The following is a 144,179-nucleotide window of genomic DNA, read 5'->3' as shown; positions in this document are numbered from 1 at the left end:
GTTGTTTGTGTACATGGATTTTATAATGTCGTATGTTTTACCCCCAACACCACTTTCCATCAGTTTGTATAGCAGACCCTCATGCCAGATTGAGTCGAAGGCTTTTTTGAAATCAACAAAGCATGAGAAGACTTTGCCTTTGTTTTGGTTTGTTTGGTTGTCAATTAGGGTGTGCAGGGTGAATACATGGTCTGTTGTACGGTAATTTGGTAAAAAGCCAATTTGACATTTGCTCAGTACGTTGTTTTCATTGAGGAAATGTACGAGTCTGCTGTTAATAATAATGCAGAGGATTTTCCCAAGGTTACTGTTGACACATATTCCACGGTAGTTATTGGGGTCAAATTTGTCTCCACTTTTGTGGATTGGGGTGATCAGTCCTTGGTTCCAAATATTGGGGAAGATGCCAGAGCTAAGTATGATGTTAAAGAGTTTTAGTATAGCCAATTGGAATTTGTTGTCTGTATATTTGATCATTTCATTGAGGATACCATCAACACCACAGGCCTTTTTGGGTTGGAGGGTTTTTATTTTGTCCTGTAACTCATTCAATGTAATTGGAGAATCCAGTGGGTTCTGGTAGTCTTTAATAGTTGATTCTAAGATTTGTATTTGATCATGTATATGTTTTTGCTCTTTATTCTTTGTTATAGAGCCAAAAAGATTGGAGAAGTGGTTTACCCATACATCTCCATTTTGGATAGATAATTCTTCTTGTTGTTGTTTGTTTAGTGTTTTCCAATTTTCCCAGAAGTGGTTAGAGTCTATGGATTCTTCAATTGCATTGAGCTGATTTCTGACATGCTGTTCCTTCTTTTTCCGTAGTGTATTTCTGTATTGTTTTAGTGATTCACCATAGTGAAGGCGTAGACTCAGGTTTTCCGGGTCTCTATGTTTTTGGTTGGACAGGTTTCTCAATTTCTTTCTTAGATTTTTGCATTCTTCATCAAACCATTTGTCATTATTGTTAATTTTCTTCGGTTTTCTATTTGAGATTTTTAGATTTGATAGGGAAGCTGAGAGGTCAAATATACTGTTAAGATTTTCTACTGCCAAGTTTACACCTTCACTATTACAGCGGAACGTTTTACCCAGGAAATTGTCTAAAAGGGATTGAATTTGTTGTTGCCTAATTGTTTTTTGGTAGGTTTCCAAACTGCATTCCTTCCATCTATAGCATTTCTTAATGTTACTCAGTTCCTTTGGCTTTGATGCCTCATGATTGATTATTGCTCTGTTTAAGTAGACTGTGATTTTGCTGTGGTCTGATAGGGGTGTCAGTGGGCTGACTGTGAACGCTCTGAGAGACTCTGGGTTGAGGTCAGTGATAAAGTAGTCTACAGTACTACTGCCAAGAGATGAGCTATAGGTGTACCTACCATAGGAGTCCCCTCGAAGCCTACCGTTGACTATGTACATACCCAGCGTGCGACAGAGCTGCAGGAGTTGTGACCCGTTTTTGTTGGTTATGTTGTCATAGTTGTGCCTAGGGGGGCATATGTGGGAGGGAATGCTGTCACCTCCAGGCAGGTGTTTGTCCCCCTGTGTGCTTAGGGTGTCAGGTTCTTGTCCGGTTCTGGCATTTAGGTCGCCACAGACTAGTACATGTCCCTGGGCCTGGAAATGATTGATTTCCCCCTCCAGGATGGAGAAGCTGTCTTCATTAAAATATGGGGATTCTAGTGGGGGGATATAGGTAGCACACAGGAGGACATTTTTCTCTGTTAGGATAATTTCCTTTTGAATTTCTAGCCAAATGTAAAATGTTCCTGTTTTGATTAATTTAATGGAGTGAGTTAGGTCTGCTCTATACCAAATTAGCATACCCCCTGAGTCCCTTCCCTGTTTCACACCTGGTAGTTTGGTGGATGGGACTACCAGCTCTCTGTAACCTAGAGGGCAACCAGTGGGTCCGTCTCCTCTATACCAGGTTTCTTGCAGGATGACAATGTCTGTATTACCGATTTCTTTGGTGAAGTCCGGGTTTCTGCTCTTTAGGCCAAAGGCAGATGACCTCAGGCCTTGGATATTCCAGGATAATATAGTGAAGGCTTTTTGTTCCATAGAGTGTCCAATGTTGTTGGTCGTGGTTTGGCCTCAGGCCAGTAAGTGTGAGCAGAGCCTGCTGAGCATCTGGTACATGCCATTGGCTTCGGCGAGTGTGAGAGTGGGGGTTGGGACTGTTTGCCCGCTCACTACCTGGGCGTATGTGTGGCTTCCATGTTGAGGCCCTCTTTGCGGGGGTGGGGTGCATGGGGTGGGCAGGAGTGGCATAGGTCTGATCTGAGGGGGCCTAAATGGGGTGTGGGCATGGTTGACGTGGGGGGGTGTTGATTGGTTGGGGTGGGGGTGTGGATGTGTCTGGGTGTACTGTGGTCTGGATGTAATTCCTCTTGGCGTGGGTCCTCTATGTGTAGGTCCAGGGGGGGGTCCTGCAGATCTGGGGGGGTGTCTCGCTGGTCTGGATGGGGTGTCTATTGATCTGTTGCTCCTGTGTGAAGTGTTGGGGATACGTTTGAGAGCGATGTCCTTTAGAGTTCGGGCAAAGGTGGGCACTGCTGCCTTGTAGAGGTGGACCTGGTCATAGAGGCTGTTCAAGTCCAGGGTGGAGTGGTGGGCCAGGAAAACGTTTGGTTTTGAGGCACAGTCACAGGAAATACTTGCATTTACCCGCTGTATTGTGGCAGGGTGGAAGTCTTTTCGTGGTAGCAGGGTGGAGATAACCACTTGTGCGTTGGGGAAAGTAGAAGAAGCCTTTTCAATCACTCCCTTCAGTGCTGTGGCCACTCTTTCCTGCTGTGCTCTCAGGTCGTTTGTGCCTGTGTGTATTATTATGTGGCTGGGTGAGCCTAGTTTGGCCTCAGACAGAAGGTCTAGGGCGCGTTGGGTGTTTGGACACCAGAGTTTAGACACACTGTGTTTGGGAAAAAGTTTTTTTTCTTCTATATATTTCCCATTTGAGTCCATAAGTAGTACAATCTGTGTCTTGTGTTTGTCCTCAGTGGGTGTGGGGGGGTTGTCAAAAGGGCTATCAGGGTGGCTGACAGGGGGGGTGCTCAGAGGGGGTGAGAGCCTCTGGGCTTGGGGTTCTTCATTTGTCTGTTCTGCTGTGATGTCGACTCTATGGTCAGGGTCTGGTGTGGACTGTTCTGCTGTGGTGTCGACTCTATGGTCAGGGTCTGGTGTGGACTGTTCTGCTGTGGTGTCGAGACTTTTGTTGGGTGCTGAGGTGGGCTGTTCTGCTGGCTTCTCTGTGGGGGTGGCCACCTCTCTAGTGGGTTGTTCTCTGTCACACGCCGTCCCCCTCAACTTCTCCTCCATCCCCCTCAACCTCTCCTCCACCAGCAGTCTGATACTCTCCTCTAGTGCTCTGTTCTGCTCCTCTTTCTCCTGTTGTATTTGTCTCACCACTGTCCAAAGTGCAGATATGTCTCTGTCCACCTCCAGCTCTCCGGGTCTGGTTAAGGGGCTGTTGTTGTGCTGGACTGTTGTCTGGGTCTGTGCTGACTGAAGTGTAATCACCTGCTGTTCCAGCTCCACCTGCCTTACCTCCAGCTGGGTGAATTTGTCCTTCATTTCAATGAGGGAGTGGTAATCTGTGCTGGGAGGTTGACTCTCCACTGGGGGTTGCTCATCTGTGGGGTTACATAATGAAGAGGTCTGGTCTGACCCGCTCGGTGTGGGGGTATCATTATCAAGGCAGAGCTTCTCCTGCTGGGCTAATTCTTTGATTAGGTGAAAGTCCAGCTGAAACTGTTTGTGGTTATTCTGTACCATTACTGTTCCGGATTTATAGATATTTATATTACTTAACTCAGAGTCCTCGTTATCAAGTATTCTGAGTTTCCACCCCTCGTTAATCCCCCCTCTCGTAACAAAGGGGTAGTGTGCTAATATAGCACTGTGCCATGCCAGGGGATGGTTTGTGTGGAAGATAAGGTTGCTGATGTTCCCATTTTTGTAATAGTCAGCAAAGAGTGTCTCTTGACTTTCCATAAGGAGCTTCTTCTTGTGGTCTTTTCTTGCCTTATCATTCTTTACATGCAAAGGGTACTGTATTTTAATTACCTCTGAACAGCGGGAGGGAGCTTCTAAGGCCTCTCCATTTGGTTGGGGTAGACTGTGTGACTCTCCTGCCATTGTTGGGCTAATGGGCTTTGACACCTCTCACTTGACACGTCAGTGCTAGTTGAAGTTGTATCAAGCTTGGCAGAATTATGTTAGAATTCAGTCCTTATAAAGTAATGTTGTGTATTTTTCTTCTTGGCTTTTGGAAATAAAATATCGTTTCAGACTAAACATTACTCACTCAGTTCCAGGTTGGATGGTGTTTTCAGGTTTCTGTTGTTTTCCAGAGAATTTGCTGTATAGGGTAAAAAATCCTTGGTTGTTGTGAACTTTCCAGGTGATTCCGTAATTCCGTCCAAAATCAGGTTGTAGGTTTTAAGTTTTGATTTGAAGTAGGGGTTATGTTGAAGAGGGTAGAATCCAGTATGTGTTCCTGACAAAAAATCCAAGTTTATCTAACTCCTAATCTATATTTTTTAAAGAAAATGCTGAAAAATGCAGGAGCTCTGATCCTGACCTCTGCTCTGCTCTGCTCTGCGTCTCCGTCTCTCTCTCTCTCTGGGCTCTCTCTCTCTCTCTGGGCTCTCTCTCTCTCTGGCCTCTCTCTCTCTCTCTCTGGGCTCTCTCTCTCTGGGCTCTCTCTCTCTCTCTCTCTCTCTCTCTGGGCTCTCTCTCTCTCTCTGGGCTCTCTCTCTCTCTCTCTCTCTCTGGGCTCTCTCTCTCTCTCTCTCTCTCTCTGGGCTCTCTCTCTCTCTCTCTCTGGGCTCTCTCTCTCTCTCTCTCTGGGCTCTCTCTCTCTCTGGCCTCTCTCTCTCTCTCTCTCTGGGCTCTCTCTCTCTCTCTCTCTCTCTCTGGGCTCTCTCTCTCTCTCTCTCTCTGGGCTCTCTCTCTCTGGGCTCTCTCTCTCTCTCTCTCTCTCTCTGGGCTCTCTCTCTCTCTCTCTCTCTCTGGGCTCTCTCTCTCTCTCTGGGCTCTCTCTCTCTCTCTGGGCTCTCTCTCTCTCTCTCTCTCTCTGGGCTCTCTCTCTCTCTCTCTCTCTCTCTCTCTCTCTCTCTCTGGCCTCTCTCTCTCTCTCTCTCTGGGCTCTCTCTCTCTGGGCTCTCTCTCTCTCTCTCTCTCTCTCTCTGGGCTCTCTCTCTCTCTCTCTCTCTGGGCTCTCTCTCTCTGGGCTCTCTCTCTCTCTCTCTCTCTGGGCTCTCTCTCTCTCTCTGGGCTCTCTCTCTCTCTCTCTCTCTCTCTCTCTCTCTCTCTCTCTCTCTCTCTCTCTCTCTGGGCTCTCTCTCTCTCTCTCTCTCTCTCTGGGCTCTCTCTCTCTCTCTCTCTCTCTGGGCTCTCTCTCTCTCTCTCTCTCTCTGGGCTCTCTCTCTCTCTCTCTGGGCTCTCTCTCTCTCTCTCTGGGCTCTCTCTCTCTCTCTCTCTCTCTGGGCTCTCTCTCTCTCTCTCGCTCTCTGGGCTCTCTCTCTCTCTCGCTCTCTGGGCTCTCTCTCTCTCTCTCTCTGGGCTCTCTCTCTCTCTCTCTGGGCTCTCTCTCTCTGGGCTCTCTCTCTCTGGGCTCTCTCTCTCTCTCTCTGGGCTCTCGCTCTCTCTCTCTCTCTCTCTCTGGGCTCTCTCTCTCTCTGGGCTCTCTCTCTCTCTCTCTCTCTCTGGGCTCTCTCTCTCTCTGGGCTCTCTCTCTCTCTCTCTCTCTGGGCTCTCTCTCTCTCTCTGGGCTCTCTCTCTCTCTCTGGGCTCTCTCTCTCTCTCTCTCTCTGGGCTCTCTCTCTCTCTCTCTCTCTCTCTCTCTGGGCTCTCTCTCTCTGGGCTCTCTCTCTCTCTCTCTGGGCTCTCTCTCTCTCTCTCTGGGCTCTCTCTCTCTCTCTCTGGGCTCTCTCTCTCTCTCTCTGGGCTCTCTCTCTCTCTCTCTGGGCTCTCTCTCTCTCTGGGCTCTCTCTCTCTCTCTCTGGGCTCTCTCTCTCTCTGGGCTCTCTCTCTCTCTCTGGGCTCTCTCTCTCTCTCTCGGCTCTCTCTCTCTCTCTCTGGGCTCTCTCTCTCTCTCTCTGGGCTCTCTCTCTCTGGGCTCTCTCTCGCTGGGCTCTCTCTCTCTGGGCTCTCTCTCTCTCTCTGGGCTCTCTCTCTCTCTCTCTCTGGGCTCTCTCTCTCTCTGGCCTCTCTCTCTCTCTGGGCTCTCTCTCTCTCTCTGGGCTCTCTCTCTCTCTCTCTCTCTCTGGGCTCTCTCTCTCTCTCTCTCTCTCTCTCTCTCTCTCTCTCTCTCTCTCTCGCTCTCTCTCTCTCTCTCTCTCTCTCTCTCTCTCTCTCTCTCTACCTAGCTCTCTCTCTCTACCTAGCTCTCTCTCTCTACCTAGCTCTCTCTCTCTCTCTCTCTCTCTCTGGGCTCTCTCTCTCTCTCTCTCTGGGCTCTCTCGTCTCTCTCTGGGCTCTCTCTCTCTCTCTCTCTCTGGGCTCTCTCTCTCTCTCTCTGGGCTCTCTCTCTCTCTCTCTGGGCTCTCTCTCTCTCTCTCTCTGGGCTCTCTCTCTCTCTCTCTCTCTCTCTCTGGGCTCTCTCTCTCTCTCTCTCTCTGGGCTCTCTCTCTCTCTCTCTGGGCTCTCTCTCTCTCTCTCTGGGCTCTCTCTCTCTCTCTCTGGGCTCTCTCTCTCTCTCTCTCTCTCTCTGGGCTCTCTCTCTCTGGGCTCTCTCTCTCTCTCTGGGCTCTCTCTCTCTCTGGGCTCTCTCTCTCTCTCTGGGCTCTCTCTCTCTCTCTCTGGGCTCTCTCTCTCTCTCTCTGGGCTCTCTCTCACTCTCTGGGCTCTCTCTCTCTCTCTGGGCTCTCTCTCTGGGCTCTCTCTCTGGTCTCTCTCTGGGCTCTCTCTCTCTCTCTCTGGGCTCTCTCTCTGGGCTCTCTCTCTCTCTCTGGGCTCTCTCTCTCTCTCTCTGGGCTCTCTCTCTCTCTCTCTCTGGTCTCTCTCTCTCTCTCTCTCTTGGCTCTCTCTCTGGGCTCTCTCTCTGGGCTCTCTCTCTCTGGGCTCTCTCTCTGGGCTCTCTCTCTCTCTCTCTGGGCTCTCTCTCTCTCTCTCTCTCTGGGCTCTCTCTCTCTCTCTCTGGGCTCTCTCTCTCTGGGCTCTCTCTCTCTCTCTCTGGGCTCTCTCTCTCTCTCTCTGGGCTCTCTCTCTCTCTCTCTGGGCTCTCTCTCTCTCTGGGCTCTCTCTCTGGTCTCTCTCTGGGCTCTCTCTCTCTCTCTCTGGGCTCTCTCTCTGGGCTCTCTCTCTCTCTGGGCTCTCTCTCTCTCTCTCTCTGGGCTCTCTCTCTCTCTCTCTCTGGGCTCTCTCTCTCTCTCTCTCTGGGCTCTCTCTCTCTCTCTCTCTGGGCTCTCTCTCTCTCTCTCTCTGGGCTCTCTCTCTCTGGGCTCTCTCTCTGGGCTCTCTCTCTCTCTCTCTGGGCTCTCTCTCTCTCTCTCTCTCTGGGCTCTCTCTCTCTCTCTCTCTGGGCTCTCTCTCTCGTCTCTCTCTGGGCTCTCGCTCTCTCTCTCTCTCTGGGCTCTCTCTGGGCTCTCTCTCTCTGGGCTCTCTCTCTCTCTCTCTCTGGGCTCTCTCTCTCTCTGGGCTCTCTCTCTCTCTCTCTCTGGGCTCTCTCTCTCTCTCTCTCTCTGGGCTCTCTCTCTCTCTCTCTCTGGGCTCTCTCTCTCTCTCTCTCTCTGGGCTCTCTCTCTCTCTCTGGGCTCTCTCTCTCTCTCTCTCTGGGCTCTCTCTCGCTCTCTGGGCTCTCTCTCTCTCTCTCTGGCCTCTCTCTCTCTGGGCTCTCTCTCTGGGCTCTCTCTCTGGGCTCTCTCTCTCTCTCTCTGGGCTCTCTCTCTCTCTCTCTGGGCTCTCTCTCTCTCTCTCTCGCTCTCTCTCTCTCTCTGGGCTCTCTCTCTCTCTGGGCTCTCTCTCTCTGGGCTCGCTCTCTCTCTCTCTCTCTCTGGGCTCTCTCTCTCTCTGGGCTCTCTCTCTCTCTCTCTCTGGGCTCTCTCTCTCTCTCTCTCTGGGCTCTCTCTCTCTCTCTGGGCTCTCTCTCTCTCTCTCTCTGGGCTCTCTCTCTCTCTCTCTCTGGGCTCTCTCTCGCTCTCTGGGCTCTCTCTCTCTCTCTCTGGCCTCTCTCTCTCTGGGCTCTCTCTCTGGGCTCTCTCTCTGGGCTCTCTCTCTCTCTCTCTGGGCTCTCTCTCTCTCTCTCTCTGGGCTCTCTCTCTCTCTCTCTCGCTCTCTCTCTCTCTCTGGGCTCTCTCTCTCTCTGGGCTCTCTCTCTCTGGGCTCGCTCTCTCTCTCTCTCTCTCTGGGCTCTCTCTCTCTCTGGGCTCTCTCTCTCTCTCTCTCTGGGCTCTCTCTCTCTCTCTCTCTGGGCTCTCTCTCTCTCTCTGGGCTCTCTCTCTCTCTCTCTCTCTGGGCTCTCTCTCTCTCTCTCTCTGGGCTCTCTCTCTCTGGGCTCTCTCTCTGGGCTCTCTCTCTGGGCTCTCTCTGGGCTCTCTCTCTGGGCTCTCTCTCTCTTTCTCTGGGCTCTCTCTCTCTCTCTGGGCTCCTCTGGGCTCTCTCTCTGGGCTCTCTCTCTCTCTCTGGGCTCTCTCTCTCTCTCTCTGGGCTCTCTCTCTCTGGGCTCTCTCTCTCTCTCTCTGGGCTCTCTCTCTCTCTCGGCTCTCTCTCTCTGGGCTCTCTCTCTCTGGGCTCTCTCTCTCTGGGCTCTCTCTCTCTGGGCTCTCTCTCTCTGGGCTCTCTCTCTCTGGGCTCTCTCTCTCTCTGGGCTCTCTCTCTCTCTGGGCTCTCTCTCTCTCTCTCTCTGGGCTCTCTCTCTCTCTGGGCTCTCTCTCTCTCTCTGGGCTCTCTCTCTCTCTCTGGGCTCTCTCTCTCTCTCTGGTCTCTCTCTCTCTCTCTGGGCTCTCTCTCTCTCTCTGGGCTCTCTCTCTCTCTCTGGGCTCTCTCTCTGGGCTCTCTCTCTCTCTCTGGGCTCTCTCTCTCTCTGGGCTCTCTCTCTCTCTCTGGGCTCTCTCTCTCTCTCTGGGCTCTCTCTCTCTCTCTGGGCTCTCTCTCTCTCTCTGGGCTCTCTCTCTCTCTCTCTCTCTCTGGGCTCTCTCTCTCTCTCTCTCTGGGCTCTCTCTCTCGCTCTCTCTCTCTCTCTGGGCTCTCTCTCTCTCTCTCTCTCTGGGCTCTCTCTCTCTGGGCTCGCTCTCTCTCTCTCTGGGCTCTCTCTCTCTCTCTCTGGGCTCTCTCTCTCTCTCTGGGCTCTCTCTCTCTCTGGGCTCTCTCTCTCTGGGCTCTCTCTCTCTGGGCTCGCTCTCTCTCTCTCTCTCTCTCTGGGCTCTCTCTCTCTCTGGGCTCTCTCTCTCTCTCTCTCTCGTCTCTCTCTGGGCTCTCTCTCTCTCTCTCTCTGGGCTCTCTCTCTCTCTCTCTCTCGGCTCTCTCTGGGCTCTCTCTCTCTGGGCTCTCTCTCTCTGGGCTCTCTCTCTCTCTGGGCTCTCTCTCTCTGGGCTCTCTCTCTCTCTCTCTCTCTCTGGGCTCTCTCTCTCTCTCTCGCTCTCTGGGCTCTCTCTCTCTCTCGCTCTCTGGGCTCTCTCTCTCTCTCTCTCTGGGCTCTCTCTCTCTCTCTCTGGGCTCTCTCTCTCTGGGCTCGCTCTCTCTCTCTCTCTCTCTCTGGGCTCTCTCTCTCTCTCTCTCTCTGGGCTCTCTCTCTCTCTCTCTCTCGTCTCTCTCTGGGCTCTCTCTCTCTCTCTCTCTGGGCTCTCTCTCTCTCTCTCTCTCGGCTCTCTCTGGGCTCTCTCTCTCTGGGCTCTCTCTCTCTGGGCTCTCTCTCTCTCTGGGCTCTCTCTCTCTGGGCTCTCTCTCTCTCTCTCTCTCTCTGGGCTCTCTCTCTCTCTCTCTCTGGGCTCTCTCTCTCTCTCTCTCTCTCTGGGCTCTCTCTCTCTCTCTCTCTGGCCTCTCTCTCTCTCTCTCTCTGGGCTCTCTCTCTCTGGGCTCTCTCTCTCTCTCTCTCTCTCTCTCTGGGCTCTCTCTCTCTCTCTCTCTCTGGGCTCTCTCTCTCTGGGCTCTCTCTCTCTCTCTCTCTCTGGGCTCTCTCTCTCTGGGCTCTCTCTCTCTCTCTCTCTCTGGGCTCTCTCTCTCTGGGCTCTCTCTCTCTCTCTCTCTCTGGGCTCTCTCTCTCTCTCTGGGCTCTCTCTCTCTGGGCTCTCTCTCTCTCTGGGCTCTCTCTCTCTCTCTCTGGGCTCTCTCTCTCTCTCTCTCTCTCTCTGGGCTCTCTCTCTCTCTGGGCTCTCTCTCTCTCTGGGCTCTCTCTCTCTCTCTCTCTCTCTCTCTCTCTCTGGGCTCTCTCTCTCTGGGCTCTCTCTCTCTGGGCTCTCTCTCTCTCTCTGGGCTCTCTCTCTCTCTCTGGGCTCTCTCTCTCTCTCTCTCTCTCTCTCTCTCTCTGGGCTCTCTCTCTCTGGGCTCTCTCTCTCTCTCTGGGCTCTCTCTCTCTCTGGGCTCTCTCTCTCTCTCTGGGCTCTCTCTCTCTCTCTCTGGGCTCTCTCTCTCTCTCTCTGGGCTCTCTCTCTCTCTCTCTGGGCTCTCTCTCTCTCTGGGCTCTCTCTCTGGTCTCTCTCTGGGCTCTCTCTCTCTCTCTCTGGGCTCTCTCTCTGGGCTCTCTCTCTCTCTCTGGGCTCTCTCTCTCTCTCTCTGCTCTCTCTCTCTCTCTCTCTGGGCTCTCTCTCTCTCTCTCTCTGGGCTCTCTCTCTCTCTCTCTCTCTGGGCTCTCTCTCTCTCTCTCTCTGGGCTCTCTCTCTCTGGGCTCTCTCTCTGGGCTCTCTCTCTCTCTCTCTGGGCTCTCTCTCTCTCTGGGCTCTCTCTCTCTCTCTCTCTCTGTGCTCTCTCTCTCTCTCTCTCTCTGGGCTCTCTCTCTCTGGGCTCTCTCTCTCTCTCTCTCTGGGCTCTCTCTCTCTCTGGGCTCTCTCTCTCTCTCTCTCTCTGGGCTCTCTCTCTCTCTCTCTGGGCTCTCTCTCTCTCTCTGGGCTCTCTCTCTGGGCTCTCTCTCTCTCTCTGGGCTCTCTCTCTCTCTCTGGGCTCTCTCTCTCTCTCTGGGCTCTCTCTCTCTGGGCTCTCTCTCTCTCTCTCTCTCTGGGCTCTCTCTCTCTCTGGGCTCTCTCTCTCTCTCTCTCTGGGCTCTCTCTCTCTCTCTCTCTGGGCTCTCTCTCTCTCTCTCTCTGGGCTCTCTCTCTCTCTCTCTCTGGGCTCTCTCTCTCTCTCTGGGCTCTCTCTCTCTCTCTCTCTGGGCTCTCTCTCTCTCTCGCTCTCTGGGCTCTCTCTCTCTCTCTCTGGGCTCTCTCTCTCTGGGCTCTCTCTCTGGGCTCTCTCTCTGGGCTCTCTCTCTCTCTCTCTCTCTGCTCTCTCTCTCTCTCTCTCTCTCTCTCTCTGGGCTCTCTCTCTCTCTCTGGGCTCTCTCTCTCTGGGCTCGCTCTCTCTCTCTCTCTCTCTGGGCTCTCTCTCTCTCTGGGCTCTCTCTCTCTCTCTCTCTGGGCTCTCTCTCTCTCTCTCTCTGGGCTCTCTCTCTCTCTCTGGGCTCTCTCTCTCTCTCTCTCTCTGGGCTCTCTCTCTCTCTCTGGGCTCTCTCTCTCTCTCTCTCTCTGGGCTCTCTCTCTCTGGGCTCTCTCTCTCTCTCTCTCTCTGGGCTCTCTCTCTCTCTCTCTCTGGGCTCTCTCTCTCTCTCTCTCTGGGCTCTCGCTCTCTCTCTGGGCTCTCTCTCTCTCTCTCTCTCTGGGCTCTCTCTCTCTCTCTCTCTGGGCTCTCTCTCTCTCTCTCTCTGGGCTCTCTCTCTGGGCTCTCTCTCTGGGCTCTCTCTCTGGGCTCTCTCTCTGGGCTCTCTCTCTGGGCTCTCTCTCTCTCTCTCTCTGGGCTCTCTCTCTCTCTCTGGGCTCTCTCTCTGGGCTCTCTCTCTCTCTCTGGGCTCTCTCTCTCTCTGGGCTCTCTCTCTCTCTGGGCTCTCTCTCTCTGGGCTCTCTCTCTCTGGGCTCTCTCTCTCTGGGCTCTCTCTCTCTGGGCTCTCTCTCTCTGGGCTCTCTCTCTCTGGGCTCTCTCTCTCTCTCTCTCTCTCTGGGCTCTCTCTCTCTCTCTCTGGGCTCTCTCTCTCTCTGGGCTCTCTCTCTCTCTCTCTCTCTCTCTCTCTCTCTGGGCTCTCTCTCTCTGGGCTCTCTCTCTCTCTCTGGGCTCTCTCTCTCTCTGGGCTCTCTCTCTCTCTCTGGGCTCTCTCTCTCTCTCTCTGGGCTCTCTCTCTCTCTCTCTCTGGGCTCTCTCTCTCTCTCTCTCTCTGGGCTCTCTCTCTCTCTCTCTCTGGGCTCTCTCTCTCTGGGCTCTCTCTCTGGGCTCTCTCTCTCTCTCTCTGGGCTCTCTCTCTCTCTCTCTCTCTGGGCTCTCTCTCTCTCTCTCTGTGCTCTCTCTCTCTCTCTCTCTCTGGGCTCTCTCTCTCTGGGCTCTCTCTCTCTCTCTCTCTCTGGGCTCTCTCTCTCTCTGGGCTCTCTCTCTCTCTCTCTCTCTCTCTGGGCTCTCTCTCTCTCTCTGGGCTCTCTCTCTGGGCTCTCTCTCTCTCTCTGGGCTCTCTCTCTCTCTCTGGGCTCTCTCTCTCTGGGCTCTCTCTCTCTCTCTCTCTCTGGGCTCTCTCTCTCTCTGGGCTCTCTCTCTCTCTCTCTCTGGGCTCTCTCTCTCTCTCTCTCTGGGCTCTCTCTCTCTCTCTCTCTGGGCTCTCTCTCTCTCTCTCTCTGGGCTCTCTCTCTCTCTCTGGGCTCTCTCTCTCTCTCTCTCTGGGCTCTCTCTCTCTCTCGCTCTCTGGGCTCTCTCTCTGTCTCTCTGGGCTCTCTCTCTCTGGGCTCTCTCTCTGGGCTCTCTCTCTCTCTCTCTCTGGGCTCTCTCTCTCTCTCTCTCTCTCTCTCTCTGGGCTCTCTCTCTCTCTCTGGGCTCTCTCTCTCTGGGCTCGCTCTCTCTCTCTCTCTCTCTGGGCTCTCTCTCTCTCTGGGCTCTCTCTCTCTCTCTCTCTGGGCTCTCTCTCTCTCTCTCTCTGGGCTCTCTCTCTCTCTCTGGGCTCTCTCTCTCTCTCTCTCTCTGGGCTCTCTCTCTCTCTCTGGGCTCTCTCTCTCTCTCTCTCTCTGGGCTCTCTCTCTCTGGGCTCTCTCTCTCTCTCTCTCTCTGGGCTCTCTCTCTCTCTCTCTCTGGGCTCTCTCTCTCTCTCTCTCTGGGCTCTCGCTCTCTCTCTGGGCTCTCGCTCTCTCTCTGGGCTCTCTCTCTCTCTCTCTCTGGGCTCTCTCTCTCTCTCTCTCTGGGCTCTCTCTCTCTCTCTCTCTGGGCTCTCTCTCTGGGCTCTCTCTCTGGGCTCTCTCTCTGGGCTCTCTCTCTGGGCTCTCTCTCTCTCTCTCTCTGGGCTCTCTCTCTCTCTCTGGGCTCTCTCTCTGGGCTCTCTCTCTCTCTCTGGGCTCTCTCTCTCTCTGGGCTCTCTCTCTCTCTGGGCTCTCTCTCTCTGGGCTCTCTCTCTCTGGGCTCTCTCTCTCTGGGCTCTCTCTCTCTGGGCTCTCTCTCTCTGGGCTCTCTCTCTCTGGGCTCTCTCTCTCTGGGCTCTCTCTCTCTCTCTCTCTCTCTGGGCTCTCTCTCTCTCTCTCTGGGCTCTCTCTCTCTCTGGGCTCTCTCTCTCTCTCTCTCTCTCTCTCTCTCTGGGCTCTCTCTCTCTCTCTGGGCTCTCTCTCTCTCTCTGGGCTCTCTCTCTGGGCTCTCTCTCTCTCTCTGGGCTCTCTCTCTCTCTCTGGGCTCTCTCTCTCTCTCTGGGCTCTCTCTCTCTCTCTGGGCTCTCTCTCTCTCTCTGGGCTCTCTCTCTCTCTCTGGGCTCTCTCTCTCTCTCTCTCTCTGGGCTCTCTCTCTCTGGGCTCGCTCTCTCTCTCTCTCTCTGGGCTCTCTCTCTCTGGGCTCGCTCTCTCTCTCTCTCTCTGGGCTCTCTCTCTCTGGGCTCTCTCTCTCTGGGCTCGCTCTCTCTCTCTCTCTCTCTCTGGGCTCTCTCTCTCTCTCTCTCTCTGGGCTCTCTCTCTCTCTCTCTCTCTGGGCTCTCTCTCTCTCTCTCTCGTCTCTCTCTGGGCTCTCTCTCTCTCTCTCTCGGCTCTCTCTGGGCTCTCTCTCTCTCTGGGCTCTCTCTCTCTGGGCTCTCTCTCTCTGGGCTCTCTCTCTCTCTGGGCTCTCTCTCTCTCTCTCTCTCTCTGGGCTCTCTCTCTCTCTCTCTCTCTCTGGGCTCTCTCTCTCTCTCTGGGCTCTCTCTCTCTCTGGGCTCTCTCTCTCTCTCTGGGCTCTCTCTCTCTCTCTCTCTGGGCTCTCTCTCTCTCTCTCTCTGTGTGGGCTCTCTCTGTCTCTCTGGGCTCTCTCTCTCTCTCTCTCTCTCTGGGCTCTCTCTCTCTCTGGGCTCTCTCTCTCTGGGCTCTCTCTCTCTCTCTCGGCTCTCTCTGGGCTCTCTCTCTCTCTCTCTGTTCTCTCTCTCTCTCTGGGCTCTCTCTCTCTCTCTCTCTCTCTGGGCTCTCTCTCTCTCTCTCTCTCTCTGGGCTCTCTCTCTCTCTCTCTCTCTGGGCTCTCTCTCTCTCTCTCTGGGCTCTCTCTCTCTCTCTCTGGGCTCTCTCTCTCTCTCTCTGGGCTCTCTCTCTCTCTCTCTGGGCTCTCTCTCTCTCTGGGCTCTCTCTCTCTCTCTCTCTGGGCTCTCTCTCTCTCTCTCTCTGGGCTCTCTCTCTCTCTCTGGGCTCTCTCTCTCTCTCTCTCTCTCTCTCTCTCTGGGCTCTCTCTCTCTCTCTCTCTGGGCTCTCTCGCTCTCTCTCTCTGGGCTCTCTCTCTCTCTCTCTGGGCTCTCTCTCTCTCTCTCTGGGCTCTCTCTCTCTCTCTCTGGGCTCTCTCTCTCTCTCTCTGGGCTCTCTCTCTCTCTCTCTCTCTCTGGCTCTCTCTCTCTCTCTCTCTGGGCTCTCTCTCTCTCTCTCTCTGGGCTCTCTCTCTCTCTCTCTGGGCTCTCTCTCTGGGCTCTCTCTCTCTCTCTCTGGGCTCTCTCTCTCTCTCTCTCTGGGCTCTCTCTCTAGGCTCTCTCTCTCTCTCTGGGCTCTCTCTCTCTCTCTCTGGGCTCTCGCGCTCTCTCTCTCTTTCTCTGGGCTCTCGCTCTCTCTCTCTCTCTGGGCTCTCGCTCTCTCTCTGGGCTCTCTCGCTCTGGGCTCTCTCGCTCTCTGGGCTCTCGCTCTCTCTCTGGGCTCTCTCGCTCTCTCTCTGGGCTCTCTCGCTCTCTCTCTGGGCTCTCTCGCTCTCTCGTTCCCCAGATTATGTGTTGTAGTTTGTATTTGCATGTGTTTATTTCAGCAAATGGCTTCCTGAAATCCCTCAAGCAGCTGATTGGTCGACTCCATGGCTAATTGGAAAGCTGACCCCGCCCCCTCGTCAAGACACAGCTGTCTCCAATTACCCATTCCTTCTGAAGCTATATAAAAGCCAGTGTTCTGTTCAGGTGAGAGAAATTTGCTGGGAGGTCATTGCAGAGAGATTTTGCTAGAGGTTGATTTTGCTGGGAGTTCATACATTAAGGGAACATTTTGGCATTTCGTGTATGATCAGTGAAAAAGTCCATATTGCAAATGTACGGTCCCTTACTAGACGTCCGAAATCGTTTGTAAAATTTGCGGTCGGCGTCGGGCCGTGCGGTAGGGCCAGACCTACCGGGAAGTCATCAAATGAACTTTGTCGGACATTCGGTTTCCGTTTTATAAAATAAACAAGTTTTTGACCGTTTTTCCGCTATCCCGGAATTTCCCACAAGAGGGCATACGGAATCATATGGCAATTTGGCAAAACATCACGAATCACGACGGGGCCTTATCTCGAAAACGGAAAATATTTCGAAGCCGAAACTCGGTGAGCGTAGGTTTGGCATAATGGGCAGTTGGCCCCGAACAAGATGGCGTCTAGGCCTCGACTGTTTTTGAGTTATGGCCGTTTTTCTGGGATTAAAGGTCCTAAATGGAAATAGAGAAATTATTTTTCCACTTCAGGTCAAAGTCAAGGAGCCTCCGGTGTCAATAAAAAAAGAACCAGCCATTTATCTATCGTCATTTAAGAGAAAAGGAACAATGACATCTTGGTGATGGTCACAAATAGGCGGGGGTTTTTTTCAACGGTTACAGATCCAGTTGCAGGGTGTTCATACGAATCTTTTTAAAGTGTGCTGCGGAGCTCTGCGAGATTTCTGTGATTTTCTACGATTTTCTGAAATAACACACACATACTAAACCCTCCGTAAATAACTCAGTTCTTAACGTAAAGACTTAAAACTCAGGATTCTGTAAAAGCATACCCCAATGAGGATATGTGGTTAATTATAGCTTCCTGTGCCAACCGGAAGTGCCTTAAATGGTGTCTCAGGGGCTGTTTCGAAGGGTTAAAAAAGTCTGATCTTTCCAAAACTTCATATGTGTGATTAGGCAACCCCCATGAACTGTAAATCAGTCATTTTTCCCAAAAAAAATCAAAGGAAAAAATAATCACACTAAAACACAAGTTGGATGGAGGGACGTATTGGGGTGCGTAGAGACAGACAGTGGCTGCAATAGTTAGCTTTGTTGGAGCTAAAAAAGAACCGTCAGACCTAGAGTTCCGAAACTTTAGAAACCTGTTCTAGACCTCCGGTCGATGGTGCGTGGTGAGTTACGTGGCTCTAGACGGTTCTCGGACCGAGAAACAGCTTCGTACATTTGCAATACCTTCAATTCATTTTGACCACCACAAAAATGACGACGTTTAGAAAAGTCTCAGAGACGCAAGGCTAGGTGCATTGAAACCGGCTCGGCCCATAGAGACGGACCCCAACGTTTCTGTCCGATAGCTCGTTCAAGGACCCCGTTGCAAGGCATGGAAAAAAGTGGATTTTCAGCACCAATTAGGGTTTTTCTCGGACGCCAAATGACCTATCGAGCCAAAACTCGGGATTCGGGGTCGCCTCACATAGGACTTCACATAATGTCCGAACTGGACCCGCAGCTAGAACGTAACTATGTGTTTTACCTTTTTATTATGTTTTAAACTGAAGGCGCTGTGAATTATGGGCCTGCTCTGACATATGTGATAGTTGGCTTCTAAATGAGTAGGAAAAAGTGGGTTTGGTGTCAATTGATATCCGTTTGGTGTCATAATGACATCTAATTGACTGATGGACACTGACTTGCTAGTTGACTTTTGTGCATTTGCAATATGTTTAAACGGAGAGGGACCATCACCAAAATGTCATTCTGAAATCAACACAAAAAATGGCATCACCATAGTCTCCAGACTGTGACGAGTTCAACGAGACGCCCCGCTTGACCGTAGCTCGTTCTGAGTGCAGCAAACTTGAAAAAAAGAAGGCCCAAAATGAAGCCTGCCCCACAATGTCATTTGATTTTGGGTGGCAGTGAGAGAACCGTTAGGGTGAGAAGCACAATTCGACCTCAGGTACGTTCCTGAGGTCCTCCCGATCCGTGCAAGCCTAAGCTTGACCGTGTGGCATTAACCCTTCACAGTAAAACAGTGTTTTTTGATCTCACAGAATGCAGTGTCATCTCTCCCCATAGGAATACATTGCCTGCACCCCTAATTTCAACCTGAAGTCTATATGGGTTATGAATGCAGTATGAACCTGTCTTCGGTACCAGTCCATCAGGCCACTATGAGGTCTACCTGTGTTGATTCTGAGCTTCCTGGACCAACCGGAAGTGGTTAAAATGCCCCTAAAAGTGTTTACCCATACCCTGCCTGCAGTTTGATAGACATAGTGCATTCAACCCTGTGTAAATCAGTCAATTCTTAACGTAAGGACTTAAAACTCAGGATTCTGTAAAAGCATACCCCAATGAGGATATGTGGTTAATTATAGCTTCCTGTGCCAACCGGAAGTGCCTTAAATGGTGTCTCAGGGGCTGTTTCGAAGGGTTAAAAAAGTCTGATCTTTCCAAAACTTCATATGTGTGATTAGGCAACCCCCATGAACTGTAAATCAGTCATTTTTCCCAAAAAAAATCAAAGGAAAAAATAATCACACTAAAACACAAGTTGGATGGAGGGACGTATTGGGGTGCGTAGAGACAGACAGTGGCTGCAATAGTTAGCTTTGTTGGAGCTAAAAAAGAACCGTCAGACCTAGAGTTCCGAAACTTTAGAAACCTGTTCTAGACCTCCGGTCGATGGTGCGTGGTGAGTTACGTGGCTCTAGACGGTTCTCGGACCGAGAAACAGCTTCGTACATTTGCAATACCTTCAATTCATTTTGACCACCACAAAAATGACGACGTTTAGAAAAGTCTCAGAGACGCAAGGCTAGGTGCATTGAAACCGGCTCGGCCCATAGAGACGGACCCCAACGTTTCTGTCCGATAGCTCGTTCAAGGACCCCGTTGCAAGGCATGGAAAAAAGTGGATTTTCAGCACCAATTAGGGTTTTTCTCGGACGCCAAATGACCTATCGAGCCAAAACTCGGGATTCGGGGTCGCCTCACATAGGACTTCACATAATGTCCGAACTGGACCCGCAGCTAGAACGTAACTATGTGTTTTACCTTTTTATTATGTTTTAAACTGAAGGCGCTGTGAATTATGGGCCTGCTCTGACATATGTGATAGTTGGCTTCTAAATGAGTAGGAAAAAGTGGGTTTGGTGTCAATTGATATCCGTTTGGTGTCATAATGACATCTAATTGACTGATGGACACTGACTTGCTAGTTGACTTTTGTGCATTTGCAATATGTTTAAACGGAGAGGGACCATCACCAAAATGTCATTCTGAAATCAACACAAAAAATGGCATCACCATAGTCTCCAGACTGTGACGAGTTCAACGAGACGCCCCGCTTGACCGTAGCTCGTTCTGAGTGCAGCAAACTTGAAAAAAAGAAGGCCCAAAATGAAGCCTGCCCCACAATGTCATTTGATTTTGGGTGGCAGTGAGAGAACCGTTAGGGTGAGAAGCACAATTCGACCTCAGGTACGTTCCTGAGGTCCTCCCGATCCGTGCAAGCCTAAGCTTGACCGTGTGGCATTAACCCTTCACAGTAAAACAGTGTTTTTTGATCTCACAGAATGCAGTGTCATCTCTCCCCATAGGAATACATTGCCTGCACCCCTAATTTCAACCTGAAGTCTATATGGGTTATGAATGCAGTATGAACCTGTCTTCGGTACCAGTCCATCAGGCCACTATGAGGTCTACCTGTGTTGATTCTGAGCTTCCTGGACCAACCGGAAGTGGTTAAAATGCCCCTAAAAGTGTTTACCCATACCCTGCCTGCAGTTTGATAGACATAGTGCATTCAACCCTGTGTAAATCAGTCAATTCTTAACGTAAGGACTTAAAACTCAGGATTCTGTAACAGCATACCCCAATGAGGATATGTGTTGATTTATAACTTCCTGTGCCAACCGGAAGTGCCATAATTGGTGTCTTAGGGGCTGTTTCGAAGGGTTAAAAAAGTCTGATCTTTCCAAAACTTCATATGTGTGATTAGGCAACCCCCATGAACTGTAAATCAGTCATTTTTCCCAAAAAAATTCAAAGGAAAAAAAAATCACACTAAAACACAACTTGGAAGGAGGGACGTATTGGGGTGCGTAGAGACAGACAGTGGCTCCAATAGTTAGCTTTGTTGGAGCTAAAAAAGAACCGTCGGACCTAGAGTTCCGAAACTTTAGAAACCTGTTCTAGACCTCCCGTAGATGGTGCGTGGTGAGTTACGTGGCTCTAGAAGGTTCTCGGACCGAGAAACAGCCTCGTACATTTGAAATAACTTCATTTCATTTTTGCATCACGAAAATGACGACATTTAGAAATGTCCCAGAGTCGCAAGACTAGGTGCATTGCAAACGTCTCGGCCCATATAGACAGACCCCAACGTTTCTGTCCAATAGCTCATTCAAGGACCCCGTAGCAAGTCATGGAAAATAGTGGATTTTCAGCACCAATTAGGGTTTTTCTCGGACACCAAATGACCTATCGAGCCGAAACTTGGGATTCGGGGTCGCCTCAGCTAGGCCAACACATAACATAAGAAATGGACCCGCAGCTAGAACGTAACTACGTGTTTTATGGTTTTTTTATGGTTTGAACCGAAGGGGTTGTGAATTTTGGGCCAGCTCTGAAGTATGTAATAGTTGGCTACTAAACGAGTTGGAAAAAGTGGGTTTGGTGTCAGTTTGTATCAGTTTGGTGGTCAGAATGATATCTAATTGACTGATGGACTCTTGTACATTTGCAATATGTTTAAACAGTGAGGTACCATCACCAAAAGCGACATTCTGAAATCTACCCTAACGAGCGATTGAGATGAACCAGAATCACTGCAAAGCCATCCCGAGTTCATCGGGCCAGTCAATTTCACATTCCTGCAGGATTTTTATAGCATGACCAATTCGTGATGGTACCTGCCCATTAAAACATATTGCAAATGCACAGTGACTTTGAAAAAGTAAGGAAACATAAACAATTTTTTTTTATTTTTAGGTGACCAGTTGCACGTGCATTTGCAATATGATTCTATAGTGAAAAAACATATTGCAAATGCACAGTGACTTTGAAAAAGTAAGGAAACATAAACAAAAAAAATCGAAATTTTTTATGGGGGGTGACCAGTTGCACGTGCATTTGCAATATGATTCTATAGTGAAAAAACATATTGCAAATGCACAGTGACTTTGAAAAAGTAAGGAAACATAAACACATTTTTTTTATTTTTAGGTGACCAGTTGCACGTGCATTTGCAATATGATTCTATAGTAAAAAAACATCACCAAAAGCGACATTCTGAAATCAACCCAAACGAGCCATTGAGATGACCCAGAATCACTGCAAAGCCATCCCGAGTTCATCGGGCCAGTCAATTTCACATTCCTGCAGGATTTTTACAGCATGACAAATTCGTGATGGTACCTGCCCATTGAAACATATTGCAAATGCACAGTGACTTTGAAAAAGTAAGGAAACATAAACAAATGGACATAATGAAATCATCTTTTTTTTTTTCCCGGTTACCAGTTGCACGCGCATTTGCAATATGATTCTATAGTGAAAAAACATCACCAAATGGACATGATGAAATCAACACAACGAGTGATGGAAATGAACAACTATCACTGCCCGGCCGTCCCGAGTTCATCAGTTCAGTCAATTTTGGCCCCCAAAAAAATTGACTTTGGACTTTGACTTTTGACTTCCTATGAAATCATATTGCAAATGGACAAAACATATTCCTTATGCACAAGTAAAAAAAAAAAATTATGATAATAACATTTTACAAAAGTATATTCATACACTTCTTACACATGATTCATTGTCTTAAAATCGAAACAATTTCGAAAAACTGTCCATAAAGCACTTTTTTTAGTTTTTAAAGTTTAAAAAAAAAATTTTTTTTTCGACTTTTGACATCCTATTAAATCATATTGCAAATGGACAAAACATATGCCTTATGCACAAGTAAAAAAAAAAAAAAAAATTATAATAAAGTATGACTAAAGTATGTTGATAAAGTTCTTATACATGTGTAATTGACATAAAAATTGAAAGAATTTTGAAAAACGGTCCAGAAAGCACTTTTTTAAGGATGTGTGAAGTTTTTTACCAAATTTTGACATTTTTGACTTTTGACTTCCTATGAAATCATATTGCAAATGTACAAAACATATGCCTTATGCGCATGTAATTAAAAAAAAAAAAAAATGATAAACAAATTGGACAAAAGTATATTCATACAGCTCTTACACATGTGTAATTGACAAAAAAATCGAAAGAATTTCGAAAAAAGGCCCAGAAAGCACTTTTTTAAGGGGTGAAAAGTTTTTGAAAAAAATATCCTTTTTTCAAAAAATTTCTTTTGGATGTTGACTTGGGTTACATTTCCAATATGAATAACCCCGGTGGAGCGCACTCGCCCCCTGTTGGATTTTTGAGGTGTTACAATTGGCAATTGCCATATGGCATTTGCCATATACTTTACACGAATCAACGCCGCTTTGGGTGGTATTGGACATCGTGTATATGGTTTGTCCAATGCCAATATCTTGCCATTAATTTTTGTACAATTCAGGGGGGTATTCCCTTACATTGATGAGAGTTGATTGCCTCTCTTTCTCTCTCTCTCTTTCGCTCTGCCGCTATCTCTCTGCCGCTATCTCTGGCCGCTATCTCTGGCCGCTATCTCTGGCCGCTATCTCTGGCGCTATCTCTCTGGCCGCTATCTCTCTGGCCGCTATCTCTGGCCGCTATCTCTGGCCCGTGTCTCTGGCCCCTGTCTCTGGCCCCTGTCTCTGGCCCCTGTCTCTGGCCCCTGTCTCTGGCACCTGTCTCTGGCCCCTGTCTCTGGCCCGTGTCTCTCTGGCCCGTGTCTCTCTGGCCCGTGTCTCTCTGGCCCGTGTCTCTCTGGCCCGTGTCTCTCTGGCCCGTGTCTCTCTGGCCCGTGTCTCTCTGGCCTCTCTGGCCCCTCTCTCTCTGGCCTCTCTGGCCCGTGTCTCTCTGGCCTCTCTGGCCCCTCTCTCTCTGGCCTCTCTGGCCCCTGCCTCTCTGGCCCCTCTCTCTCTGGCCTCTCTGGCCCCTCTCTCTCTGGCCTCTCTGGCCTCTCTCTCTCTGGCCTCTCTCTCTCTGGCCTCGGCCTCTCTGGCCTCTCTGGCTTCTCTGGCCTCTCTCTCTCTGGCCTCTCTGGCCTCTCTCTCTCTGGCCTCTCTGGCCTCTCTCTCTCTGGCCTCTCTGGCCTCTCTCTCTCTGGCCTCTCTGGCCTCTCTCTCTGGCCTCTCTCTCTCTCTGGCCTCTCTGGCCTCTCTGGCCTCTCTGCCCTCTGCTCTCTCTGGCCTCTCTGCCCTCTCTCTCTCTGGCCTCTCTGGCCTCTCTCTCTCTGCCCTCTCTCTCTCTGGCCTCTCTGGCCTCTCTCTCTCTGCCCTCTCTCTCTCTGGCCTCTCTGCCCTCTCTGCCGTCTCTGCCCTCTCTCTTTCTCTGCCTCTTTGTTACGTTCCCCAGATTATGTGTTGTAGTTTGTGTATTTGCATGTGTTTATTTCAGCAAATGGCTTCCTGAAATCCCTCAAGCAGCTGATTGGTCGACTCCATGGCTAATTGAAAAGCTGACCCCGCCCCCTCGTCAAGACACAGCTGTCTCCAATTACCCATTCCTTCTGAAGCTATATAAAAGCCAGTGTTCTGTTCAGGTGAGAGAAATTTGCTGGGAGGTCATTGCAGAGAGATTTTGCTAGAGGTTGATTTTGCTGGGAGTTCATTGATGACAGTTGATTGCCTCTTTTTCTCTCTCTTCTCTCTGCCTCTATCTCTCTGCCTGTGTCTCTCTGCCGCTGTCTCTCTGGCGCTATCTCTCTGGCTAGAGGTTGATTTTGCTGGGAGTTCATTGATGAGCGTTGATTGCCTCTTTTTCTCTCTCTCTTTCTCGCTGCCTCTTTCTCTCTGCCTGTGTCTCTCTGCCGCTATCTCTCTGGCGCTATCTCTCTGGCTGCTATCTCTCTGGCTGCTATCTCTCTGGCTGCTATCTCTCTGGCTCCTATCTCTCTGGCTCCTATCTCTCTGGCTCCTATCTCTCTGGCTCCTATCTCTCTGGCTCCTATCTCTCTGGCTCCTATCTCTCGGGCTCCTATCTCTCGGGCCTCTATCTCTCGGGCCTCTATCTCTCGGGCCTCTATCTCTCGGGCCTCTATCTCTCTGCCTCTATCTCTCTGCCTCTATCTCTCTGGCTCCTATTTCTCTGCCTCTCTCTGCTTCTATCTCTCTGGCGCCATCTCTCTGGCGCCATCTCTCTGGCGCCATCTCTCTGGCGCCATCTCTCTGCCTCCTATCTCTCTGCCTCCTATCTCTCTGCCTCCTATCTCTCTGCCTCCTATCTCTCTGGCGCCATCTCTCTGGCTCCTATCTCTCTGGCTCCTATCTCTCTGGCTCCTATCTCTCAGGCTCCTATCTCTCTGGCTCCTATCTCTCGGGCCTTTATCTCTTGGGCCTCTATCTCTCTGCCTCTATCTCTCTGGCTCCTATCTCTCTGGCTCCTATCTCTCTGGCTCCTATCTCTCTGGCTCCTATCTCTCTGGCTCCTATCTCTCTGGCTCCTATCTCTCGGGCTCCTATCTCTCGGGCCTCTATCTCTCGGGCCTCTATCTCTCGGGCCTCTATCTCTCTGGCTATATCTCTCTGGCTCTATCTCTTTTGCTAGAGGTTGATTTTGCTGGGAGTTCATTGATGAGAGTTGATTGCCTCTTTTTCTATCTCTCTTTCTCTATGCCTCTTTCTCTCTGCCTCTGTCTCTCTGCCGCTATCTCTCTGGCTCCTATCTCTCTGGCTCTATCTCTCTGGCTCCTAACTCTCTGGCTCCTATCTCTCTGTCTCCTATCTCTCTGGCTCCTATCTCTCGGGCCTCTATCTCTCTGTCTCTATCTCTCTGTCTCCTATCTCTCGGGCTCCTATCTCTCGGGCCTCTAACTCTCGGGCCTCTATCTCTCTGCCTCTATCTCTCTGCCGCTATCTCTCTGGCTTTATCTCTCTGGCTTTATCTCTCTGGCCTCTATCTCTCGGGCCTCTATCTCTCTGGCGCTATCGCTCTGGCTGCTATCTCTCTGGCTGCTATCTCTCTGGCTCCTATCTCTCTGGCTCCTATCTCTCTGGCTCCTATCTCTCTGGCTCCTATCTCTCTGGCTCCAATCTCTCGGGCCTCTATCGCTCTGCCTCTATCGCTCTGCCTCTATCTCTGGTGCTATCTCTCTGGCTGCTATCTCTCTGGCGGCTATCTCTCTGGCGGCTATCTCTCTGGCTCTATCTCTCTGGCTCCTATCTCTCTGGCTCCTATCTCTCTGCCTCCTATCTCTCGGGCCTCTATCTCTCGGGCCTCTATCTCTCGGGCCTCTATCTCTCTGGCTCCTATCTCTCTGCCTCCTATCTCTCTGCCTCTATCTCTCTGGCTCCTATCTCTCGGGCTCCTATCTCTAAGGGCCATTAACTCTCTGGCTCCTATCTCTCGGGCCTCTATCTCTCTGGCGCTATCTCTCAGGCTCCTATCTCTCTGGCTCCTATCTCTCAGGCTCCTATCTCTCTGGCTCCTATCTCTCTGGCTCCTATCTCTCTGGCTCCTATCTCTCTGGCTCCTATCTCTCTGGCTCCTATCTCTCGGGCCTCTATCTCTCGGGCCTCTATCTCTCTGGCCTCTATCTCTCTGCCTCTATCTCTCTGCCTCTATCTCTCTGGCTCCTATCTCTCGGGCCTCTATCTCTCTGGCTATATCTCTCTGGCTCTATCTCTTTTGCTAGAGGTTGATTTTGCTGGGAGTTCATTGATGAGAGTTGATTGCCTCTTTTTCTATCTCTCTTTCTCTATGCCTCTTTCTCTCTGCCTCTGTCTCTCTGCCGCTATCTCTCTGGCTCTATCTCTCTGGCTCCTAACTCTCTGGCTCCTATCTCTCGGGCCTCTATCTCTCTGGCTCCTATCTCTCGGGCCTCTATCTCTCTGGCTCCTATCTCCCTGGCTCCTATCTCTCTGGCTCCTATCTCTCTGGCTCCTATCTCTCTGGCTCCTATCTCTCTGGCTCCTATCTCTCTGGCTCCTATCTCTCGGGCTCCTATCTCTCGGGCCCCTATCTCTCTGTCTCTATCTCTCTGCCTCTATCTCTCAGGCTCCTATCTCTCAGGCTCCTATCTCTCAGGCTCCTATCTCTCTGGCTCCTATCTCCCTGGCTCCTATCTCTCTGGCTCCTATCTCTCAGGCTCCTATCTCTCTGGCTCCTATCTCCCTGGCTCCTATCTCTCTGGCTCCTATCTCTCTGGCTCCTATCTCTCTGGCTCCTATCTCTCTGGCTCCTATCTCTCTGCCTCTATCTCTCTGGCTTTATCTCTCTGGCCTCTATCTCTCTGGCCTCTATCTCTCTGGCCTCTATCTCTCTGGCTATCTCTCTGGCTATCTCTCTGGCACTCTCTCTCTGCCTCTAGCTCTCTGCCTCTAGCTCTCTGCCTCTAGCTCTCTGCCTCTAGCTCTCTGCCTCTATCCCTGGTGCTATCTCTCTGGCTCCATCTCTCTGGCTCCTATCTCTCTGGCTCCTATCTCTCTGGCTCCTATCTCTCTGGCTCCTATCTCTCTGGCTCCTATCTCTCTGGCTCCTATCTCTCTGGCTCCTATCTCTCTGGCTCCTATCTCTCTGGCTCCTATCTCTCAGGCCTCTAACTCTCAGGCTCCTATCTCTCAGGCTCCTATCTCTCAGGCTCCTATCTCTCTGGCTCCTATCTCTCTGGCTCCTATCTCTCTGGCTCTATCTCTCTGGCTCCTATCTCTCTGGCTGCTATCTCTCTGGCAGCTATCTCTCTGGCAGCTATCTCTCTGGGCGCTATCTCTCTGGCGCCATCTCTCTGGCGCCTATCTCTCTGGCTCCTATCTCTCTGCCTCCTATCTCTCTGGCTCCTATCTCTCTGGCCTCTATCTCTCTGGCTCCTATCTCTCGGCCCTCTATCTCTCTGCCTCTATCTCTCTGCCTCTATCTCTCTGGCTCCTATCTCTCTGGCTCCTATCTCTCTGGCTCCTATCTCTCTGGCTCCTATCTCTCTGGCTCCTATCTCTCGGGCTCCTATCTCTCGGGCTCCTATCTCTCGGGCCTCTATCTCTCGGGCCTCTATCTCTCGGCCCTCTATCTCTCGGGCCTCTATCTCTGTCTCTATCTCTCTGCCTCTATCTCTCTGGCTCCTATCTCTCGGGCCTCTATCTCTCTGGCTATATCTCTCTGGCTCTATCTCTTTTGCTAGAGGTTGATTTTGCTGGGAGTTCATTGATGAGAGTTGATTGCCTCTTTTTCTATCTCTCTTTCTCTATGCCGCTATCTCTCTGGCTGCTATCTCTCTGGCTGCTATCTCTCTGGCTGCAATCTGTCTGGCTCCTATCTCTCTGGCTCCTATCTCTCTGGCGCTATCTCTCTCTGGCGCTATCTCTCTCTGGCCTGTATCTCTCTGGCCTCTATCTCTCTGGCCTCTATCTCTCTGGCCTCTATCTCTTTTGCTAGAGGTTGATTTTGCTGGGAGTTCATTGATGAGAGTTGATTGCCTCTTTTTCTCTCTCTCTTTCTCTCTGCCTCTGTCTCTCTGGCGCTATCTCTCTGGCGCCATCTCTCTGGCGCCATCTCTCTGGCGCCATCTCTCTGGCGCCATCTCTCTGGCTCCTATCTCTCGGGCTCCTATCTCTCGGGCTCCTATCTCTCGGGCTCCTGTCTCTCGGGCTCCTGTCTCTCGGGCTCCTATCTCTCGGCCCTCTATCTCTCGGCCCTCTATCTCTCTGCCTCCTATCTCTCAGGCTCCTATCTCTCTGGCTCCTATCTCTCTGGCTCCTATCTCTCGGGCCTCTATCTCTCGGGCCTCTATCTCTCTGCCTCTATCTCTCAGGCTCCTATCTCTCTGGCTCCCGTGTCTCTCTGGCCCGTGTCTCTCTGGCCCGTGTCTCTCTGGCCCGTGTCTCTCTGGCCCGTGTCTCTCTGGCCCGTGTCTCTCTGGCCCGTGTCTCTCTGGCCTCTCTGGCCCCTCTCTCTCTGGCCTCTCTGGCCCGTGTCTCTCTGGCCTCTCTGGCCCCTCTCTCTCTGGCCTCTCTGGCCCCTGCCTCTCTGGCCCCTCTCTCTCTGGCCTCTCTGGCCCCTCTCTCTCTGGCCTCTCTGGCCTCTCTCTCTCTGGCCTCTCTCTCTCTGGCCTCGGCCTCTCTGGCCTCTCTGGCTTCTCTGGCCTCTCTCTCTCTGGCCTCTCTGGCCTCTCTCTCTCTGGCCTCTCTGGCCTCTCTCTCTCTGGCCTCTCTGGCCTCTCTCTCTCTGGCCTCTCTGGCCTCTCTCTCTGGCCTCTCTCTCTCTCTGGCCTCTCTGGCCTCTCTGGCCTCTCTGCCCTCTGCTCTCTCTGGCCTCTCTGCCCTCTCTCTCTCTGGCCTCTCTGGCCTCTCTCTCTCTGCCCTCTCTCTCTCTGGCCTCTCTGGCCTCTCTCTCTCTGCCCTCTCTCTCTCTGGCCTCTCTGCCCTCTCTGCCGTCTCTGCCCTCTCTCTTTCTCTCTGCCTCTTTGTTACGTTCCCCAGATTATGTGTTGTAGTTTGTGTATTTGCATGTGTTTATTTCAGCAAATGGCTTCCTGAAATCCCTCAAGCAGCTGATTGGTCGACTCCATGGCTAATTGAAAAGCTGACCCCGCCCCCTCGTCAAGACACAGCTGTCTCCAATTACCCATTCCTTCTGAAGCTATATAAAAGCCAGTGTTCTGTTCAGGTGAGAGAAATTTGCTGGGAGGTCATTGCAGAGAGATTTTGCTAGAGGTTGATTTTGCTGGGAGTTCATTGATGACAGTTGATTGCCTCTTTTTCTCTCTCTTCTCTCTGCCTCTATCTCTCTGCCTGTGTCTCTCTGCCGCTGTCTCTCTGGCGCTATCTCTCTGGCTAGAGGTTGATTTTGCTGGGAGTTCATTGATGAGCGTTGATTGCCTCTTTTTCTCTCTCTCTTTCTCGCTGCCTCTTTCTCTCTGCCTGTGTCTCTCTGCCGCTATCTCTCTGGCGCTATCTCTCTGGCTGCTATCTCTCTGGCTGCTATCTCTCTGGCTGCTATCTCTCTGGCTCCTATCTCTCTGGCTCCTATCTCTCTGGCTCCTATCTCTCTGGCTCCTATCTCTCTGGCTCCTATCTCTCTGGCTCCTATCTCTCTGGCTCCTATCTCTCGGGCTCCTATCTCTCGGGCCTCTATCTCTCGGGCCTCTATCTCTCGGGCCTCTATCTCTCTGCCTCTATCTCTCTGCCTCTATCTCTCTGGCTCCTATTTCTCTGCCTCTCTCTGCTTCTATCTCTCTGGCGCCATCTCTCTGGCGCCATCTCTCTGGCGCCATCTCTCTGGCGCCATCTCTCTGGCGCCATCTCTCCGCCTCTCTCTTTCTCGCTGCCTCTTTCTCTCTGCCTGTGTCTCTCTGCCGCTATCTCTCTGCCGCTATCTCTCTGGCTGCTATCTCTCTGGCTGCTATCTCTCTGGCTCCTATCTCTCGGGCTCCTATCTCTCGGGCTCCTATCTCTCGGGCCTCTATCTCTCGGGCCTCTATCTCTCGGCCCTCTATCTCTCGGGCCTCTATCTCTGTCTCTATCTCTCTGCCTCTATCTCTCTGGCTCCTATCTCTCGGGCCTCTATCTCTCTGGCTCCTATCTCTCTGGCTCCTATCTCTCGGGCCTCTATCTCTCTGGCTATATCTCTCTGGCTCTATCTCTTTTGCTAGAGGTTGATTTTGCTGGGAGTTCATTGATGAGAGTTGATTGCCTCTTTTTCTATCTCTCTTTCTCTATGCCGCTATCTCTCTGGCTGCTATCTCTCTGGCTGCTATCTCTCTGGCTGCAATCTGTCTGGCTCCTATCTCTCTGGCTCCTATCTCTCTCTGGCGCTATCTCTCTCTGGCCTGTATCTCTCTGGCCTCTATCTCTCTGGCCTCTATCTCTCTGGCCTCTATCTCTTTTGCTAGAGGTTGATTTTGCTGGGAGTTCATTGATGAGAGTTGATTGCCTCTTTTTCTCTCTCTCTTTCTCTCTGCCTCTGTCTCTCTGGCGCTATCTCTCTGGCGCCATCTCTCTGGCGCCATCTCTCTGGCGCCATCTCTCTGGCGCCATCTCTCTGGCTCCTATCTCTCGGGCTCCTATCTCTCGGGCTCCTATCTCTCGGGCTCCTGTCTCTCGGGCTCCTATCTCTCGGGCCTCTATCTCTCGGCCCTCTATCTCTCTGCCTCTATCTCTCAGGCTCCTATCTCTCTGGCTCCTATCTCTCTGGCTCCTATCTCTCTGGCTCCTATCTCTCGGGCCTCTATCTCTCGGGCCTCTATCTCTCTGCCTCTATCTCTCAGGCTCCTATCTCTCTGGCTCCTATCTCTCTGGCTCCTATCTCTCGGGCTCCTATCTCTCTGGCTCCTAACTCTCGGGCCTCTATCTCTCTGCCTCTATCTCTCTGGCTATCTCTCTGGCGCTATCTCTCTGCCTGTATCTCTGGCGCTATCTCTCTGGCGCTATCTCTCTGGCTCTATCTCTTTTGCTAGAGGTTAATTTTGCTGGGAGTTCAGTGATGAGAGTTGATTGCCTCTTTTTCTCTCTCTCTTTCTCTCTGCCTCTGTCTCTCTGCCGCTATCTCTCTGGCGCTATCTCTCTGGCGCTATCTCTCTGGCTCTATCTCTCTGGCTCTATCTCTCGGGCCTCTATCTCTCGGGCCTCTATCTCTCGGGCCTCTATCTCTCGGGCCTCTATCTCTCGGGCCTCTATCTCTCGGGCCTCTATCTCTCGGGCCTCTATCTCTCGGGCCTCTATCTCTCGGGCCTCTATCTCTCGGGCCTCTATCTCTCGGGCCTCTATCTCTGGCGCTATCTCCCAGCAAAATCAACCTCTAGCAAAAGAGATAGAGGCAGAGAGATAGCGCCAGAGAGATAGCGCCAGAGAGATAGCGCCAGAGAGATAGCGCCAGAGAGATAGGAGCCAGAGAGATAGAGGCAGAGAGAAAGAGAGAGAGAAAGAGAGGCAATCAACTCTCATCAATGAACTCCCAGCAAAATCAACCTCTAGCCACAGAGATAGCGCCAGACAGATAGAGCCAGAGAGATAGAGCCAGAGAGATAGAGCCAGAGAGATAGGGGCCAGAGAGATAGGGGCCAGAGAGATAGGAGCCAGAGAGATAGGAGCCAGAGATAGAGGCAGAGAGCTAGAGGCAGAGAGCTAGCGCCAGAGAGATAGCGCCAGAGAGATAGAGCCAGAGAGATAAAGGCCCGACCCTAACCCCAACCCTCGTAACCCCAACCCTCGTAACCCTAACCCTGGATCAACAGACTCAAAACTAGAAACCTAACCCTAACCAGTTGAAACAAAACACAATTATATTCAAACCCTAACCCCCGTAACCCTAACACCCGTAACCCTAGATCAACAGACTCAAAACTAGAAACCTAACCCTTAACCCTAACCCCCCTAACCCTAAACCTAACCTCTAACCCAAACACTGGAGCAGTTACACCAACTTCGGAGGACACACATCACTGGAAACAACAACAACAAAAAATCCGGACCCGTTATCTCCCATTCCCCAAGTGGACGAAACACGGCAAAAAATCTACCCATACACAGGATCCCAAATGGACAAAAACGCGATGGTAGCTAGACTTGTATGGCAATTTAGCTAGTTAACTTGCTAGCTAATTTGTCCTGTGATATAAACATTGCGTTATTTTTTTACCTGAATTACACATTCCTCTACTCCGACAATTAATCCACACATAAACAGGTCAACTGAATCGTTTCTAGTCATCCCTCCTTCTTCATCTTTGCCATCAACACAAATCAGTTCGTCCTTCAATCAACCACGTGAGTGAGGAGATATCACGTGCATAGGCAGAAATCCCAGGGGGGACACGACCCCCCTATCCTGGGAAAAATATGATCCCCCCCTCCCAATATATCACTGTAAACATATCTATGTAATTTCAATAATATGAATGAACGCAATGAAAGCACTTAAGCTGATTATAGACACTAATAGCGCGTTTTTAAGTTTCAAAAGACTGCGACCCCCGCCCTTTGCCTCAATGGTTTGATCCACTGTAGGTCATTAGTTTAGCTAACTAATTAAACTAATTGACTTGAGGTTAACGTTGGAAGCGTTCACACACACTTGCTGAATTTGCAGAGCTGGCGCGCAAACATTAACTATCAAGCTAGCTAGCTAGTACCTATTCAATTTATGTGGAGTTGTCAAAAATTGAACTTTTGCTATCGTCTGTTAACAAGGTTGGTTATGTTTCCACCTGCCTCGAAAGAAATGTGTATTTAATGTTCAAGCATTCTTATTGGTTGATTTCATTTGGGCGCTCGTGTCACCGACTAACACCATGGTGTAGCTCCAGTTCTCCTCAGTCCGAGAAAACACATAGAGAAGGGTATGTGTTGCAAATTACTCCTTTGTAGAAGTCCATAACATGAAATAGATTAAACATCCCAAGGTTAATGCTGTAGATATTGTTATAAGGGAGTGTGAGACTATTGAAACATGTAACTTTCAGAGTTTTATTGTTGTTATTAATATAGTTTACAGAGTGCTAAAAGTGCTGCTGTTGCTAGCTAGCAAGCCTTTCTGGATGTAGACGATTAGCTTTGCTGGCCACCTGTGCTGGCGTTGCATTATGGGAGATGTAGTTTGGTCCTCTACGGTTTGAATGGAATAGAGGCGATTTCACGTTGTAACACGTTGAAATAAATGATGAAAGGCTGGTTGTAAGTACATATACCTGCATACATACTGGACTGATAAGGAACACTGCTATAACTATTATTAGTAGTAGTGTTATAATGATTTGAACAACCCTTCAGTTAACTACTGTACCTATCAATTATCCAGTAGTAGTGATTATGGTTCCTCAATATACATTTAACATATTACAGCGTAGGCTATGTGTTACAGCACTACTTTTGGTGTTTTTTCAGGAATTGCTCTTGAGAAAATGTCATGTAATTGTCCCCTCCAAAGTTGATATCAGATTTTAGCCCCTGCTAGGGCAGATGGCACACAGACAGCAGAACTGGGGACAGATATGCAGGGGCTGGCAGAGACAGGGAGTCTCAGGTAAGTTTGTTGCACCCCAGATACAGTCAGTGTACAGTACCATTGCCACCTATACTGTCCAGTATGTATGCAGGTATATGTACTACAACCAGCAATACCAAGAAAGGCTGGGTGTAAGCACATATACCTGCACACATACTGGACTGATAAGGAGCACTGCTTTTAACTATTATTAGTAGTAGTATTATAATGATTTGACCAAGTTGGGACAACCCTTCAGTTCACTACTGTACCTATCAATTATCCAGTAGTAGTGATTATGGTTCCTCAATATACATTTAACATATTACAGCGTAGGCTGTGTGTTACAGCACTACTTTTGGTGTTTTTTCAGGAATTGCTCTTGAGAAAATGTCATGTAATTGTCCCTTCTAAGTTGATATCAGATTTTAGCCCCTGCTAGGGCAGATGGCACACAGACAGCAGAACTGGGGACAGATATGCAGGGGCTGGCAGAGACAGGGAGTCCCAGGTAAGTTTGTTGCACCCCAGATACAGTCAGTGTACAGTACCATTGCCACATACTGTCCAGTATGTATGCAGGTATATGTACTACAACCAGCAATACCAAGAAAGGCTGGTTGTAAAAGCACATATACCTGCATACATACTGGACTGATAAGGAACACTGCTTTTAACCATTATTAGTATTAGTATTATAATGATTTGAACAAGTTGGGACAACCCTTCAGTTCACTACTGTACCTATCAATTATCCAGTAGTAGTGATTATGGTTCCTCAATATACATTTAACATATTACAGCGTAGGCTATGTGTTACAGCACTACTTTTGGTGTTTTTTCAGGAATTGCTCTTGAGAAAATGTCATGTAATTGTCCCTTCTAAGTTGATATCAGATTTTAGCCCCTGCTAGGGCAGATGGCACACAGACAGCAGAACTGGGGACAGATATGCAGGGACAGACTGGCAGAGACAGGGAGTCTCAGGTAAGTTTGTTGCACCCCATATACAGTACCATTGCCACCTACTGTCCAGTATGAATGCAGGTATATGTACTACAACCAGCAATACCAAGAAAGGCTGGGTGTAAGCACATATACCTGCACACATACTGGACTGATAAGGAGCACTGCTTTTAACTATTATTAGTAGTAGTATTATAATGATTTGAACAAGTTGGGACAACCCTTCAGTTCACTACTGTACCTATCAATTATCCAGTAGTAGTGATTATGGTTCCTCAATATACATTTAACATATTACAGCGTAGGCTATGTGTTACAGCACTACTTTTGGTGTTTTTTCAGGAATTGCTCTTGAGAAAATGTCAGCAATGACCTACAGAAATAACCACTTTTCCATAAACAAGGTCTATTTCATGTTTGGTTGCAACTCTGGATACAATGTTTTAAACATAACTGTTCAAACTAGATGAAATGTGGACAATTTTCAGCAAGTTGATCTGGTAGTACATTTTTTGCAAAACTGTTCAAACTAGATGAACTGTGGACAATTTTCTGCAAGTTGCAGCAATGACCTACAGAAATAACCACTTTTCCATAAACAAGGTCTATTTCATGTTTGGCTGCACTCTGGAAGTACATTTTTTGCAGAACTGTTCAAACTAGATGAAATGTGGACGATTTTCAGCAAGTTGCAGCAATTGACCTACAGAAATAACCACTTTTCCATAAACAAGGTCTATTTCATGTTTGGTTGCAACTCTGGATACAATGTTTTAAACATAACTGTTCAAACTAGATGAAATGTGGACAATTTTCAGCAAGTTGATCTGGTAGTACATTTTTTGCAAAACTGTTCAAACTAGATGAACTGTGGACAATTTTCTGCAAGTTGCAGCAATGACCTACAGAAATAACCACTTTTCCATAAACAAGGTCTATTTCATGTTTGGTTGCAACTCTGGATACAATGTTTTAAACATAACTGTTCAAACTAGATGAACTGTGGACAATTTTCTGCAAGTTGCAGCAATGACCTACAGAAATAACCACTTTTCCATAAACAAGGTCTATTTCATGTTTGGCTGCACTCTGGAAGTACATTTTTTGCAGAACTGTTCAAACTAGATGAAATGTGGACAATTTTCAGCAATTGACCTACAGAAATAACCACTTTTCCATAAACAAGGTCTATTTCATGTTTGGTTGCAACTCTGGATACAATGTTTTAAACATAACTGTTCAAACTAGATGAAATGTGGACAATTTTCAGCAAGTTGATCTGGTAGTACATTTTTTGCAAAACTGTTCAAACTAGATGAACTGTGGACAATTTTCTGCAAGTTGCAGCAATGACCTACAGAAATAACCACTTTTCCATAAACAAGGTCTATTTCATGTTTGGCTGCACTCTGGAAGTACATTTTTTGCAGAACTGTTCAAACTAGATGAAATGTGGACAATTTTCAGCAAGTTGATCTGGTAGTACATTTTTTGCAAAACTGTTCAAACTAGATGAACTGTGGACAATTTTCTGCAAGTTGCAGCAATGACCTACAGAAATAACCACTTTTCCATAAACAAGGTCTATTTCATGTTTGGTTGCAACTCTGGATACAATGTTTTAAACATAACTGTTCAAACTAGATGAAATGTGGACAATTTTCAGCAAGTTGATCTGGTAGTACATTTTTTGCAAAACTGTTCAAACTAGATGAACTGTGGACAATTTTCTGCAAGTTGCAGCAATGACCTACAGAAATAACCACTTTTCCATAAACAAGGTCTATTTCATGTTTGGTTGCAATCTGGAAGTACATTTTTGGCAGAACTATTCAAACTAGATGAAATGTGGACAATTTTCTGCAAGTTGCAGCAATGACCTACAGAAATAACCACTTTTCCATAAACAAGGTCTATTTCATGTTTGGTTGCAATCTGGAAGTACATTTTTGGCAGAACTATTCAAACTAGATGAAATGTGGACAATTTTCTGCAAGTTGCAGCAATGACCTACAGAAATAACCACTTTTCCATAAACAAGGTCTATTTCATGTTTGGTTGCACTCTGGAAGTACATTTTTTGCAGAACTGTTCAAACTAGATGAACTGTGGACAATTTTACCCCCTAACCCTAACCCTCTAACCCTAACCCCCCCTTAGGCTTCCACGTGTCAGAGATGGAAGTGGATCAACCGACTCAAAACTAGAAACTAACCCCTACCCCTAACCCTAACCCACTCAAAACTAGAAACTAACCCCTAACCCTAACCCCCAACCATTCTAACCCCAACACCCTAACCCTTACCTCCTAACCCTAAAACCCCTAACCCTAAAACCCTTAACCCCAACCCTTAACCCTTTAACCCTAACCCTCTAACCCTAACCCCCCCTTCGGCTTCCACGTGTCAGAGATGGAAGTGGATCAACCGACTCAAAACTAGAAACTAACCCTAACCCCAACACCCTAACCCTAGCCCCCCCCCAAACCCTAGCCCCTCCCCCTAACCCTAAAACCCTTAACCCCCAACCCTTAACCCCCAACCCTTTAACCCCCAACCCTTTAACCCCCAACCCTCTAACCCTCAAAACTAGAAACTAACCCTAACCCCTACCCCTACCCCTAACCCCAACCCCCTAACCCTAGCCCCCCCCTAACCCTAACCCTCTAACCCTAACCATTTATATCATTACATGTACACTTTGCAATAAACAATACATTGGAGAAACCAAACATAAACAAGGTCTATTTCATGTTTGGTTGCACTCTGGATACAATGTTTTAAACATAACTGTTCAAACTAGATGATAGGAACACTGTGGACAATTTTCAGCAAGTTGCAGCAATTATTGAACTACAGAAATAACCACTTTTCCATAAACAAGGTCTAAATCATGATTGGTTGCACTTTGGAAGTACATTTTTTGCAGAACTGTTCAAACTAGATGAAATGTGGACAATTTTCAGCAAGTTGCAGCAATTATTGAACTACAGAAATAACCACTTTTCCATAAACAAGGTCTATTTCACAACTTCTGCACTGCCACCCAGAAAAAGAGGCAACTTGGAGCGTACATCAGTTTAATTTATGATCCTAGGAGGACATCTACGGGCCTTTTTAAGTACTACACCTACTATTACATTAGATCATCAGAAATGGGAAGGATAAACAGAAGATAGGCCTGTGCACCGGAAAACTAACCAGTTGAAACTAAACACAATTATATTCAAAACCTAACCTTAACCCTTACCCCCTAACCCTAAAACCCTTAACCCCCAACCCTTTAACCCTAACCCTCTAACCCTAACCCCCCCTTCGGCTTCCACGTGTCAGAGATGGAAGTGGATCAACCGACTCAAAACTAGAAACTAACCCCTACCCCTAACCCTAACCCACTCAAAACTAGAAACTAACCCCTACCCCTAACCCCAACCCTTACCCCCTAACCCTAAAACCCTTTAACCCTAACCCTAACCCCTATCCCCCAACCATTCTAACCCCAACACCCTAACCCTTACCCCCTAACCCTAAAACCCCTAACCCTAAAACCCTTAACCCTTTAACCCTAACCCTCTAACCCTAACCCCCCCTTCGGCTTCCACGTGTCAGAGATGGAAGTGGATCAACCGACTCAAAACTAGAAACTAACCCTAACCCCAACCCCAACAATCTAGCCCCTCCCCTAACCCTAAAACCCCTAACCCTAAAACCCCTAACCCTAAAACCCTTAACCCTTTAACCCTAACCCTCTAACCCTAACCCCCCCTTCGGCTTCCACGTGTCAGAGATGGAAGTGGATCAACCGACTCAAAACTAGAAACTAACCCTAACCCCAACCCCAACAATCTAGCCCCTCCCCTAACCCTAAAACCCCTAACCCTAAAACTCCTAACCCTAAAACCCTTAACCCCCAACCCTAACCCTTAACCCTAACCCCCCCCTTCGGCTTCCACGTGTCAGAGATGGAAGTGGATCAACCGACTCAAAACTAGAAACTAACCCTAACCCCAACACCCTAACCCTAGCCCCCCCCTAACCCTAACCCTAACCATTTATATCATTACATGTACACTTTGCAATAAACAATACATTGGAGAAACCAAACACACCATAGAAACCAGACTCAAACAACACCTGTATAACATTAAAAGGGCACACCTACAAACGGAACTCATAACCCACTTCCAGGAGCACCCCATCACTCACCTTACCATATCAGGGTTACAGTCACATATAGGCTGGACCTGTGGGCAGCGAAAGAGGGTAGAACGGGAGTGGATCCAGCACCTACAGACAATAACGCCAAATGGCCAGAACGAGAGGTTTTAGAAAATGGGTTTTAACAGACAGGAAAATGGATGGAGAAGAACATGGTTTTATTCATATTTTATTTTTACTCTCTATATATTTATGGTTTGTTTGGTTTTAGTTTGGCACTTCCTCTTTTAGGTTTTTCCTTTCCTTTAACAAAACAATTAAACCATTTAATGCACAATATGGCGTTTATGTTCATATTTAACAACACTATGGTTGAATGAATCTCTCACCACATCGACTTCTGCACTGCCACCCAGAAAAAGAGGCAACTTGGAGCTTACCTCAGTTTAATTTATGATCTTAGGAGGACATCTACGGGCCTTTTTAAGTACTACACCTATTATATTCGATCAGAAATGGGAGGGATAAACAGGAGATAGGCCTGTGCACCTTACAACTAACCAGTTGAAACGAAACACAATTATATTCAAAACCTAACCCTAACCCCAACCCTCGTAACCCCAACCCTCGTAACCCTAACCCTCGAAACCCTAACCCTCGAAACCCTAACCCTCGAAACCCTAACCCTGGATCAACAGACTCAAAACTAGAAACCTAACCAGTTGAAACAAAACACAATTATATTCAAAACCTAACCCTCTAACCCAAACCCCCTAACCCTAAGCGCATATGAGTGGAGTACACCCCCTCCCTTCCCCCCTCCGGTTTCCACGTGTCAGAGATGGAAGTGGATCAACCGATTCAAACCTAGAACCCTAACCCCCTAACCCTGACCCCCCTAACCCTAAACCTAACCCCTAACCTCTAACCCAAACACTGGAGCAGTTACACCAACTTCGGAGGACACACATAACTGGAAACAACAACAACAACAAAAAATCCGGACCCGTATCTCCCATTCCCCAAGTGGACGAAACACGGCAAAAAAATCTACCGCATACACAGGATCCCAAATGGACAAAAACGCGATGGTAGCTAGACTTGTATGGCAATTTAGCTAGTTAACTTGCTAGCTAATTTGTCCTGTGATATAAACATTACGTTATGTTTTTTACCTGACTTACACAAATTCCTCTACTCCGACAATTAATCCACACATAAACCGGTCAACTGAATCGTTTCTAGTCATCCCTCCTTCTTCATCTTTGAATTTATATGGTTATTGCCATCAACACAAATCAGTTCGTCCTTCAATCAACCACGTGAGTGAGGAGATATCACGTGCATAGGCAGAAATCCCAGGGGGACACGACCCCCCTATCCTGGGAAAAATATGATTTCCCCCCCAATATATCACTGTAAACATATCTATGTAATTTCAATAATATGAATGAACGCAATGAAAGCACTTAAGATGATTATAGACACTAATAGCGCGTTTTTAAGTTTCAAAAGATTGCGACCCCTTTGCCTCACAATGGTTTGATCCACTGTAGGTCATTAGTTTAGCTAACTAATGAAACTAATTGACTTGAGGTTAACGTTGGAAGCGTTCACACACACACACTTGCTGAATTTGCAGAACTGGCGCGCAAACTAAAGCAAACATTAACTATCAAGCTAGCTAGCTAACTAGTACCTATTCAATTTATGTGGAGTTGTCAAAAATTGAACTTTTGCTATCGTCTGTTAACAAGGTTGGTTATGTTTCCACCTGCCTCTAAAGAAATGTGTATTTAATGTTCAAGCATTCTTATTGGTTGGATCTTATCATTCAAGCATTCTTATTGGTTGATTTCATCTGGGTGCTTGTGTCACCGACTAACACCATGGTGTAGCTCCAGTTCTCCTCAGTCCGAGAAAACACATAGAGAAGGGTATGTGTTGCAGATTACTCCATTGTAGAAGTCCATAACATGAAATAGATTAAACATCCCAAGGTTAATGCTGTAGATATTGTTATAAGGGAGTGTGAGACTATTGAAACATGTAACTTTCAGAGTTTTATTGTTGTTATTAATATAGTTTACAGAGTGCTAAATGTGCTGCTGTTGCTAGCTAGCAAGCCTTTCTGGATGTAGACGATTAGCTTGGCTGGCCACCTGTGCTGGCGTTGCATTATGGGAGATGTAGTTTGGTCCTCTACGGTTTGAATGGAATAGAGGCGATTTCACGTTGTAACACGTTGAAATAAATGATGAAAGGCTGGTTGTAAGTACATATACCTGCATACATACTGGACTGATGAGGAACACTGCTATAACTATTATTAGTAGTAGTATTATAATGATTTGAACAAGTTGGGACAACCCTTCAGTTCACTACTGTACCTATCAATTATCCAGTAGTAGTGATTATGGTTCCTCAATATACATTTAACATATTACAGCGTAGGCTATGTGTTACAGCACTACTTTTGGTGTTTTTTCAGGAATTGCTCTTGAGAAAATGTCATGTAATTGTCCCTTCTAAGTTGATATCAGATTTTAGCCCCTGCTAGGGCAGATGACACACAGACAGCAGAACTGGGGACAGATATGCAGGGACAGACTGGCAGAGACAGGGAGTCTCAGGTAAGTTTGTTGCACCCCATATACAGTCAGTGTACAGTACCATTGCCACCTACTGTCCAGTATGTATGCAGGTATATGTACTACAACCAGCAATTCCAAGAAAGGCTGGTTGTATGTAGCACATATACCTGCATACATACTGGACTGATAAGGAACACTGCTTTAACTATTATTAGTAGTAGTATTATAATGATTTGAACAAGTTGGGACAACCCTTCAGTTCACTACTGTACCTATCAATTATCCAGTAGTAGTGATTATGGTTCCTCAATATACATTTAACATATTACAGCTTAGGCTATGTGTTACAGCACTACTTTTGGTGTTTTTTTCAGGAATTGCTCTTGAGAAAATGTCATGTCCCTTCTAAGTTGACATCAGATTTTAGCCCCTGCTAGGGCAGATGGCACACAGACAGCAGAACTGGGGACAGATATGCAGGGACAGACTGGCAGAGACAGGCAGTCTCAGGTAAGTTTGTTGCACCCCATATACAGTTAGTGTACAGTACCATTGCCACCTACTGTCCAGTATGTATGCAGGTATATGTACTACAACCAGCAATACCAAGAAAGGCTGGTTGTAAAGCACATATACCTGCATACATACTGGACTGATAAGGAACACTGCTTTAACTATTATAAGTAGTAATATTATAATGATTTGAACAAGTTGGGACAACTCTTCAGTTCACTACTGTACCTATCAATTATCCAGTAGTAGTGATTATGGTTCCTCAATATACATTTAACATATTTCAGCACTACTTTTGGTGTTTTTTCAGGAATTGCTCTTGAGAAAATGTCATGTAATTGTCCCTTCTAAGTGGATATCAGATTTTAGACCCTGCTAGGGCAGATGGCACACAGACAGCAGAACTGGGGACAGATATGCAGGGACAGACTGGCAGAGACAGGCAGTCTCAGGTAAGTTTGTTGCACCCCATATACAGTCAGTGTACAGTACCATTGCCACCTACTGTCCAGTATGTATGCAGGTATATGTACTACAACCAGCAATACCAAGAAAGGCTGGTTGTAGTACATATACCTGCTCACATACTGGACTGATAAGGAACACTGCTTTAACTATTATAAGTAGTAGTATTATAATGATTTGAACAAGTTGGGACAACCCTTCAGTTAACTACTGTACCTATCAATTATCCAGTAGTAGTGATTATGGTTCCTCAATATACATTTAACATATTTCAGCACTACTTTTGGTGTTTTTTCAGGAATTGCTCTTGAGAAAATGTCATGTAATTGTCCCCTTCAAAGTTGATATCCGATTTTAGCCCCTGCTAGGGCAGATGGCACACAGACAGCAGAACTGGGGACAGATATGCAGGGACAGACTGGCAGAGACAGGGAGTCTCAGGTAAGTTTGTTGCACCCCATATACAGTCAGTGTACAGTACCATTGCCACCTACTGTCCAGTATGTATGCAGGTATATGTACTACAACCAGCAATACCAAGAAAGGCTGGTTGTAAGCACATATACCTGCATACATACTGGACTGATAAGGAACACTGCTTTAACTATTATTAGTAGTAGTATTATAATGATTTGAACAAGTTGGGACAACCCTTCAGTTAACATATTACAGCACTACTTTTGGTGTTTTTTCAGGAATTGCTCTTGAGAAAATGTCATGTAATTGTCCCTTCTAAGTGGATATCAGATTTTAGCCCCTGCTAGGGCAGATGGCACACAGACAGCAGAACTGGGGACAGACTGGTAGAGACAGGGAGTCTCAGGTAAGTTTGTTGCACCCCATATACAGTCAGTGTACAGTACCATTGCCACCTACTGTCCGGTATGTATGCAGGTATATGTACTACAACCAGCAATACCAAGAAAGGCTGGTGGTAAAGCACATATACCTGCATACATACTGGACTGATAAGGAACACTGCTTTAACTATTATTAGTAGTAGGATTATAATGATTTGAACAAGTTGGGACAACCCTTCAGTTAACTACTGTACCTATCAATTATCCAGTAGTAGTGATTATGGTTCCTCAATATACATTTAACATATTTCAGCACTACTTTTGGTGTTTTTTCAGGAATTGCTCTTGAGAAAATGTCATGTAATTGTCCCTTCTAAGTTGATATCAGATTTTAGCCCCTGCTAGGGCAGATGGCACACAGACAGCAGAACTGGGGACAGATATGCAGGGACAGACTGGCAGAGACAGGGAGTCTCAGGTAAGTTTGTTGCACCCCATATACAGTCAGTGTACAGTACCATTGCCACCTACTGTCCAGTATGTATGCAGGTATATGTACTACAACCAGCAATACCAAGAAAGGCTGGTTGTAAGTACATATACCTGCACACATACTGGACTGATAAGGAACACTGCTTTAACTATTATAGGTAGTATTATTATAATGATTTGAACAAGTTGGGACAACCCTTCAGTTCACTACTGTACCTATCAATTATCCAGTAGTAGTGATAATGGTTCCTCAATATACATTTAACATATTACAGCTTAGGCTATGTGTTACAGCACTACTTTTGGTGTTTTTTCAGGAATTGCTCTTGAGAAAATGTCATGTAATTGTCCCCTTCAAAGTTGATATCAGATTTTAGCCCCTGCTAGGGCAGATGGCACACAGACAGCAGAACTGGGGACAGACTGGTAGAGACAGGGAGTCTCAGGTAAGTTTGTTGCACCCCATATACAATCAGTGTACAGTACCATTGCCACCTACTGTCCAGTATGTATGCAGGTATATGTACTACAACCAGCAATACCAAGAAAGGCTGGTTGTAAGCACATATACCTGCACACATACTGGACTGATAAGGAACACTGCTTTTAACTATTATAATGATTTGAACAAGTTGGGACAACCCTTCAGTTCACTACTGTACCTATCAATTATCCAGTAGTAGTGATTATGGTTCCTCAATATACATTTAACATATTACAGCTTAGGCTATGTGTTACAGCACTACTTTTGGTGTTTTTTCAGGAATTGCGCTTGAGAAAATGTCATGTAATTGTCCCCTTCAAAGTTGATATCAGATTTTAGCCCCTGCTAGGGCAGATGGCACACAGACAGCAGAACTGGGGACAGATATGCAGGGACAGACTGGCAGAGTCAGGGAGTCTCAGGTAAGTTTGTTTGCCATCCATATACAGTCAGTGTACAGTACCATTGCCACCTACTGTCCAGTATGTATGCAGGTATATGTACTACAACCAGCAATACCAAGATTGGCTGGTTGTAAGCACATATACCTGCACACATACTGGACTGATAAGGAACACTGCTTTTAACTATTATTAGTAGTAGTATTATAATGATTTGAACAAGTTGGGACAACCCTTCAGTTCAATACTGTACCTATCAATTATCCAGTAGTAGTGATTATGGTTCCTCAATATACATTTAACATATTACAGCTTAGGCTATGTGTTACAGCACTACTTTTGGTGTTTTTTCAGGAATTGCGCTTGAGAAAATGTCATGTAATTGTCCCCTTCAAAGTTGATATCAGATTTTAGCCCCTGCTAGGGCAGACTGCACACAGACAGCAGAACTGGGGACAGATATGCAGGGACAGACTGGCAGAGACAGGGAGTCTCAGGTAAGTTTGTTGCACCCCATATACAGTCAGTGTACAGTACCATTGCCACCTACTGTCCAGTATGTATGCAGGTATATGTACTACAACCAGCAATACCAAGAAAGGCTGGTTGTAGTACATATACCTGCTCACATACTGGACTGATAAGGAACACTGCTTTAACTATTATAAGTAGTAGTATTATAATGATTTGAACAAATTGGGACAACCCTTCAGTTAACCTTTCTGATCTCCCCATCCCGGATCCGGGATCGTGAATACAGACTCAAGCTCATTACCATAACGCAACGTTAACTATTCATGAAAATCGCAAATGAAATGAACTAAATATGCCATCTCTGAAGCTTAGCCTTTTGTAAACAACACTGTCAACTCAGATTTTCAAAATATGCTTCTCAACCATAGGAAAACAATAATTTGTGTAAAAGTAGCTAGCTAGCGTAGCATTTAGCGTTAGCATTAGCATCCAGCACGCAACATTTCAACAAAAACATAAAAGCCTTCAAATAAAATAATTTACCTTTGAAGAACTTCAGATGTTTTCAATGAGCAGATGCTCAGTTTTTCCAAAAAGATTCTTTGTGTATTAGAAATAGCTCCGTTTTGTACATCACATTTGGCTACCAAAAAAACCCGAAAATTCAGTCCTCAAAACGCGAACTTTTTTCCAAATTAACTCCATAATATCGACTGAAAACATGGCAAACGTTGTTTAGAATCAATCCTCAAGGTGTTTTTCACATATCTCTTCGATGATATATCGTTTGTGGAAGCATGGTTTCCCCTCTCAATCAAATGGAAAAATACTTGCACATGGCTTTGCGCACCAGTTTCGACGCAGGACACCAGGCGGACACTTGGAAAATGTAGTCTCTTATGGTCAATCTTCCAATGATATGCCTACAAATACGTCACAATGCTGCCGACATCTTGGGGAAACGGCAGAAGGTCTAAGCTTATTCCTGTCGCATTCACAGCCATATAAGGAGACATTAGAAAACAGAGCTTCAGAAATTCTGCTCATTTCCTGTTTGACGTATCATCTTGGTTTCGCCTGTAGAATGAGTTCTGGGGCACTTACAGACAAAATCTTTGCTTTCCAAAACTGTCAAGAATATGCATAGTCGAGCATCTTTTCGTGACAAAATATCGCGCTTAAAACGGGAACGTTTTTTATCCAAAAATGAAATACCGCCACTAGAGATGCAACTGGTTTGAACTACTGTACCTATCAATTATCCAGTAGTAGTGATTATGGTTCCTCAATATACATTTAACATATTTCAGCACTACTTTTGGTGTTTTTTCAGGAATTGCTCTTGAGAAAATGTCATGTAATTGTCCCCTTCAAAGTTGATATCAGATTTTAGCCCCTGCTAGGGCAGATGGCACACAGACAGCAGAACTGGGGACAGACTGGTAGAGACAGGGAGTCTCAGGTAAGTTTGTTGCACCCCATATACAGTCAGTGTACAGTACCATTGCCACCTACTGTCCAGTATGTATGCAGGTATATGTACTACAACCAGCAATACCAAGAAAGGCTGGTTGTAAGCACATATACCTGCACACATACTGGACTGATAAGGAACACTGCTTTTAACTATTATTAGTAGTAGTAGTATAATGATTTGAACAAGTTGGGACAACCCTTCAGTTCACTACTGTACCTATCAATTATCCAGTAGTAGTGATTATGGTTCCTCAATATACATTTAACATATTACCGCTTAGGCTATGTGTTACAGCACTACTTTTGGTGTTTTTTCAGGAATTGCTCTTGAGAAAATGTAATGTAATTGTCCCCTTAAAAGTTGATATCAGATTTTAGCCCCTGCTAGGGCAGATGGCACACAGACAGCAGAACTGGGGACAGATATGCAGGGACAGACTGGCAGAGACAGGGAGCCTCAGGTAAGTTTGTTGCACCCCATATACAGTCAGTGTACAGTACCATTGCCACCTACTGTCCAGTATGTATGCAGGTATATGTACTACAACCAGCAATACCAAGAAAGGCTGGTTGTATGTAGCACATATACCTGCATACATACTGGACTGATAAGGAACACTGCTTTAACTATTATTAGTAGTAGTATTATAATGATTTGAACAAGTTGGGACAACCCTTCAGTTAACTACTGTACCTATCAATTATCCAGTAGTAGTGATTATGGTTCCTCAATATACATTTAACATATTACAGCGTAGGCTATGTGTTACAGCACTACTTTTGGTGTTTTTTCAGGAATTGCTCTTGAGAAAATGTCATGTAATTGTCCCCTTCAAAGTTGATATCAGATTTTAGCCCCTGCTAGGGCAGATGGCACACAGACAGCAGAACTGGGGACAGACTGGTAGAGACAGGGAGTCTCAGGTAAGTTTGTTGCACCCCATATACAGTCAGTGTACAGTACCATTGCCACCTACTGTCCGGTATGTATTTAGGTATATGTACTACAACCAGCAATACCAAGAAAGGCTGGTTGTAAAGCACATATACCTGCATACATACTGGACTGATAAGGAACACTGCTTTAACTATTATTAGTAGTAGTATTATAATGATTTGAACAAGTTGGGACAACCCTTCAGTTCACTACTGTACCTATCAATTATCCAGTAGTAGTGATTATGGTTCCTCAATATACATTTAACATATTACAGCTTAGGCCCAACCCTTTAACCCTAACCCTCTAACCCTAACCCCCCCTTCGGCTTCCACGTGTCAGAGATGGAAGTGGATCAACCGACTCAAAACTAGAAACTAACCCCTACCCCTAACCCTAACCCACTCAAAACTAGAAACTAACCCCTACCCCTAACCCCAACCCTTACCCCCTAACCCGAAAACCCGTAACCCCCAACCCTTTAGCCCTAACCCTCTAACCCTAACCCCCCCTTCGGCTTCCACGTGTCAGAGATGGAAGTGGATCAACCGACTCAAAACTAGAAACTAACCCCTACCCCTAACCCTAACCCACTCAAAACTAGAAACTAACCCCTACCCCTAACCCCAACCCTTACCCCCTAACCCTAAAACCCTTTAACCCTAACCCCTATCCCCCAACCATTCTAACCCCAACACCCTAACCCTTACCCCCTAACCCTAAAACCCCTAACCCTAAAACCCTTAACCCCAACCCTTAACCCTTTAACCCTAACCCTCTAACCCTAACCCCCCCTTCGGCTTCCACGTGTCAGAGATGGAAGTGGATCAACCGACTCAAAACTAGAAACTAACCCTAACCCCAACACCCTAACCCTAGCCCCCCCCCAAACCCTAGCCCCTCCCCCTAACCCTCTAACCCTAACCCTAAAACCCTTAACCCCCAACCCTTTAACCCCCAACCCTTTAACCCCCAACCCTTTAACCCCCAACCCTTTAACCCCCAACCCTCTAACCCTAACCCCCCCTTCGGCTTCCACGTGTCACAGATGGAAGTGGATCAACCGACTCAAAACTAGAAACTAACCCTAACCCCTACCCCTACCCCTAACCCCAAACCCCTAACCCTAGCCCCCCCCTAACCCTAACCCTCTAACCCTAACCATTTATATCATTACATGTACACTTTGCAATAAACAATACATTGGAGAAACCAAACATAAACAAGGTCTATTTCATGTTTGGTTGCACTCTGGATACAATGTTTTAAACATAACTGTTCAAACTAGATGATAGGAACACTGTGGACAATTTTCAGCAAGTTGCAGCAATTATTGAACTACAGAAATAACCACTTTTCCATAAACAAGGTCTAAATCATGATTGGTTGCACTTTGGAAGTACATTTTTTGCAGAACTGTTCAAACTAGATGAAATGTGGACAATTTTCAGCAAGTTGCAGCAATTATTGAACTACAGAAATAACCACTTTTCCATAAACAAGGTCTATTTCACAACTTCTGCACTGCCACCCAGAAAAAGAGGCAACTTGGAGCGTACATCAGTTTAATTTATGATCCTAGGAGGACATCTACGGGCCTTTTTAAGTACTACACCTATTATTACATTAGATCATCAGAAATGGGAAGGATAAACAGAAGATAGGCCTGTGCACCGGAAAACTAACCAGTTGAAACTAAACACAATTATATTCAAAACCTAACCTTACCCCCTAACCCTAAAACCCTTAACCCCCAACCCTTTAGCCCTAACCCTCTAACCCTAACCCCCCCTTCGGCTTCCACGTGTCAGAGATGGAAGTGGATCAACCGACTCAAAACTAGAAACTAACCCCTACCCCTAACCCTAACCCACTCAAAACTAGAAACTAACCCCTACCCCTAACCCCAACCCTTACCCCCTAACCCTAAAACCCTTTAACCCTAACCCCTATCCCCCAACCATTCTAACCCCAACACCCTAACCCTTACCCCCTAACCCTAAAACCCCTAACCCTAAAACCCTTAACCCCAACCCTTAACCCTTTAACCCTAACCCTCTAACCCTAACCCCCCCTTCGGCTTCCACGTGTCAGAGATGGAAGTGGATCAACCGACTCAAAACTAGAAACTAACCCTAACCCCAACCCCAACAATCTAGCCCCTCCCCTAACCCTAAAACCCCTAACCCTAAAACTCCTAACCCTAAAACCCTTAACCCCCAACCCTTAACCCTAACCCTCTAACCCTAACCCCCCCTTCGGCTTCCATGTGTCAGAGATGGAAGTGGATCAACCGACTCAAAACTAGAAACTAACCCCAACACCCTAACCCTAGCCCCTCCACCTAACCCTAAAACCCTTAACCCCCAACCCTTAACCCCCAACCCTTTAACCCCCAACCCTTTAACCCCCAACCCTCTAACCCTAACCCCCCCTTCGGCTTCCACGTGTCAGAGATGGAAGTGGATCAACCGACTCAAAACTAGAAACTAACCCTAACCCCTACCCCTAACCCCAACCCCCTAACCCTAGCCCCCCCCTAACCCTAACCCTCTAACCCTAACCATTTATATCATTACATGTACACTTTGCAATAAACAATACATTGGAGAAACCAAACATAAACAAGGTCTATTTCATGTTTGGTTGCACTCTGGATACAATGTTTTAAACATAACTGTTCAAACTAGATGATAGGAACACTGTGGACAATTTTCAGCAAGTTGCAGCAATTATTGAACTACAGAAATAACCACTTTTCCATAAACAAGGTCTAAATCATGATTGGTTGCACTTTGGAAGTACATTTTTTGCAGAACTGTTCAAACTAGATGAAATGTGGACAATTTTCAGCAAGTTGCAGCAATTATTGAACTACAGAAATAACCACTTTTCCATAAACAAGGTCTATTTCACAACTTCTGCACTGCCACCCAGAAAAAGAGGCAACTTGGAGCGTACATCAGTTTAATTTATGATCCTAGGAGGACATCTACGGGCCTTTTTAAGTACTACACCTACTATTACATTAGATCATCAGAAATGGGAAGGATAAACAGAAGATAGGCCTGTGCACCGGAAAACTAACCAGTTGAAACTAAACACAATTATATTCAAAACCTAACCTTAACCCTTACCCCCTAACCCTAAAACCCTTAACCCCCAACCCTTTAACCCTAACCCTCTAACCCTAACCCCCCCTTCGGCTTCCACGTGTCAGAGATGGAAGTGGATCAACCGACTCAAAACTAGAAACTAACCCCTACCCCTAACCCTAACCCACTCAAAACTAGAAACTAACCCCTACCCCTAACCCCAACCCTTACCCCCTAACCCTAAAACCCTTTAACCCTAACCCTAACCCCTATCCCCCAACCATTCTAACCCCAACACCCTAACCCTTACCCCCTAACCCTAAAACCCCTAACCCTAAAACCCTTAACCCTTTAACCCTAACCCTCTAACCCTAACCCCCCCTTCGGCTTCCACGTGTCAGAGATGGAAGTGGATCAACCGACTCAAAACTAGAAACTAACCCTAACCCCAACCCCAACAATCTAGCCCCTCCCCTAACCCTAAAACCCCTAACCCTAAAACCCCTAACCCTAAAACCCTTAACCCTTTAACCCTAACCCTCTAACCCTAACCCCCCCTTCGGCTTCCACGTGTCAGAGATGGAAGTGGATCAACCGACTCAAAACTAGAAACTAACCCTAACCCCAACCCCAACAATCTAGCCCCTCCCCTAACCCTAAAACCCCTAACCCTAAAACTCCTAACCCTAAAACCCTTAACCCCCAACCCTAACCCTTAACCCTAACCCCCCCCTTCGGCTTCCACGTGTCAGAGATGGAAGTGGATCAACCGACTCAAAACTAGAAACTAACCCTAACCCCAACACCCTAACCCTAGCCCCCCCCTAACCCTAACCCTAACCATTTATATCATTACATGTACACTTTGCAATAAACAATACATTGGAGAAACCAAACACACCATAGAAACCAGACTCAAACAACACCTGTATAACATTAAAAGGGCACACCTACAAACGGAACTCATAACCCACTTCCAGGAGCACCCCATCACTCACCTTACCATATCAGGGTTACAGTCACATATAGGCTGGACCTGTGGGCAGCGAAAGAGGGTAGAACGGGAGTGGATCCAGCACCTACAGACAATAACGCCAAATGGCCAGAACGAGAGGTTTTAGAAAATGGGTTTTAACAGACAGGAAAATGGATGGAGAAGAACATGGTTTTATTCATATTTTATTTTTACTCTCTATATATTTATGGTTTGTTTGGTTTTAGTTTGGCACTTCCTCTTTTAGGTTTTTCCTTTCCTTTAACAAAACAATTAAACCATTTAATGCACAATATGGCGTTTATGTTCATATTTAACAACACTATGGTTGAATGAATCTCTCACCACATCGACTTCTGCACTGCCACCCAGAAAAAGAGGCAACTTGGAGCTTACCTCAGTTTAATTTATGATCTTAGGAGGACATCTACGGGCCTTTTTAAGTACTACACCTATTATATTCGATCAGAAATGGGAGGGATAAACAGGAGATAGGCCTGTGCACCTTACAACTAACCAGTTGAAACGAAACACAATTATATTCAAAACCTAACCCTAACCCCAACCCTCGTAACCCCAACCCTCGTAACCCTAACCCTCGAAACCCTAACCCTCGAAACCCTAACCCTCGAAACCCTAACCCTGGATCAACAGACTCAAAACTAGAAACCTAACCAGTTGAAACAAAACACAATTATATTCAAAACCTAACCCTCTAACCCAAACCCCCTAACCCTAAGCGCATATGAGTGGAGTACACCCCCTCCCTTCCCCCCTCCGGTTTCCACGTGTCAGAGATGGAAGTGGATCAACCGATTCAAACCTAGAACCCTAACCCCCTAACCCTGACCCCCCTAACCCTAAACCTAACCCCTAACCTCTAACCCAAACACTGGAGCAGTTACACCAACTTCGGAGGACACACATAACTGGAAACAACAACAACAACAAAAAATCCGGACCCGTATCTCCCATTCCCCAAGTGGACGAAACACGGCAAAAAAATCTACCGCATACACAGGATCCCAAATGGACAAAAACGCGATGGTAGCTAGACTTGTATGGCAATTTAGCTAGTTAACTTGCTAGCTAATTTGTCCTGTGATATAAACATTACGTTATGTTTTTTACCTGACTTACACAAATTCCTCTACTCCGACAATTAATCCACACATAAACCGGTCAACTGAATCGTTTCTAGTCATCCCTCCTTCTTCATCTTTGAATTTATATGGTTATTGCCATCAACACAAATCAGTTCGTCCTTCAATCAACCACGTGAGTGAGGAGATATCACGTGCATAGGCAGAAATCCCAGGGGGACACGACCCCCCTATCCTGGGAAAAATATGATTTCCCCCCCAATATATCACTGTAAACATATCTATGTAATTTCAATAATATGAATGAACGCAATGAAAGCACTTAAGATGATTATAGACACTAATAGCGCGTTTTTAAGTTTCAAAAGATTGCGACCCCTTTGCCTCACAATGGTTTGATCCACTGTAGGTCATTAGTTTAGCTAACTAATGAAACTAATTGACTTGAGGTTAACGTTGGAAGCGTTCACACACACACACTTGCTGAATTTGCAGAACTGGCGCGCAAACTAAAGCAAACATTAACTATCAAGCTAGCTAGCTAACTAGTACCTATTCAATTTATGTGGAGTTGTCAAAAATTGAACTTTTGCTATCGTCTGTTAACAAGGTTGGTTATGTTTCCACCTGCCTCTAAAGAAATGTGTATTTAATGTTCAAGCATTCTTATTGGTTGGATCTCATCATTCAAGCATTCTTATTGGTTGATTTCATCTGGGTGCTTGTGTCACCGACTAACACCATGGTGTAGCTCCAGTTCTCCTCAGTCCGAGAAAACACATAGAGAAGGGTATGTGTTGCAGATTACTCCATTGTAGAAGTCCATAACATGAAATAGATTAAACATCCCAAGGTTAATGCTGTAGATATTGTTATAAGGGAGTGTGAGACTATTGAAACATGTAACTTTCAGAGTTTTATTGTTTTAATTAATATAGTTTACAGAGTGCTAAATGTGCTGCTGTTGCTAGCTAGCAAGCCTTTCTGGATGTAGACGATTAGCTTGGCTGGCCACCTGTGCTGGCGTTGCATTATGGGAGATGTAGTTTGGTCCTCTACGGTTTGAATGGAATAGAGGCGATTTCACGTTGTAACACGTTGAAATAAATGATGAAAGGCTGGTTGTAAGTACATATACCTGCATACATACTGGACTGATGAGGAACACTGCTATAACTATTATTAGTAGTAGTATTATAATGATTTGAACAAGTTGGGACAACCCTTCAGTTCACTACTGTACCTATCAATTATCCAGTAGTAGTGATTATGGTTCCTCAATATACATTTAACATATTACAGCGTAGGCTATGTGTTACAGCACTACTTTTGGTGTTTTTTCAGGAATTGCTCTTGAGAAAATGTCATGTAATTGTCCCTTCTAAGTTGATATCAGATTTTAGCCCCTGCTAGGGCAGATGACACACAGACAGCAGAACTGGGGACAGATATGCAGGGACAGACTGGCAGAGACAGGGAGTCTCAGGTAAGTTTGTTGCACCCCATATACAGTCAGTGTACAGTACCATTGCCACCTACTGTCCAGTATGTATGCAGGTATATGTACTACAACCAGCAATTCCAAGAAAGGCTGGTTGTATGTAGCACATATACCTGCATACATACTGGACTGATAAGGAACACTGCTTTAACTATTATTAGTAGTAGTATTATAATGATTTGAACAAGTTGGGACAACCCTTCAGTTCACTACTGTACCTATCAATTATCCAGTAGTAGTGATTATGGTTCCTCAATATACATTTAACATATTACAGCTTAGGCTATGTGTTACAGCACTACTTTTGGTGTTTTTTTCAGGAATTGCTCTTGAGAAAATGTCATGTCCCTTCTAAGTTGACATCAGATTTTAGCCCCTGCTAGGGCAGATGGCACACAGACAGCAGAACTGGGGACAGATATGCAGGGACAGACTGGCAGAGACAGGCAGTCTCAGGTAAGTTTGTTGCACCCCATATACAGTTAGTGTACAGTACCATTGCCACCTACTGTCCAGTATGTATGCAGGTATATGTACTACAACCAGCAATACCAAGAAAGGCTGGTTGTAAAGCACACATACCTGCATACATACTGGACTGAGAAGGAACACTGCTTTAACTATTATAAGTAGTAATATTATAATGATTTGAACAAGTTGGGACAACCCTTCAGTTCACTACTGTACCTATCAATTATCCAGTAGTAGTGATTATGGTTCCTCAATATACATTTAACATATTACAGCTTAGGCTATGTGTTACAGCACTACTTTTGGTGTTTTTTCAGGAATTGCTCTTGAGAAAATGTCATGTCCCTTCTAAGTTGATATCCGATTTTAGCCCCTGCTAGGGCAGATGGCACACAGACAGCAGAACTGGGGACAGATATGCAGGGACAGAGTCTCAGGTAAGTTTGTTGCACCCCATATACAGTCAGTGTACAGTACCATTGCCACCTACTGTCCAGTATGTATGCAGGTATATGTACTACAACCAGCAATACCAAGAAAGGCTGGTTGTAAGCACATATACCTGCATACATACTGGACTGATAAGGAACACTGCTTTAACTATTATTAGTAGTAGTATTATAATGATTTGAACAAGTTGGGACAACCCTTCAGTTCACTACTGTACCTATCAATTATCCAGTAGTAGTGATTATGGTTCCTCAATATACATTTAACATATTTCAGCACTACTTTTGGTGTTTTTTCAGGAATTGCTCTTGAGAAAATGTCATGTAATTGTCCCTTCTAAGTGGATATCAGATTTTAGACCCTGCTAGGGCAGATGGCACACAGACAGCAGAACTGGGGACAGATATGCAGGGACAGACTGGCAGAGACAGGCAGTCTCAGGTAAGTTTGTTGCACCCCATATACAGTCAGTGTACAGTACCATTGCCACCTACTGTCCAGTATGTATGCAGGTATATGTACTACAACCAGCAATACCAAGAAAGGCTGGTTGTAGTACATATACCTGCTCACATACTGGACTGATAAGGAACACTGCTTTAACTATTATAAGTAGTAGTATTATAATGATTTGAACAAGTTGGGACAACCCTTCAGTTAACTACTGTACCTATCAATTATCCAGTAGTAGTGATTATGGTTCCTCAATATACATTTAACATATTTCAGCACTACTTTTGGTGTTTTTTCAGGAATTGCTCTTGAGAAAATGTCATGTAATTGTCCCCTTCAAAGTTGATATCAGATTTTAGCCCCTGCTAGGGCAGATGGCACACAGACAGCAGAACTGGGGACAGATATGCAGGGACAGACTGGTAGAGACAGGGAGTCTCAGGTAAGTTTGTTGCACCCCATATACAATCAGTGTACAGTACCATTGCCACCTACTGTCCAGTATGTATGCAGGTATATGTACTACAACCAGCAATACCAAGATTGGCTGGTTGTAAGCACATATACCTGCACACATACTGGACTGATAAGGAACACTGCTTTTAACTATTATTAGTAGTAGTATTATAATGATTTGAACAAGTTGGGACAACCCTTCAGTTCAATACTGTACCTATCAATTATCCAGTAGTAGTGATTATGGTTCCTCAATATACATTTAACATATTACAGCTTAGGCTATGTGTTACAGCACTACTTTTGGTGTTTTTTCAGGAAATGCGCTTGAGAAAATGTCATGTAATTGTCCCCTTCAAAGTTGATATCAGATTTTAGCCCCTGCTAGGGCAGACTGCACACAGACAGCAGAACTGGGGACAGATATGCAGGGACAGACTGGCAGAGACAGGGAGTCTCAGGTAAGTTTGTTGCACCCCATATACAGTCAGTGTACAGTACCATTGCCACCTACTGTCCAGTATGTATGCAGGTATATGTACTACAACCAGCAATACCAAGAAAGGCTGGTTGTAGTACATATACCTGCTCACATACTGGACTGATAAGGAACACTGCTTTAACTATTATAAGTAGTAGTATTATAATGATTTGAACAAGTTGGGACAACCCTTCAGTTAACCTTTCTGATCTCCCCATCCCGGATCCGGGATCGTGAATACAGACTCAAGCTCATTACCATAACGCAACGTTAACTATTCATGAAAATCGCAAATGAAATGAACTAAATATGCCATCTCTGAAGCTTAGCCTTTTGTAAACAACACTGTCAACTCAGATTTTCAAAATATGCTTCTCAACCATAGGAAAACAATAATTTGTGTAAAAGTAGCTAGCTAGCGTAGCATTTAGCGTTAGCATTAGCATCCAGCACGCAACATTTCAACAAAAACATAAAAGCCTTCAAATAAAATAATTTACCTTTGAAGAACTTCAGATGTTTTCAATGAGCAGATGCTCAGTTTTTCCAAAAAGATTCTTTGTGTATTAGAAATAGCTCCGTTTTGTACATCACATTTGGCTACCAAAAAAACCCGAAAATTCAGTCCTCAAAACGCGAACTTTTTTCCAAATTAACTCCATAATATCGACTGAAAACATGGCAAACGTTGTTTAGAATCAATCCTCAAGGTGTTTTTCACATATCTCTTCGATGATATATCGTTTGTGGAAGCATGGTTTCCCCTCTCAATCAAATGGAAAAATACTTGCACATGGCTTTGCGCACCAGTTTCGACGCAGGACACCAGGCGGACACTTGGAAAATGTAGTCTCTTATGGTCAATCTTCCAATGATATGCCTACAAATACGTCACAATGCTGCCGACATCTTGGGGAAACGGCAGAAGGTCTAAGCTTATTCCTGTCGCATTCACAGCCATATAAGGAGACATTAGAAAACAGAGCTTCAGAAATTCTGCTCATTTCCTGTTTGACGTATCATCTTGGTTTCGCCTGTAGAATGAGTTCTGGGGCACTTACAGACAAAATCTTTGCTTTCCAAAACTGTCAAGAATATGCATAGTCGAGCATCTTTTCGTGACAAAATATCGCGCTTAAAACGGGAACGTTTTTTATCCAAAAATGAAATACCGCCACTAGAGATGCAACTGGTTTTAACTACTGTACCTATCAATTATCCAGTAGTAGTGATTATGGTTCCTCAATATACATTTAACATATTTCAGCACTACTTTTGGTGTTTTTTCAGGAATTGCTCTTGAGAAAATGTCATGTAATTGTCCCCTTCAAAGTTGATATCAGATTTTAGCCCCTGCTAGGGCAGATGGCACACAGACAGCAGAACTGGGGACAGACTGGTAGAGACAGGGAGTCTCAGGTAAGTTTGTTGCACCCCATATACAGTCAGTGTACAGTACCATTGCCACCTACTGTCCAGTATGTATGCAGGTATATGTACTACAACCAGCAATTCCAAGAAAGGCTGGTTGTATGTAGCACATATACCTGCATACATACTGGACTGATAAGGAACACTGCTTTAACTATTATTAGTAGTAGTATTATAATGATTTGAACAAGTTGGGACAACCCTTCAGTTCACTACTGTACCTATCAATTATCCAGTAGTAGTGATTATGGTTCCTCAATATACATTTAACATATTACAGCTTAGGCTATGTGTTACAGCACTACTTTTGGTGTTTTTTTCAGGAATTGCTCTTGAGAAAATGTCATGTCCCTTCTAAGTTGACATCAGATTTTAGCCCCTGCTAGGGCAGATGGCACACAGACAGCAGAACTGGGGACAGATATGCAGGGACAGACTGGCAGAGACAGGCAGTCTCAGGTAAGTTTGTTGCACCCCATATACAGTTAGTGTACAGTACCATTGCCACCTACTGTCCAGTATGTATGCAGGTATATGTACTACAACCAGCAATACCAAGAAAGGCTGGTTGTAAAGCACATATACCTGCATACATACTGGACTGATAAGGAACACTGCTTTAACTATTATAAGTAGTAATATTATAATGATTTGAACAAGTTGGGACAACCCTTCAGTTCACTACTGTACCTATCAATTATCCAGTAGTAGTGATTATGGTTCCTCAATATACATTTAACATATTACCGCTTAGGCTATGTGTTACAGCACTACTTTTGGTGTTTTTTCAGGAATTGCTCTTGAGAAAATGTCATGTAATTGTCCCCTTAAAAGTTGATATCAGATTTTAGCCCCTGCTAGGGCAGATGGCACACAGACAGCAGAACTGGGGACAGATATGCAGGGACAGACTGGCAGAGACAGGGAGCCTCAGGTAAGTTTGTTGCACCCCATATACAGTCAGTGTACAGTACCATTGCCACCTACTGTCCAGTATGTATGCAGGTATATGTACTACAACCAGCAATACCAAGAAAGGCTGGTTGTATGTAGCACATATACCTGCATACATACTGGACTGATAAGGAACACTGCTTTAACTATTATTAGTAGTAGTATTATAATGATTTGAACAAGTTGGGACAACCCTTCAGTTAACTACTGTACCTATCAATTATCCAGTAGTAGTGATTATGGTTCCTCAATATACATTTAACATATTACAGCGTAGGCTATGTGTTACAGCACTACTTTTGGTGTTTTTTCAGGAATTGCTCTTGAGAAAATGTCATGTAATTGTCCCCTTCAAAGTTGATATCAGATTTTAGCCCCTGCTAGGGCAGATGGCACACAGACAGCAGAACTGGGGACAGACTGGTAGAGACAGGGAGTCTCAGGTAAGTTTGTTGCACCCCATATACAGTCAGTGTACAGTACCATTGCCACCTACTGTCCGGTATGTATTTAGGTATATGTACTACAACCAGCAATACCAAGAAAGGCTGGGTGTAAGCACATATACCTGCACACATACTGGACTGATAAGGAGCACTGCTTTTAACTATTATTAGTAGTAGTATTATAATGATTTGAACAAGTTGGGACAACCCTTCAGTTCACTACTGTACCTATCAATTATCCAGTAGTAGTGATTATGGTTCCTCAATATACATTTAACATATTACAGCTTAGGCCCAACCCTTTAACCCTAACCCTCTAACCCTAACCCCCCCTTCGGCTTCCACGTGTCAGAGATGGAAGTGGATCAACCGACTCAAAACTAGAAACTAACCCCTACCCCTAACCCTAACCCACTCAAAACTAGAAACTAACCCCTACCCCTAACCCCAACCCTTACCCCCTAACCCTAAAACCCTTTAACCCTAACCCCTATCCCCCAACCATTCTAACCCCAACACCCTAACCCTTACCCCCTAACCCTAAAACCCCTAACCCTAAAACCCTTAACCCCAACCCTTAACCCTTTAACCCTAACCCTCTAACCCTAACCCCCCCTTCGGCTTCCACGTGTCAGAGATGGAAGTGGATCAACCGACTCAAAACTAGAAACTAACCCTAACCCCAACCCCAACAATCTAGCCCCTCCCCTAACCCTAAAACCCCTAACCCTAAAACTCCTAACCCTAAAACCCTTAACCCCCAACCCTTAACCCTAACCCTCTAACCCTAACCCCCCCTTCGGCTTCCATGTGTCAGAGATGGAAGTGGATCAACCGACTCAAAACTAGAAACTAACCCCAACACCCTAACCCTAGCCCCTCCACCTAACCCTAAAACCCTTAACCCCCAACCCTTAACCCCCAACCCTTTAACCCCCAACCCTTTAACCCCCAACCCTCTAACCCTAACCCCCCCTTCGGCTTCCACGTGTCAGAGATGGAAGTGGATCAACCGACTCAAAACTAGAAACTAACCCTAACCCCTACCCCTACCCCTAACCCCAACCCCCTAACCCTAGCCCCCCCCTAACCCTAACCCTCTAACCCTAACCATTTATATCATTACATGTACACTTTGCAATAAACAATACATTGGAGAAACCAAACATAAACAAGGTCTATTTCATGTTTGGTTGCACTCTGGATACAATGTTTTAAACATAACTGTTCAAACTAGATGATAGGAACACTGTGGACAATTTTCAGCAAGTTGCAGCAATTATTGAACTACAGAAATAACCACTTTTCCATAAACAAGGTCTAAATCATGATTGGTTGCACTTTGGAAGTACATTTTTTGCAGAACTGTTCAAACTAGATGAAATGTGGACAATTTTCAGCAAGTTGCAGCAATTATTGAACTACAGAAATAACCACTTTTCCATAAACAAGGTCTATTTCACAACTTCTGCACTGCCACCCAGAAAAAGAGGCAACTTGGAGCGTACATCAGTTTAATTTATGATCCTAGGAGGACATCTACGGGCCTTTTTAAGTACTACACCTACTATTACATTAGATCATCAGAAATGGGAAGGATAAACAGAAGATAGGCCTGTGCACCGGAAAACTAACCAGTTGAAACTAAACACAATTATATTCAAAACCTAACCTTAACCCTTACCCCCTAACCCTAAAACCCTTAACCCCCAACCCTTTAACCCTAACCCTCTAACCCTAACCCCCCCTTCGGCTTCCACGTGTCAGAGATGGAAGTGGATCAACCGACTCAAAACTAGAAACTAACCCCTACCCCTAACCCTAACCCACTCAAAACTAGAAACTAACCCCTACCCCTAACCCCAACCCTTACCCCCTAACCCTAAAACCCTTTAACCCTAACCCTAACCCCTATCCCCCAACCATTCTAACCCCAACACCCTAACCCTTACCCCCTAACCCTAAAACCCCTAACCCTAAAACCCTTAACCCTTTAACCCTAACCCTCTAACCCTAACCCCCCCTTCGGCTTCCACGTGTCAGAGATGGAAGTGGATCAACCGACTCAAAACTAGAAACTAACCCTAACCCCAACCCCAACAATCTAGCCCCTCCCCTAACCCTAAAACCCCTAACCCTAAAACCCCTAACCCTAAAACCCTTAACCCTTTAACCCTAACCCTCTAACCCTAACCCCCCCTTCGGCTTCCACGTGTCAGAGATGGAAGTGGATCAACCGACTCAAAACTAGAAACTAACCCTAACCCCAACCCCAACAATCTAGCCCCTCCCCTAACCCTAAAACCCCTAACCCTAAAACTCCTAACCCTAAAACCCTTAACCCCCAACCCTAACCCTTAACCCTAACCCCCCCCTTCGGCTTCCACGTGTCAGAGATGGAAGTGGATCAACCGACTCAAAACTAGAAACTAACCCTAACCCCAACACCCTAACCCTAGCCCCCCCCTAACCCTAACCCTAACCATTTATATCATTACATGTACACTTTGCAATAAACAATACATTGGAGAAACCAAACACACCATAGAAACCAGACTCAAACAACACCTGTATAACATTAAAAGGGCACACCTACAAACGGAACTCATAACCCACTTCCAGGAGCACCCCATCACTCACCTTACCATATCAGGGTTACAGTCACATATAGGCTGGACCTGTGGGCAGCGAAAGAGGGTAGAACGGGAGTGGATCCAGCACCTACAGACAATAACGCCAAATGGCCAGAACGAGAGGTTTTAGAAAATGGGTTTTAACAGACAGGAAAATGGATGGAGAAGAACATGGTTTTATTCATATTTTATTTTTACTCTCTATATATTTATGGTTTGTTTGGTTTTAGTTTGGCACTTCCTCTTTTAGGTTTTTCCTTTCCTTTAACAAAACAATTAAACCATTTAATGCACAATATGGCGTTTATGTTCATATTTAACAACACTATGGTTGAATGAATCTCTCACCACATCGACTTCTGCACTGCCACCCAGAAAAAGAGGCAACTTGGAGCTTACCTCAGTTTAATTTATGATCTTAGGAGGACATCTACGGGCCTTTTTAAGTACTACACCTATTATATTCGATCAGAAATGGGAGGGATAAACAGGAGATAGGCCTGTGCACCTTACAACTAACCAGTTGAAACGAAACACAATTATATTCAAAACCTAACCCTAACCCCAACCCTCGTAACCCCAACCCTCGTAACCCTAACCCTCGAAACCCTAACCCTCGAAACCCTAACCCTCGAAACCCTAACCCTGGATCAACAGACTCAAAACTAGAAACCTAACCAGTTGAAACAAAACACAATTATATTCAAAACCTAACCCTCTAACCCAAACCCCCTAACCCTAAGCGCATATGAGTGGAGTACACCCCCTCCCTTCCCCCCTCCGGTTTCCACGTGTCAGAGATGGAAGTGGATCAACCGATTCAAACCTAGAACCCTAACCCCCTAACCCTGACCCCCCTAACCCTAAACCTAACCCCTAACCTCTAACCCAAACACTGGAGCAGTTACACCAACTTCGGAGGACACACATAACTGGAAACAACAACAACAACAAAAAATCCGGACCCGTATCTCCCATTCCCCAAGTGGACGAAACACGGCAAAAAAATCTACCGCATACACAGGATCCCAAATGGACAAAAACGCGATGGTAGCTAGACTTGTATGGCAATTTAGCTAGTTAACTTGCTAGCTAATTTGTCCTGTGATATAAACATTACGTTATGTTTTTTACCTGACTTACACAAATTCCTCTACTCCGACAATTAATCCACACATAAACCGGTCAACTGAATCGTTTCTAGTCATCCCTCCTTCTTCATCTTTGAATTTATATGGTTATTGCCATCAACACAAATCAGTTCGTCCTTCAATCAACCACGTGAGTGAGGAGATATCACGTGCATAGGCAGAAATCCCAGGGGGACACGACCCCCCTATCCTGGGAAAAATATGATTTCCCCCCCAATATATCACTGTAAACATATCTATGTAATTTCAATAATATGAATGAACGCAATGAAAGCACTTAAGATGATTATAGACACTAATAGCGCGTTTTTAAGTTTCAAAAGATTGCGACCCCTTTGCCTCACAATGGTTTGATCCACTGTAGGTCATTAGTTTAGCTAACTAATGAAACTAATTGACTTGAGGTTAACGTTGGAAGCGTTCACACACACACACTTGCTGAATTTGCAGAACTGGCGCGCAAACTAAAGCAAACATTAACTATCAAGCTAGCTAGCTAACTAGTACCTATTCAATTTATGTGGAGTTGTCAAAAATTGAACTTTTGCTATCGTCTGTTAACAAGGTTGGTTATGTTTCCACCTGCCTCTAAAGAAATGTGTATTTAATGTTCAAGCATTCTTATTGGTTGGATCTTATCATTCAAGCATTCTTATTGGTTGATTTCATCTGGGTGCTTGTGTCACCGACTAACACCATGGTGTAGCTCCAGTTCTCCTCAGTCCGAGAAAACACATAGAGAAGGGTATGTGTTGCAGATTACTCCATTGTAGAAGTCCATAACATGAAATAGATTAAACATCCCAAGGTTAATGCTGTAGATATTGTTATAAGGGAGTGTGAGACTATTGAAACATGTAACTTTCAGAGTTTTATTGTTGTTATTAATATAGTTTACAGAGTGCTAAATGTGCTGCTGTTGCTAGCTAGCAAGCCTTTCTGGATGTAGACGATTAGCTTGGCTGGCCACCTGTGCTGGCGTTGCATTATGGGAGATGTAGTTTGGTCCTCTACGGTTTGAATGGAATAGAGGCGATTTCACGTTGTAACACGTTGAAATAAATGATGAAAGGCTGGTTGTAAGTACATATACCTGCATACATACTGGACTGATGAGGAACACTGCTATAACTATTATTAGTAGTAGTATTATAATGATTTGAACAAGTTGGGACAACCCTTCAGTTCACTACTGTACCTATCAATTATCCAGTAGTAGTGATTATGGTTCCTCAATATACATTTAACATATTACAGCGTAGGCTATGTGTTACAGCACTACTTTTGGTGTTTTTTCAGGAATTGCTCTTGAGAAAATGTCATGTAATTGTCCCTTCTAAGTTGATATCAGATTTTAGCCCCTGCTAGGGCAGATGACACACAGACAGCAGAACTGGGGACAGATATGCAGGGACAGACTGGCAGAGACAGGGAGTCTCAGGTAAGTTTGTTGCACCCCATATACAGTCAGTGTACAGTACCATTGCCACCTACTGTCCAGTATGTATGCAGGTATATGTACTACAACCAGCAATTCCAAGAAAGGCTGGTTGTATGTAGCACATATACCTGCATACATACTGGACTGATAAGGAACACTGCTTTAACTATTATTAGTAGTAGTATTATAATGATTTGAACAAGTTGGGACAACCCTTCAGTTCACTACTGTACCTATCAATTATCCAGTAGTAGTGATTATGGTTCCTCAATATACATTTAACATATTACAGCTTAGGCTATGTGTTACAGCACTACTTTTGGTGTTTTTTTCAGGAATTGCTCTTGAGAAAATGTCATGTCCCTTCTAAGTTGACATCAGATTTTAGCCCCTGCTAGGGCAGATGGCACACAGACAGCAGAACTGGGGACAGATATGCAGGGACAGACTGGCAGAGACAGGCAGTCTCAGGTAAGTTTGTTGCACCCCATATACAGTTAGTGTACAGTACCATTGCCACCTACTGTCCAGTATGTATGCAGGTATATGTACTACAACCAGCAATACCAAGAAAGGCTGGTTGTAGTACATATACCTGCTCACATACTGGACTGATAAGGAACACTGCTTTAACTATTATAAGTAGTAGTATTATAATGATTTGAACAAGTTGGGACAACCCTTCAGTTAACTACTGTACCTATCAATTATCCAGTAGTAGTGATTATGGTTCCTCAATATACATTTAACATATTTCAGCACTACTTTTGGTGTTTTTTCAGGAATTGCTCTTGAGAAAATGTCATGTAATTGTCCCCTTCAAAGTTGATATCCGATTTTAGCCCCTGCTAGGGCAGATGGCACACAGACAGCAGAACTGGGGACAGATATGCAGGGACAGACTGGCAGAGACAGGGAGTCTCAGGTAAGTTTGTTGCACCCCATATACAGTCAGTGTACAGTACCATTGCCACCTACTGTCCAGTATGTATGCAGGTATATGTACTACAACCAGCAATACCAAGAAAGGCTGGTTGTAAGCACATATACCTGCATACATACTGGACTGATAAGGAACACTGCTTTAACTATTATTAGTAGTAGTATTATAATGATTTGAACAAGTTGGGACAACCCTTCAGTTAACATATTACAGCGTAGGCTATGTGTTACAGCACTACTTTTGGTGTTTTTTCAGGAATTGCTTTTGAGAAAATGTCATGTAATTGTCCCTTCTAAGTGGATATCAGATTTTAGACCCTGCTAGGGCAGATGGCACACAGACAGCAGAACTGGGGACAGATATGCAGGGACAGACTGGCAGAGACAGGCAGTCTCAGGTAAGTTTGTTGCACCCCATATACAGTCAGTGTACAGTACCATTGCCACCTACTGTCCAGTATGTATGCAGGTATATGTACTACAACCAGCAATACCAAGAAAGGCTGGTTGTAAAGCACATATACCTGCATACATACTGGACTGATAAGGAACACTGCTTTAACTATTATTAGTAGTAGTATTATAATGATTTGAACAAGTTGGGACAACCCTTCAGTTAACTACTGTACCTATCAATTATCCAGTAGTAGTGATTATGGTTCCTCAATATACATTTAACATATTACAGCACTACTTTTGGTGTTTTTTCAGGAATTGCTCTTGAGAAAATGTCATGTAATTGTCCCCTTCAAAGTTGATATCAGATTTTAGCCCCTGCTAGGGCAGATGGCACACAGACAGCAGAACTGGGGACAGACTGGTAGAGACAGGGAGTCTCAGGTAAGTTTGTTGCACCCCATATACAGTCAGTGTACAGTACCATTGCCACCTACTGTCCGGTATGTATGCAGGTATATGTACTACAACCAGCAATACCAAGAAAGGCTGGTGGTAAAGCACATATACCTGCATACATACTGGACTGATAAGGAACACTGCTTTAACTATTATTAGTAGTAGGATTATAATGATTTGAACAAGTTGGGACAACCCTTCAGTTAACTACTGTACCTATCAATTATCCAGTAGTAGTGATTATGGTTCCTCAATATACATTTAACATATTTCAGCACTACTTTTGGTGTTTTTTCAGGAATTGCTCTTGAGAAAATGTCATGTAATTGTCCCTTCTAAGTTGATATCAGATTTTAGCCCCTGCTAGGGCAGATGGCACACAGACAGCAGAACTGGGGACAGATATGCAGGGACAGACTGGCAGAGACAGGGAGTCTCAGGTAAGTTTGTTGCACCCCATATACAGTCAGTGTACAGTACCATTGCCACCTACTGTCCAGTATGTATGCAGGTATATGTACTACAACCAGCAATACCAAGAAAGGCTGGTTGTAAGTACATATACCTGCACACATACTGGACTGATAAGGAACACTGCTTTAACTATTATAAGTAGTATTATTATAATGATTTGAACAAGTTGGGACAACCCTTCAGTTCACTACTGTACCTATCAATTATCCAGTAGTAGTGATAATGGTTCCTCAATATACATTTAACATATTACAGCTTAGGCTATGTGTTACAGCACTACTTTTGGTGTTTTTTCAGGAATTGCTCTTGAGAAAATGTCATGTAATTGTCCCCTTCAAAGTTGATATCAGATTTTAGCCCCTGCTAGGGCAGATGGCACACAGACAGCAGAACTGGGGACAGATATGCAGGGACAGACTGGTAGAGACAGGGAGTCTCAGGTAAGTTTGTTGCACCCCATATACAATCAGTGTACAGTACCATTGCCACCTACTGTCCAGTATGTATGCAGGTATATGTACTACAACCAGCAATACCAAGAAAGGCTGGTTGTAAGCACATATACCTGCACACATACTGGACTGATAAGGAACACTGCTTTTAACTATTATAATGATTTGAACAAGTTGGGACAACCCTTCAGTTCACTACTGTACCTATCAATTATCCAGTAGTAGTGATTATGGTTCCTCAATATACATTTAACATATTACAGCTTAGGCTATGTGTTACAGCACTACTTTTGGTGTTTTTTCAGGAATTGCGCTTGAGAAAATGTCATGTAATTGTCCCCTTCAAAGTTGATATCAGATTTTAGCCCCTGCTAGGGCAGATGGCACACAGACAGCAGAACTGGGGACAGATATGCAGGGACAGACTGGCAGAGTCAGGGAGTCTCAGGTAAGTTTGTTTGCCATCCATATACAGTCAGTGTACAGTACCATTGCCACCTACTGTCCAGTATGTATGCAGGTATATGTACTACAACCAGCAATACCAAGATTGGCTGGTTGTAAGCACATATACCTGCACACATACTGGACTGATAAGGAACACTGCTTTTAACTATTATTAGTAGTAGTATTATAATGATTTGAACAAGTTGGGACAACCCTTCAGTTCAATACTGTACCTATCAATTATCCAGTAGTAGTGATTATGGTTCCTCAATATACATTTAACATATTACAGCTTAGGCTATGTGTTACAGCACTACTTTTGGTGTTTTTTCAGGAATTGCTCTTGAGAAAATGTCATGTCCCTTCTAAGTTGATATCCGATTTTAGCCCCTGCTAGGGCAGATGGCACACAGACAGCAGAACTGGGGACAGATATGCAGGGACAGACTGGCAGAGACAGGCAGTCTCAGGTAAGTTTGTTGCACCCCATATACAGTTAGTATACAGTACCATTGCCACCTACTGTCCAGTATGTATGCAGGTATATGTACTACAACCAGCAATACCAAGAAAGGCTGGTTGTAAAGCACATATACCTGCATACATACTGGACTGATAAGGAACACTGCTTTAACTATTATAAGTAGTAATATTATAATGATTTGAACAAGTTGGGACAACCCTTCAGTTCACTACTGTACCTATCAATTATCCAGTAGTAGTGATTATGGTTCCTCAATATACATTTAACATATTACAGCTTAGGCTATGTGTTACAGCACTACTTTTGGTGTTTTTTCAGGAATTGCTCTTGAGAAAATGTCATGTCCCTTCTAAGTTGATATCCGATTTTAGCCCCTGCTAGGGCAGATGGCACACAGACAGCAGAACTGGGGACAGATATGCAGGGACAGAGTCTCAGGTAAGTTTGTTGCACCCCATATACAGTCAGTGTACAGTACCATTGCCACCTACTGTCCAGTATGTATGCAGGTATATGTACTACAACCAGCAATACCAAGAAAGGCTGGTTGTAAGCACATATACCTGCATACATACTGGACTGATAAGGAACACTGCTTTAACTATTATTAGTAGTAGTATTATAATGATTTGAACAAGTTGGGACAACCCTTCAGTTAACATATTACAGCGTAGGCTATGTGTTACAGCACTACTTTTGGTGTTTTTTCAGGAATTGCTCTTGAGAAAATGTCATGTAATTGTCCCTTCTAAGTGGATATCAGATTTTAGACCCTGCTAGGGCAGATGGCACACAGACAGCAGAACTGGGGACAGATATGCAGGGACAGACTGGCAGAGACAGGCAGTCTCAGGTAAGTTTGTTGCACCCCATATACAGTCAGTGTACAGTACCATTGCCACCTACTGTCCAGTATGTATGCAGGTATATGTACTACAACCAGCAATACCAAGAAAGGCTGGTTGTAGTACATATACCTGCTCACATACTGGACTGATAAGGAACACTGCTTTAACTATTATTAGTAGTAATATTATAATGATTTGAACAAGTTGGGACAACCCTTCAGTTAACTACTGTACCTATCAATTATCCAGTAGTAGTGATTATGGTTCCTCAATATACATTTAACATATTACAGCACTACTTTTGGTGTTTTTTCAGGAATTGCTCTTGAGAAAATGTCATGTAATTGTCCCCTTCAAAGTTGATATCAGATTTTAGCCCCTGCTAGGGCAGATGGCACACAGACAGCAGAACTGGGGACAGACTGGTAGAGACAGGGAGTCTCAGGTAAGTTTGTTGCACCCCATATACAGTCAGTGTACAGTACCATTGCCACCTACTGTCCGGTATGTATGCAGGTATATGTACTACAACCAGCAATACCAAGAAAGGCTGGTGGTAAAGCACATATACCTGCATACATACTGGACTGATAAGGAACACTGCTTTAACTATTATTAGTAGTAGGATTATAATGATTTGAACAAGTTGGGACAACCCTTCAGTTAACTACTGTACCTATCAATTATCCAGTAGTAGTGATTATGGTTCCTCAATATACATTTAACATATTTCAGCACTACTTTTGGTGTTTTTTCAGGAATTGCTCTTGAGAAAATGTCATGTAATTGTCCCTTCTAAGTTGATATCAGATTTTAGCCCCTGCTAGGGCAGATGGCACACAGACAGCAGAACTGGGGACAGATATGCAGGGACAGACTGGCAGAGACAGGGAGTCTCAGGTAAGTTTGTTGCACCCCATATACAGTCAGTGTACAGTACCATTGCCACCTACTGTCCAGTATGTATGCAGGTATATGTACTACAACCAGCAATACCAAGAAAGGCTGGTTGTAAGTACATATACCTGCACACATACTGGACTGATAAGGAACACTGCTTTAACTATTATAAGTAGTATTATTATAATGATTTGAACAAGTTGGGACAACCCTTCAGTTCACTACTGTACCTATCAATTATCCAGTAGTAGTGATAATGGTTCCTCAATATACATTTAACATATTACAGCTTAGGCTATGTGTTACAGCACTACTTTTGGTGTTTTTTCAGGAATTGCTCTTGAGAAAATGTCATGTAATTGTCCCCTTCAAAGTTGATATCAGATTTTAGCCCCTGCTAGGGCAGATGGCACACAGACAGCAGAACTGGGGACAGATATGCAGGGACAGACTGGTAGAGACAGGGAGTCTCAGGTAAGTTTGTTGCACCCCATATACAATCAGTGTACAGTACCATTGCCACCTACTGTCCAGTATGTATGCAGGTATATGTACTACAACCAGCAATACCAAGAAAGGCTGGTTGTAAGCACATATACCTGCACACATACTGGACTGATAAGGAACACTGCTTTTAACTATTATAATGATTTGAACAAGTTGGGACAACCCTTCAGTTCACTACTGTACCTATCAATTATCCAGTAGTAGTGATTATGGTTCCTCAATATACATTTAACATATTACAGCTTAGGCTATGTGTTACAGCACTACTTTTGGTGTTTTTTCAGGAATTGCGCTTGAGAAAATGTCATGTAATTGTCCCCTTCAAAGTTGATATCAGATTTTAGCCCCTGCTAGGGCAGATGGCACACAGACAGCAGAACTGGGGACAGATATGCAGGGACAGACTGGCAGAGTCAGGGAGTCTCAGGTAAGTTTGTTTGCCATCCATATACAGTCAGTGTACAGTACCATTGCCACCTACTGTCCAGTATGTATGCAGGTATATGTACTACAACCAGCAATACCAAGATTGGCTGGTTGTAAGCACATATACCTGCACACATACTGGACTGATAAGGAACACTGCTTTTAACTATTATTAGTAGTAGTATTATAATGATTTGAACAAGTTGGGACAACCCTTCAGTTCAATACTGTACCTATCAATTATCCAGTAGTAGTGATTATGGTTCCTCAATATACATTTAACATATTACAGCTTAGGCTATGTGTTACAGCACTACTTTTGGTGTTTTTTCAGGAAATGCGCTTGAGAAAATGTCATGTAATTGTCCCTTCTAAGTTGATATCAGATTTTAGCCCCTGCTAGGGCAGATGACACACAGATAGCAGAACTGGGGACAGATATGCAGGGACAGACTGGCAGAGACAGGGAGTCTCAGGTAAGTTTGTTGCACCCCATATACAGTCAGTGTACAGTACCATTGCCACCTACTGTCCAGTATGTATGCAGGTATATGTACTACAACCAGCAATTCCAAGAAAGGCTGGTTGTATGTAGCACATATACCTGCATACATACTGGACTGATAAGGAACACTGCTTTAACTATTATAAGTAGTAATATTATAATGATTTGAACAAGTTGGGACAACCCTTCAGTTCACTACTGTACCTATCAATTATCCAGTAGTAGTGATTATGGTTCCTCAATATACATTTAACATATTACAGCTTAGGCTATGTGTTACAGCACTACTTTTGGTGTTTTTTCAGGAATTGCTCTTGAGAAAATGTCATGTCCCTTCTAAGTTGATATCCGATTTTAGCCCCTGCTAGGGCAGATGGCACACAGACAGCAGAACTGGGGACAGATATGCAGGGACAGAGTCTCAGGTAAGTTTGTTGCACCCCATATACAGTCAGTGTACAGTACCATTGCCACCTACTGTCCAGTATGTATGCAGGTATATGTACTACAACCAGCAATACCAAGAAAGGCTGGTTGTAAGCACATATACCTGCATACATACTGGACTGATAAGGAACACTGCTTTAACTATTATTAGTAGTAGTATTATAATGATTTGAACAAGTTGGGACAACCCTTCAGTTAACATATTACAGCGTAGGCTATGTGTTACAGCACTACTTTTGGTGTTTTTTCAGGAATTGCTCTTGAGAAAATGTCATGTAATTGTCCCTTCTAAGTGGATATCAGATTTTAGACCCTGCTAGGGCAGATGGCACACAGACAGCAGAACTGGGGACAGATATGCAGGGACAGACTGGCAGAGACAGGCAGTCTCAGGTAAGTTTGTTGCACCCCATATACAGTCAGTGTACAGTACCATTGCCACCTACTGTCCAGTATGTATGCAGGTATATGTACTACAACCAGCAATACCAAGAAAGGCTGGTTGTAGTACATATACCTGCTCACATACTGGACTGATAAGGAACACTGCTTTAACTATTATAAGTAGTAGTATTATAATGATTTGAACAAGTTGGGACAACCCTTCAGTTCACTACTGTACCTATCAATTATCCAGTAGTAGTGATTATGGTTCCTCAATATACATTTAACATATTACAGCGTAGGCTATGTGTTACAGCACTACTTTTGGTGTTTTTTCAGGAATTGCTCTTGAGAAAATGTCATGTAATTGTCCCCTCCAAAGTTGATATCCGATTTTAGCCCCTGCTAGGGCAGATGGCACACAGACAGCAGAACTGGGGACAGATATGCAGGGACAGACTGGCAGAGACAGGGAGTCTCAGGTAAGTTTGTTGCACCCCATATACAGTACCATTGCCACCTATACTGTCCAGTATGTATGCAGGTATATGTACTACAACCAGCAATTGCGGGTTAGGGTTTCGAGGGTTAGGGTTAGGTTTCTAGTTTTGAGTCTGTTGATCCAGGGTTAGGGTTACGAGGGTTAGGGTTACGGTTAGGGGGTTAGGGTTAGGTTGTGAATATAATTGTGTTTCGTTTCAACTGGTTAGGGTTAGGGTTAGGGGTTAGGGTTAGAGGGTTAGGGGGTTTTAGGGTTAGGGGGTTTTAGGGATAGGGGTTTAGGGATAGGGGTTTAGGGATAGGGGTTAGGGTTAGGGGGGGGTAGGGTTAGGGTGTTGGGGTAGGGGTTAGTTTCTAGTTCTGAGTCGGTTGATCCACTTCCATCTCTGACACGTGGAAGCCTAAGGGGGGGTTAGAGGGTTAGGGGGTTAGAGGTTAAGGGTTAGAGGGTTTTAGGGATAGGGGGTTAGGGATAGGGGTTTAGGGTTAGGGTTAGAGGGTTTTAGGGTTAGAGGGTTAGGGATAGGGGGTTAGGGATAGGGGTTTAGGGATAGGGGGTTAGGGATAGGGGTTTAGGGTTAGGGGTAGGGGTTAGTTTCTAGTTTTGAGTCGGTTGATCCACTTCCATCTCTGACACGTGGAAGCCGAAGGGGGGGAAGGGAGGGGTGTGCACTCCACATCATATACGCGCGGGCCGGAGGGGTCCGGGCGCGGCCGGCCAAAGTAGTAGGCCCCACTTGTAGATTAACCCGTTGGTTGGGTTTAAAGACTGTCTGTCTGTAGGGTTAGGGTTAGGTATGGTTTTTAGAATGGTTAAGGTTGAGGTAAGAGTAAGGTATAGTTTTTTAGAATAGTTTTAGAATAGAATAGTTAAGCTTAGGGTTAGGTATAGTTTTTTAGAATGGTTAAGGTTGAGGTAAGAGTAAGGTATAGTTTTTTAGAATAGTTTTAGAATAGAATAGTTAAGCTTAGGGTTAGGTATAGTTTTTTAGAATGGTTAAGGTATAGGGTTAGGGTTAGGTAGGTCTGTCAACAGGTCCGGTCCTCGGTTGGTTGCCATGTGTCCATGTCGAGTGGTATGGTCATGATGTCTAGGTCTGCTTGTCAACGGAAGTGGAAAGCATAGTGCAACCTAGGAGTTTACTCTCTGTCGGATCCTTCTTTTTTAGCTCCACGTTGTCTATGTATTTACTTCCGTGTTCGTCAGTCTTTTGGCCCTGGATGTTTTCAATCATGTGTGTAATTAGGAGTTATTCCCTTCCAGGATCCTAACTCTGAATTAACACCTGTCTAGTCGAATCCAGCTGGTCTGTATGGGTATACTCGGCGTAGGATCAGGCAAAACCATTGAGTTGCGTACCTTGTGCAGGTCCGGACCTCAGTTGGTTGCCATGTGTCCCTGTCAACTGGTTAGTGTTTAAACTACAAGTGGTTTGAGCAGACAAAAACCCAGAAGGCGAGCCCTCTCTATGGTTGTCATGCATCCGCCCTTAGAGTTCCGTCCTGTGTTTCGGTAGGTGTATGGAGGGTTTAGGATCAGGCAAATCTTCTCTGGTTTTCGTATGCCAGTAGTTTGAACAGTTATGTTTAAAACATTGTATTCAGAGTGCAACCAATCATGATTTAGACCTTGTTTATGGAAAAGTGGTTATTTCTGTAGTTCAATGCTGCAACTTGCTGAAAATTGTCCACAGTGTTCCTATCATCTAGTTTGAACAGTTCTGTGAAAAACATTGTATCCAGAGTGCAATCAAACATGATTTAGACCTTGTTTATGGAAAAGTGGTTATTTCTGTAGTTCAATTGCTGCCACTTGCTGAAAATTGTCCACAGTGTTCCTATCATCTTGTTTGAACAGTTCTGTGAAAAATGTACTTCCAGAGGGCAATCAAACATGATTTAGACCTTGTTTATGGAAACGTGGTTATTTCTGTTAGTTTATTTGCTGCAACTTATTGAAAATTGTCCATAGTGTGCCTATCATCTAGTTTGAACAGTTCTGTAAAAAACATTGTATCCAGAGTGCAATCAAACATGATTTAGACCTTGTTTATGGAAAAGTGGTTATTTCTGTTAGTTTATTTGCTGCAACTTGCTGAAAATTGTCCACAGTGTCCCTATCATCTAGTTTGAACAGTTACAGTGCCTTGCGAAAGTATTCGGCCCCCTTGAACTTTGCGACCTTTTGCCACATTTCAGGCTTCAAACATAAAGATATAAAACTGTATTTTTTTGTGAAGAATCAACAACAAGTGGGACACAATCATGAAGTGGAACGACATTTATTGGATATTTCAAACTTTTTTAACAAATCAAAAACTGAAAAATTGGGCATGCAAACTTATTCAGCCCCTTTACTTTCAGTGCAGCAAACTCTCTCCAGAAGTTCAGTGAGGATCTCTGAATGATCCAATGTTGACCTAAATGACTAAAGATGATAAATACAATCCACCGGTGTGTAATCAAGTCTCCGTATAAATGCACCTGCACTGTGATAGTCTCAGAGGTCCGTTAAAAGCGCAGAGAGCATCATGAAGAAACAAGGAACACACCGGGCAGGTCCGAGATACTGTTGTGAAGAAGTTTAAAGCCGGATTTGGATACAAAAAGATTTCCCAAGCTTTAAACATCCCAAGAAGCACTGTGCAAGCGATAATATTGAAATGGAAGGAGTATCAGACCACTGCAAATCTACCAAGACCTGGCCGTCCCTCTAAACTTTCAGCTCATACAAGGAGAAGACTGATCAGAGATGCAGCCAAGAGGCCCATGATCACTCTGGATGAACTGCAGAGATCTACAGCTGAGGTGGGAGACTCTGTCCATAGGACAACAATCAGTCGTATATTGCACAAATCTGGCCTTTATGGAAGAGTGGCAAGAAGAAAGCCATTTCTTAAAGATATCCATAAAAAGTGTCGTTTAAAGTTTGCCACAAGCCACCTGGGAGACACACCAAACATGTGGAAGAAGGTGCTCTGGTCAGATGAAACCAAAATTGAACTTTTTGCCAACAATGCAAAACGTTATGTTTGGCATAAAAGCAACACAGAACACACCATCCCCACTGTCAAACATGGTGGTGGCAGCATCATGGTTTGGGCCTGCTTTTCTTCAGCAGGGACAGGGAAGATGGATAAAATTGATGGGAAGATGGATGGAGCCAAATACAGGACCATTCTGGAAGAAAACCTGATGGAGTCTGCAAAAGACCTGAGACTGGGACGGAGATTTGTCTTCCAACAAGACAATGATCCAAAACATAAAGCAAAATCTACAATGGAATGGTTCAAAAATAAACATATCCAGGTGTTAGAATGGCCAAATCAAAGTCCAGACCTGAATCCAATAGAGAATCTGTGGAAAGAACTGAAAACTGCTGTTCACAAATGCTCTCCATCCAACCTCAATGAGCTCGAGCTGTTTTGCAAGGAGGAATGGGAAAAAATGTCAGTCTCTCGATGTGCAAAACTGATAGAGACATACCCCAAGCGACTTACAGCTGTAATCGCAGCAAAAGGTGGCGCTTACAATTGTTAAGGGCAGGACAGGGCAGGACAGGACAAGACAGGGCAGGACAAGACAGGACAAGACAGGACAAGACAAGACAGGGCAGGACAAGACAGGGCAGGACAAGACAGTACAAGACAGGACAGGACAGGACAAGACAGGACAGGGCAAGACAAGGCAGGACAAGACAGGGCAGTACAAGACAGGACAGGACAAGACAGGACTGGACAGGACAAGGCAGGGCAGGACAAGACAGGACAAGACAAGACAAGGCAGGACAAGACAGGGCAAGACAAGACAGGACAGGGCAGGACAGGACAAGACAAGGCAGGGCAGGACAAGACAAGACAGGGCAGGACAGGGCAGGACAAGACAAGGCAGGACAAGACAGGGCAGGGCAGGACAAGTCAAGACAAGACAGGGCAGGACAAGACAAGACAGGACAAGACAAGACAGGACTGGACAGGACAAGGCAGGGCAGGACAAGACAAGGCAATACAGGACAAGACAGGACAAGACAAGACAGGACAGGACAGGGCAGGACAAGACAGGGCAGGACAGGACAAGACACTTTTGCTTCTGATCATAGCTAATACAATTGTTAAGGACAGGACAAGACAGGGCAGGACAAGACAGGACAAGACAGGACAAGACAAGACAGGGCAGGACAAGACAGTACAAGACAGGACAGGACAGGACAAGACAGGACAGGACAGGGCAAGACAAGGCAGGACAAGACAGGGCAAGACAAGACAAGACAGGACAGGGCAGGGCAGGACAGGACAAGACAGGGCAGGACAGGACAAGGCAGGACAAGGCAGGGCAGGACAAGACAAGACAGGGCAGGACAGGGCAGGACAAGTCAAGACAAGACAGGACAGGACAAGACAGGACAGGACAAGACAGGACAGGACAAGGCAGGGCAGGACAAGACAGGGCAGGACAAGACAGGACAGGACAAGGCAGGGCAGGACAAGACAGGGCAGGACAGGACAGGACAGGACAAGACAAGACAGGGCAGGACAAGACAGGGCAGGACAGGACAAGGCAGGACAGGACAAGACAAGACAGGGCAGGACAGGGCAAGACAGGGCAGGACAGGACAAGACAAGGCAGGACAGGACAAGACAGGGCAGGACAGGGCAGGACAGGACAAGACAGGGCAGGACAGGGCAGGGCAGGACAAGACAAGGCAGGACAGGACAAGACAGGGCAGGACAGGACAAGACAGGACAAGGCAGGACAAGACAAGACAAGACAGGGCAGGACAAGACAAGACAGGACAAGACAGGGCAGGACAAGACAGGGCAGGACAAGGCAGGGCAGGACAAGACAAGACAGGACAAGACAGGACAAGACAGGGCAGGACAAGACAAGACAGGGCAGGACAAGACAGGGCAGGACAAGACAGGGCAGGACAAGACAGGACAAGGCAGGACAAGACAGGACAAGACAAGACAGGACAAGACAAGACAGGGCAGGACAAGACAAGGCAATACAGGACAAGACAAGACAGGACAGGGCAGGGCAGGACAGGACAAGGCAGGACAAGACAAGGCAGGGCAGGACAAGACAGGGCAGGACAAGACAGGACAGGACAAGACAGGATAGGACAGGGCAAGACAAGGCAGGACAAGACAAGACAGGACAGGACAAGACAAGACAGGGCAGGACAAGACAGGACAAGACAGGGCAGGACAAGACAGTACAAGACAGGACAGGACAAGACAGGGCAGGACAAGACAAGACAGGACAAGACAAGACAGGACAAGACAGGACAAGACAGGACAAGACAAGACAGGACAGGGCAGGGCAGGGCAGGACAGGACAAGGCAGGACAAGACAAGGCAGGGCAGGACAAGACAGTACAAGACAGGACAGGACAAGACAGGACAAGACAAGACAGGGCAGGACAAGACAGGACAAGACAGGGCAGGACAAGACAGTACAAGACAGGACAGGACAAGACAGGACAGGACAGGGCAGGGCAGGACAAGACAGGACAAGACAGGGCAGGACAAGACAGTACAAGACAGGACAGGACAGGACAGGACAGGGCAGGGCAGGACAAGACAAGACAGGACAAGACAAGGAAGGACAAGACAGGGCAGGACAAGACAGGACAAGGCAGGACAAGACAGGACAAGACAGGGCAGGACAAGACAAGGCAGGACAAGACAAGACAGGGCAGGACAAGACAAGACAGGGCAGGACAAGACAGGGCACGACAAGACAGGGCAAGACAGGGCAGGACAAGACAGGGCAGGACAAGACAAGACAGGACAAGACAAGACAGGGCAGGACAGGACAAGACAGGGCAGGACAAGACAGGGCAGGGCAGGACAAGACAAGACAGGACAGGGCAGGGCAGGGCAGGGCAGGACAGGACAAGACAGGACAGGGCAAGACAAGGCAGGACAAGACAAGACAGGACAGGACAGGGCAGGGCAGGGCAGGACAGGACAAGACAGGGCAGGACAAGACAAGGAAGGACAAGACAGGGCAAGACCAGACAAGACAGGACAGGGCAGGACAAGACAGGGCAGGACAGGACAAGACAAGACAAGACAGGACAGGACAGGGCAGGACAGGACAAGACAAGACAAGACAGGACAGGACAGGGCAGGACAGGACAGGGCAGGACAGGACAAGACAAGACAAGACAGGACAGGACAGGGCAGGACAGGACAGGGCAGGACAAGACAGGACAAGGCAGGGCAGGACAAGACAGGGCAGGACAGGACAAGACAGGGCAGGACAGGACAAGACAGGGCAGGACAGGACAAGGCAGGACAAGACAGGGCAGGACAGGACAAGACAAGGCAGGGCAGGACAGGACAAGACAAGACAGGGCAGGGCAAGACAGGGCAGGACAGGACAAGACAGGACAGGACAGGGCAGGGCAGGACAGGACAAGACAAGACAAGACAGGGCAGGACAAGACAAGGCAGGACAAGACAAGACAGGACAGGGCAGGACAAGACAGGGCAGGACAAGGCAGGACAAGACAGGGCAGGGCAGGACAAGTCAAGACAAGACAGGGCAGGACAAGACAGGGCAGGACATGACAAGACTGGACAGGACAAGGCAGGGCAGGGCAGGACAAGACAGGGCACGACAAGACAAGACAGGACAAGACAAGACAGGGCAGGACAAGACAAGACAAGACAGGGCAGGACAAGACAAGGCAGGACAAGACAAGACAGGACAGGGCAGGACAAGACAGGGCAGGACAAGGCAGGACAAGACAGGGCAGGACAAGACAGGGCAGGACATGACAAGACTGGACAGGACAAGGCAGGGCAGGACAAGACAGGACAGGACAGGGCAGGGCAGGACAAGACAGGGCAGGACAAGACAGGACAAGACAGGGCAGGACAGGACAAGGCAGGGCAGGACAGGGCAGGACAAGACAGGGCAGGACAAGACAGGGCAGGACATGACAACACAGGGCAGGACAGGACAAGACAGGGCAGGAAAAGACAAGACAGGGCAGGACAAGACAAGACAGGACAGGACAGGACATGACAGGGCAGGACAGGACAAGACAAGACAGGACAGGACAAGACAGGAAAAGACAGGGCAGGACAGGACAAGACAGGGCAGGACAAGACAAGACAGGACAAGGCAGGACAAGACAAGACAAGACAGGACAAGACAGGACAAGACAGGGCAGGACAGGACAAGACAGGACAGGACAAGACAGGGCAGGACAAGACAGGGCAGGACAAGACAGTACAAGACAGGACAGGACAAGACAGGACAAGACAAGACAGGGCAGGGCAGGGCAGGGCAGGGCAGGACAGGACAGGACAGGACAAGACAGGACAGGACAAGACAAGACAGGGCAGGACAAGACAGGACAAGGCAGGGCAGGACAAGACAGGGCAGGACAGGGCAAGACAAGGCAGGACAAGACAAGACAGGACAGGGCAGGACAGGACAAGACAAGGCAGGGAAGGGCAGGACAAGACAAGACAGGGCAGGACAGGGCAGGACAGGGCAGGACAAGACAAGACAGGACAGGACAGGACAATGCAGGACAGGGCAGGACAGGACAAGACAAGACAGGACAGGACAGGACAATGCAGGACAGGGCAGGACAAGACAGGGCAGGACAAGACAGGGCAGTACAAGACAGGGCAGTACAAGGCAGGGCAGGACAAGACAGGGCAGGACAGGACAATGCAGGACAGGGCAGGACAAGACAGGGCAGTACAAGGCAGGGCAGGACAGGACAGGGCAGGACAGGACAAGGCAGGGCAGGACAAGACAGGACAAGGCAGGGCAGGACAGGACAAGACAAGGCAGGACAAGACAGGGCAGGACAAGACAAGACAAGACAGGGCAGGACAGGACAAGACAAGGCAGGGCAGGACAGGACAAGACAAGACAGGGCAGGACAAGACAGGGCAGTACAAGGCAGGGCAGGACAGGACAGGGCAGGACAAGACAAGACAAGACAGGGCAGGACAAGACAAGACGACAAGACAGGGCAGGACAAGACAAGACAGGGCAGGACAAGACAAGACAGGGCAGGACAAGACAAGACAGGACAAGACAGGGCAGGACAAGACAGGGCAGGACAAGACAGGGCAGGACAGGACAAGGCAGGGCAGGACAGGGCAGGACAAGACAGGGCAGGACAAGACAGGGCAGGACAGGACAAGACAGGGCAGGACAGGACAAGACAGGGCAGGACAAGACAAGACAGGGCAGGACAAGACAGGACAGGGCAGGACAGGGCAGGACAAGACAGGGCAGGACAGGACAAGGCAGGGCAGGACAGGGCAGGACAAGACAGGGCAGGACAAGACAGGGCAGGACAGGACAAGACAGGGCAGGACAAGACAGGACAGGGCAGGACAGGACAAGACAAGACAGGACAAGACAGGGCAGGACAAGACAAGACAGGACAAGACAGGGCAGGACAAGACAGGGCAGGACAAGACAGGGCAGGACAGGACAAGACAGGGCAGGACAAGACAGGGCAGGACAGGACAAGACAAGACAGGACAAGACAAGACAAGACAGGACAAGACAGGGCAGGACAAGACAGGGCAGGACAGGACAAGACAGGGCAGGACAAGACAGGGCAGGACAAGACAGTACAAGACAGGACAGGACAGGACAAGACAGGGCAAGACAGGGCAGGACAAGACAAGACAGGGCAGGACAAGACAGGACAAGACAGGACAAGACAGGACAAGACAGGGCAGGACAAGACAAGACAAGACAGGACAGGGCAGGACAAGACAGGGCAGGACAAGACAGGGCAACACAGGACAGGACAGGACAAGACAAGACAAGACAAGACAAGACAGGGCAAGACAAGGCAGGACAAGACAGGGCAGGGCAGGACACGGCAGGACAAGACAAGGCAGGGCATGGCAGGACAAGACAGGACAGGGCAGGACAAGACAGGGCAGGACAAGGCAGGACAAGACAGGGCAGGACAGGACAAGACAGGGCAAGACAGGGCAGGACAAGACAAGACAGGGCAGGACAAGACAGGACAAGACAGGACAAGACAGGACAAGACAGGGCAGGACAAGACAAGACAAGACAGGACAGGGCAGGACAAGACAGGGCAGGACAAGACAGGGCAACACAGGACAGGACAGGACAAGACAAGACAAGACAAGACAGGGCAGGGCAACACAGGACAGGACAGGACAAGACAGGGCAGGACAGGACAAGACAGGGCAGGACAAGACAGGGCAACACAGGACAGGACAGGACAAGACAGGGCAGGGCAGGACAAGGCAAGGCAGGACAAGACAAGACAGGGCAGGACAGGACAAGACAGGGCAGGACAAGACAGGGCAACACAGGACAAGACAGGGCAGGACAAGGCAGGACAAGACAGGGCAGGACAAGACAGGGCAGGACAAGACAAGACAGGACTAGACAAGACAGGACAAGACAGGACAGGACAGGACAAGGCAGGACAAGACAGGGCAGGAAAGGACAGGGCAGGACAGGACAAGACAGGGCAGGACAAGACAGGACAAGACAAGACAAGACAGGGCAGGGCAGGGCAAGACAAGACAGGACAGGGCAGGACAAGACAAGGCAGGGCAGGACAAGACAAGACAGGACAAGACAGGGCAGGACAAGACAGGGCAGGACAAGACAGGGCAGGACAGGACAAGGCAGGGCAGGACAGGGCAGGACAAGACAGGGCAGGACAAGACAGGGCAGGACAGGACAAGACAGGGCAGGACAGGACAAGACAGGGCAGGACAAGACAAGACAGGGCAGGACAAGACAGGACAGGGCAGGACAGGGCAGGACAAGACAGGGCAGGACAGGACAAGGCAGGGCAGGACAGGGCAGGACAAGACAGGGCAGGACAAGACAGGGCAGGACAGGACAAGACAGGGCAGGACAGGACAAGACAGGGCAGGACAAGACAAGACAGGGCAGGACAAGACAGGACAGGGCAGGACAGGACAAGACAAGACAGGACAAGACAGGGCAGGACAAGACAAGACAGGACAAGACAGGGCAGGACAAGACAGGGCAGGACAAGACAGGGCAGGACAGGACAAGACAGGGCAGGACAAGACAGGGCAGGACAAGACAGTACAAGACAGGACAGGACAGGACAAGACAGGGCAAGACAGGGCAGGACAAGACAAGACAGGGCAGGACAAGACAGGACAAGACAGGACAAGACAGGACAAGACAGGGCAGGACAAGACAAGACAAGACAGGACAGGGCAGGACAAGACAGGGCAGGACAAGACAGGGCAACACAGGACAGGACAGGACAAGACAAGACAAGACAAGACAAGACAAGACAGGGCAAGACAAGGCAGGACAAGACAGGGCAGGGCAGGACACGGCAGGACAAGACAAGGCAGGGCATGGCAGGACAAGACAGGACAGGGCAGGACAAGACAGGGCAGGACAAGGCAGGACAAGACAGGGCAGGACAGGACAAGACAGGGCAAGACAGGGCAGGACAAGACAAGACAGGGCAGGACAAGACAGGACAAGACAGGACAAGACAGGACAAGACAGGGCAGGACAAGACAAGACAAGACAGGACAGGGCAGGACAAGACAGGGCAGGACAAGACAGGGCAACACAGGACAGGACAGGACAAGACAAGACAAGACAAGACAGGGCAGGGCAACACAGGACAGGACAGGACAAGACAGGGCAGGACAGGACAAGACAGGGCAGGACAAGACAGGGCAACACAGGACAGGACAGGACAAGACAGGGCAGGGCAGGACAAGGCAAGGCAGGACAAGACAAGACAGGGCAGGACAGGACAAGACAGGGCAGGACAAGACAGGGCAACACAGGACAGGACAGGACAAGACAAGACAAGACAGGACAAGACAAGACAGGACAAGACAGGGCAGGACAAGGCAGGACAAGACAGGGCAGGACAAGACAGGGCAGGACAAGACAAGACAGGACTAGACAAGACAGGACAAGACAGGACAGGACAGGACAAGGCAGGACAAGACAGGGCAGGAAAGGACAGGGCAGGACAGGACAAGACAGGGCAGGACAAGACAGGACAAGACAAGACAAGACAGGGCAGGGCAGGGCAAGACAAGACAGGACAGGGCAGGACAAGACAAGGCAGGACAAGACAGGGCAGGACAAGACAGGACAGGACAAGACAGGGCAGGACAAGACAGGGCAGGACAGGGCAGGACAAGACAGGGCAGGACAAGACAGGACAAGACAGGGCAGGACAAGACAAGACAGGACAAGACAGGGCAGGACAAGGCAGGACAAGACAGGGCAGGACAGGACAAGACAGGACAAGACAAGACAGGACAAGACAAGACAGGGCAGGACAAGACAAGGCAGGACAAGACAAGACAAGACAGGACTGGACAAGGCAGGGCAGGACAAGACAGGACAAGACAAGACAAGACAGGACAGGGCAGGACAGGACAGGGCAGGACAAGACAAGGCAGGACAAGACAGGACAGGACAAGACAGGACAGGACAGGACAGGACAAGACAGGACAGGACAAGACAGGGCAGGACAAGACAAGGCAGGACAAGGCAAGACAAGACAAGACAGGACAAGACAGGACAAGACTGGACAAGGCAGGACAGGACAGGACAGGGCAAGACAAGACAAGACAGGACTGGACAAGGCAGGGCAGGACAAGACAGGACAAGACAAGACAAGACAGGGCAGGACAGGGCAGGACAAGACAAGGCAGGACAAGACAGGGCAGTACAAGACAGGGCAGGACAAGACAGTACAAGACAGGACAGGACAGGACAAGACAGGACAGGGCAAGACAAGGCAGGGCTGGACAAGACAAGACAGGACAAGACAAGACAGGGCAGGACAGGGCAGGACAGGACAGGGCAAGACAGGACAAGGCAGGACAAGACAAGACAGGACAAGACAAGGCAGGGCAGGACAAGACAGGGCAGGACAGGACAGGACAGGGCAGGACAGGACAAGGCAGGGCAGGACAAGACAGTACAAGACAGGACAGGACAAGACAAGACAAGACAGGACAAGACAGGGCAGGACAAGACAGGACAAGACAGGACAAGACAGGACAGGACAAGACAAGACAGGACAAGACAGGGCAGGACAAGACAGTACAAGACAGGACAGGACAAGACAAGACAGGACAGGGCAAGACAAGACAAGACAAGACAGGACAAGACTGGACAAGGCAGGGCAGGACAAGACAGGGCAGGACAAGACAAGACAAGACAAGACAGGACAAGACTGGACAAGGCAGGGCAGGACAAGACAGGGCAGGACAAGACAGTACAAGACAGGACAGGACAGGACAAGACAGGACAGGACAGGGCAAGACAAGGCAGGGCTGGACAAGACAGGGCAGGACAAGACAAGACAGGGCAGGACAAGACAAGACAAGACAGGGCAGGACAAGACAAGACAGGACAAGACAGGACAAGACAAGGCAGGGCAGGACAAGACAGGGCAGGACAGGACAGGACAGGACAGTACAGGACAGGACAAGACAGGACAGGACAGGGCAAGACAGGACAAGGCAGGACAAGACAGGGCAGGACAGGACAGGACAGGGCAGGACAGGGCAGGACAAGACAGTACAAGACAGGACAGGACAGGACAGGGCAAGACAAGGCAGGGCAGGACAAGACAAGACAGGACAAGACAAGACAAGGCAGGGCAGGACAAGACAGGGCAGGACAAGACAGTACAAGACAGGACAGGGCAGGACAAGACAAGACAGGGCAGGACAAGACAGGGCAGGACAAGACAGGGCAGGACAAGACAGGGCAGGACAAGACAGGACAAGACAGGACAGGACAAGACAAGACAGGACAGGGCAGGACAAGACAGGGCAGGACAAGACAGGGCAGGACAAGACAGGACAAGACAGGACAAGACAGGACAGGACAAGACAAGACAGGACAGGGCAGGACAAGACAAGGCAAGACAAGACAAGACAAGACAAGGCAAGACAAGACAGGACAAGACTGGACAAGGCAGGGCAGGACAGGACAGGACAAGACAGGACAGGACAAGACAGGGCAGGACAAGACAGTACAAGACAGGACAGGACAAGACAAGACAGGACAGGGCAAGACAAGGCAGGGCAGGGCAGGACAAGACAAGACAGGACAGGACAAGACAAGACAAGACAGGACAAGACAGGACAAGACAGGACAAGGCAGGGCAGGACAGGACAAGACAGGGCAGGACAAGACAGTACAAGACAGGACAAGACAAGGCAGGGCAGGACAAGACAGGACAGGACAAGACAAGGCAGGGCAGGACAAGACAAGACAAGACAGGACAAGACAGGACAAGACAGGACAAGGCAGGGCAGGACAGGACAAGACAGGACAGGACAGGGCAAGACAAGGCAGGGCAGGACAAGACAAGGCAAGAGAGGGCAAGACAGGACAAGACAGGACAAGACAGGACAAGACAGGGCAAGACAGGACAGGACAAGACAAGACAGGACAGGGCAGGACAGGACAAGACAAGACAAGACAGGACAAGACAGGGCAGGACAAGGCAGGACAAGACAGGACTGGACAGGACAAGGCAGGGCAGGACAAGACAGGACAAGACAAGACAAGACAGGGCAGGACAAGACAAGGCAAGGCAGGGCAGGACAAGACAAGACAGGGCAGGACAGGGCAGGACAGGACAGGGCAGGACAAGACAAGGCAGGACAAGACAGGACAAGACAGGGCAAGACAAGGCAGGACAAGGCAAGACAAGACAAGACAGGACAAGACAGGACAAGACTGGACAAGGCAGGGCAGGACAAGACAGTACAGGACAAGACAAGACAGGACAGGGCAAGACAAGGCAGGGCAGGACAAGACAAGACAGGGCAGGACAAGACAGGGCAGGACAAGACAGGGCAAGACAGGGCAGGACAGGGCAAGACAGGGCAGGACAGGGCAGGACAGGACAAGACAAGACAGGACAAGACAGGACAAGACAGGACAAGGCAGGGCAGGACAGGACAGGACAAGACAGGACAGGACAAGACAGGGCAGGACAGGACAAGACAAGACAGGACAGGGCAAGACAAGGCAGGGCAGGACAAGACAGGGCAGGACAAGACAGGGCAGTACAAGACAGGACAAGGCAGGGCAGGACAGGACAGGACAAGACAGGACAGGACAGGACAAGACAGGACAGGACAGGGCAAGACAAGGCAGGGCAGGACAAGACAAGGCAAGAGAGGGCAAGACAGGACAAGACAGGACAGGACAGGGCAGGGCAGGACAGGACAGGACAAGGCAGGACAAGACAGGGCAGGACAAGACAGGGCAGGACAAGACAGGGCAGGACAAGACAGGGCAGGACAAGACAGGACAAGACAGGACAGGACAAGGCAGGACAAGACAGGGCAGGAAAAGACAGGACAAGACAGGGCAGGACAAGACAGGGCAGGACAGGACAAAGCAGGGCAGGACAAGGCAATACAGGGCAGGGCAGGACAGGACAGGACAGGGCAGGGCAGGACAGGACAGGACAAGGCAGGACAAGACAAGGCAGGGCAGGACAAGACAGGGCACGACAAGACAGGGCAGGACAGGACAAGACAGGGCAGGACAAGACAGTACAAAACAGGACAGGACAGGACAAGACAGGACAGGACAGGGCAAGACAAGGCAAGACAAGACAGGACAGGACAAGACAAGACAAGACAGGGCAGGACAAGACAGTACAAGACAGGACAGGACAAGACAAGACAGGACAGGGCAAGACAAGACAAGACAAGACAGGACAGGACAAGACAGGACAAGACAGGGCAGGGCAGGACAAGACAGGGCAGGACAGGGCAGGACAAGACAGGGCAGGACAGGACAAGACAGGGCAGGACAGGGCAGGACAAGACAGTACAAGACAGGACAGGACAAGACAGGGCAGGACAAGACAGGGCAGGACAAGACAGGGCAGGACAAGACAAGACAAGACAAGACAGGACAAGACAGGGCAGGACAAGACAGGGCAGGACAGGACAAGACAGGACAAGACAGGGCAGGACAAGACAGGACAAGACAGGACAAGACAGGACAGGACAGGGCAGGGCAGGGCAGGACAGGACAGGACAAGGCAGGACAAGACAAGGCAGGGCAGGACAAGACAGGGCAGGACAAGACAGGGCAGGACAAGACAGGGCAGGACAAGACAGGGCAGGACAAGACAGGGCAGGACAAGACAGGGCAGGACAAGACAAGACAGGACAAGACAGGACAAGACAGGACAAGACAGGACATGACAAGACAGGGCAGGACAAGACAGGGCAGGACAAGACAGGGCAGGACAAGACAGGGCAGGACAAGACAGGACAAGGCAGGACAAGACAAGACAGGACAGGACAGGACAATGCAGGACAGGGCAGGACAAGACAAGACAGGACAGGACAGGACAGGGCAGGACAAGGCAGGGCAGGACAGGACAAGACAAGACAAGACAGGACAAGACAGGGCAGGACAAGGCAGGACAAGACAGGGCAGGACAGGACAAGACAGGGCAGGACAAGACAGGACAAGACAAGACAGGGCAGGACAAGACAAGGCAGGACAAGACAAGGCAGGGCAGGACAAGACAAGGCAGGGCAGGACAAGACAAGACAGGGCAGGACAAGACAGGGCAGGACAAGACAGGGCAAGACAGGGCAGGACAGGGCAAGACAGGGCAGGACAGGGCAAGACAGGGCAGGACAGGACAAGACAAGACAGGGCAGGACAAGACAGTACAAGACAGGACAAGACAAGACAGGACAGGGCAAGACAAGGCAGGACAAGGCAAGACAAGACAGGGCAGGACAAGACAAGACAAGACAGGACAGGACAGGGCAGGGCAGGGCAGGACAGGACAGGACAAGGCAGGACAAGACAAGACAGGGCAGGACAAGACAGGACAAGGCAGGACAAGACAAGACAGGACAGGACAGGACAGGACAAGACAGGGCACGACAAGACAGGGCACGACAAGACAGGGCACGACAGGACAAGACACTTTTGCTTCTGATCATAGCTAATACAATTGTTAAGGGCAGGACAGGGCAGGACAGGACAAGACAGGGCAGGACAAGACAGTACAAGACAGGACAGGACAAGACAGGACAGGGCAAGACAGGACAGGACAAGACAGGGCAAGACAGGACAGGGCAAGACAAGGCAGGACAAGGCAAGACAAGACAAGACAGGACTGGACAGGACAAGACAGGACAAGACAAGACAAGACAGGAGTGGACAAGACAGGACAGGGCAGGACAAGACAGGGCAGGACAAGGCAGGGCAGGACAAGACAGGGCAGGACAAGACAAGACAGGACAAGACAGGACAGGGCAGGACAAGACAAGGCAGGACAAGACAGGGCAGGAAAGGACAGGGCAGGACAAGACAAGGCAGGACAAGACAGGGCAGGAAAGGACAGGGCAGGACAGGACAAGACAGGGCAGGACAAGACAGGGCAACACAGGACAGGACAGGACAAGACAAGACAAGACAGGGCAGGGCAAGACAAGACAGGACAAGACAGGGCAGGACAAGACAAGGCAGGACAAGACAGGGCAGGACAAGACAGGACAGGACAAGACAGGGCAGGACAAGACAGGGCAGGACAGGGCAGGACAAGACAGGGCAGGACAAGACAGGACAGGGCAGGGCAGGACAGGACAGGACAAGGCAGGACAAGACAAGACAGGGCAGGACAAGACAGGACAAGGCAGGACAAGACAAGACAGGACAGGACAGGACAAGACAGGGCAGGACAGGACAAGACAGGGCAGGACAAGACAGGGCACGACAAGACAGGACAAGACAAGACAGGGCAGGACAAGACAGGACAAGACAGGGCAGGACAAGGCAGGACAAGACAGGGCAGGACAGGACAGGACAAGACAGGACAAGACAAGGCAGGACAAGACAAGACAGGACAGGACAAGGCAGGACAAGACAGGGCAGGACAGGACAAGACAGGGCAGGACAAGACAGGGCAACACAGGACAGGACAGGACAAGACAAGACAGGGCAGGGCAGGACAAGACAGGGCAGGACAAGACAAGACAAGACAGGACAGGACAGGACAAGACAAGACAGGACAGGGCAAGACAAGGCAAGACAAGACAGGGCAGGGCAGGACAAGACAGGACAAGACAGGACAAGACAGGGCAGGACAAGACAGTACAAGACAGGACAGGACAAGACAGGGCAGGACAAGACAGGGCAGGACAAGACAGTACAAGACAGGACAGGACAGGACAAGACAGGGCAGGGCAGGGCAGGACAAGACAGGGCAGGACAGGACAAGACAGGGCAGGACAGGGCAGGACAAGACAGTACAAGACAGGACAGGACAAGACAGGGCAGGACAAGACAGGGCAGGACAAGACAGGACAAGACAAGACAGGGCAGGACAGGACAAGACAGGGCAGGACAAGACAGGGCAGGACAAGACAGGACAAGACAAGACAAGACAGGGCAGGACAGGACAGGACAGGACAAGGCAGGACAAGACAAGGCAGGGCAGGACAAGACAGGGCAGGACAAGACAGGGCAGGACAAGACAGGGCAGGACAAGACAGGGCAGGACAAGACAGGACAAGACAAGACAAGACAGGGCAGGACAGGACAAGACAGGGCAGGACAAGACAGGGCAGGACAAGACAGGGCAGGACAAGACAGGGCAGGACAAGACAGGGCAGGACAAGACAGGACAAGACAAGACAGGGCAGGACAGGACAGGACAAGACAGGGCAGGACAAGACAGGGCAGGACAAGACAGGGCAGGACAAGACAAGACAGGACAAGACAGGACAAGACAGGACAAGACAGGGCAGGACAAGACAGGACAAGACAGGACACGACAAGACAAGACAGGACAGGACAGGGCAGGGCAGGGCAGGACAGGACAGGACAAGGCAGGACAGGGCAGGACAAGACAGGGCAGGACAAGACAGGGCAGTACAAGAAAGGACAGGACAAGACAGGACAGGACAAAGCAGGGCAGGACAAGACAGGGCAGGACAGGACAAGACAAGACAGGGCAGGGCAGGACAGGACAAGACAGGGCAGGACAAGGCAGGACAAGACAGGGCAGGACAGGACAAGACAGGGCAGGACAAGACAAGACAGGGCAGGACAAGACAAGACAGGGCAGGACAAGACAAGACAGGACAAGACAGGACAAGACAGGACAAGACTGGACAAGGCAGGGCAGGACAAGACAGTACAAGACAGGACAGGACAAGACAGGGCAGGACAAGACAGTACAAGACAGGACAGGACAGGGCAGGACAGGGCAAGACAGGGCAGGACAAGACAAGACAAGACAGGACAAGACAGGACAAGGCAGGGCAGGACAGGACAGGACAGGACAAGACAGGGCAGGACAAGACAGTACAAGACAGGACAGGACAAGACAAGACAGGACAGGGCAAGACAAGGCAGTGCAGGGCAGGACAAGACAAGGCAGGGCAGGACAAGACAGGGCAGGACAAGACAGGGCAGTACAAGACAGGACAGGACAAGACAAGACAGGACAGGGCAAGACAGGGCAGGACAAGACAAGACAGGACAGGACAAGACAGGACAGGACAAGACAGGACAGGACAGGGCAAGACAAGGCAGGGCAGGACAAGACAAGGCAAGAGAGGGCAAGACAGGACAAGACAGGACAGGACAAGACAGGACAGGACAGGGCAAGACAAGGCAGGACAGGACAGGACAAGGCAGGACAAGACAAGACAGGGCAGGACAAGACAGGGCAGGACAAGACAGGGCAGGACAAGACAGGGCAGGACAAGACAAGACAGGGCAGGACAAGACAGGGCAGGACAAGACAGGACAAGACAGGACAGGACAAGACAAGACAGGACAGGACAGGGCAGGACAGGACAAGACAAGACAGGACAAGACAGGGCAGGACAAGACAGGGCAGGACAGGACAAAGCAGGGCAGGACAAGGCAATACAGGACAAGACAGGACAAGACAGGACAAGACAGGACAAGACAAGACAGGACAGGACAGGGCAGGGCAGGGCAGGGCAGGACAGGACAAGACAAGACAGGGCAGGACAAGACAGGGCACGACAAGACAGGGCAGGACAGGACAAGACACTTTTGCTTCTGATCATAGCTAATACAATTGTTAAGGGCAGGACAGGCCAGGACAGGACAAGACAGGGCAGGACAAGACAGGACAAGACAAGACAGGGCAGGACAAGACAGGGCAGGACAAGACAGTACAAAACAGGACAGGACAGGACAAGACAGGACAGGACAGGGCAAGACAAGGCAGGACAAGACAGGACAGGACAAGACAAGACAGGACAGGGCAAGACAAGGCAAGACAAGACAGGGCAGGGCAGGACAAGACAAGACAAGACAGGACAAGACTGGACAAGGCAGGGCAGGACAGTACAAGACAGGACAGGACAAGACAAGACAGGACAGGGCAAGACAAGGCAGGACAAGACAGGACAGGACAGGGCAGGGCAGGGCAGGGCAGGGCAGGACAGGACAAGGCAGGACAAGACAAGGCAGGGCAGGACAAGACAAGACAGGGCAGGACAAGACAGGGCAGGACAAGACAGGGCAGGACAGGACAAGACAGGGCAGGACAGGACAAGACAGGGCAGGACAAGACAGGGCAGGACAAGACAGGACAAGGCAGGACAAGACAAGACAGGACAAGACAGGGCAGGACAGGACAAGACAGGGCAGGACAGGACAAGACAGGGCAGGACAGGACAAGACAGGGCAGGACAGGGCAGGACAAGACAGTACAAGACAGGACAGGACAAGACAGGGCAGGACAAGACAGGGCAGGACAAGACAGGGCAGGACAAGACAGGACAAGACAGGGCAGGACAAGACAGGACAAGACAGGGCAAGACAAGGCAGGACAAGACAGGACAGGACAGGGCAGGGCAGGGCAGGGCAGGACAGGACAGGACAAGGCAGGACAAGACAAGACAGGGCAGGACAAGACAGGGCAGGACAAGACAAGACAGGGCAGGACAAGACAGGGCAGGACAAGACAGGACAAGACAGGACAAGACAGGACACGACAAGACAGGGCAGGACAAGACAGGGCAGGACAAGACAGGGCAGGACAAGACAGGACAGGGCAAGACAAGACAAGACAGGACAGGGCAGGGCAGGACAGGACAGGACAAGGCAGGACAAGACAAGACAGGGCAGGACAAGACAGGACAAGGCAGGACAAGACAAGACAGGACAGGACAGGACAGGGCAGGACAAGACAGGGCAGGACAAGACAGGGCAGGACAAGACAGGACAAGACAGGGCAGGACAGGACAAGACAAGACAAGACAGGGCAGGACAAGACAAGACAGGACAAGACAGGGCAGGACAGGACAAGACAAGACAAGACAGGGCAGGACAAGACAAGACAGGACAAGACAGGGCAGGACAAGACAGGGCAGGACAAGACAGGACAAGACAGGGCAGGACAAGACAAGACAGGACAAGACAGGGCAGGACAAGACAGGACAAGACAGGACATGACAAGACAGGGCAGGACAAGACAGGGCAGGACAAGACAGGGCAGGACAAGACAAGACAGGACAGGACAGGGCAGGGCAGGACAGGACAAGGCAGGACAAGACAAGACAGGACAAGGCAGGACAAGACAAGACAGGACAGGGCAGGACAAGACAGGGCAGGACAAGACAGGGCAGTACAAGACAGGACAGGACAAGACAGGGCAGGACAGGACAAGACAAGACAAGACAGGGCAGTACAGGACAAGACAGGGCAGGACAGGACAAGACAGGGCAGGACAGGACAGAACAAGACAAGACAGGACAAGACAAGACAGGACAAGACAGGGCAGGACAGGACAAGACAGGGCAGGACAAGACAGGACAAGACAAGACAAGACAGGGCAGGGCAAGACAAGACAAGACAAGACAAGACAGGGCAGGACAAGACAGGGCAGGACAAGACAAGACAGGACAAGACAAGGACAAGACAGGGCAAGACAAGACAAGACAGGACAGGACAGGGCAGGGCAGGGCAGGACAGGACAGGGCAGGACAAGACAGGGCAGGACAAGACAAGACAGGGCAGGACAGGACAAGACAGGACAAGACAGGACAGGACAAGACAAGACAGGACAGGACAGGGCAGGACAGGACAAACCAGGGCAGGACAAGGCAATACAGGACAAGACAGGACAAGACAGGACAAGACAGGACAAGACAAGACAGGACAAGGCAGGGCAGGACAGGACAGGACAGGACAAGACAAGACAGGGCAGGACAAGACAGGGCAGGACAAGACAGGGCAGTACAAGACAGGGCAGGACAGGACAAGACAGGGCAGGACAGAACAAGACAAGACAGGACAAGACAGGGCAGGACAGGACAAGGCAGGGCAAGACAGGGCAGGACAGGGCAGGACAAGACAGGGCAGGACAGGACAAGGCAGGGCAGGACAAGACAAGACGACAAGACAGGGCAGGACAAGACAGGGCAGGACAAGACAGGGCAGGACAGGACAAGGCAGGGCAGGACAGGACAGGACAAGGCAGGGCAGGGCAGGACAAGACAAGACAGGGCAGGACAAGACAGGGCACGACAAGACAGGGCAAGACAGGGCAGGACAAGACAGGGCAGGACAAGACAAGACAAGGCAGGACAAGACAAGACAGGACAAGGCAGGGCAGGACAGGACAAGACAAGACAGGGCAGGACAAGACAGGACAAGACAGGGCAGGACAAGACAGGACAGGACAGGACAGGGCAAGACAAGGCAGGACAAGACAAGACAGGACAGGACAGGACAAGACAGGACAAGACAGGGCAGGACAAGACAGGGCAGGACAAGACAAGACAGGACAAGACAGGGCAGGACAAGACAAGGCAGGACAAGACAAGACAGGACAAGGCAGGACAAGACAAGACAGGACAAGGCAGGGCAGGACAGGACAGGGCAGGACAGGACAAGACAAGACAGGGCAGGACAAGACAGGACAGGACAAGACAGGGCAGGACAAGACAGTACAAGACAGGACAGGACAGGGCAAGACAAGGCAGGACAAGACAGGGCAGGACAAGACAAGACAGGACAAGGCAGGGCAGGACAAGACAAGACAGGACAAGGCAGGGCAGGACAGGACAGGGCAGGACAGGACAAGACAAGACAGGGCAGGACAAGACAGGACAGGACAAGACAGGGCAGGACAAGACAGGACAGGACAGGGCAAGACAAGGCAGGACAAGACAGGGCAGGACAAGACAAGACAGGACAAGGCAGGGCAGGACAAGACAAGACAGGACAAGGCAGGGCAGGACAGGACAGGGCAGGACAGGACAAGACAAGACAGGGCAGGACAAGACAGGACAGGACAAGACAGGGCAGGACAAGACAGTACAAGACAGGACAGGACAGGGCAAGACAAGGCAGGACAAGACAAGACAGGACAGGACAGGACAAGACAGGACAGGACAAGACAGGGCAGGACAAGACAGTACAAGACAGGACAAGACAGGACAGGGCAAGACAAGGCAGGGCAGGACAAGACAGGGCAGGACAGGACAAGACAGGACAGGACAAGACAGGGCAGGACAGGACAAGACAGGACAGGACAAGACAGGGCAGGACAAGACAGTACAAGACAGGACAAGACAGGACAGGGCAAGACAAGGCAGGGCAGGACAAGACAGGACAAGACAGGACAGGACAGGACAAGGCAGGACAAGACAAGGCAGGGCAGGGCAGGACAAGACAAGACAGGGCAGGACAAGACAGGGCACGACAAGACAGGGCAGGACAAGACAGGGCAGGACAGGACAAGACAGGACAAGACAGGGCAGGACAGGGCAAGACAAGGCAGGACAAGACAAGACAGGACAGGGCAGGGCAGGGCAGGACAGGACAAGACAAGACAGGGCAGGACAAGACAAGACAGGACAGGACAGGGCAGGACAGGACAAGACAGGACAGGACAAGACAAGACAGGGCAGGACAAGGCAGGACAAGACAGGACAAGACAGGGCAGGACAAGACAGGGCAGGACAAGACAAGACAGGACAAGACAAGACAGGACAAGACAAGACAGGACAAGACAGGGCAGGACAAGACAGGGCAGGACAAGACAAGACAGGACAAGACAAGACAGGACAAGACAAGACAGGACAAGACAAGTCAAGACAAGACAGGGCAGGACATGACAAGACTGGACAGGACAAGGCAGGGCAGGACAAGACAGGACAGGGCAGGGCAGGGCAGGACAAGACAGGGCAGGACAAGACAGGACAAGACAGGGCAGGACAGGACAGGGCAGGACATGACAAGACAGGGCAGGACAAGACAAGACAGGGCAGGACAAGACAAGACAGGACAGGACAGGACAAGACAGGGCAGGACAAGACAAGACAGGGCAGGACAAGACAAGACAGGACAGGACAGGACAAGACAGGGCAGGACAAGACAAGACAGGGCAGGACAAGACAAGACAGGACAGGGCAGGACAGGACATGACAGGGCAGGACAAGAAAGGGCAGGACAAGACAGGGCAGGACAAGACAAGACAGGACAAGGCAGGACAAGACAGGACAAGACAGGACAAGACAGGGCAGGACAGGACAAGACAGGACAGGACATGACAAGACTGGACAGGACAAGGCAGGGCACGACAAGACAGGGCAAGACAGGACAGGACAAGACAGGGCAGGACAAGACAGGGCAGGACAAGACAGGACAAGACAAGACAGGGCAGGACAAGACAAGACAGGACAAGGCAGGACAAGACAAGACAGGACAAGGCAGGGCAGGACAGGGCAGGACAGGACAAGACAAGACAGGGCAGGACAAGACAGGGCGGGACAGGACAAGACAGGACAGGACAAGACAGGACAAGACAAGACAGGGCAGGACAAGACAAGACAGGACAAGGCAGGACAAGACAAGACAGGACAAGGCAGGGCAGGACAGGGCAGGACAGGACAAGACAAGACAGGGCAGGACAAGACAGGACAGGACAAGACAGGGCAGGACAAGACAGTACAAGACAGGACAGGACAAGGCAGGACAAGACAAGACAGGACAGGGCAGGGCAGGGCAGGACAGGACAAGACAAGACAGGGCAGGACAAGGCAGGGCAGGACAAGACAGGACAAGACAGGGCAGGACAGGACATGACAGGGCAGGACAGGACAAGACAGGACAAGGCAGGGCAGGACAGGACAAGACAAGGCAGGGCAGGACAGGACAGGGCAGGACAGGGCAGGACAAGACAGTACAAGACAGGACAGGGCAGGACAAGACAAGACAGGGCAGGACAAGACAGGGCAGGACAGGACAAGACAGGGCAGGACAAGACAGGGCAGGACAAGACAGGACAAGACAGGACAGGACAAGACAAGACAGGGCAGGACAGGACAAGACAGGGCAGGACAAGACAAGACAAGACAGGGCAGGACAAGACAAGACAGGACAAGACAGGACAGGACAAGACAGGGCAGGACAAGACAAGACAGGACAAGACAAGACAGGGCAGGACAGGACAAGACAGGACAAGGCAGGACAGGACAGTACAGGACAGGACAAGACAGGACAGGACAGGACAGGGCAGGACAGGGCAGGACAAGGCAGGACAAGACAGGGCAGGAAAAGACAGGACAGGACAAGACAAGACAGGACAAGACAAGACAAGACAGGGCAGGACAGGACAAGACAGGACAAGGCAGGACAAGACAAGACAGGACAAGACAAGGCAGGACAGGACAGGGCAGGACAGGGCAGGACAAGACAAGGCAAGACAAGACAAGACAGGACAAGACAAGGCAAGACAAGACAGGACAAGACTGGACAAGGCAGGGCAGGGCAGGACAGGACAGGACAAGACAGGACAGGACAAGACAGGGCAGGACAGGACAGGGCAGGACAGGGCAGGACAAGACAAGGCAAGACAAGACAAGACAGGACAAGACAAGGCAAGACAAGACAGGACAAGACTGGACAAGGCAGGGCAGGACAGGACAGGACAAGACAGGACAAGACAGGGCAGGACAAGACAGGACAGGGCAAGACAAGGCAGGGCAGGGCAGGACAAGACAAGACAGGACAGGGCAAGACAAGGCAGGACAAGACAGGGCAGGACAAGACAAGACAAGACAGGACAAGACAGGACAAGACAGGACAAGGCAGGGCAGGACAGGGCAGGACAAGACAGTACAAGACAGGACAAGACAAGGCAGGGCAGGACAAGACAGGACAGGACAGGGCAAGACAGGACAGGACAGGGCAGGGCAGGACAAGACAGGGCAGGACAAGACAGTACAAGACAGGACAAGACAGGACAGGACAGGGCAGGGCAGGGCAGGGCAGGGCAGGACAAGACAGGGCAGGACAGGACAAGACAGGGCAGGACAAGACAAGACAGGGCAGGACAAGACAGGGCAGGACAAGACAGGGCAGGACAAGACAGGGCAGGACAGGACAAGACAAGACAGGACAGGACAGGACAGGACAGGACAGGGCAGGGCAGGGCAGGACAGGACAAGACAGGGCAGGACAGGACAAACCAGGGCAGGACAAGGCAATACAGGACAAGACAGGACAAGACAGGACAGGACAAGACAAGACAGGACAGGACAAGACAAGACAGGACAGGACAGGACAGGACAGGGCAGGGCAGGGCAGGACAGGACAAGACAGGGCAGGACAGGACAAACCAGGGCAGGACAAGGCAATACAGGACAAGACAGGACAAGACAGGACAAGACAAGACAGGACAGGACAGGGCAGGGCAGGGCAGGACAGGACAGGACAAGGCAGGACAAGACAAGGCAGGGCAGGGCAGGACAAGACAGGGCAGGACAAGACAGGGCACGACAAGACAGGGCAGGACAGGACAAGACACTTTTGCTTCTGATCATAGCTAATACAATTGTTAAGGGCAGGACAGGGCAGGACAGGACAAGACAGGGCAGGACAGGACAAGACAGGGCAGGACAAGACAGGACAAGACAGGACAAGACAAGACAGGGCAGGGCAGGACAAGACAGTACAAGACAGGACAGGACAGGACAAGACAGGACAGGACAGGGCAAGACAGGGCAGTACAAGACAGGGCAGTACAAGACAGGACAGGACAGGACAAGACAAGACAGGACAGGGCAAGACAAGGCAGGACAAGGCAAGACAAGACAGGGCAGGACAAGACAGGACAGGACAGGGCAGGGCAGGGCAGGACAGGACAGGACAGGACAAGACAGGGCAGGACAAGACAGTACAAGACAGGACAGGGCAAGACAAGGCAGGGCAGGACAAGACAAGGCAATACAGGACAAGACAGGACAAGACAGGACAAGACAGGACAGGACAGGGCAGGGCAGGGCAGGGCAGGGCAGGGCAGGACAGGACAGGACAGGACAAGACAGGGCAGGACAAGACAGTACAAGACAGGACAGGGCAAGACAAGACAGGGCAGGACAAGGCAAGACAAGACAGGACAAGGCAGGACAAGGCAAGACAAGACAGGGCAGGACAAGGCAAGACAAGGCAAGACAAGACAGGGCAGGACAAGACAGGACAGGACAGGGCAGGGCAGGGCAGGACAGGACAGGACAGGACAAGACAGGGCAGGACAAGACAGTACAAGACAGGACAGGGCAAGACAAGGCAGGGCAGGACAAGGCAAGACAAGACAGGACAAGGCAGGACAAGGCAAGACAAGACAGGGCAGGGCAAGACAAGACAGGACAAGACAGGGCAGGGCAGGACAAGGCAAGACAAGACAGGACAAGGCAGGACAAGGCAAGACAAGACAGGGCAGGGCAAGACAAGACAGGACAAGACAGGGCAGGGCAGGACAAGGCAGGACAAGACAGGACAAGACAGGGCAGGACAAGACAAGACAAGACAGGGCAGGACAAGGCAGGACAAGACAAGACAAGACAGGACAGGGCAGGACAAGACAGGGCAGGACAAGGCAGGACAAGACAGGGCAGGACAAGACAGGGCAACACAGGACAGGACAGGACAAGACAGGGCAGGGCAGGACAAGGCAAGGCAGGACAAGACAAGACAAGACAGGGCAGGACAGGACAAGACAGGGCAGGACAAGACAGGGCAACACAGGACAGGACAAGACAGGGCAGGGCAGGACAAGACAGGGCAGGACAAGACAGGACAAGACAAGACAAGACAGGAGTGGACAAGACAGGACAGGGCAGGACAAGACAGGGCAGGACAAGGCAGGACAAGACAGGGCAGGAAAGGACAGGGCAGGACAGGACAAGACAGGGCAGGACAAGACAGGGCAACACAGGACAGGACAGGACAAGACAAGACAGGGCAGGGCAGGACAAGACAGGGCAGGACAAGACAAGACAAGACAGGACTGGACAGGACAAGGCAGGGCAGGACAAGACAGGACAAGACAAGACAAGACAGGGCAGGACAAGACAAGACAAGGCAAGGCAGGGCAGGACAAGACAAGACAGGGCAGGACAGGGCAGGACAGGACAGGGCAGGACAAGACAAGGCAGGACAAGACAGGACAAGACAGGGCAAGACAAGGCAGGACAAGGCAAGACAAGACAAGACAGGACAAGACAGGACAAGACTGGACAAGGCAGGGCAGGACAAGACAGTACAGGACAAGACAAGACAGGACAGGGCAAGACAAGGCAGGGCAGGACAAGACAAGACAGGGCAGGACAAGACAGGGCAGGACAAGACAGGGCAAGACAGGGCAGGACAGGGCAAGACAGGGCAGGACAGGGCAAGACAGGGCAGGACAGGACAAGACAAGGCAAGACAAGACAAGACAGGACAAGACAGGACAAGACAGGACAAGGCAGGGCAGGACAGGACAGGACAAGACAGGACAGGACAAGACAGGGCAGGACAAGACAGTACAAGACAGGACAGGACAGGACAAGACAAGACAGGGCAGGACAAGACAAGGCAGGGCAGGACAAGACAGGGCAGGACAAGACAGGGCAGTACAAGACAGGACAGGACAAGACAGGACAGGGCAAGACAAGGCAGGACAAGGCAAGACAAGACAGGACAAGACATGACAAGACAGGACAAGGCAGGGCAGGACAGGACAGGACAAGACAGGACAGGACAGGACAAGACAGGACAGGACAGGGCAAGACAAGGCAGGGCAGGACAAGACAAGGCAAGAGAGGGCAAGACAGGACAAGACAGGACAGGACAGGGCAGGGCAGGGCAGGACAAGACAGGGCAGGACAAGACAGGGCAGGACAAGACAGGGCAGGACAAGACAGGGCAGGACAAGACAGGACAAGACAGGACAGGACAAGACAGGACAGGACAAGACAGGACAGGACAGGGCAGGACAAGACAAGACAGGACAAGACAGGGCAGGACAAGGCAGGACAAGACAGGGCAGGAAAAGACAGGACAAGACAGGGCAGGACAAGACAGGGCAGGACAGGACAAAGCAGGGCAGGACAAGGCAATACAGGACAAGACAGGACAAGACAGGACAAGACAGGACAAGACAAGACAAGACAGGACAGGACAGGGCAGGGCAGGGCAGGGCAGGACAGGACAGGACAAGGCAGGACAAGACAAGGCAGGGCAGGGCAGGACAAGACAAGACAGGGCAGGACAAGACAGGGCACGACAAGACAGGGCAGGACAGGACAAGACACTTTTGCTTCTGATCATAGCTAATACAATTGTTAAGGGCAGGACAGGCCAGGACAGGACAAGACAGGGCAGGACAAGACAGGACAAGACAGGACAAGACAGGGCAGGACAAGACAGTACAAAACAGGACAGGACAGGACAGGGCAAGACAAGGCAAGACAAGACAGGGCAGGGCAGGACAAGACAAGACAGGACAAGACTGGACAAGGCAGGGCAGGACAGGACAAGACAGGACAAGACAGGGCAGGACAAGACAGTACAAGACAGGACAGGACAAGACAAGACAGGACAGGGCAAGACAAGGCAGGGCAGGACAAGACAGGACAGGACAGGGCAAGACAGGGCAGGACAGGACAAGACAGGGCAGGACAAGACAAGACAAGACAAGGCAGGGCAGGACAAGACAGGACAAGACAAGGCAGGGCAGGACAAGACAGGACAGGGCAGGACAGGGCAGGACAAGACAGTACAAGACAGGACAGGGCAGGACAGGGCAGGACAAGACAGTACAAGACAGGACAGGGCAGGACAGGGCAGGACAAGACAGTACAAGACAGGACAGGGCAGGACAGGGCAGGACAAGACAGTACAAGACAGGACAGGGCAGGACAGGGCAGGACAAGACAGTACAAGACAGGACAGGGCAGGACAAGACAAGACAGGGCAGGACAAGACAGGGCAGGACAGGACAAGACAGGACAAGGCAGGACAAGACAAGACAGGACAAGACAAGGCAGGGCAGGACAAGACAGGGCAGGACAGGACAGGGCAGGACAGGGCAGGACAAGACAGTACAAGACAGGACAGGGCAGGACAGGGCAGGACAAGACAGTACAAGACAGGACAGGGCAGGACAGGGCAGGACAAGACAGTACAAGACAGGACAGGGCAGGACAAGACAAGACAGGGCAGGACAAGACAGGGCAGGACAGGACAAGACAGGGCAGGACAAGACAGGGCAGGACAAGACAGGGCAGTACAAGACAGGACAGGACAAGACAGGACAGGACAAGGCAGGACAAGACAGGGCAGGACAGGACAAGACAGGGCAGGACAGGACAAGACAGGGCAGGACAGGACAGAACAAGACAAGACAAGACAAGACAGGGCAGGACAAGACAGGGCACGACAAGACAGGGCACGACAAGACAGGGCACGACAGGACAAGACACTTTTGCTTCTGATCATAGCTAATACAATTGTTAAGGGCAGGACAGGGCAGGACAGGACAAGACAGGGCAGGACAGGACAAGACAGGGCAGGACAAGACAGGGCAGGACAAGACAGGGCAGTACAAGACAGGACAGGACAAGACAGGACAGGACAAGGCAGGACAAGACAGGGCAGGACAGGACAAGACAGGGCACGACAGGACAAGACACTTTTGCTTCTGATCATAGCTAATACAATTGTTAAGGGCAGGACAGGGCAGGACAAGACAGGGCAGGACAAGACAGTAGAAGACAGGACAGGACAAGACAGGACAGGGCAAGACAAGGCAGGACAAGACAGGGCAGTACAAGACAGTACAAGACAGGACAGGACAAGACAGGACAGGGCAAGACAAGGCAGGACAAGACAGGGCAGTACAAGACAGGACAGGACAAGACAAGACAGGACAGGACAGGACAAGACAGGGCAGGGCAGGGCAGGGCAGGACAGGACAAGGCAGGACAAGACAAGACAGGACAGGACAGGACAAGACAGGACAGGACAGGACAAGACAGGACAAGACAAGACAGGGCAGGACAAGACAGGGCAGGACAAGACAGGGCAGGACAAGACAAGACAGGACAAGACAGGGCAGGACAAGACAGGGCAAGACAAGGCAGGACAAGACAGGACAGGACAGGGCAGGGCAGGGCAGGGCAGGACAGGACAGGACAAGGCAGGACAAGACAAGGCAGGGCAGGACAAGACAGGGCAGGACAAGACAGGGCAGGACAAGACAGGGCAGGACAAGACAGGGCAGGACAAGACAGGACAAGACAAGACAAGACAGGGCAGGACAGGACAGGACAAGACAGGGCAGGACAAGACAGGGCAGGACAAGACAGGACACGACAAGACAGTACAAGACAGGACAAGACAGGGCAGGACAAGACAGGGCAGGACAAGACAGTACAAGACAGGACAAGACAGGACAGGGCAAGACAAGACAAGACAGGACAGGACAGGGCAGGGCAGGGCAGGGCAGGACAGGACAAGACAAGACAGGGCAGGACAAGACAGAACAAGGCAGGACAAGACAAGACAGGACAGGACAGGACAGGACAATGCAGGACAGGGCAGGACAAGACAGGGCAGGACAAGACAGGGCAGTACAAGAAAGGACAGGACAAGACAGGACAGGACAAAGCAGGGCAGGACAAGACAGGGCAGGACAGGACAAGACAAGACAAGACAGGGCAGGACAGGACAAGACAGGGCAGGACAGGACAAGACAGGGCAGGACAAGGCAGGACAAGACAGGGCAGGACAGGACAAGACAGGGCAGGACAAGACAAGACAGGGCAGGACAAGACAAGGCAGGACAAGACAAGGCAGGGCAGGACAAGACAAGACAGGGCAGGACAAGACAAGACAAGACAGGACTGGACAGGACAAGGCAGGGCAGGACAAGACAGGACAAGACAAGACAAGACAGGGCAGGACAAGACAAGGCAGGACAAGACAAGGCAGGGCAGGACAAGACAAGACAGGGCAGGACAGGACAGGGCAGGACAGGACAGGGCAGGACAAGACAAGGCAGGACAAGACAGGACAGGACAAGACAGGACAGGACAGGGCAAGACAAGGCAGGACAAGACAGGACAAGACAGGACAAGACTGGACAAGGCAGGGCAGGACAAGACAGTACAAGACAGGACAGGACAAGACAAGACAGGACAGGGCAGGACAGGGCAAGACAGGGCAGGACAGGACAAGACAAGGCAAGACAAGACAAGACAGGACAAGACAGGACAAGGCAGTGCAGGACAAGACAAGGCAGGGCAGGATAAGACAAGGCAAGAGAGGGCAAGACAGGACAAGACAGGACAGGACAAGACAGGACAGGACAGGGCAAGACAAGGCAGGGCAGGACAAGACAAGGCAAGAGAGGGCAAGACAGGACAAGACAGGACAAGACAGGACAGGACAGGGCAGGGCAGGACAGGACAGGGCAGGACAAGACAGGGCAGGACAAGACAGGGCAGGACAAGACAGGGCAGGACAAGACAGGGCAGGACAAGACAGGGCAGGACAGGACAAGACAGGGCAGGACAAGACAGGGCAGGACAAGACAGGACAAGACAGGACAGGACAAGACAAGACAGGACAGGACAGGGCAGGACAGGACAAGACAAGACAGGACAAGACAGGGCAGGACAAGACAGGGCAGGACAGGACAAAGCAGGGCAGGACAAGGCAATACAGGACAAGACAGGACAAGACAGGACAAGACAGGACAAGACAAGACAAGACAGGACAGGGCAGGGCAGGGCAGGACAGGACAGGGCAGGACAAGACAGGGCACGACAAGACAGGGCAGGACAAGACAGTACAAAACAGGACAGGACAGGACAAGACAGGACAGGACACTTTTGCTTCTGATCATAGCTAATACAATTGTTAAGGGCAGGACAGGCCAGGACAGGACAAGACAGGGCAGGACAGGACAAGACAGGACAAGACAAGACAGGGCAGGACAAGACAGGGCAGGACAAGACAGTACAAAACAGGACAGGACAGGACAAGACAGGACAGGGCAAGACAAGGCAGGACAAGACAGGACAGGACAAGACAAGACAGGACAGGGCAAGACAAGGCAAGACAAGACAGGGCAGGGCAGGACAAGACAAGACAAGACAGGACAAGACTGGACAAGGCAGGGCAGGACAGGACAAGACAGGACAAGACAGGGCAGGACAAGACAGTACAAGACAGGACAGGACAAGACAAGACAGGACAGGGCAAGACAAGGCAGGGCAGGACAAGACAAGGCAATACAGGACAAGACAGGACAAGACAAGACAGGGCAGGGCAGGACAGGACAAGGCAGGACAAGACAGGGCAGGACAGGACAAGACAGGGCAGGACAGGACAAGACAGGGCAGGACAAGACAGGGCAGGACAAGACAGGACAAGACAGGGCAGGACAGGACAAGACAGGGCAGGACAGGACAAGACAGGGCAGGACAGGGCAGGACAAGACAGTACAAGACAGGACAGGACAAGACAGGGCAGGACAAGACAGGGCAGGACAAGACAGGGCAGGACAAGACAAGACAGGGCAGGACAAGACAGGGCAGGACAAGACAGGGCAGGACAAGACAGGGCAGGACAAGACAGGACAAGACAAGACAAGACAGGGCAGGACAAGACAGGACAGGACAAGACAGGGCAGGACAAGACAGGGCAGGACAAGACAAGACAGGGCAGGACAAGACAAGACAGGACAAGACAGGGCAGGACAAGACAGGGCAGGACAAGACAGGACAAGACAGGACAAGACAGGACAAGACAGGACACGACAAGACAGGGCAGGACAAGACAGGGCAGGGCAGGACAGGACAGGACAAGGCAGGACAAGACAAGACAGGGCAGGACAAGACAGGACAAGGCAGGACAAGACAAGACAGGACAGGACAGGACAGGGCAGGACAAGACAGGGCAGGACAGGACAAGACAAGACAAGACAAGACAGGACAAGACAGGGCAGGACAGGACAAGACAAGGCAGGGCAGGACAGGACAAGACAAGACAGGGCAGGACAAGACAAGACAGGACAAGACAGGGCAGGACAAGACAGGGCAGGACAAGACAGGGCAGGACAAGACAGGGCAGGACAAGACAAGACAGGACAAGACAGGACAAGACAGGACAAGACAGGACAAGACAGGACATGACAAGACAGGGCAGGACAAGACAGGGCAGGACAAGACAGGGCAGGACAAGACAAGACAGGACAGGACAGGGCAGGACAGGACAAGGCAGGACAAGACAAGACAGGACAAGGCAGGACAAGACAAGACAGGACAGGACAGGACAGGACAAGACAGGGCAGGACAAGACAGGGCAGTACAAGACAGGACAGGACAAGACAGGGCAGGACAGGACAAGACAGGGCAGGACAGGACAGGACAAGACAGGACAAGACAGGGCAGGACAGGACAAGACAAGGCAGGGCAGGACAGGACAAGACAAGACAGGGCAGGACAGGGCAAGACAGGGCAGGACAAGACAGGGCAGGACAGGACAAGACAAGACAGGGCAGTACAAGACAGGACAGGACAAGACAGGGCAGGACAGGACAAGACAGGGCAGGACAGGACAAGACAGGGCAGGACAGGACAGAACAAGACAAGACAGGACAAGACGAGGCAGGGCAGGACAGGACAAGACAAGACAGGGCAGGACAGGGCAAGACAGGGCAGGACAAGACAGGGCAGGACAGGACAAGACAAGACGACAAGACAGGGCAGGACAAGACAAGACAGGGCAGGACAAGACAGGACAAGACAGGGCAGGACAAGACAAGACAAGACAGGGCAGGACAAGGCAGGGCAGGACAAGACAGGGCAGGACAGGACAAGACAGGACAGGACAGGGCAGGGCAGGGCAGGACAGGGCAGGACAGGACAAGGCAGGACAAGACAGGGCAAGACAAGACAAGACAGGACAGGGCAGGGCAGGGCAGGACAGGACAGGGCAGGACAAGACAGGGCAGGACAAGACAAGACAGGGCAGGGCAAGACAAGACAGGACAAGACAAGGACAAGACAGGGCAAGACAAGACAAGACAGGACAGGGCAGGGCAGGGCAGGGCAGGACAGGACAGGGCAGGACAAGACAGGGCAGGACAAGACAAGACAGGGCAGGACAGGACAAGACAGGACAAGACAGGACAGGACAAGACAAGACAGGACAGGACAGGGCAGGACAGGGCAAGACAAGACAGGACAAGACAGGGCAGGACAAGGCAGGACAAGACAGGGCAGGAAAAGACAGGATAGGACAAGACAGGACAGGACAGGGCAGGACAAGACAAGACAGGACAAGACAGGGCAGGACAAGACAGGGCAGGACAGGACAAACCAGGGCAGGACAAGGCAATACAGGACAAGACAGGACAGGGCAGGGCAGGGCAGGGCAGGGCAGGACAAGACAAGGCAGGGCAGGGCAGGACAAGACAAGACAAGACAGGGCAGGACAGGGCAGGACAAGACAAGACAGGACAATGCAGGACAGGGCAGGACAAGACAGGGCAGGACAAGACAGGGCAGTACAAGACAGGACAGAACAAGAAAGGGCAGGACAAGGCAGGGCAGGACAAGACAGGGCAGGACAGGACAAGACAAGACAGGGCACGACAAGACAGGGCAAGACAGGACAGGACAAGACAGGGCAGGACAAGACAGGGCAGGACAAGACAGGACAAGACAAGACAAGGCAGGACAAGACAAGACAGGACAGGACAAGACAGGGCAGGACAAGACAGGACAGGACAGGACAGGGCAAGACAAGGCAGGACAAGACAAGACAGGACAGGACAGGACAAGACAGGGCAGGACAAGACAGGACAAGGCAGGACAAGACAGGACAAGACAAGGCAGGACAAGACAAGACAGGACAAGGCAGGACAAGACAAGACAGGACAAGGCAGGGCAGGACAGGACAGGGCAGGACAAGACAAGACAGGGCAGGACAAGACAGGACAGGACAAGACAGGGCAGGACAAGACAGTACAAGACAGGACAGGACAGGGCAAGACAAGGCAGGACAAGACAAGACAGGAGAAGACAGGGCAGGACAAGACAAGACAGGACAAGGCAGGACAAGACAAGACAGGACAAGGCAGGGCAGGACAGGACAGGGCAGGACAGGACAAGACAAGACAGGGCAGGACAAGACAGGACAGGACAAGACAGTACAAGACAAGACAGGACAAGGCAGGGCAGGACAGGACAGGGCAGGACAGGACAAGACAAGACAGGGCAGGACAAGACAGGACAGGACAAGACAGGGCAGGACAAGACAGTACAAGACAGGACAGGACAGGGCAAGACAAGGCAGGACAAGACAAGACAGGACAGGACAGGGCAGGGCAGGGCAGGACAGGACAGGACAAGACAGGGCAGGACAAGGCAGGACAAGACAGGACAAGACAGGGCAGGACAAGACAGGGCAGGACAAGACAAGACAGGACAGGACAGGGCAGGGCAGGGCAGGACAGGACAGGACAAGACAAGACAGGGCAGGACAAGACAAGACAGGACAGGACAGGGCAGGACAGCACAAGACAGGACAGGACAAGACAAGACAGGGCAGGACAAGGCAGGACAAGACAGGACAAGACAGGGCAGGACAAGACAGGGCAGGACAAGACAAGACAGGACAAGACAAGACAGGACAAGACAAGACAAGGCAGGACAAGACAAGACAGGACAGGGCAGGACAAGTCAAGACAAGACAGGGCAGGACAAGACAGGGCAGGACATGACAAGACTGGACAGGACAAGGCAGGGCAGGACAAGACAGGACAGGACAGGGCAGGGCAGGGCAGGACAAGACAGGGCAGGACAAGACAGGACAAGACAGGGCAGGACAGGACAAGGCAGGGCAGGACAGGGCAGGACAAGACAGGGCAGGACAAGACAGGGCAGGACATGACAAGACAAGACAGGACAGGGCAGGACAAGACAAGACAGGGCAGGACAAGACAAGACAGGACAGGGCAGGACAGGACATGACAGGGCAGGACAGGACAAGACAAGACAGGACAGGACAAGACAGGAAAAGACAGGGCAGGACAAGACAAGGCAGGACAAGACAGGGCAGGACAAGAAAGGGCAGGACAAGACAGGGCAGGACAAGACAGGGCAGGACAAGACAAGACAGGACAAGGCAGGACAAGACAAGACAGGACAAGGCAGGACAAGACAAGACAGGACAAGACAGGACAAGACAGGGCAGGACAGGACAAGACAGGACAGGACATGACAAGACTGGACAGGACAAGGCAGGGCAGGACAAGACAAGACAGGGCAGGACAAGACAGGGCACGACAAGACAGGGCAAGACAGGACAGGACAAGACAGGGCAGGACAAGACAGGGCAGGACAAGACAGGGCAGGACAAGACAAGACAGGACAAGGCAGGACAAGACAAGACAGGACAAGGCAGGGCAGGACAGGACAAGACAAGACAGGGCAGGACAAGACAGGACAGGACAAGACAGGGCAGGACAAGACAGTACAAGACAGGACAGGACAGGGCAAGACAAGGCAGGACAAGACAAGACAGGACAGGACAGGGCAGGGCAGGACAGGACAGGACAAGACAGGGCAGGACAGGACAAGACAGGACAGGACAAGACAGGACAAGACAAGACAGGACAAGGCAGGACAAGACAAGACAGGACAAGGCAGGACAAGACAAGACAGGACAAGGCAGGGCAGGACAGGGCAGGACAGGACAAGACAAGACAGGGCAGGACAAGACAGGACAGGACAAGACAGGGCAGGACAAGACAGTACAAGACAGGACAGGACAAGGCAGGACAAGACAAGACAGGACAGGACAGGGCAGGGCAGGGCAGGACAGGACAAGACAAGACAGGGCAGGACAAGACAGGACAAGGCAGGACAAGACAGGACAAGACAGGGCAGGACAAGACAGGGCAGGACAAGACAAGACAGGACAAGACAAGACAGGGCAGGACAAGACAAGGCAGGACAAGACAAGACAGGACAGGGCAGGACAAGACAGGGCAGGACAAGGCAGGACAAGACAGGGCAGGGCAGGACAAGTCAAGACAAGACAGGGCAGGACAAGACAGGGCAGGACATGACAAGACTGGACAGGACAAGGCAGGGCAGGACAAGACAGGACAGGGCAGGGCAGGGCAGGACAAGACAGGGCAGGACAAGACAGGACAAGTCAAGACAAGACAGGGCAGGACATGACAAGACAGGACAGGGCAGGGCAGGGCAGGACAAGACAGGGCAGGACAAGACAGGACAAGACAGGGCAGGACAGGACAAGGCAGGGCAGGACAGGGCAGGACAAGACAGGGCAGGACAAGACAGGGCAGGACATGACAAGACAGGACAGGACAGGACAAGACAGGGCAGGACAAGACAAGACAGGGCAGGACAAGACAAGACGGGACAGGGCAGGACAGGACATGACAGGGCAGGACAGGACAAGACAAGACAGGACAGGACAAGACAGGAAAAGACAGGGCAGGACAAGACAAGGCAGGACAAGACAGGGCAGGACAAGAAAGGGCAGGACAAGACAGGGCAGGACAAGACAGGGCAGGACAAGACAAGACAGGACAAGGCAGGACAAGACAAGACAGGACAAGGCAGGACAAGACAAGACAGGACAAGACAGGACAAGACAGGGCAGGACAGGACAAGACAGGACAGGACAAGACAGGGCAGGACAGGACAAGACAGGACAGGACATGACAAGACTGGACAGGACAAGGCAGGGCAGGACAAGACAAGACAGGGCAGGACAAGACAGGGCACGACAAGACAGGGCAAGACAGGACAGGACAAGACAGGGCAGGACAAGACAGGGCAGGACAAGACAGGACAAGACAAGACAGGGCAGGACAAGACAGGACAAGGCAGGACAAGACAAGACAGGACAAGGCAGGGCAGGACAGGACAGGACAAGACAAGACAGGGCAGGACAAGACAGGACAGGACAAGACAGGGCAGGACAAGACAGTACAAGACAGGACAGGACAGGGCAAGACAAGGCAGGACAAGACAAGACAGGACAGGACAGGGCGGGACAGGACAAGACAGGACAGGACAAGACAGGACAAGACAAGACAGGGCAGGACAAGACAAGACAGGACAAGGCAGGGCAGGACAGGGCAGGACAGGACAAGACAAGACAGGGCAGGACAAGACAGGACAGGACAAGACAGGACAAGTCAAGACAAGACAGGGCAGGACAAGACAGGGCAGGACATGACAAGACTGGACAGGACAAGTCAAGACAAGACAGGGCAGGACAAGACAGGGCAGGACATGACAAGACTGGACAGGACAAGGCAGGGCAGGACAAGACAGGACAGGACAGGGCAGGGCAGGGCAGGACAAGACAGGACAAGACAGGGCAGGACAGGACAAGGCAGGGCAGGACAGGGCAGGGCAGGACAAGACAGGGCAGGACAGGACAAGGCAGGGCAGGACAGGGCAGGACAAGACAGGGCAGGACAAGACAGGGCAGGACATGACAAGACAGGGCAGGACAGGACAAGACAGGGCAGGACAAGACAAGACAGGGCAGGACAAGACAAGACAGGACAGGACAGGACATGACAGGGCAGGACAGGACAGGACAAGACAGGAAAAGACAGGGCAGGACAAGACAAGGCAGGACAAGACAGGGCAGGACAAGAAAGGGCAGGACAAGACAGGACAAGACAGGGCAGGACAGGACAAGGCAGGACAAGACAAGACAAGACAGGACAAGACAGGACAGGACAAGACAGGGCAGGACAGGACAAGACAGGACAGGACAAGACAGGGCAGGACAGGACAAGGCAGGACAAGACAAGACAAGACAGGGCAGGACAAGACAGGACAAGACAGGGCAGGACAGGACAAGGCAGGACAAGACAAGACAAGACAGGACAAGACAGGACAGGACAAGACAGGGCAGGACAGGACAAGACAGGACAGGACAAGACAGGGCAGGACAGGACAAGACAGGACAGGACAAGACAGGGCAGGACAAGACAGTACAAGACAGGACAGGACAAGACAGGACAGGGCAAGACAAGGCAGGGCAGGACAAGGCAATACAGGACAAGACAGGACAAGACAGGACAAGACAGGACAGGGCAGGGCAGGGCAGGGCAGGACAGGACAGGACAGGACAATGCAGGACAAGACAAGGCAGGGCAGGGCAGGACAAGACAAGACAGGGCAGGACAAGACAGGGCACGACAAGACAGGACAAGACAGGGCAGGACAAGACAGGGCAGGACAAGACAGGACAAGGCAGGGCAGGACAAGACAGGGCAGGACAGGACAGGACAAGACAGGACAGGACAGGACAAGACAAGGCAGGACAAGACAAGACAGGACAGGACAGGGCAGGGCAGGGCAGGACAAGACAAGGAAGGACAAGACAAGACAGGACAGGACAAGACAAGACAGGACAGGACAGGGCAGGACAGGGCAGGACAAGACAAGACAGGACAAGACAGGGCAAGACAAGACAAGACAGGACAGGGCAGGGCAGGGCAGGACAAGACAGGGCAGGACAGGACAAGGCAGGACAAGACAAGACAAGACAGGACAGGGCAGGGCAGGGCAGGACAAGACAGGACAGGACAGGACAATGCAGGACAAGACAAGGCAGGGCAGGACAGGGCAGGACAGGGCAGGACAAGACAGGACAGGACAGGACAATGCAGGACAGGGCAGGACAGGGCAGGACAAGACAAGACAGGACAGGACAGGACAGGACAATGCAGGACAGGGCAGGACAAGACAGGGCAGTACAAGACAGGGCAGTACAAGACAGGACAGGACAAGACAGGACAGGACAAGGCAGGGCAGGACAAGACAGGGCAGGACAGGACAAGACAAGACAGGGCAGGACAAGACAGGGCAGGACAGGACAGGACAAGACAGGGCAGGACAGGACAAGACAAGGCAGGGCAGGACAAGACAAGGCAGGGCAGGACAGGACAAGACAGGGCAGGACAGGGCAAGACAGGGAAGGACAAGACAAGACGACAAGACAGGGCAGGACAAGACAAGACAGGGCAAGACAGGGCAGGACAAGACAAGACGACAAGACAGGGCAGGACAAGACAAGACAGGGCAGGACAAGACAAGACAGGACAAGACAGGGCAGGACAAGACAAGACAAGGCAGGGCAGGACAGGACAAGACAAGACAGGGCAGGACAGGGCAAGACAGGGCAGGACAAGACAAGACGACAAGACAGGGCAGGACAAGACAAGACAGGGCAGGACAAGACAAGACAGGACAAGACAGGGCAGGACAAGACAGGACAAGACAAGACAGGACAAGACAGGGCAGGACAGGACAAGGCAGGGCAGGACAGGGCAGGACAAGACAGGGCAGGACAAGACAGGGCAGGACAAGACAGGGCAGGACAAGACAGGACAAGACAAGACAGGACAAGACAAGACAGGGCAGGACAAGACAGGACAGGGCAGGACAGGACAAGACAAGACAGGACAAGACAGGAAAAGACAGGGCAGGACAAGACAGGGCAGGACAAGACAAGGCAGGACAAGACAGGGCAGGACAAGACAGGGCAGGACAAGACAGGGCAGGACAGGGCAGGACAAGACAGGGCAGGACAGGACAAGACAGGACAAGGCAGGACAAGACAAGACAGGACAAGACAGGGCAGGACAAGACAAGACAGGACAAGACAGGGCAGGACAAGACAGGGCAGGACAAGGCAGGGCAGGACAAGACAGGACAAGACAAGACAGGGCAGGACAAGACAGGGCAGGACAAGACAAGACAGGGCAGGACAAGACAGGACAAGACAGGACAAGACAGGACAAGACAGGACAAGACAGGGCAGGACAAGACAAGACAGGACAAGACAGGGCAGGACAAGACAGGACAGGACAGGGCAGGGCAGGACAAGACAAGGCAATACAGGACAAGACAGGACAAGACAGGACAAGACAAGGCAGGGCAGGACAAGACAAGACAGGGCAGGACAAGACAGGGCAGGACAAGACAAGACAGGGCAGGACAAGACAGGGCAGGACAAGACAGTACAAGACAGGACAGGACAAGGCAGGACAAGACAGGACAAGACAAGACAGGACAGGACAGGGCAGGGCAGGGCAGGACAGGACAAGACAAGACAGGGCAGGACAAGACAAGGAAGGACAAGACAGGACAAGACAAGACAGGGCAGGACAAGACAGGACAAGACAGGGCAGGACAAGACAGTACAAGACAGGACAGGGCAGGGCAGGGCAGGGCAGGACAGGACAAGACAGGGCAGGACAGGACAAGGCAGGACAAGACAAGGCAGGGCAGGACAGGGCAGGACAGGACAGGGCAGGACAGGACAAGGCAGGACAAGACAAGGCAGGGCAGGACAAGACAAGACAGGGCAGGACAGGGCAGGACAGGGCAGGACAAGACAAGACAAGACAGGACAGGGCAGGGCAGGACAGGGCAGGACAGGACAAGGCAGGACAAGACAAGGCAGGGCAGGACAAGACAAGACAGGGCAGGACAGGGCAGGACAGGGCAGGACAAGACAAGACAAGACAGGACAGGACAATGCAGGACAGGACAAGGCAGGGCAGGACAAGACAGGGCAGTACAAGACAGGACAGGACAAGACAGGACAGGACAAGGCAGGGCAGGACAAGACAGGGCAGGACAGGACAAGACAAGACAGGGCAGGACAAGACAGGGCAGGACAGGACAAGACAAGACAGGGCAGGACAGGACAAGACAAGACAGGGCAGGACAGGACAAGACAGGACAAGACAAGGCAGGACAAGACAGGGCAGGACAAGACAGGGCAGGACAGGACAAGACAGGACAAGACAGGGCAGGACAAGACAAGACAGGACAAGACAGGACAAGACAGGACAAGACAGGGCAGGACAAGACAGGGCAGGACAAGGCAGGACAAGACAGGGCAGGGCAGGACAAGTCAAGACAAGACAGGGCAGGACAAGACAGGGCAGGACATGACAAGACTGGACAGGACAAGGCAGGGCAGGGCAGGACAAGACAAGACAGGGCAGGACAAGACAGGGCACGACAAGACAGGGCAAGACAGGACAGGACAAGACAGGGCAGGACAAGACAGGGCAGGACAAGACAAGACAGGACAAGACAAGACAGGGCAGGACAAGACAAGGCAGGACAAGACAGGGCAGGACATGACAAGGCAGGGCAGGACAAGACAGGACAGGGCAGGGCAGGACAAGACAGGGCAGGACATGACAGGGCAGGACAGGACAAGACAGGGCAGGACAAGACAAGACAGGGCAGGACAAGACAAGACAGGACAGGACAAGACAGGGCAGGACAAGACAGGGCAGGACAAGACAAGACAGGACAAGGCAGGACAAGACAAGACAAGACAGGACAAGACAGGACAGGACAAGACAGGGCAGGACAGGACAAGACAGGGCAGGACAAGACAAGACAGGGCAGGACAAGACAAGACAGGACAGGACAAGACAGGGCAGGACAAGACAGGGCAGGACAAGACAAGACAGGACAAGGCAGGACAAGACAAGACAAGACAGGACAAGACAGGACAGGACAAGACAGGGCAGGACAGGACAAGACAGGGCAGGACAGGACAAGACAGGACAGGACAAGACAGGAAAAGACAGGGCAGGACAAGACAAGGCAGGACAAGACAGGGCAAAAGACAGGGCAGGACAAGACAAGGCAGGACAAGACAGGGCAGGACAAGACAGGGCAGGACAAGACAGGGCAGGACAGGACAAGACAGGGCAGGACAAGACAGGGCAGGACAGGACAAGACAGGACAAGGCAGGACAAGACAAGACAAGGCAAGACAGGGCAGGACAAGACAAGACAGGACAAGACAGGGCAGGACAAGACAGGGCAGGACAGGGCAGGACAAGACAAGGCAGGACAAGACAAGGCAGGGCAGGACAAGACAGGGCAGGACAAGACAGGGCACGACAAGACAGGGCAAGACAGGACAGGACAAGACAGGGCAGGACAAGACAGGGCAGGACAAGACAAGACAGGACAGGACAAGACAGGAAAAGACAGGGCAGGACAAGACAAGGCAGGACAAGACAGGGCAGGACAAGACAGGGCAGGACAAGACAGGGCAGGACAGGACAAGACAGGGCAGGACAAGACAGGGCAGGACAGGACAAGACAGGACAAGGCAGGACAAGACAAGACAAGGCAAGACAGGGCAGGACAAGACAAGACAGGACAAGACAGGGCAGGACAAGACAGGGCAGGACAGGGCAGGACAAGACAAGGCAGGACAAGACAAGGCAGGGCAGGACAAGACAGGGCAGGACAGGACAGGACAGGGCAGGACAGGACAGTACAGGACAGGACAGGGCAAGACAGGACAAGGCAGGACAAGACAAGACAGGACAAGACAAGGCAGGGCAGGACAAGACAGGGCAGGACAGGACAGGACAGGGCAGGACAGGGCAGGACAAGACAGTACAAGACAGGACAGGACAGGGCAAGACAAGGCAGGGCAGGACAAGACAAGACAGGACAAGGCAGGACAAGACAAGACAGGACAAGACAAGGCAGGGCAGGACAAGACAGGGCAGGACAGGACAGGGCAGGACAGGGCAGGACAAGACAGTACAAGACAGGACAGGGCAGGACAAGACAAGACAGGGCAGGACAAGACAGGGCAGGACAGGACAAGACAGGGCAGGACAAGACAGGGCAGGACAAGACAGGACAAGACAGGACAAGACAGGACAGGACAAGACAAGACAGGGCAGGACAAGACAAGGCAAGACAAGACAAGACAGGACAAGACAAGGCAAGACAAGACAGGACAAGACTGGACAAGGCAGGGCAGGACAGGACAGGACAAGACAGGACAGGACAAGACAGGGCAGGACAAGACAGTACAAGACAGGACAGGACAAGACAAGACAGGACAAGGCAGGACAAGACAAGGCAGGGCAGGACAAGGCAGGACAAGACAGGGCAGGACAGGACAAGACAGGGCAAGACAGGGCAGGACAAGACAAGACAGGACAAGACAGGGCAGGACAAGACAGGACAAGACAGGACAAGACAAGACAGGGCAGGACAAGGCAGGACAAGACAAGACAAGACAAGACAGGGAAACACAGGACAGGACAAGACAGGACAAGACAGGGCAGGACAAGACAGGACAAGACAGGACAAGACAGGGCAGGACAAGACAAGACAAGACAGGGCAGGACAAGGCAGGACAAGACAAGACAGGACAGGGCAGGACAAGACAGGGCAGGACAGGACAAGACAGGGCAGGACAAGACAGGGCAACACAGGACAGGACAAGACAGGGCAGGGCAGGACAAGGCAAGGCAGGACAAGACAAGACAAGACAGGGCAGGACAGGACAAGACAGGGCAGGACAAGACAGGGCAACACAGGACAGGACAGGACAAGACAAGACAAGACAGGACAAGACAAGACAAGACAGGACTGGACAGGACAAGGCAGGACAAGACAGGGCAGGAAAGGACAGGACAGGGCAGGACAAGACAAGACAGGACAAGACAGGGCAACACAGGACAGGGCAGGACAAGACAAGACAGGACTAGACAAGACAGGACAAGACAGGACAGGACAGGACAAGGCAGGACAAGACAGGGCAGGAAAGGACAGGGCAGGACAGGACAAGACAGGGCAGGACAAGACAGGGCAACACAGGACAGGACAGGACAAGACAAGACAAGACAGGGCAGGACAAGACAAGGCAGGACAAGACAGGGCAGGACAAGACAGGACAGGACAAGACAGGACAGGACAAGACAAGACAGGACAGGACAAGGCAGGGCAGGACAGGACAAGACAAGGCAGGACAAGACAGGACAGGACAAGACAGGGCAGGACAAGACAGTACAAGACAGGACAGGACAAGACAGGACAGGGCAAGACAAGGCAGGACAAGGCAAGACAAGACAGGGCAGGACAAGACAAGACAAGACAGGACAAGGCAGGGCAGGACAAGACAGGGCAGGACAAGACAGTACAAGACAGGACAGGACAGGGCAAGACAAGGCAGGGCTGGACAAGACAGGACAAGACAAGACAGGGCAGGACAGGACAAGACAGGGCAGGACAAGACAAGACAAGACAGGGCAGGACAAGACAAGACAGGACAGGACAGGGCAGGACAGGACAAGGCAGGACAGGACAGGGCAAGACAGGACAAGGCAGGACAAGACAAGACAGGACAAGACAAGGCAGGGCAGGACAAGACAGGGCAGGACAGGACAGGGCAGGACAGGGCAGGACAAGACAAGACAGGGCAGGACAAGACAGGGCAGGACAAGACAGGGCAGGACAGGACAAGACAGGGCAGGACAAGACAAGACAGGACAGGGCAGGACAAGACAAGGCAAGACAAGACAGGACAAGACTGGACAAGGCAGGGCAGGACAGGACAGGACAAGACAGGACAAGACAGGACAAGACAAGGCAAGACAAGACAGGACAAGACTGGACAAGGCAGGGCAGGACAGGACAGGACAAGACAGGACAAGACAGGACAGGACAAGACAAGGCAAGACAAGACAAGACAGGACAAGACAAGGCAAGACAAGACAGTACAAGACAGGACAGGACAAGACAAGACAGGACAGGGCAAGACAAGGCAGGGCAGGGCAGGACAAGACAAGACAAGACAAGACAGGACAAGACAAGGCAAGACAAGACAGTACAAGACAGGACAGGACAAGACAAGACAGGACAGGGCAAGACAAGGCAGGGCAGGGCAGGACAAGACAAGGCAGGGCAGGACAAGACAAGGCAAGACAAGACAAGACAGGACAAGACAAGGCAAGACAAGACAGTACAAGACAGGACAGGACAAGACAAGACAGGACAGGGCAAGACAAGGCAGGGCAGGGCAGGACAAGACAAGGCAGGGCAGGACAAGACAGGGCAGGACAAGACAGGGCAGTACAAGACAGGACAGAACAAGACAGGACAGGGCAAGACAAGGCAGGACAAGACAGGGCAGGACAAGACAAGACAAGACAGGACAAGACAGGACAAGACAGGACAAGGCAGGGCAGGACAGGACAAGACAGGGCAGGACAAGACAGTACAAGACAAGACAAGACAGGGCAGGGCAGGACAAGACAAGACAAGACAGGACAAGACAGGGCAGGACAAGACAGGGCAGGACAGGACAAGACAGGGCAGGACAAGACAGGACAAGACAGGGCAGGACAAGACAGGGCAGGACAGGACAAGACAGGGCAGGACAAGACAGGGCAGGACAAGACAGGACAAGACAGGGCAGGACAAGACAGGGCAGGACAGGACAAGACAGGGCAGGACAAGACAGGGCAGGACAAGACAGGACAAGACAGGACAAGACAGGACAGGACAAGACAAGACAGGACAGGGCAGGACAAGACAAGGCAAGACAAGACAAGACAGGACAAGACAAGACAAGACAAGACAGGACAAGACTGGACAAGGCAGGGCAGGACAGGACAGGACAAGACAAGGCAGGGCAGGACAAGACAGGGCAGGACAAGACAGGGCAGTACAAGACAGGACAGGACAAGACAGGACAAGACAAGACAAGACAGGACAAGACAAGACAGGGCAGGGCAGGACAAGACAGGGCAGGACAAGACAGGACAAGACAAGACAAGACAGGGCAGGACAGGGCAGGACAGGACAGGGCAGGACAAGACAAGGCAGGACAAGACAGGACAGGACAAGACAGGACAGGACAGGACAGGGCAGGGCAGGACAGGGCAGGGCAGGACAGGACAGGACAGGACAAGGCAGGACAAGACAAGGCAGGGCAGGTCAAGAGAAGGCAGGACAAGACAAGACAGGGCAGGACAGGGCAGGACAGGACAGGGCAGGACAAGACAAGGCAGGACAGGACAAGACAGGACAGGACAGGACAGGGCAGGGCAGGACAGGACAGGACAGGACAAGGCAGGACAAGACAAGGCAGGGCAGGTCAAGAGAAGACAGGGCAGGACAAGACAGGGCAGGACAGGACAAGACAGGGCAGGACAGGACAAGACAAGACAGGACAAGACAGGGCAGGACAAGACAAGGCAGGACAAGGCAAGACAAGACAAGACAGGACAAGACAGGACAAGACAGGGCAGGACAAGACAGTACAAGACAGGACAGGACAAGACAGGACAGGGCAAGACAAGGCAGGGCAGGACAAGACAGGGCAGGACAGGGCAGGACAGGGCAGGACAAGACAAGGCAGGACAAGACAGGGCAGTACAAGACAGGACAGGACAGGACAAGACAGGACAGGACAGGGCAAGACAAGGCAGGGCTGGACAAGACAAGGCAGGACAGGACAAGACAGGGCAGGACAAGACAGGGCAGGACAAGACAGGACAAGACAAGACAGGGCAGGACAGGACAAGACAGGGCAGGACAAGACAGGGCAGGACAGGGCAGGACAGGACAGTACAGGACAGGACAAGACAGGACAGGACAGGGCAAGACAGGACAAGGCAGGACAAGACAAGACAGGACAAGACAAGGCAGGGCAGGACAAGACAGGGCAGGACAGGACAGGACAGGGCAGGACAGGGCAGGACAAGACAGGACAGGACAGGACAGGACAAGACAAGACAGGGCAGGACAGGACAGGGCAGGACAGGACAGGGCAGGACAGGGCAGGACAAGACAGTACAAGACAGGACAGGGCAGGACAAGACAAGACAGGGCAGGACAAGACAGGGCAGGACAAGACAAGACAGGACAGGGCAAGACAAGGCAGGACAAGACAGGGCAGGACAAGACAGGGCAGGACAAGACAGTACAAGACAGGACAGGACAAGACAAGACAGGACAGGGCAAGACAAGGCAGGACAAGACAGGGCAGGACAAGACAAGACAAGACAGGACAAGACAGGACAAGGCAGGGCAGGACAGGACAAGACAGGGCAGGACAAGACAGGGCAGGACAAGACAGGGCAGGACAAGACAGGGCAGGACAAGACAGGACAGGGCAGGACAGGACAGTACAGGACAGGACAGGGCAAGACAGGACAAGGCAGGACAAGACAAGACAGGACAAGACAAGGCAGGGCAGGACAAGACAGGGCAGGACAGGACAGGACAGGGCAGGACAGGGCAGGACAAGACAGTACAAGACAGGACAGGACAGGGCAAGACAAGGCAGGGCAGGACAAGACAAGACAGGACAAGGCAGGACAAGACAGGGCAGGACAGGACAGGGCAGGACAGGGCAGGACAAGACAGTACAAGACAGGACAGGGCAGGACAAGACAAGGCAGGGCAGGACAAGACAGGGCAGGACAGGACAGGGCAGGACAGGGCAGGACAAGACAGTACAAGACAGGACAGGGCAGGACAAGACAAGACAGGGCAGGACAAGACAGGGCAGGACAGGACAAGACAGGGCAGGACAAGACAGGGCAGGACAAGACAGGACAAGACAGGACAAGACAGGACAGGACAAGACAAGACAGGGCAGGACAAGACAAGGCAAGACAAGACAAGACAGGACAAGACAAGGCAAGACAAGACAGGACAAGACTGGACAAGGCAGGGCAGGACAGGACAGGACAAGACAGGACAGGACAAGACAGGGCAGGACAAGACAGTACAAGACAGGACAGGACAAGACAAGACAGGACAAGGCAGGACAAGACAAGGCAGGGCAGGACAAGGCAGGACAAGACAAGACAAGACAAGACAGGGAAACACAGGACAGGACAAGACAGGACAAGACAGGGCAGGACAAGACAGGACAAGACAGGACAAGACAGGGCAGGACAAGACAAGACAAGACAGGGCAGGACAAGGCAGGACAAGACAAGACAAGACAGGACAGGGCAGGACAAGACAGGGCAGGACAGGACAAGACAGGGCAGGACAAGACAGGGCAACACAGGACAGGACAAGACAGGGCAGGGCAGGACAAGGCAAGGCAGGACAAGACAAGACAAGACAGGGCAGGACAGGACAAGACAGGGCAGGACAAGACAGGGCAACACAGGACAGGACAGGACAAGACAAGACAAGACAGGACAAGACAAGACAAGACAGGACTGGACAGGACAAGGCAGGACAGGGCAGGACAAGACAAGACAGGACTAGACAAGACAGGACAAGACAGGACAGGACAGGACAAGGCAGGACAAGACAGGGCAGGAAAGGACAGGGCAGGACAGGACAAGACAGGGCAGGACAAGACAGGGCAACACAGGACAGGACAGGACAAGACAAGACAAGACAGGGCAGGGCAGGGCAAGACAAGACAGGACAAGACAGGGCAGGACAAGACAAGGCAGGACAAGACAGGGCAGGACAAGACAGGACAGGACAAGACAGGACAGGACAAGACAAGACAGGACAGGACAAGGCAGGGCAGGACAGGACAAGACAAGGCAGGACAAGACAGGACAGGGCAGGACAAGACAAGGCAGGACAAGGCAAGACAAGACAGGGCAGGACAAGACAAGACAAGACAGGACAAGGCAGGGCAGGACAAGACAGGGCAGGACAAGACAGTACAAGACAGGACAGGACAGGGCAAGACAAGGCAGGGCTGGACAAGACAGGGCAGGACAAGACAAGACAAGACAGGGCAGGACAAGACAAGACAGGACAGGACAGGGCAGGACAGGACAAGGCAGGACAGGACAGGGCAAGACAGGACAAGGCAGGACAAGACAAGACAGGACAAGACAAGGCAGGGCAGGACAAGACAGGGCAGGACAGGACAGGGCAGGACAGGGCAGGACAAGACAGTACAAGACAGGACAGGGCAGGACAAGACAAGACAGGGCAGGACAAGACAGGGCAGGACAAGACAAGACAGGACAGGGCAGGACAAGACAAGGCAAGACAAGACAGGACAAGACTGGACAAGGCAGGGCAGGACAGGACAGGACAAGACAGGACAAGACAGGACAAGACAAGGCAAGACAAGACAGGACAAGACTGGACAAGGCAGGGCAGGACAGGACAGGACAAGACAGGACAGGACAAGACAGGACAGGGCAAGACAAGGCAGGACAAGGCAAGACAAGACAGGGCAGGACAAGACAAGACAAGACAGGACAAGGCAGGGCAGGACAAGACAGGGCAGGACAAGACAGTACAAGACAGGACAGGACAGGGCAAGACAAGGCAGGGCTGGACAAGACAGGACAAGACAAGACAGGGCAGGACAGAACAAGACAGGGCAGGACAAGACAAGACAAGACAGGGCAGGACAAGACAAGACAGGACAGGACAGGGCAGGACAGGACAAGGCAGGACAGGACAGGGCAAGACAGGACAAGGCAGGACAAGACAAGACAGGACAAGACAAGGCAGGGCAGGACAAGACAGGGCAGGACAGGACAGGGCAGGACAGGGCAGGACAAGACAGTACAAGACAGGACAGGGCAGGACAAGACAAGACAGGGCAGGACAAGACAGGGCAGGACAAGACAGGGCAGGACAGGACAAGACAGGGCAGGACAAGACAAGACAGGACAGGGCAGGACAAGACAAGGCAAGACAAGACAGGACAAGACTGGACAAGGCAGGGCAGGACAGGACAGGACAAGACAGGACAAGACAGGACAAGACAAGGCAAGACAAGACAGGACAAGACTGGACAAGGCAGGGCAGGACAGGACAGGACAAGACAGGACAAGACAGGACAGGACAAGACAAGGCAAGACAAGACAAGACAGGACAAGACAAGGCAAGACAAGACAGTACAAGACAGGACAGGACAAGACAAGACAGGACAGGGCAAGACAAGGCAGGGCAGGGCAGGACAAGACAAGACAAGACAAGACAGGACAAGACAAGGCAAGACAAGACAGTACAAGACAGGACAGGACAAGACAAGACAGGACAGGGCAAGACAAGGCAGGGCAGGGCAGGACAAGACAAGGCAGGGCAGGACAAGACAAGGCAAGACAAGACAAGACAGGACAAGACAAGGCAAGACAAGACAGTACAAGACAGGACAGGACAAGACAAGACAGGACAGGGCAAGACAAGGCAGGGCAGGGCAGGACAAGACAAGGCAGGGCAGGACAAGACAGGGCAGGACAAGACAGGGCAGTACAAGACAGGACAGAACAAGACAGGACAGGGCAAGACAAGGCAGGACAAGACAGGGCAGGACAAGACAAGACAAGACAGGACAAGACAGGACAAGACAGGACAAGGCAGGGCAGGACAGGACAAGACAGGGCAGGACAAGACAGTACAAGACAAGACAAGACAGGGCAGGGCAGGACAAGACAGGGCAGGACAAGACAGGGCAGGACAGGACAAGACAGGGCAGGACAAGACAGGACAAGACAGGACAGGACAAGACAGGACAAGACAAGACAGGGCAGGACAAGACAGGACAAGACAGGGCAGGACAAGACAGTACAAGACAGGACAGGACAAGACAGGACAGGACAGGGCAAGACAAGGCAGGACAAGACAAGACAGGACAGGACAGGGCAGGGCAGGGCAGGACAAGACAAGACAGGGCAGGACAAGACAAGGAAGGACAAGACAGGGCAAGACAAGACAAGACAGGACAGGGCAGGGCAGGGCAGGGCAGGACAGGACAAGACAGGGCAGGACAGGACAAGGCAGGACAAGACAGGGCAAGACCAGACAAGACAGGACAGGGCAGGGCAGGACAGGGCAGGACAGGACAAGGCAGGGCAGGACAAGACAAGACAGGGCAGGACAGGGCAGGACAGGACAGGGCAGGACAAGACAAGACAAGACAGGACAGGACAATGCAGGACAGGGCAGGACAAGACAGGGCAGGACAAGACAGGGCAGTACAAGACAGGGCAGGACAGGACAAGACAGGGCAGGACAAGACAGGGCAGGACAAGACAAGACAGGACAAGACAGGGCAGGACAGGACAAGACAAGACAGGGCAAGACAGGGCAGGACAGGGCAGGGCAGGACAAGACAAGGCAGGACAGGACAAGACAGGAAAAGACAGGGCAGGACAAGACAAGGCAGGACAAGACAGGGCAGGACAAGACAGGGCAGGACAAGACAAGGCAGGACAGGACAAGACAGGGCAGGACAAGACAAGACAGGACAAGGCAGGACAAGACAAGACAAGACAAGACAGGGCAGGACAAGACAAGACAGGACAAGACAGGGCAGGACAAGACAGGGCAGGACAAGGCAGGGCAGGACAAGACAAGACAGGACAAGACAGGACAAGACAGGACAAGACAGGGCAGGACAAGACAAGACAGGGCAGGACAAGACAGGGCAGGACAAGACAGGGCAGGACAAGACAGGGCAGGACAGGACAAGACAGGGCAGGACAAGACAAGACAGGACAAGACTGGACAAGGCAGGGCAGGACAGGACAAGACAGGACAGGACAAGACAGTACAAGACAGGACAGGACAAGACAGGACAGGGCAAGACAAGGCAGGGCAGGACAAGACAAGGCAATACAGGACAAGACAGGACAAGACAGGACAAGACAGGACAAGACAAGACAGGACAGGGCAGGGCAGGGCAGGACAGGACAAGGCAGGACAAGACAAGGCAGGGCAGGACAAGACAGGGCAGGACAAGACAGGACAGGACAAGACAAGACAAGACAGGGCAGGACAAGAAAAGACAGGACAAGGCAGGACAAGACAAGACAGGGCAGGACAAGACAGGACAAGACAGGGCAGGACAAGACAGTACAAGACAGGACAGGACAAGACAGGATAGGACAGGGCAAGACAAGGCAGGACAAGACAAGACAGGACAGGACAGGGCAGGGCAGGACAGGACAAGACAAGACAGGGCAGGACAAGACAAGGAAGGACAAGACAGGGCAGGACAGGACAGGACAAGACAAGACAGGGCAGGACAAGACAGGACAAGGCAGGACAAGACAGGACAAGACAGGGCAGGACAAGACAGGGCAGGACAAGACAAGACAGGGCAGGACAAGACAAGGCAGGACAAGACAAGACAGGACAGGGCAGGACAAGACAAGACAAGACAGGGCAGGACAAGACAAGACAAGACAGGGCAGGACAAGACAGGGCAGGACATGACAGGACAAGGCAGGGTAGGGCAGGACAAGACAAGACAGGGCAGGACAAGACAGGGCACGACAAGACAGGGCAAGACAGGACAGGACAAGACAGGGCAGGACAAGACAGGACAGGACAGGGCAGGGCAAGACAAGACAAGACAGGACAGGACAGGGCAGGACAGGACAGGACAAGGCAGGACAAGACAGGGCAAGACAAGACAAGACAGGACAGGACAGGGCAGGGCAGGGCAGGACAAGACAGGGCAGGACAAGACAGGGCAGGACAAGACAAGACAGGGCAGGACAAGACAGGACAAGACAGGACAAGACAGGACAGGACAAGACAAGACAGGACAAGACAGGGCAGGAAAAGACAGGACAGGACAAGACAGGACAGGACAGGGCAGGACAAGACAAGACAGGACAAGACAGGGCAGGACAAGACAAGACAGGGCAGGACAAGACAGGGCACGACAAGACAGGGCAGGACAGGACAAGACACTTTTGCTTCTGATCATAGCTAATACATACCTTAAGGGAACATTTCGGCATTTCGTGTATGATCAGTGAGAAAGTCCATATTGCAAATGTACGGTCCCTTACTAGACGTCCGAAATCGTTTGTAAAATTCGCGGTCGGCGTCGGGCCGTGCGGTAGGGCCAGACCTACCGGGAAGTCATCAAATGAACTTTGTCGGACATTCGGTTTCCGTTTTATAAAATAAACAAGTTTTTGACCGTTTTTCCGCTATCCCGGAATTTCCCACAAGAGGGCATACGGAATCATATGGCAATTTGGCAAAACATCACGAATCACGACGGGGCCTTATCTCGAAAACGGAAAATATTTCGAAGCCGAAACTCGGTGAGCGTAGGTTTGGCATAATGGGCAGTTGGCCCCGAACAAGATGGCGTCTAGGCCTCGACTGTTTTTGAGTTATGGCCGTTTTTCTGGGATTAAAGGTCCTAAATGGAAATAGAGAAATTATTTTTCCACTTCAGGTCAAAGTCAAGGAGCCTCCGGTGTCAATAAAAAAAGAACCAGCCATTTATCTATCGTCATTTAAGAGAAAAGGAACAATGACATCTTGGTGATGGTCACAAATAGGCGGGGTTTTTTTTCAACGGTTACAGATCCAGTTGCAGGGTGTTCATACGAATCTTTTTAAAGTGTGCTGCGGAGCTCTGCGAGATTTCTGTGATTTTCTACGATTTTCTGAAATAACACACACATACTAAACCCTCCGTAAATAACTCAGTTCTTAACGTAAAGACTTAAAACTCAGGATTCTGTAAAAGCATACCCCAATGAGGATATGTGGTTAATTATAGCTTCCTGTGCCAACCGGAAGTGCCTTAAATGGTGTCTCAGGGGCTGTTTCGAAGGGTTAAAAAAGTCTGATCTTTCCAAAACTTCATATGTGTGATTAGGCAACCCCCATGAACTGTAAATCAGTCATTTTTCCCAAAAAAAATCAAAGGAAAAAATAATCACACTAAAACACAAGTTGGATGGAGGGACGTATTGGGGTGCGTAGAGACAGACAGTGGCTGCAATAGTTAGCTTTGTTGGAGCTAAAAAAGAACCGTCAGACCTAGAGTTCCGAAACTTTAGAAACCTGTTCTAGACCTCCGGTCGATGGTGCGTGGTGAGTTACGTGGCTCTAGACGGTTCTCGGACCGAGAAACAGCTTCGTACATTTGCAATACCTTCAATTCATTTTGACCACCACAAAAATGACGACGTTTAGAAAAGTCTCAGAGACGCAAGGCTAGGTGCATTGAAACCGGCTCGGCCCATAGAGACGGACCCCAACGTTTCTGTCCGATAGCTCGTTCAAGGACCCCGTTGCAAGGCATGGAAAAAAGTGGATTTTCAGCACCAATTAGGGTTTTTCTCGGACGCCAAATGACCTATCGAGCCAAAACTCGGGATTCGGGGTCGCCTCACATAGGACTTCACATAATGTCCGAACTGGACCCGCAGCTAGAACGTAACTATGTGTTTTACCTTTTTATTATGTTTTAAACTGAAGGCGCTGTGAATTATGGGCCTGCTCTGACATATGTGATAGTTGGCTTCTAAATGAGTAGGAAAAAGTGGGTTTGGTGTCAATTGATATCCGTTTGGTGTCATAATGACATCTAATTGACTGATGGACACTGACTTGCTAGTTGACTTTTGTGCATTTGCAATATGTTTAAACGGAGAGGGACCATCACCAAAATGTCATTCTGAAATCAACACAAAAAATGGCATCACCATAGTCTCCAGACTGTGACGAGTTCAACGAGACGCCCCGCTTGACCGTAGCTCGTTCTGAGTGCAGCAAACTTGAAAAAAAGAAGGCCCAAAATGAAGCCTGCCCCACAATGTCATTTGATTTTGGGTGGCAGTGAGAGAACCGTTAGGGTGAGAAGCACAATTCGACCTCAGGTACGTTCCTGAGGTCCTCCCGATCCGTGCAAGCCTAAGCTTGACCGTGTGGCATTAACCCTTCACAGTAAAACAGTGTTTTTTGATCTCACAGAATGCAGTGTCATCTCTCCCCATAGGAATACATTGCCTGCACCCCTAATTTCAACCTGAAGTCTATATGGGTTATGAATGCAGTATGAACCTGTCTTCGGTACCAGTCCATCAGGCCACTATGAGGTCTACCTGTGTTGATTCTGAGCTTCCTGGACCAACCGGAAGTGGTTAAAATGCCCCTAAAAGTGTTTACCCATACCCTGCCTGCAGTTTGATAGACATAGTGCATTCAACCCTGTGTAAATCAGTCAATTCTTAACGTAAGGACTTAAAACTCAGGATTCTGTAAAAGCATACCCCAATGAGGATATGTGGTTAATTATAGCTTCCTGTGCCAACCGGAAGTGCCTTAAATGGTGTCTCAGGGGCTGTTTCGAAGGGTTAAAAAAGTCTGATCTTTCCAAAACTTCATATGTGTGATTAGGCAACCCCCATGAACTGTAAATCAGTCATTTTTCCCAAAAAAAATCAAAGGAAAAAATAATCACACTAAAACACAAGTTGGATGGAGGGACGTATTGGGGTGCGTAGAGACAGACAGTGGCTGCAATAGTTAGCTTTGTTGGAGCTAAAAAAGAACCGTCAGACCTAGAGTTCCGAAACTTTAGAAACCTGTTCTAGACCTCCGGTCGATGGTGCGTGGTGAGTTACGTGGCTCTAGACGGTTCTCGGACCGAGAAACAGCTTCGTACATTTGCAATACCTTCAATTCATTTTGACCACCACAAAAATGACGACGTTTAGAAAAGTCTCAGAGACGCAAGGCTAGGTGCATTGAAACCGGCTCGGCCCATAGAGACGGACCCCAACGTTTCTGTCCGATAGCTCGTTCAAGGACCCCGTTGCAAGGCATGGAAAAAAGTGGATTTTCAGCACCAATTAGGGTTTTTCTCGGACGCCAAATGACCTATCGAGCCAAAACTCGGGATTCGGGGTCGCCTCACATAGGACTTCACATAATGTCCGAACTGGACCCGCAGCTAGAACGTAACTATGTGTTTTACCTTTTTATTATGTTTTAAACTGAAGGCGCTGTGAATTATGGGCCTGCTCTGACATATGTGATAGTTGGCTTCTAAATGAGTAGGAAAAAGTGGGTTTGGTGTCAATTGATATCCGTTTGGTGTCATAATGACATCTAATTGACTGATGGACACTGACTTGCTAGTTGACTTTTGTGCATTTGCAATATGTTTAAACGGAGAGGGACCATCACCAAAATGTCATTCTGAAATCAACACAAAAAATGGCATCACCATAGTCTCCAGACTGTGACGAGTTCAACGAGACGCCCCGCTTGACCGTAGCTCGTTCTGAGTGCAGCAAACTTGAAAAAAAGAAGGCCCAAAATGAAGCCTGCCCCACAATGTCATTTGATTTTGGGTGGCAGTGAGAGAACCGTTAGGGTGAGAAGCACAATTCGACCTCAGGTACGTTCCTGAGGTCCTCCCGATCCGTGCAAGCCTAAGCTTGACCGTGTGGCATTAACCCTTCACAGTAAAACAGTGTTTTTTGATCTCACAGAATGCAGTGTCATCTCTCCCCATAGGAATACATTGCCTGCACCCCTAATTTCAACCTGAAGTCTATATGGGTTATGAATGCAGTATGAACCTGTCTTCGGTACCAGTCCATCAGGCCACTATGAGGTCTACCTGTGTTGATTCTGAGCTTCCTGGACCAACCGGAAGTGGTTAAAATGCCCCTAAAAGTGTTTACCCATACCCTGCCTGCAGTTTGATAGACATAGTGCATTCAACCCTGTGTAAATCAGTCAATTCTTAACGTAAGGACTTAAAACTCAGGATTCTGTAACAGCATACCCCAATGAGGATATGTGTTGATTTATAACTTCCTGTGCCAACCGGAAGTGCCATAATTGGTGTCTTAGGGGCTGTTTCGAAGGGTTAAAAAAGTCTGATCTTTCCAAAACTTCATATGTGTGATTAGGCAACCCCCATGAACTGTAAATCAGTCATTTTTCCCAAAAAAATTCAAAGGAAAAAAAAATCACACTAAAACACAACTTGGAAGGAGGGACGTATTGGGGTGCGTAGAGACAGACAGTGGCTCCAATAGTTAGCTTTGTTGGAGCTAAAAAAGAACCGTCGGACCTAGAGTTCCGAAACTTTAGAAACCTGTTCTAGACCTCCCGTAGATGGTGCGTGGTGAGTTACGTGGCTCTAGAAGGTTCTCGGACCGAGAAACAGCCTCGTACATTTGAAATAACTTCATTTCATTTTTGCATCACGAAAATGACGACATTTAGAAATGTCCCAGAGTCGCAAGACTAGGTGCATTGCAAACGTCTCGGCCCATATAGACAGACCCCAACGTTTCTGTCCAATAGCTCATTCAAGGACCCCGTAGCAAGTCATGGAAAATAGTGGATTTTCAGCACCAATTAGGGTTTTTCTCGGACACCAAATGACCTATCGAGCCGAAACTTGGGATTCGGGGTCGCCTCAGCTAGGCCAACACATAACATAAGAAATGGACCCGCAGCTAGAACGTAACTACGTGTTTTATGGTTTTTTTATGGTTTGAACCGAAGGGGTTGTGAATTTTGGGCCAGCTCTGAAGTATGTAATAGTTGGCTACTAAACGAGTTGGAAAAAGTGGGTTTGGTGTCAGTTTGTATCAGTTTGGTGGTCAGAATGATATCTAATTGACTGATGGACTCTTGTCCACTTGACTCTTGTACATTTGCAATATGATCCTATAGTGAAAAAACATCACCAAAAGCGACATTCTGAAATCAACCCAAACGAGCGATTGAGATGACCCAGAATCACTGCAAAGCCATCCCGAGTTCATCGGGCCAGTCAATTTCACATTCCTGCAAGATTTTTATAGCATGACAAATTCGTGATGGTACCTGCCCTTTAAAACATATTGCAAATGCACAGTGACTTTGAAAAAGTAAGGAAAAATAAACAAAAAAAATCTAAATTTTTTTGGGGGGGATGACCAGTTGCATGTGCATTTGCAATATGATTCTATAGTGAAAAAACATATTGCAAATGCACAGTGACTTTGAAAAAGTAAGGAAACATAAACAAAAAAAATCTAAAAATTTTTTGGGGGGATGACCAGTTGCATGTGCATTTGCAATATGATTCTATACTGAAAAAACATATTGCAAATGCACAGTGACTTTGAAAAAGTAAGGAAAAATAAACAAAAAAAATCTAAATTTTTTTGGGGGGGATGACCAGTTGCACGTGCATTTGCAATATGATTCTATAGTGAAAAAACATATTGCAAATGCACAGTGACTTTGAAAAAGTAAGGACACATAAACAAAAAAAATCTAATTTTTTTTTGGGGGGATGACCAGTTGCATGTGCATTTGCAATATGATTCTATAGTGAAAAAACATATTGCAAATGCACAGTGACTTTGAAAAAGTAAGGAAACGTAAACAAAAAAAATCTAATTTTTTTTGGGGGGGATGACCAGTTGCATGTGCATTTGCAATATGATTCTATAGTGAAAAAACATATTGCAAATGCACAGTGACTTTGAAAAAGTAAGGAAACATAAAAAAAATCTAAATTTTTTTGGGGGGGATGACCAGTTGCATGTGCATTTGCAATATGATTCTATAGTGAAAAACATATTGCAAATGCACAGTGACTTTGAAAAAGTAAGGAAACATAAACAAAAAAAATCCAAAATTTTTATTTTTGGGTGACCAGTTGCACGTGCATTTGCAATATGATTCTATAGTGAAAAAACATATTGCAAATGCACAGTGACTTTGAAAAAGTAAGGAAACATAAACAAAAAAAATCTAAATTTTTTGGGGGGGGATGACCAGTTGCATGTGCATTTGCAATATGATTCTATAGTGAAAAAACATATTGCAAATGCACAGTGACTTTGAAAAAGTAAGGAAACATAAACAAAAAAAATCTAAAATTTTTTTGGGGGGATGACCAGTTGCATGTGCATTTGCAATATGATTCTATAGTGAAAAAACATATTGCAAATGCACAGTGACTTTGAAAAAGTAAGGAAACATAAACAAAAAAAATCTAAAATTTTTTTGGGGGGATGACCAGTTGCATGTGCATTTGCAATATGATTCTATAGTGAAAAAACATATTGCAAATGCACAGTGACTTTGAAAAAGTAAGGAAACATAAACAAAAAAAATCTAAACATTTTTTTTTTGGGTGAGCAGTTGCACGTGCATTTGCAATATGATTCTATAGTGAAAAAACATCACCAAAAGCGACATTCTGAAATCAACCCAAACGAGCGATTGAGATGACCCAGAATCACTGCAAAGCCATCCCGAGTTCATCGGGCCAGTCAATTTCACATTCCTGCAGGATTTTTATAGCATGACAAATTCGTGATGGTACCTGCCCATTAAAACATATTGCAAATGCACAGTGACTTTGAAAAAGTAAGGAAACATAGAATCAAATTATTTTTTTTTGGGTTACCAGTTGCACATTTCAGATCACCAGTTGCACATTTCAGATCACCAGTTGCACGGAGGAAAATCGTTACTTTTGACTTTGACTTTTGACTTCCTATGAAATCATATTCCAAATGGAGAAAACATATGCCTTATGCACTAGTAAAAAAAAAAAAAAATGATAATAAAGTATGACTAAAGTATGTTGATAAAGTTCTTATACATGTGTAATTGACATAAAAATTGAAAGAATTTTGAAAAACGGTCCAGAAAGCACTTTTTTAAGGATGTGTGAAGTTTTTTACCAAATTTTGACATTTTTGACTTTTGACTTTTGACTTCCTATGAAATCATATTGCAAATGGACAAAACATATATGCCTTATGCGCATGTAATTAAAATAAAAAAAATTTGATATCAAAATTGGACAAAAGTATATTCATACAGTTCTTACACATGTGTAATTGACAAAAAAAGCGAAAGAAATTCGAAAAAAGGCCCAGAAAGCACTTTTTTAAGGGGTAAAAAGTTTTTGAAAAAAATATCATTTTTTCAAAATTTTTCTTTTGGATGTTGACTTGGGTTGCATTTCCAATATGAAAAACCCAGGTGGAGCGCACTCGCCCCCTGTTGGATTTTTGAGGTGTTACAATTGGCAATTGCCATATGGCATTTGCCATATACTTTGCACGAATCAACGCCGCTTTGGGTGGTATTGGACATCGTGTACATGGTTTGTCCAATGCCAATATTTTGACATTCATTTTTGTACAAATCAGGGGGGTATTCCCTTACAATTGTTAAGGGCAGGACAGGGCAGGACAGGACAAGACAGGGCAGGACAGGACAAGACAGGGCAGGACAAGACAGGACAAGACAGGACAAGACAAGACAGGGCAGGACAAGACAGGGCAGGACAAGACAGTACAAGACAGGACAGGACAGGACAAGACAGGACAGGGCAAGACAAGGCAGGACAAGACAGGGCAGTACAAGACAGGACAGGACAAGACAGGGCAAGACAGGACAGGGCAAGACAAGGCAGGACAAGGCAAGACAAGACAGGACAGGGCAGGACAGGACAAGACAAGACAGGGCAGGACAGGGCAGGACAGGGCAGGACAAGACAAGGCAGGACAAGACAGGGCAGGGCAGGACAAGTCAAGACAAGACAGGGCAGGACAAGACAAGACAAGACAAGACAGGACTGGACAGGACAAGGCAGGGCAGGACAAGACAGGGCAAGACAAGGCAGGGCAGGACAAGACAAGGCAATACAGGACAAGACAGGACAAGACAAGACAGGGCAGGACAAGACAGGGCAGGACAAGACAGGGCACGACAAGACAGGACAAGACAGGGCAGGACAAGACAGGGCAGGACAAGACAGGACAAGACAGGACAGGGCAGGACAAGACAGGGCAAGACAGGGCAGGACAGGGCAGGACAAGACAAGACAAGACAGGGCAGGGCAGGGCAAGACAGGGCAGGACAAGACAGGACAAGACAGGACAGGACAGGACAGGACAGGGCAAGACAAGGCAGGACAAGACAGGGCAGTACAAGACAGGACAGGACAGGACAAGACAAGACAGGGCAGGACAAGACAGGGCAGGACAAGACAGTACAAGACAGGACAGGACAGGACAAGACAGGACAGGACAGGGCAAGACAAGGCAGGACAAGGCAAGACAAGACAGGGCAGGACAAGACAGTACAAGACAGGACAAGACAGGACAGGACAGGGCAGGGCAGGGCAGGGCAGGGCAGGACAGGACAGGACAGGACAAGACAGGGCAGGACAAGACAGTACAAGACAGGACAGGGCAAGACAAGGCAGGGCAGGACAAGACAAGGCAATACAGGACAAGACAGGACAAGACAGGACAAGACAGGACAAGACAGGACAGGACAGGGCAGGGCAGGGCAGGGCAGGACAGGACAGGACAGGACAAGGCAGGGCAGGACAAGGCAAGACAAGACAGGACAAGGCAGGACAAGGCAAGACAAGACAGGGCAGGGCAAGACAAGACAGGACAAGACAGGGCAGGGCAGGACACGGCAGGACAAGACAAGGCAGGGCATGGCAGGACAAGACAGGACAGGGCAGGACAAGACAGGGCAGGACAAGACAAGACAGGACAAGACAGGGCAGGACAAGACAGGACAAGACAGGACAAGACAGGACAAGACAGGGCAGGACAAGACAAGACAAGACAGGGCAGGACAAGGCAGGACAAGACAAGACAAGACAAGACAGGACAAGACAGGGCAGGACAAGACAGGACAAGACAGGACAAGACAGGGCAGGACAAGACAAGACAAGACAGGGCAGGACAAGGCAGGACAAGACAAGACAAGACAGGACAGGGCAGGACAAGACAGGGCAGGACAAGGCAGGACAAGACAGGGCAGGACAAGGCAGGGCAACACAGGACAGGACAAGACAGGACAAGACAGGGCAGGACAAGACAGGACAAGACAGGACAAGACAGGGCAGGACAAGACAAGACAAGACAGGGCAACACAGGACAGGACAGGACAAGACAGGGCAGGACAAGGCAGGACAAGACAGGGCAGGACAAGACAGGGCAGGACAAGACAATACAGGACTAGACAAGACAGGACAAGACAGGGCAGGACAAGACAGGGCAGGACAGGGCAGGACAAGACAGGGCAGGACAAGACAGGACAAGACAGGACAAGACAGGGCAGGACAAGACAAGACAGGACAAGGCAGGACAAGACAGGGCAGGAAAGGACAGGGCAGGACAGGACAAGACAAGACAAGACAGGGCAGGGCAGGGCAAGACAAGACAGGACAAGACAGGGCAGGACAAGACAAGGCAGGACAAGACAGGGCAGGACAAGACAGGACAGGACAAGACAGGGCAGGACAAGACAGGGCAGGACAAGACAGGGCAGGACAAGACAGGACAAGACAGGGCAGGACAAGACAAGACAGGACAAGGCAGGACAAGACAAGACAGGACAAGACAGGGCAGGACAAGACAAGACAGGACAAGACAGGGCAGGACAGGACAAGACAGGGCAGGACAGGACAAGACAGGGCAGGACAAGACAGGACAAGACAAGACAAGACAGGGCAGGACAAGACAAGACAGGACAAGACAGGGCAGGACAAGGCAGGACAAGACAGGGCAGGACAGGACAAGACAGGGCAGGACAAGACAGGACAAGACAAGACAAGACAAGACAGGACTGGACAAGGCAGGGCAGGACAAGACAGGACAAGACAAGACAAGACAGGGCAGGACAAGACAAGGCAGGACAAGACAAGGCAGGGCAGGACAAGACAAGACAGGGCAGGACAGGGCAGGACAGGACAGGGCAGGACAAGACAAGGCAGGACAAGACAGGACAGGACAAGACAGGACAGGACAGGACAGGGCAGGGCAGGACAGGACAGGACAGGACAGGACAAGGCAGGACAAGACAAGGCAGGGCAGGTCAAGAGAAGACAGGGCAGGACAAGACAGGGCAGGACAAGACAGGGCAGGACAGGACAAGACAGGGCAGGACAGGACAAGACAAGGCAGGACAAGACAAGACAGGACAAGACAGGACAGGACAGGGCAGGACAGGACAAGACAAGACAGGACAAGACAGGGCAGGACAAGACAAGGCAGGACAAGGCAAGACAAGACAAGACAGGACAAGACAGGACAAGACTGGACAAGGCAGGACAGGACAGGACAAGACAGGGCAGGACAAGACAGTACAAGACAGGACAGGACAAGACAGGACAGGGCAAGACAAGGCAGGGCAGGACAAGACAGGGCAGGACAGGGCAGGACAGGGCAGGACAAGACAAGGCAGGACAAGACAGGGCAGTACAAGACAGGACAGGACAAGACAAGACAGGACAGGACAGGGCAGGGCTGGACAAGACAAGGCAGGACAGGACAAGACTGGACAAGGCAGGGCAGGACAAGACAGGGCAGGACAAGACAGTACAAGACAGGACAGGACAGGACAGGACAGGGCAAGACAAGGCAGGGCTGGACAAGACAAGGCAGGACAGGACAAGACAGGGCAGGACAAGACAGGGCAGGACAAGACAGGACAAGACAAGACAGGGCAGGACAGGACAAGACAGGGCAGGACAAGACAAGACAAGACAGGGCAGGACAAGACAAGACAGGACAAGACAAGACAGGACAAGACAAGGCAGGGCAGGACAAGACAGGGCAGGACAGGGCAGGACAGGACAGTACAGGACAGGACAAGACAGGACAGGACAGGGCAAGACAGGACAAGGCAGGACAAGACAAGACAGGACAAGACAAGGCAGGGCAGGACAAGACAGGGCAGGACAGGACAGGACAGGGCAGGACAGGGCAGGACAAGACAGTACAAGACAGGACAGGACAGGACAGGGCAAGACAAGGCAGGGCAGGACAAGACAAGACAGGACAAGACAAGACAAGACAGGGCAGGACAGGACAAGACAGGACAAGGCAGGACAAGACAAGACAGGACAAGACAAGGCAGGGCAGGACAAGACAGGGCAGGACAGGACAGGGCAGGACAGGGCAGGACAAGACAGTACAAGACAGGACAGGGCAGGACAAGACAAGACAGGGCAGGACAAGACAGGGCAGGACAAGACAGGGCAGGACAGGACAAGACAGGGCAGGACAAGACAGGGCAGGACAAGACAGGACAAGACAGGACAAGACAGGACAGGACAAGACAAGACAGGACAGGACAAGACAAGGCAAGACAAGACAAGACAGGACAAGACAAGGCAAGACAAGACAGGACAAGACTGGACAAGGCAGGGCAGGACAGGACAGGACAAGACAGGACAGGACAAGACAGGGCAGGACAAGACAGTACAAGACAGGACAGGACAAGACAAGACAGGACAGGGCAAGACAAGGCAGGGCAGGGCAGGACAAGACAAGGCAGGGCAGGACAAGACAGGGCAGGACAAGACAGGGCAGTACAAGACAGGACAGGACAAGACAAGACAGGACAGGGCAAGACAAGGCAGGACAAGACAGGGCAGGACAAGACAAGACAAGACAGGACAAGACAGGACAAGACAGGACAAGGCAGGGCAGGACAGGACAAGACAGGGCAGGACAAGACAGTACAAGACAAGACAAGACAGGACAAGACAAGACAGGGCAGGGCAGGACAAGACAGGGCAGGACAAGACAAGACAAGACAGGACTGGACAGGACAAGGCAGGGCAGGACAAGACAGGACAAGACAAGACAAGACAGGGCAGGACAAGACAGGACAGGACAAGACAAGACAGGACAGGGCAAGACAAGGCAGGGCAGGGCAGGACAAGACAAGGCAGGGCAGGACAAGACAGGGCAGGACAAGACAGGGCAGTACAAGACAGGACAGGACAAGACAAGACAGGACAGGGCAAGACAAGGCAGGACAAGACAGGGCAGGACAAGACAAGACAGGACAAGACAGGGCAGGACAAGGCAGGACAAGACAGGGCAGGACAGGACAAGACAGGGCAGGACAAGACAGGACAAGACAAGACAAGACAGGACAAGACAAGACAGGGCAGGGCAGGACAAGACAGGGCAGGACAAGACAAGACAAGACAGGACTGGACAGGACAAGGTAGGGCAGGACAAGACAGGACAAGACAAGACAAGACAGGGCAGGACAAGACAAGGCAGGACAAGACAAGGCAGGGCAGGACAAGACAAGACAGGGCAGGACAGGGCAGGACATGACAGGGCAGGACAAGACAAGGCAGGACAAGACAGGACAGGACAAGACAGGACAGGACAGGACAGGGCAGGGCAGGACAGGACAGGACAGGACAGGACAAGGCAGGACAAGACAAGGCAGGGCAGGTCAAGAGAAGACAGGGCAGGACAAGACAGGGCAGGACAAGACAGGGCAGGACAGGACAAGACAGGGCAGGACAGGACAAGACAAGGCAGGACAAGACAAGACAGGACAAGACAGGACAGGACAGGGCAGGACAGGACAAGACAAGACAAGACAAGACAGGGCAGGACAAGACAAGGCAGGACAAGACAAGACAGGACAAGACAGGACAAGACTGGACAAGGCAGGACAGGACAGGACAGGACAAGACAGGGCAGGACAAGACAGTACAAGACAGGACAGGACAAGACAGGACAGGGCAAGACAAGGCAGGGCAGGACAAGACAGGGCAGGACAGGGCAGGACAGGGCAGGACAAGACAAGGCAGGACAGGGCAGGACAAGACAAGACAAGACAGGACAAGACTGGACAAGGCAGGGCAGGACAAGACAGGGCAGGACAAGACAGTACAAGACAGGACAGGACAGGACAAGACAGGACAGGGCAAGACAAGGCAGGGCTGGACAAGACAAGGCAGGACAGGACAAGACAGGGCAGGACAAGACAGGGCAGGACAAGACAGGACAAGACAAGACAGGGCAGGACAGGACAAGACAAGACAGGGCAGGACAAGACAAGACAAGACAGGGCAGGACAAGACAAGACAGGACAAGACAGGACAAGACAAGGCAGGGCAGGACAAGACAGGGCAGGACAGGACAGGACAGGGCAGGACAGGACAGTACAGGACAGGACAAGACAGGACAGGACAGGGCAAGACAGGACAAGGCAGGACAAGACAAGACAGGACAAGACAAGGCAGGGCAGGACAAGACAGGGCAGGACAGGACAGGACAGGGCAGGACAGGGCAGGACAAGACAGTACAAGACAGGACAGGACAGGACAGGGCAAGACAAGGCAGGGCAGGACAAGACAAGACAGGACAAGACAGGGCAGGACAGGACAAGACAGGACAAGGCAGGACAAGACAAGACAGGACAAGACAAGGCAGGGCAGGACAAGACAGGGCAGGACAGGACAGGGCAGGACAGGGCAGGACAAGACAGTACAAGACAGGACAGGGCAGGACAAGACAAGACAGGGCAGGACAAGACAGGGCAGGACAAGACAGGGCAGGACAGGACAAGACAAGACAGGACAGGGCAGGACAAGACAAGGCAAGACAAGGCAAGACAAGACAGGACAAGACTGGACAAGGCAGGGCAGGACAGGACAGGACAAGACAGGACAGGACAAGACAGGGCAGGACAAGACAGTACAAGACAGGACAGGACAAGACAAGACAGGACAGGGCAAGACAAGGCAGGGCAGGGCAGGACAAGACAAGGCAGGGCAGGACAAGACAGGGCAGGACAAGACAGGGCAGTACAAGACAGGACAGGACAAGACAAGACAGGACAGGGCAAGACAAGGCAGGACAAGACAGGGCAGGACAAGACAAGACAAGACAGGACAAGACAGGACAAGACAGGACAAGGCAGGGCAGGACAGGACAAGACAGGGCAGGACAAGACAGTACAAGACAGGGCAAGACAAGGCAGGGCAGGACAAGACAAGGCAAGAGAGGGCAAGACAGGACAAGACAGGACAAGACAGGACAGGACAGGGCAGGGCAGGGCAGGACAGGACAGGGCAGGACAAGACAGGGCAGGACAAGACAGTACAAGACAGGACAGGACAAGACAGGACAAGACAGGACAAGACAAGACAAGACAGGACAGGACAGGGCAGGGCAGGGCAGGGCAGGGCAGGACAAGACAGGGCAGGACAGGACAAGACAGGGCAGGACAAGACAAGACAGGGCGGGACAAGACAGGGCAGGACAAGACAGGACAAGACAGGACAGGGCAGGACAGGACAAGACAAGACAAGACAAGACAGGACAGGACAAGACAAGACAGGACAAGACAGGGCAGGACAAGGCAGGACAAGACAGGGCAGGAAAAGACAGGACAGGACAAGACAGGACAGGACAAGACAGGGCAGGACAAACCAGGGCAGGACAAGGCAATACAGGACAAGACAGGACAAGAAAGGACAAGACAAGACAGGACAGGACAGGGCAGGGCAGGGCAGGACAAGACAGGGCAGGACAAGACAGGGCACGACAAGACAGGGCAGGACAGGACAGGACAAGACAGGGCAGGACAAGACAGGACAAGACAAGACAGGACAAGGCAGGACAAGGCAGGACAAGACAAGACAGGACAAGACAGGGCAGGACAGGACAAGACAGGGCAGGACAAGACAGGGCAACACAGGACAGGACAGGACAAGACAAGACAGGACAGGACAAGACAGGGCAGGACAGGACAAACCAGGGCAGGACAAGGCAATACAGGACAAGACAGGACAAGACAGGACAGGACAGGGCAGGGCAGGGCAGGGCAGGGCAGGGCAGGGCAGGGCAGGACAAGACAAGGCAGGGCAGGGCAGGACAAGACAGGGCAGGACAAGACAGGGCACGACAAGACAGGGCAGGACAGGACAAGACACTTTTGCTTCTGATCATAGCTAATACAATTGTTAAGGGCAGGACAGGGCAGGACAGGACAAGACAGGGCAGGACAGGACAAGACAGGGCAGGACAAGACAGGACAAGACAGGACAAGACAAGACAGGGCAGGACAAGACAGGGCAGGACAAGACAGTACAAGACAGGACAGGACAGGGCAGGACAGGACAAGACAGGACAAGACAGGGCAGGACAAGACAGTACAAGACAGGACAGGACAAGACAAGACAGGACAGGGCAAGACAAGGCAGGGCAGGACAAGACAAGGCAATACAGGACAAGACAGGACAAGACAGGACAAGACAGGACAGGACAAGACAGGACAGGGCAGGGCAGGGCAGGGCAGGACAGGACAGGACAAGACAGGGCAGGACAAGACAGTACAAGACAGGACAGGGCAAGACAAGGCAGGGCAGGGCAAGACAAGACAGGACAAGACAGGGCAGGGCAGGACACGGCAGGACAAGACAAGGCAGGGCATGGCAGGACAAGACAGGACAGGGCAGGACAAGACAGGGCAGGACAGGGCAGGACAAGACAAGACAGGACAAGACAGGGCAGGACAAGACAGGACAAGACAGGACAAGACAGGGCAGGACAAGACAAGACAAGACAGGGCAGGACAAGGCAGGACAAGACAAGACAGGACAGGGCAGGACAAGACAGGGCAGGACAAGGCAGGACAAGACAGGGCAGGACAGGACAAGACAGGGCAGGACAAGACAGGGCAACACAGGACAGGACAGGACAAGACAGGGCAGGACAAGGCAAGGCAGGACAAGACAAGACAGGGCAGGACAGGACAAGACAGGGCAGGACAAGACAGGGCAACACAGGACAGGACAGGACAAGACAAGACAGGACAAGACAAGACAAGACAGGACTGGACAGGACAAGGCAGGGCAGGACAAGACAGGGCAGGACAAGACAGGACAAGACAAGACAAGACAGGAGTGGACAAGACAGGACAGGGCAGGACAAGACAGGGCAGGACAAGGCAGGACAAGACAGGGCAGGACAAGACAGGGCAGGACAAGACAAGACAGGACAAGACAGGACAGGACAGGGCAGGACAAGACAAGACAGGACAAGACAGGGCAACACAGGACAGGACAGGACAAGACAAGACAAGACAGGGCAGGGCAGGGCAAGACAAGACAGGACAAGACAGGGCAGGACAAGACAGGACAGGACAAGACAGGGCAGGACAAGACAGGGCAGGACAGGGCAGGACAAGACAGGGCAGGACAAGACAGGACAAGACAAGACAGGGCAGGACAAGACAAGACAGGACAAGGCAGGACAAGACAAGACAGGACAAGACAGGGCAGGACAAGACAAGACAGGACAAGACAGGACAAGACAGGGCAGGACAGGACAAGACAGGGCAGGACAAGACAGGACAAGACAAGACAAGACAGGGCAGGACAAGACAAGACAGGACAAGACAAGGCAGGACAAGACAGGGCAGGACAGGACAAGACAGGGCAGGACAAGACAGGACAAGACAAGACAAGACAGGGCAACACAGGACAGGACAAGACAGGACAAGACAAGGCAGGACAAGACAAGACAAGACAGGACAGGGCAGGACAAGACAGGGCAGGACAAGGCAGGACAAGACAGGGCAGGACAGGACAAGACAGGGCAGGACAAGACAGGGCAACACAGGACAGGACAGGACAAGACAAGACAGGGCAGGGCAGGACAAGACAGGGCAGGACAAGACAAGACAAGACAGGACTGGACAGGACAAGGCAGGGCAGGACAAGACAGGACAAGACAAGACAAGACAGGGCAGGACAAGACAAGGCAGGACAAGACAAGGCAGGGCAGGACAAGACAAGACAGGGCAGGACAGGGCAGGACAGGACAGGGCAGGACAAGACAAGGCAGGACAAGACAGGACAGGACAAGACAGGGCAAGACAAGGCAGGACAAGGCAAGACAAGACAAGACAGGACAAGACAGGACAAGACTGGACAAGGCAGGGCAGGACAAGACAGTACAAGGCAGGGCAGGACAAGACAAGACAGGGCAGGACAAGACAGGGCAGGACAAGACAGGGCAAGACAGGGCAGGACAGGGCAAGACAGGGCAGGACAGGGCAAGACAGGGCAGGACAGGACAAGACAAGGCAAGACAAGACAAGACAGGACAAGACAGGACAAGACAGGACAAGGCAGGGCAGGACAGGACAGGACAAGACAGGACAGGACAAGACAGGGCAGGACAAGACAGTACAAGACAGGACAGGACAGGACAAGACAAGACAGGACAGGGCAAGACAAGGCAGGGCAGGACAAGACAAGGCAGGGCAGGACAAGACAGGGCAGGACAAGACAGGGCAGTACAAGACAGGACAGGACAAGACAGGACAGGGCAAGACAAGGCAGGACAAGGCAAGACAAGACAGGGCAGGACAAGACAAGACAAGACAGGACAAGACATGACAAGACAGGACAAGGCAGGGCAGGACAGGACAAGACAGGGCAGGACAAGACAGTACAAGACAGGACAGGACAGGACAAGACAGGACAGGACAGGGCAAGACAAGGCAGGGCAGGACAAGACAAGGCAAGAGAGGGCAAGACAGGACAAGACAGGACAGGACAGGGCAGGGCAGGACAGGACAGGACAAGGCAGGACAAGACAAGGCAGGGCAGGACAGGACAAGACAGGGCAGGACAAGACAGGGCAGGACAAGACAGGACAAGACAGGACAGGACAAGACAGGACAGGACAGGGCAGGACAAGACAAGACAGGACAAGACAGGGCAGGACAAGGCAGGACAAGACAGGGCAGGAAAAGACAGGACAAGACAGGGCAGGACAAGACAGGGCAGGACAGGACAAAGCAGGGCAGGACAAGGCAATACAGGACAAGACAGGACAAGACAGGACAGGACAAGACAAGACAAGACAGGACAGGACAGGGCAGGGCAGGGCAGGACAGGACAGGACAAGGCAGGACAAGACAAGGCAGGGCAGGGCAGGACAAGACAAGACAGGGCAGGACAAGACAGGGCACGACAAGACAGGGCAGGACAGGACAAGACACTTTTGCTTCTGATCATAGCTAATACAATTGTTAAGGGCAGGACAGGCCAGGACAGGACAAGACAGGGCAGGACAAGACAGGACAAGACAGGACAAGACAAGACAGGGCAGGACAAGACAGGGCAGGACAAGACAGTACAAAACAGGACAGGACAGGACAAGACAGGACAGGACAGGGCAAGACAAGGCAGGACAAGACAGGGCAGTACAAGACAGGACAGGACAGGACAAGACAAGACAGGACAGGGCAAGACAAGGCAAGACAAGACAGGGCAGGGCAGGACAAGACAAGACAAGACAGGACAAGACTGGACAAGGCAGGGCAGGACAGGACAAGACAGGACAAGACAGGGCAGGACAAGACAGTACAAGACAGGACAGGACAAGACAAGACAGGACAGGGCAAGACAAGGCAGGGCAGGACAAGACAGGACAGGACAGGGCAAGACAAGGCAATACAGGACAAGACAGGACAAGACAGGACAAGACAGGGCAGGGCAGGGCAGGGCAGGACAGGACAAGGCAGGACAAGACAAGGCAGGGCAGGACAGGACAAGGCAGGACAAGACAAGGCAGGGCAGGACAAGACAACAGGGCAGGACAAGACAGGGCAGGACAAGACAGGGCAGGACAAGACAGGGCAGGACAGGACAGGACAAGACAGGGCAGGACAAGACAGGACAAGACAAGACAGGACAAGGCAGGACAAGGCAGGACAAGACAAGACAGGACAAGACAGGGCAGGACAGGACAAGACAGGGCAGGACAGGGCAGGACAAGACAGT

This window comes from Oncorhynchus clarkii, chromosome 17, assembly GCF_045791955.1.
Source record: "Oncorhynchus clarkii lewisi isolate Uvic-CL-2024 chromosome 17, UVic_Ocla_1.0, whole genome shotgun sequence".
Taxonomy (NCBI): Eukaryota; Metazoa; Chordata; class Actinopteri; order Salmoniformes; family Salmonidae; genus Oncorhynchus; species Oncorhynchus clarkii.
Note: the sequence above shows the minus strand (reverse complement) of the source record.